The sequence below is a fragment of the Phaseolus vulgaris genome, chromosome 2 (genome assembly GCF_000499845.2).
Source record: "Phaseolus vulgaris cultivar G19833 chromosome 2, P. vulgaris v2.0, whole genome shotgun sequence".
NCBI lineage: Eukaryota > Viridiplantae > Streptophyta > Magnoliopsida > Fabales > Fabaceae > Phaseolus > Phaseolus vulgaris.
In genome coordinates, this window is record NC_023758.2 from 28,923,975 (window position 1) to 29,068,153 (window position 144,179).

Genomic DNA, 144,179 nt, shown 5'->3' on the forward strand with positions numbered 1-144,179 from the left:
CTCATGAGGAAGTGCAGCGTGATGCTAATGGGAGGGTCATCATTCGACTAATGGATAAAGGGTATGCAATTTTTTTTATTCATATTGTAATTTATGGTTAAAAATGAGATGCAATTGGACACCTAATCATTATAATATTGAGGCGATTGGACATGCAATTAGGTCACAATTTAGAGGGCCTTACCACCATTATGAAGCCATGGGTGAGAACATCCAACTTAGATTGTGGATTGAATTTAAGGTCAGCTTTATTATTAGTTACAACGAATAACAATTTATTTATGCTTAAATATTATGATATTAATATAATTGTTCTTCATTTTTTTATACTAGAGTGACTTGGGCCCCTCATGATGAGTGGCAAATTAGAAAGATTTACGAGTCAAAAGTCAGGAAACAACTATGTGACATGCTTAGTAAAGCTCGTGCAAAGGGTTCTAGACCTACTTGGATAAGAGAAGCATGGGGTGAACTTTTGAACTATTGGGATACCCAAAAATTCAAAGACAAATCATCCTAGAACAAAATCAATCGATCTTCGGTTAAAGGTGGAGCATTGCATTCAAGTGGCCGAAAAACACACTTGGATATTGCATTAGGCCTAATAAATATTACTCATTCCCTATGTGTAAGAAATTATATGTAATTCAGTTCAGATGTATAAGACATAAATTCTTCGTAACCATAATACCTTTCTCAGGAACGTAAATATGGACAACCTGTTGAACCAAATGAATTATCCCTCGTCACTCACACAAACAAGAAGGGTGATTAGGTAGATGGTCGTTCCCAAGAGACTTATGTAAGTAATTATTTTGTTTTAAATTTAATACTTCATTAACTTTTTAAATTTAAATGACTAACATTTACTATTTCCTTTACTCTTAGGAAACCTATCATGAGCGGTTGAGGATGATGTGATCAGGGAGTTTAGAAAGATCAACTCCTGGTATCTCTCCTATTTATGCAAAAATAAAGCTTCAGTGTTGGAAAGATGTTGTTGGAGGGAAGAGTAGAGGTAGAGTTTATGGCACTGGGGATTTGGCTGCTAACTTTTGCCATGGTGCCTCATCCCTCACTCAACCCTCTATATTAGCTTCTAGTGTTGATCATGATGATCAACTAGCTGAGAATGCACAACTTAAACAACAAATCTTAGAAGCAAATGCAAAAGCAGACAAGGTTGATAAGAGGAGTGCACAGTTAGAGGACACAGTGAGGTTGATGCAACAACAATTAGCTATGATGATGGAAAAACATGTTGCAGACACTTCTACAAGTACTAGTCAGGTTCACCCCCACTATGTCGAAAACTTTGATGATCACCATGTTCTTTGATTACCACTTCTATTGTAAGTTAAATTACTTGTTTATTTTGTTCTACATTTTATTTTAGTAAATATATTTTTATTTCATTTTAATTATTGTTATTTTTTTTCAGGTACTTTCCATTGTTTTCATTGCTCACTTAGTCTTATGCTTTGGGAAACATTATATGTATTAAATTGAAGACTTTTTTTAACTATGTAATATTGACAAAATATTCGTACTTCTTTCAGTTAGTACATTCACTTGACAAAAGTACTTTTTACATTCAGAGTGATTGGATGATTAAAAATGCACAATGTTTTATATTTGTAAATTTGTAAATGGTGGATGGTAAATTTGTAAATGGTTGGATAGGTGATGTTTAAATGTGGATGAAATTTGGATAGCTTATAGTGGATGTGATAATAGAATTTTGCAGGTTAGTATGAATGTGAGAATGAGATTCTAAATAGGACCATCAACTCTTTTTTTATGCTATGCATGGAAGCAAGGACTAATCCCTAACCAAGTCCACTTTTACCATAGCTAGGGTTTAACCATCTCTAAGTCATAATGAGCTAGCTAGGACTTAGCCCATGCATGTTCATAATGGGGTTAAGATTTAAGAAGGGTCTAACCCTCTCTAGGCTAGACTAAGTGATGAATAACGATGCTTATCTGCTTGAGTCACTATGCAAACGCCTTCTGCTCCATAAATGTCTGGAATCTAGAACTACGCTTGCTGGGAAGCGGAATGTAAGTGTTTTTGTTCATTATATAGATGTATCATTTTTTGCCAACTTTCTTCGTTATTACATGTCTAGAATATCTGAAGCTACCAATTTGTTAATAGGTATAATCTCTACCATAATTAGTTATTTTTTTAAACGATTTATTATTGTCTTAAAATCAAGACTACAAGGATATTGATTCCTTCGAAAATTTTGTCAATACAACGCTGCGACTGTTTTTCTTGGTTTTTAGACTATTGAATTATGTTTGATCTATCTATTTTGACGTGCCGAAATTTAGTGTCCCTAAAAGATTAAAACAGTTATCATTTTTCAATGTAATAAATACTTTATTTAAAATAATTGGATAAATGAAAACCAATAAAAATGTATAATATTAAATCACATACTTCATTGATGATATTGTAGTCCAACTAGATTGATGAAAATGACAAGTTTACATACTCTTCATGATACCTACAAATTCTTCAATGTCGTCTAACTTCTCATTTGAGAGGCCTGCAAAACAGGGATCGTCAATTAAGAATCAGAATTAATGAGTTTAACTAGCAAAAGTTGATGTAAGTTGCCTTTAGCAGAATGTACAGCAGACAGATCCATTTCTGTGCTATAGATCCTTTTTGTTTTCATTTGGTCAGTCTCTTCAATCATGCTGGAGTTTAACTTTCCCATCTTCATTTCAAGTTCTGAGGCGGTGGCCACAATCTCTATATCAATCAATGGTTTATATAAAGATCTGTCAACTCATACACTTAATATGATATCAACATATTTGACAATAATTCAACCAGAAAATACAATCCCCCCACCACCATCATATTGTTTACAGAAAACAATATAGGACACCCAGAAAATGTTGTTAGCATTATTTGGCAGGAGCTTAACATCCCAATCCACAGGCACCAATTGTGGTGCCCCCTAAATACTTGGTGCGGTTTTTAAGAAGCTGTATGTTTTCTCAATTCCATCGGATAAGAAATGATGTATAAAAAAACTCAATAAAATGACCAATGCGATCATGAATGTACATCATTTGACAAAATGACAAGGTATGAAACTGAAAAAGAAAAAAAGAACAAAGAATAGGAAATGCCCTTAATGAAGATTCCTCAAAAGCATTTTCTTAATAATCAAATCACGTTCTATCTAAATTGTACATATCCTATGAATTCAATGTTATTTTGCTTCACTAAACTGCACATCAAAAGCAATATGCATATGTTGAAACACATATACCGTTCAAAAATGGAGTGTCCCCTGCTTTATTAAAATGGAAAGCATAAGTTTGCTATAGAAAATAGTTCAGTGGGAGAAAATTGTAAGTGCTGATGGTCAAGATATGAACAAAAAGAAGAGGAGCTCTTTAATTACCCTGAAACAACTCATGCATAGAGTTTTGCTCGTATAAGTGTACTGCTTCATTGATATATCCAGCATTGATACTAGACTTTCTTTCTAATAGTTGAGTTTCTTGATTAAGCATTTCAGAATCCTGTGCCACCTGACATCATAATCATTACCAAGATAAATCAGACAAGAATCAATTCTGAAAAAGAAAGAATTTAGCAATCAGCATTCGTATTACCTCAGTTAGTTTTTCTCTCAATGAATCTAACTGAGCATCTATATCTGGATCAAAAGGAGCACCTGGATCAAGGCCACTCTCAGTTGACTCATCCTGGAAGTACACATTCATCCATGGTCAGACAATCAACCAAGAATGAAAATCTATACTAAGGAAGCTTAGTATAGATTACAACTGAAGTTTAGTTAATAAATAATGCTTAAAAACAGTAACAGATAAGGGAAAAGGAACATTTAAGAAGCAACTGCAGCAGAACAAGAACATACAGTGTTTGGCAAACGAAACCCTCGGGGAAGAGAAAAACAGTGACGGAGGATGTAATTCTCCCAAGCACCAAGCTGTTTGTCCAAAACAGATTGAACCCTCTGACGAATGCAATCAACACCCTTTCACAACACACCAGTAACATCAAACTGTTATAGTTCATTCATAATTAAGATCAATTGCCCTAATTGTTGTATCGAACGCAATAAGAGAGACATAGAGAGACCTTTTTCAGATCTTGGGACCTCTGGGTGCCTTCGATGTTCAACTTTGTGGATGCGTCCCTGCAATTGAAGTTCATATGCTCGTAATTTCCAGAATCAAGTTTGAAAAAAAGTAATAGAAGAAAGGGAAGGGAGTGTTACTGGTAGAAGAAACGGAAAGCTTCATCGAGCACATCGTCGACGTTGTTGAGAACTTCGTTACAGAAGAGTTGTGGGTTCAGATGAAGAGCATCGAACACCGCCTCACTCTCACTCTCTTCCATTCCCGCCAAATTCCCGATTTGCCTTTCAAAACTCTCAATTCTTGCCACATATGATGTTTATAAATCCAGTTTTATTCCAAAATTCATTTTCTCATAAATAATCCTCATTTTTACACAATCCCAAACACAGTCTATGCTTCATTTTGAAACATGATGGGTATGCTAATTTGATCAAGTATTTTTCAAGACAATTTTTTTAATATTTCATTTAGATGTAATAAATACTCCTGATATAGTTTCGTTGATTAATATTATGATGGCTGAAATAATAGATTTTCTATTTTTTAAAAATATAATTAGTTTATTTTTTTAATAATAATAAATTGCAAATCTTGAATCTTGTTAGTAATGATTCTTATTGAGAATATTTACATATGTAAATTGGAAATCTAAAGATAGTTTGTTACTTTTTTATCAAAATCTTTAAGTCATTACCACACAATGTAATATACGTATGAAAGAGAAGAAGCAAGAGATAGATAGATAGATACATGTCACAGAAACAAAGAGATTTTGAGTAGATGTGATTTTAACTAACGTTGTATCTCGGAGAGAAACATTTAAAGTAACAGCAGCCACTACCGGAAAACAAGTATGAACCAAGGAGGAACATCTTTCTTCTTCTCAAACTTTCCCTTCGATCTTAAAGAATCGGATTTGTGGAAAATTTTTAGAAGATGGGGAAGGGTGAGCGATGTCTTTATATCTCATAGATTAAACATCAAGAAGCAAAGATTTGGTTTTGTTAGATTTCAGGGAGTACAGAACATCAGGGAGTTGGAATATCATCTAAACACAATATGGATTGGGAGCTGGAAGTTGTGATGGATATCCACTAGGAGAGGATTTTATTAATGAAGGAAGAGGATTTTCACCTACACATTTGAAGTTTTTCCTTCTAGTCTTCTCACAAATTAAAAGAAGTCAAAGAGAAGATCAAGCCTAAAGATAAAGAAGTCTACAAACTCTCAAATAATAGGCTTCATATTAAATATCTCTCTTTATAGTTTCTTTTAAATTGTAAATAATATAGAATAATGTTTAGAAAGGTGCTTAGAGGGAAACATGAGACACCTCTTTTGTAAAAGCATCTTTAGGCTTTAGTTTAGCAAATTCTAGAAGCTTGGGGAGTGAGCTTAGTAAAGGGGTGTGATCTTAGGAGCTTTTTGGGTAGCTTAGGGAATAAGCTATGTAAATGACCAGCCCTTACTCCTATAAAAGGAGGGCTTAGGTCCTTCACAATTCAGATTGGAATTTTATAGTAGAGAGACTATACTCAAATTTGGAGAGAAATTGTGAGTCTTAGGTCTTCTTCTTCCTTTGCCTTATTTTGTGAGCAATGGTGAGCTTCAAGTGGCGGCACTCCATCACTTATCTTGGAACAAGGAACCAAGTGGCGTGAATGGCTTCTCCAATTCTCAAAATCCAGCAAGCTTCTTCTATAAGTGTTCTTCTTCCTTTTCTTCAATTTTCATTCGGTAGTTTTTAATTTCCTAGTCTTTCCTTTCATTTGCACCGTTTAAATTTGTGTTTCCAGCTTTGTTTCTTTGATGTTGTTCGGTTCAGTAGCTTAGCATTTCAATTCTGTCCAGCTTTTCAATTCTTGTTCTTCATTCCCTGTGTTTGATTCCATTTGACAATATATGGACTTCCATATGAGCTTTGGTTTGGTGCAAAGTCTTGGTGAGTTCTTGAATTAGAACATTGATCCAATTCTAAGTAAAGTGCCATTTCATGACCAACTCAAGTTGCTCCTAAGAATGTCAAAGAATCATGTGTTCTCTTGTAGTTACATTCACATCATGTGGTATCTAGAGTCTAGGCTTGTTTCTTGCTTAAATTTTGAGTTGTATTGCACTTTACATTTCAAGAGCTTTTAAATTCAAGTTGTTTACCATTCTGTTTTAGGATTTATTTTGAGTTTTTCTTGCTGTTTTCTTTTGTAACACCATGTGTTTGTGAAAAGGATTCTATCACTCATTGTTCATATGAGTATGGCTGCTCTTGTGGAATGACATTCTCCTTCCTAGAGCTGACCTTAAGCTTCCTTTCACTTGTTGTTACATCTTGTAATATGTCTTTTAATTTTGTAATCTTGTCAAGTTTTGTCATGTTAATCCATAATTGTCATTACTTCTAGTAGTACTTTTATTGCTTTGATTGTTTCTTGCTTTGGTTTACTTTCTGTTTTTGAGTTTATTTGCTTGATCCTTTGTGCATTTTCATTTTTAGATTTGAGTTCATGCTTGTATCTTCATTCTATACAAGTTCCTTTACACAAATTCCATTATGTCTTTGCTAGTTCATCTTACTGTTTTTCTTTCCTGAATAGGATACTCTGTTTTCTTACAAACGTGCTACTGTTTTCAATTTACTGCAATTAATTGGCTCACTGGAAATTTGTGAAAATTTGGATTTACATACTTCAAAGTGTTACAAAAGCATAGAAAAAAGAATCACTCAAAAATTCCAAGTACACAAAAAATGATAAATAAAATACGAAAAGTGTACAATACTGCCGAAAAGAATACGGTAATCTGGCAGCGATTTTGAAAAATTTATTTCTCTCAATTGGCTTACTGTTTTTACCTCATTCCAGTGCCATTATTGAGTTAAGACATTGAAGTTTCTGTGGTTAATTTTTCACATTCCAGTTCGCTTTCAATCAGTACAGTTAAATCTGTAAACATAGCACAGTTTGCATTAAATTTTTTTTTTCCAGTAGCTGTTTTCTGTTTTCTTCAATCTACTCTAGCACTTTTCCTTAGGACTCTTTTTGTGTGCCTTCTTTATTCATTGAGTTCCTTATTTTCTTGTTTGTCTTTCATTCATATTCTTTCTAGTTTGTCATACATTGCTCTCTGTTTTTGGTTTAGCTTTTATTGTTTACACCTTTTCTTGCTTGTCTTTTTGTTCTTCTTAAAGTTGTGTGGAGACTTGTTCTTAAGTAAGTTGGTTTGCTGTGACATATTTCACTTGAAGCTACTCCATTCCACAAGAAAGGCTTGGTTGAGGACAGAATATTTTCTTGGAGTGGTTTGAGTGCTTCCTTGGGCATTTTCCAGCAACCTATATTTCACTTTTAATTGTCTAACAAGTTTCTTTCACTGTTTTGTTTTCTGTTTTTTTTGTGTATTTTCTGCTTATGGCTCATTTTTCTAGTGGAGAGTCCTCCAAACCGTGTTCACCACAAAAGGCAGCCCTTTATGAAGACTTAAAGAATGCCAAGCAATCCAATGCTCACTATCTTGAGGTGATAAGGAAGATGGAAGCACGACTCCAAAGTTTGGAGTTAAACCGAGAAGAAATGCATCAAAACCGTGAGAGAAGAACTCCTCCTCCTAGTCGGCATTCTTCAAGGCACTCCCATGGTTATGATGAAGATAATCCAAGGCCAAGACATCATCACCATGAAGAGAGGCGCCAACATGTGGCTGGCCCTTGTTCTCCTAATGTAAAACTTCCTAGTTTTAGTGGTGAAAGTGATCCCAATGTATACTTAGGATGGGAGGCTAAGGTGGACCAAATTTTTTATGTAAATGGGGTTAGGGATGAGCATAGGGTTAAGTTAGCTTCTTTAGAATTTTTGGACTATGCCATGCAATGGTGGCATCAATACCTCATGGACATTGACCTACACAAGAGGTCGCCCGTGGTCTCTTGGAACGATTTGAAAGCATGTTTACGCGCTAGATTCGTACCCCCACACTTTAGGAAAGACCTTATGTTGAAACTCCAACGGTTTCATCAAGGCGCGCTAAGTGTGGATGATTACTTTAAACAACTAGACACGCTTTTAATTCGAGTTAATATGGATGAGAGTGAGGAAGCTAAGATAGCTAGGTTTGTGAGTGGCCTTCGAAGGGACATTCAAGACGTGGTAGAGTTACAAGAATATTCTTCTTTGGAAAATGTGGTGCACCTTGCTAGCAAAATTGAAAATCAACTTGCAAGGAAAAATGCTTTCAAAAATTCTTCTAAGGATAACTACTACCACTCTTCTTGGAAAAATAAAAATAACTCTTTTTCAAATATCCCTTCAAAGGACTCTACTTTCAAACCTAGAGAGTCTAAGCCTTCCACTTCCAATTCTCGGCCTAAATCACCACATAATTCGTCTAGTAAGAAGTGTTTTAAATGCTTAAGCTATGGACATATTGCTTCTAATTGCCCTTCTAAACGAGCTATGTATATGCATGATGGGGTAGATAGTAGTGAGCATGGGTCCGAATCTTCTAGACATTCCTCACCTTCTAGATCCCCAAGTGAGAGTGAAAGTGAAAGCCCACATGACGGTGACCTATTAGTAATAAGACGCATGCTTGGACAAGTGTTAAAACCTTTTGATGAAACTCAAAGAGAAAATATTTTTCATTCAAGGTGTCTTATTCATGATAGAGTATGCTCTTTGATTGTGGATGGGGGGAGTTGTGCAAATGTGGCAAGCACAAGAGTGGTAGACAAACTTGGATTACCTACCATCTCTCATGCCAAGCCCTACAAATTACAATGGTTAAGTGAGGTAGGTGAGATTGTTGTTAACAAGCAAGTCCTCATTACATTTTCTATTGGTAAATATAAAGATGAGGTCTTGTGTGATGTTGTCCCAATGGAAGCCACACATATTCTTTTAGGTAGGCCATGGCAATTTGATAGAAAAGTTTTTCATGATGGCTTTACCAACAAAATTTCTTTTCACTTCCATGGGCACAAAGTCACTCTTAAATCTCTCTCTCCAAAGGAAGTACATGAGGACCAAGTTAAAATGAGAGAAAAAAGAGAGAAAGAAAATGATATAAAAAGTTCCAAGAGAAGCCTTCTCATGTCCACACAACAAGTTAAAAGGGTAATAGTTACTCAAAAGCCTATTTTTTTAGCTATTCCTAGGACTATTGACAGTGAGTCGGCTAAGGATAGTCCCACATGTTTGGACAATTTGGTAAAGGACTATGAAGATGCGATTCAAGATCCTCTTAAAGGATTACCACCTCTAAAAGGGATTGAACACCAAATAGACTTAATGCCCAGGGTTTCTTTACCACATCGTCTAGCATATAGGACCAATCCCAAAAAACTCAAAAAGAAAATGAAAAGGAAATTGAAGTACATGATAACCCGAGTCTTAATACCTTCTCAACTAAATCACTTTTGTTGGCTCGTGCTACGCCTACAAGGTCTTCTTCTTCTTTGTCATTTTCATTACCTAAGGTTCCTACTTCCACACCATATTGGATAAAGAATGTTAAGGATGATTTTTTCATATCTCCTATTTTACCAAATAATATCATTCCTAAACAATCTTTTCCAACATGGTTTGTGTATAGACCATCTTTTTCTGAACTCCCAACATTTCAAAGTGATAAGTCATGTTTGCCCATTTCTTCTTGTCTTCTCTTATATAATAGCAAACTGACTTTGTTTTATGCAGGAGTACTGAATTCGTGGACGAATTCTCTCCAACTCGGGGAGTATGATGGATATCCACTAGGAGAGGATTTTATTAATGAAGGAAGAAGATTTTCACCTACACATTTGAAGTTCTTCCTTCTAGTCTTCTCACAAATTAAAAGAAGTCAAAGAGAAGATCAAGCCTAAAGATAAAGAAGTCTACAAACTCTCAAATAATAGGCTTCATATTAAATATCTCTCTTTATAGTTTCTTTTAAATTGTAAATAATATAGAATAATGTTTAGAAAGGTGCTTAGAGAAAAACATGAGACACCTCTTTTGTAAAAGCATCTTTAGGCTTTAGTTTAGCAAATTCTAGAAGCTTGGGGAGTGAGCTTAGTAAGGGGGGTGTGATCTTAGGAGCTTTTTGGGTAGCTTAGGGAATAAGCTATGTAAATGACCAGCCCTTACTCCTATAAAAGGAGGGCTTAGGTCCTTCACAATTCAGATTGGAATTTTATAGTAGAGAGACTATACTCAAATTTGGAGAGAAATTGTGAGTCTTAGGTCTTCTTCTTCCTTTGCCTTATTTTGTGAGCAATGGTGAGCTTCAAGTGGCGGCACTCCATCACTTATCTTGGAACAAGGAACCAAGTGGCGTGAATGGCTTCTCCAATTCTCAAAATCCAGCAAGCTTCTTCTATAAGTGTTCTTCTTCCTTTTCTTCAATTTTCATTCGGTAGTTTTTAATTTCCTAGTCTTTCCTTTCATTTGCACCGTTTAAATTTGTGTTTCCAGCTTTGTTTCTTTGATGTTGTTCGGTTCAGTAGCTTAGCATTTCAATTTTGTCCAGCTTTTCAATTCTTGTTCTTCATTCCTTGTGTTTGATTCCATTTGACAATATATGGACTTCCATATGAGCTTTGGTTTGGTGCAAAGTCTTGGTGAGTTCTTGAATTAGAACATTGATCCAATTCTAAGTAAAGTGCCATTTCATGACCAACTCAAGTTGCTCCTAAGAATGTCAAAGAATCATGTATTCTTGCTATTGCATTCACATCAAGTTGTCTGTTAATAGACCAAAATACAGTAGGGCGGCAGATACAAGAAAGGAGTGGAATGTTAAGTTGAAGGAGAAGGCAATAGAGTCTGAGAAAAATGTTAAAAAAGAATGGAGGGCAAAAGGGTTAAGCACGTACGCAAACACTGTAAGGTATGGTCATAGAGATAGAGCACAAACGCAGAACAGAGATAACCTGCATGCAATTCATTTTAGAGCAGAGGAGACTCCCAGTGATTGGCTAAATAAGTGTTATATTGGGAGAGTCTCGGATTTAAGTAAGGTATCTAGCCTAAATGAAAGCTTCATTTTGGGAGGCCTAGGTTACATTAAGGTCAAATTTCTGGGGGGTTTCCACGTGCTACTGAAGGGGGAAAATGAGTTGAAGATCAAAGAAGGCATAGAGGAGAATAAAGCTTGGTTTGAAGAAATGTTTGACACAATTATCCCTTGGGAAGAACAATTCGTAGCGGTAGATAAGTTGGTTTGGGTGAGATGTAGAGGACTTCCTTTGAAGTTATGGAATACTGATTGTTTCAAGCACATCGCAGCGCTACTGGGAACACTTATTGAGGTTGACGAGGCGACTATGGCTCTGGAAGAGCTCGAGTATGCAAGGTTCAAAATCAGAGTTTCGGTGGGTTGCGAGGCGAAGATCACTAGTTATATGAAAATTAACGAGGTGCTGTACCAGGTTTCGGTGGAAGAAGAATGCACGGTCCCAGACTATAAACTGTGTCAATGCCATTGGAGTGAAGAATCTGAAAGCATGGAAACAGAGGTGGACTCAATCGCGTCAAATGCATGCATCAGTGCGTTCGGGGAGTAGGGAATTTGAGCATGGTAGAAAGGTGGTAGAGGAGAATTTGTTGGCGGAAATATGTAAAGCCCAGCCACCGTCGACACAAGGTCACCGGAGATCGGAGCCTATCGTACCGACTGGTTGTGGCGACCCCCTTTTGGATAGACCCATAGGTCCTTCTTCTGCACCTATCTTTAGCACAATCATTGGAAAGGATGACCTAGAGTCTAGAACTCCAACGGCTCCAAGTAGGGCTGACGTGGACAAGCGGTTTGGGCCTCCAGAAATGGCCCAAGAAGGGGAGACCCATGCATCATATGTGGTGAAGGAAGGGGGGTGCATAGGTAAAAACCTTAACGAGGCTAAGCGGCTAAGTGACCCAGTTGTCCATGGAGAGGAGCAGCTCTGGATTGGGCCGCTTGGAAGCCTGACCATCTCCGAAAACTCCCAGGATCTCAACGAATCAGAACAGGGAGGCCAACTTGGGGAAGACAAAGCCTCACCACACCATGAGATATTTACAAATGAAGTAATCACAGCAATCCCCTCTAGGTCGTCGGGGGATACCGGGGAGAGTAGGAGAAATCCTCTTAGCACGAAAAGAGTGGAAATGAAAGGAGCAGAAGTTTCAACCGTTCAAGCATCGACGATGGCGGAAGAGAATAAAGGGGGGACTCTCGATTCATCTAAGTCAGTATCGAGGGTGGAGGATTCATTAGGAGAGTCACAAGAGGGGGAGGCTAACCAATTTTCTAAGCAACAGGCCTTTGTTGTCACGAAGAACAAACATAAACTTAGGCAAACCCAATTGGATTCAAAATCAAGCAGAATCAAAGACCCATACTTTCCTTTCGGCAAGCAAAGGAACAAGGGGACCCAACTGATCTTGGATGCAGGGGACAACCAAAGAAAGCAAGTCAATAATTCGATCACTACTAATTCTTCTGCAACAATGGAAAGGAGAGTGTTCTGGGTGGGCGAATCAAGCAAAAGTAGCAAGCGGGAAGAACGTAAGAACATAAGGTCAGTACTATCTCAAATTAGTAATTCTGCTTCTGATTCGGCCATTAATAATTGTAATCGTTTATTTTGGTTGAAACATGGGAGTCTTGAAACAATTAGAGTTTGGGAATTGGGTAAACAACTAGGGGCTACATGTGGGGAAGAAGGAAAAGTTATGGTAAGCCTAGAAGAACTAGAAAAAAGAGACAGGTTTATGAAACTCAAAAGGGAAGCGGGGGAGGCTATAGGTTGTTAATGAGAATTCTTTCTTTAAACGTGAGAAGGTTTGGGAGCGCTGTAAAGTGGAGGTATGTTAAGGAAACGATTAGAAAGGAAGGGATTAAAATGTTGTGTTTGCAAGAAGTAAGAATGAATAATTTCAACTTAAATTTATGTTGTAAGTTATGGGGTGACAATGACATTGATTTCTTATATAGCGAACCATCTAATGGGTCAGGGGGTATTCTTATGATTTGACACAAAATGTTCTTCCAGTGTAACAGTAACATAATCAATAGACGGTTCATAGTGTTTTCTGGATGGTTTAAGGAGAAAAATATCTTTGTTGTTATTGCAAATGTGGAAAGAGTTATTGGAAATTAGACAAAGGGACCTGTGTAATTCTTGGTGTATATTGGGGGACTTCAACTCCATAAGAAATGTAAGGGAACGAAAGGGGGTTAATAATGTAAGAGGCAATAAGAGAGAAATGGAAGGTTTTAATAACTTTATTGATAATATGGAGCTAGTTGATATACCCTATATTGGAAGAAAATACACTTGGTATAGACCTAATGGTAAAGCAAAGAGTAGGCTTGACAGGTATCTGGTGTCTTTTGAATGGCTACAACATTGGTCAGGGAGTAAGCAATACATTACAGAGAGACAAATATCTGATCATTGCGCGCTAGTGCTAAAATCAAACGTGGCAGATTGGGGTCCAAAACCTTTTAGGTTTCTTGACATTTGGCAGGAAAATAAAGAGTTTGAAGATTTTGTTAGAAGTAAGTGGGACAGTTACTTAGTTCAAGGTAACGAAATCTTGGTGCTAAAAGAGAAACTGAAAATGTTGAAGAGCGACCTCAAAGGTTGGAATAAAGATGTTTTTGGGTATACTGATAAGATAAAATATGAGATTTTGAGGAAAATACAAGAGCTGGATTCGAGAGACGATGAAGACGGTTTGGATGAAAACAGGATCATAGAAAGAAGAGAGCTTCTGAGCCAATTACAAGTCATAAATGAGAGAAACGAATCCCTTCTACATCAAAAATCAAGAGCATTATGGATTAAGCAGGGGGATTCAAACTCCAAATTCTTTCATGCCTCGATAAAATGGAGGAGAATGAGGAATGAGATAAAAGGAGTTAATTGTAAACTATCTGGGAACTGGGTGGAAGAACCAAACAAGGTAAAAGAGATGGTGTTGGATTTCTACAAAACGAAGATGTCGGCTACCGAAGATATTGGAGTTAGGTTGGATAATGTGGTTTTCAAGGAGATATCTGAATCTGAAAATAGGTTCTTGACAGATCCGTTTGATGATAAAGAAATAAAGGAAGCCATCTGGAATTGTGATAGTCAAAAAAGTCCTGGCCCAGATGGTGTAACTTTCAGCTTCATTAAAAATAATTGGAGTTTATTAGAAAAAGACATGTTGGGGGCCGTAAAATTCTTTCATAAAGAAGGGACGATCCCAAAGGGTTGTAATGCATCTTTCATAACGTTGATCCCAAAGTCAGAGAATCTTCAATCCCTTGAAGAGTACAGACCTATATCTCTTGTTGGTTGTTTGTACAAAATTCTGACAAAAGTGCTAGCAAATAGGATTAAAAAGGTCATTGGGAATGTGATAGATGGTTCGCAATCAGCTTTTCTGTCTAATAGAGGCTTGTTAGACAGTGTCCTCGTAATGAATGAGGTTGTGGACGAATTGAAAAAAAGGAGGAAAAGCGGGGTGATTGTGAAACTTGACTTTGAGAAGGCGTATGATTCGGTAAGTTGGGAGTTCTTATTTTATATGATGGGAAGACTAGGGTTTTGTGGGAAATGGGTCCAGTGGATCAGAGCCTGTCTTGAATCAGCTACAGTTTCGGTCTTGGTAAATGGTAGTCCGACAAAGGAATTCAAACCAACTAGAGATCTTAGACAAGGTGATCCGTTGGCACCGTTCTTGTTTCTGATTGTCGCTCAAGGCTTAGCTGGGTTAGTAAAACAAGCGACAAGAAAAAACTTGCTCTCAGGTGTTAAAATAGGGGATAAAAAGGTGGAGGTGAATTTACTACAATTTGCGGATGATACCCTTTTCGTATGTGAATCAAATGTGCAGAATATTATGTGCATCAAGGCTATTTTAAGATGTTTTGAATTAAGCTCGGGTCTTAAAGTAAACTTTCATAAGAGCAAGATTGGGGCAATCGGAGTAGATAGGTACGAGGTGAAAATGTATTCAGAAATACTCCATTGCAGTCTAATGGATATACCGTTCACATACTTAGGCCTACCTATTGGCGGCAACCCAGCTAGGTGTGCCTTTTGGGAACCAGTGTTATCCAAGATAAGAAAGAAATTGTTCGTATGGAAGGGTAGGAATCTGTCGTTTGCGGGAAGAGTCTGTCTTATAAAATCTGTTATCAATGTCGTACCACTCTTTTTTTTATCCTTCTTTAAAGCCCCAACTGGAGTGTGTAAGGAAATTATTAAATTACAGAGGAAGTTTTTATGGGGGTGGGGATCGGAAGAGAGGAAAATCGCTTGGACGAGCTGGGAAAATATTTGTAAAGCGAAAGAGGAGGGAGGCCTAGGAATTAGACGTATCGACTTGTTTAATAAGGCTCTCTTGGCAAAGTGGTTATGGAGATTACATTCCACAGAGTGCGGACTCTGGAAGGAGGTGTTGGAATCTAAATACGATTTGAGGGGGTTGTCGAACTTACATGCACTGAAACGAAGTAGGCTTACATCAAGATGGTGGATTGACTTATGCAAAGTAGGTCTCTCATACCAAGACGACAACTGGTTTAATCAGAATACAACTTGGAAAATAGGATCAGGAGAAAAGATCAAATTTTGGGAAGACAAATGGTTAGCAATTGGTCAACTCAAAGCAAGGTACGAAAGAATATACAACAATTCTGAGCTTAAAGATAAGAGTATTGAAAGTTTTGGCAGTTGGAACACAGACAGATGGGAGTGGAAGTTCAGTTGGAGAAGGGAATGGTTTGAGTGGGAGAAGACTATGGTGGAGGATTTTATGTCTTTAATATCATTGGTGATAATTCAACCTGAAAAGGAGGATGTAAGGATATGGAACGACCCTCCATCATACACTTTCTCGGTTAAATCTGCTTATAATAAGTTAGTTAATTACAGGCCTGGGGGGAATCAGTGTTCGGTTCTCTTTGGAGTCTGAAGGTTTTGCCCTCAGCTATGTTTTATGTTTGGAGAGCACTCTTGAATAGGATCGCGACAAAACATAATCTGAGTAAAAGGGGTGTGTCTCTAAGTGACACTTTATGTGCTTTATGCGAAAAGGAAGAGGAGACAACCACACACATTCTCCTTTCATGTAGGGAATCAAGTAAAGTATGGAATATGTGCTTTAGCTGGATGGGAATTAGTTCGGTGAACCACAATGAGTTGTATCATCATTTTGAACAATTTTCTAGTATTTGTTTTAACAAGGAAGGCAATAGATTATGGAAGAGCCTTTGGGTTTCAATTGTATGGAGTATATGGAAGCATAGAAATAGGGTCACTTTTAACCAAGCAAAGGTAGATGCAGAGGAAATCTTTACTATGGCACAAGTACAATCATGGGTTTGGATGAAACATAAAGATAAGAAAGTCACATTCTCATTTTCAGACTGGATTTTATCACCATTAACCTGTGTCAATATGGTAACAAGGTAAGTGCAGCTTTTTACTTGTTTATTGGTGTGTTCAATTCATACATATTTTGTTGTTCTGGTTTATGTGTTTTGGCTTTGTGTGGAGGGGAAGGTTGTTTCTTTTTTATGCAGGTTAAGCCGTGGGGAGCAGGGATATATTTCGGTTAAGGAGCAGGATGAGAGTAAAGCACTTTGAAGGTATGCGGAGTTCCCATGTATATAACGTCATATTAGGTTTGGAAGAAAGAGTTTTCTCTGGGAGATATTGGAATGATGCCGAAGAAAAGTTGGAAGTAGAATTAAGCAGAGGTTTTAAAGAAGAATTTTTGGAAAGTGGAGTGTTCATGAAAGATCATTGCAAAAGCATGTTGTGATGCTACTGTGGTACATCAGAATTTTCTCTAAGTAGTTGGATGGCTCTGCAGGGTGTTATGGTCAACCAACTGTGTTAGTCTAGTGTTAGGCATTGCAGCATTTTTTTCATCTGACCGAAACAGGATGTTGGACTTTCCGCTTAGGAAGTCTCGAGCCCGATATTGCAGCCAAGTAGCAGGCTTTTTCTGAATCTGGAAATGTGAAGGTGCCTTGTAATATATAGTTAAATCTTGAGTTGGGGTGAGTATATGCTTTTTAGGATCAGTTAAAAGAGGGTGGTATAGGTGTACGAGCGATTTTTTGAAGGTAATGCGGGGCAACTTTCATACCTTTAGGAGGAGTGGTTTGAGATTTTTTTGAGAGGAGTTAGTCTTGTATGTTGCTGGGTCTGTTTATTCTGGATGCCTAGGCATGTTTGTTTGTCTAGGTTAGTTTAATCTATATGTTAGATTTGATTTTTGGCTTTTAGTTTTTTTTTAAAAGAGTTGGGACACCCCTAAAGTGTCCCTCAATTTAATTTTATTAATTCTTTGCTGAAAAAAAAAATTACCACACAATGTAATAAATACAATATAATTTTCTTTTTCAGAAAAAAAAGTTACTTTCACTAAAAAGAATCAGTTTTTCACCGCATTAATGAAATTGTTTTTCAGAAATTTGAATAAAAATCATTCCTTAAAAATCTTGCTTCATTTCCCGATTTCAGATTTCCACCAAGAAACTAAAAATTCAAAATTCAATCAAGTACCCTTAAATATTACTCTTTTAAAAGGTTATTCAACCTCAAATTATCATGAAATCAAATGATTTTTTTTATAATAATGGTACATAATTAGGTAGATAATATTTTGAAAAGAAGTGTTGTGGAAAGACAAAAATTACTGTAAAGTTATTATTTCAAATTTATTTACAAAATTTGGTGAATAACATTTTTTTTTTCTAAAGAGTCTGCTCTATAATTATTATAAATAAATATGAAATGTGATTCACAAGAAAATCAAGATTCACCATTTAGTCAATTTTGATATTAACAGTAAATATTACAATATACAATTTTATACTTTTCTACTAGTCATTAATTAGTAACTAACGAATAAAAATTGCAAGTTTTAGTTGGTAAAAATTAATAGTCTTCGCACAAAAAATAATTAAAATTATATATTGATTAGTTAATTCAAGAAAAATCATAAATTTAATTAGATGAATATTTTCTCCCTTTCATATTTTAAGTAATGTATCACTAATTATCTTTTGCTTGTACATTATTTTTTTAAATGAAAAAAATTATAGGAGACTAATCATGTTTAGAAGTAAAAGATTTCAACCATCAAAACAAAACATTACAGAATGTATCTTCACTAGTATTAACGTGAAAAATCTTATCATTTGAAGATTGGTAAAACTAAAAAGGATAAAATAAAACATCATAAAAAAAATCTAACTCAACATCCCACCTACAATTCTCACATGAATTTTGAATACTATCATCATCATCCTCATTATCTACCAATTGCCAAGTCCCTTTCTTTAGATTCCAACATTTGCATGGCTTCTCGTAACATAAAGGAGTTGGATTGCGCATTATTGTTCCATAAGGTCTTTTCCATAGTCCTTCCAATAATGTTCTTACCTTATTTCTGCAATTTACAACACACTTCGCATTTCTCAAAAATTGCATATACTCAACTCCTTCTTTTCTCAAATTACCGTCGTAAGAGCATAATAAAATCAAAGCATATGTATATTTTGCTTCCAAGTGACCCTTTTCTTCAGCCATCTTCAAGTCTTTCATGCCTTTCTCTATATTTCCAACGAAACTCTTCAATTCTTGCAATCCCACTCTATACAAAGCTTCTATATTTCCACCTTCTTTACAATTTTGCATAAAAGAATCAAAAGCTTCTTTATGTGACCATGGAATTAAGGGGAACTTTTCCAAAGAAACTTGTTGCCACATGTAGTTGTCTTTTGAAGCATGAAAAAAATCTCTGCAGCATACTTTCATGTTGTAATGATCAATGTAAGATTCAGAGCTTATCCTTGCAACCACATTGATCAACAAGTCTTGTGGAATTGATTTTATTGGAATCAAAGAAGACTGATTAGTGTCGGTGAGTTGCCTCTTGTTGTCTCTTGGAAGTGGTTCCATTGGAATCAAAGGAGCAGACTCGCTAGTGTCATCATATTGCCTCTTGTTACATTGTGTCTTCTTCACCAATTTTGAAGTAATCATATCTGTGTTGTATTGCGATTCAAATTTGAACTCTCAAAATAAAAATTTGTATGTTATAAAATGATGGAATGATTTAGTGTGTGTATTATATAGAAGAGACAATCTCATAGTTTAAAATATTTATATGAGATCTTTTGTATATCAATAAAATCTTTTTATCAATTTAACTTTTTGACTTTCAACAAGATTATAAGATTATGATTTAGGGTTTATCTTATTTATTTATCTTATGCACTAATCTCATCAATATATAGGATATACTAATTAAATATTTCTATATATTTAATTTTATTTACCAGATTACTTTTTTTAGTAATTTAATATTTTATAAATATTATTTTTTCAGACTTCGAATTCGATAGATAAATATTTTATTATATTTACAGGTATAATTATTTTCACCTATCATATTTTATTATATTCGAATATATATCTCACTAACTATTTTATCTTTTACTGGTACACATAAAAATATGTTTTATCACCATTTTTCAATTTTAATTTTATAATTATTTTAAGTATATATATATATATAAATTTTATTATATAAAAATAAAATTATTAAATACTTATTCATTATACGTGTTAATCAACTTGTGTTGTAACAAAAAAGTTTGAATTATATAAAATCAATCACCCTAAACATTAGCCTAATTACTATCGGGATGGTTACTTGTTTTTTCCATCTCCCCAGTGAAAGATTTTATTGCCACTTTTAATTATTTTTCTTTTTCTTCTTTTATTCCACTATATTATAGTTCCTTTTTAAATGTGTATCTTCATTTTAAAAAAATTTATTGTGCCTTTAAAGTATTATCCTGTACAAAATAAAATAAAAAATGACTAGATCAATGAGATAATTCTCATTATATATTCTTATAAATACTAATTTAATTATATTAATATTGTCCTATTGACTCTAAAACTATAACAAAAAAATATTTCTACGTATTTTTATATTATTTACTAATCTAATCTTTTAGTAATACTATCTTTTAGTAATACAGTTTATCTGAACATGATTCATTGTACTTGCTATCTATTTAATCTTATTTATCAAAATAATTTTTAAAGATATTATCTTATTACTTGTGGAAATAATAAATAGATCGCATTATTTATTTTAACTTATTTATTAATTTTATCTTTACCGGTATTATCTTATTAATTGTGAGTATGATAAATTTGTTTCCATGAATATTTTATTGATTCTAAATATGATAAATACATATTTTGTTTTGTTTTATTGTATATGAATGTAATTAATATATCTCGCTATCTATAGTATCTTATTTATGAATATAATTAATTTCATCAATAATATTGTCTCATTAACTCCGAAAAAATAAAAAAATTATTTTTAGCTATTTTATATTATTAATATTGTCTCATTAATTTTAATAATATTTTATTTATTCTGGGTATGATGAAAAGATACTTAATCTTATTGGCCACTTAAATATTTTTACCGATTTTATTTTATTGAATTTGAACATTGATAGATTTTGCCATCTTTTTTTAATCTTATTTTCCCATTTAATCTTTCGTCAGATAATAATTTTTTCGATATTTTTATTTTGTTTATATATTTGACTGAGTCTGATTATTATAACTGGATATTTATTACATTTAAACATTTAATTTTTAACCAATTTTATTTTATTGACCATGAACATGATTAATAGATCTTGGAATCTATTTTATATAAGTTACCAATTTAATATTTTATCAATATTATCTAATTTGTAATTTAATCTTTTATCAGTGATGATGATAATTTTATTATACTATTTGAGCGTGTATTTTTTGTTATACATCTTATTTTACTAGGTTAAATTTAATATTCATATTAATTTTAATTTTATGTATTTAAAATGTATATATACATATATTATTTTTTATATAGCTACAAGACAAATATTAAATAGAAACCAATTTTAGAGAAAAAAAAAGTTGTTATAGTAACTAAATTAGAGACCATTTTAGAAACTAAAAAAATTAGTTTTTAAATTAGTTTTTATTATTGTTAAATGATTTTTAAATTGGTATCTAATTAGCAAAAAGATTTTAACTACCAATTATTTAGTTTCTAAATTTGGTAGTAAAAAAACCTTTTGTTAATTAGATATCATCTAACAATAATATAAACTAATTTAAAAACAAAAAATTTTTTAGTCTTTAAAATAGTTTCTAATTTAGTCACTATAGCAACTAATTATTTTTTATCACTGAATGTTATGTATAATCTATAATTTGAATGAAAAATGTTACAGAAACAATATATAATGTAGATTTGTATGAAAAGGGAAAAAATGTACTTATACTTGATGTATATATTATTTTAAACAGAATAATAATTGAAGTCAAAATATTGAATTTGAAAATGTAGTTAATGGTATATATATATATTTATATATATATATATATATATGATAATAATAATATTATTTCTCTTATATATTGTAATAAATATATTTGATGTGTAATCTAAGATTTAAGTAAAAACAAAAAAAATTGTGCTTTTGTAAGAAACAAAAAAGAAAAAAATTACTGTTTCAAATTTATTTACATTTTTGGTGAACAACGTTTAAAAGGAGCCTGTACTATATGATACATTAATGATTTTATTTATTTTTATTTTTCATTCGTATTGCAAGGATAACTAATAGAATTACCCATTCACCACTTTTTTCCATCAAATAAGAAATGATGTATAAAAAACTCAATAAAATGACCAATGCGATCATGAATGTACATCATTTGACAAAATGACAAGGTATGAAACTGAAAAAGACAAAAAGAACAAGGAATAGGAAATGTCCTTTATGAAGATTCCTCAAAAGCATTTTCTTAATAATCAAATACGGGTTAGTAACTTGACAACTTCTGTATTTTCAATAAATAGTAAATACGGGTTATTATCAACTTGAGTTTTTCATAATATTTTATAATGGTAATTAAATACAGATTATTATTAACTTGAATATTTTTTATAATAATTTATAATGGTTATTTGAGAGAGGATATTGCATTTTATCATCCTTATGTTTTAAAACATTGGTATCTATGAGGGAAAATCATATACTTGTTCCCACATATATTCTAGATTACATATATTTCTTATCTATGGAATACCTTTTAAATAGTCTAATATGGTAATTCTTTTTAGAATGCACATCTTGAAATTGAAATGTATTTTCAGATTTTATAAATGTATTATGGAATGTATTAATACATTTAAAAATTTACATCTAGAATTTGTTTCTAAATTCAAAAAGGAATGTGCATTATTTCAAAAATATATTTTAAATTGCAGAACCATAATACATATTTCTGAAGGGTAAAATTGAAAATTCAATTTTTACAAGATTGCAACATCAATAGAGGGGATGCAGAATGTAATGTCCTATGATAAATGGTCATGACAAAAAAAAAGTATTGCACTATGCACCCACGAGATTTTAAATCTCCACAAGTTTTTAAATCTACACCCCCTTATGAGAGAATGAAATGATAATTGTGTTCTTGAAAAAATAAATTACGAATTGTTCATTTGGTATGTATTTCTAAATCCCGAAAATATCATATGAAATGTATAATTGAAATATATTAATATAATGAAGATTGCACAATCCAATAATACTTTATGAAATGTACAGACTAAATTTTTAGATCCACAAATACATTCTAAGACGTGTTACACTCCAAAATATATTTTTAAATTTATAAATATATTTCAGAATGTGTATTATAAAAGTACATCTCATAACACTCAATCTGGCATAGAAGCTAAAAAATATTGAAAAGGAACCTATCTTGATATTATTAAAATTGTTGATGGAACAATTATCATTTATCCAATATTCACATGTAGTTGCTCGTGATTTTTGAAAGATTTTAATTTATACCTCCATAATTTATAGGAACGAATAATTTTTTATTAAAAAGATAATCATCTTTATAGTCACATGAATCTTCTTGAGTATATGGAGAAGGGTCACATGAATCTTCTTGAGTATATGGAGAAGGGTTAATGATGAGTAAAGGATTCAATTCAAGTTTAAATGAATTTTTTTGTTAGTACTAAATTTCTTATATAAACTTTTTTGTAGTCTTATTTTCTATCAGGATTATGATTATATCTTATCACAGTTTGTATATAAATTATTGTTAAGTAAATATTATTTGTTGATATTGATAAATATATTAGAGATAATAGAAGAAGTTGTTAAATTTTATGTCCTAGCAAATTCATTAATTATTAAAATAAATAAATAATAACTAATTTATATAATTCTAACTAACTTATAAGATTCGAACTAAATATTTCACACATATATACAAATCTTTAAAATTTATAATGAAATAAGGAATTAGATAAATAGAAATTGAATAATTGTTAACTTTAATAATTTATTCCTAATAAACTAACCAATTACTCACCTGTTAATTTATATAAAATTAAAATATAAAAGATAAAGAAAAAATAAAAGATAAAGAAAAATAAAATTAAGAGATATTAATAACAAAGATAAGAGATAAAAATAAAATTAAAATAAATTATAAAACATAAAGATTAAAAAATAAAATAAGATATAAAAAAATAAAAATAAAGATAACAGTCAATTGGAGGACAAATTAAAAGGATATAATAAACTAAAATATGAAAATATTGGGATCGAGTTTTAGAAAGTTGTCTATCATATAACTTATTTAAAAACAAATTTAATTTCATAAATCCCAATCATATCAATTATCACCTCTTTAATCTATGGAAATCTTAATTTCTTAAATAAAAAGAATACACCAAATTAGTTAAAAAACATAACAATAAGATAAATTAGTCAAATCTTATTAATAAGATAAATTAGTCAATTCTTATTAGAGAATAACATCTATTTATTTATATTATAAGATGACTCCAGTTTTCAACAAACTATTAAAATTGCTTGGTCTATTTAATAAGAATGAAATAGAGAACCTTGCCACACACAGAACATTGGAGCGTTGTGACTTTGCAGTTGCTAAAGCTAACTTCACGCTCCACATCGTTTGCTGCCATTGTTAGGGCTAAGTTTGAAGTGGTGGTGAGTTGTTAGTAAAGATGAGACTGCTAACACATAACATGCTGTCATCGAACATAAAGGGTGTGGTGAATGGGTTCCCACTGCGCATTGAAGCAGAGAAAGTAGCAGAAAAGAGTGTGGAAATGAATAGGGAATTTCTGAAAAAGATGTTTCAGAAGGTTCATTGGAAGGCTTTCGTTGATGCATCACGAGCCATGGGATACACTGAACTACCTGAGAAGGCAGACTCTTCCATGCTGAACTCTGATGAATTTCTGAACAGGTTTCACCATGCTCTCTTGGAACTCCACCTTGAGGAAGGAGCTCTTGTTTGCCCTGAAACTGGGCGACGCTTTCCTGTCAACAAGGGTATTCCAAATATGCTTCTTCCCCAAGAAGAAGTTTTGTTATCAATAATCATATGTTGACACTGTGAACAGTTGAAACACATATCTTAATATTTTTTTTTTAATTTAAAGTATTATTATATTATTATAATTGTTTGTTAAATATATGTTTTTTTTATTAAAGAGGCTGTTGAAAGAAACTTTTCTCTTTTCGTATTATTCATCACCCTTATATGTTTAGTGTCACTAGTTGTTTGGAGGCTAGTTAAGAATGCGGGTAATGGAACTGCAGACTTTAAAAGTTGTGACTGTCAAGTTTACCTTTTTTTTGTTGACACATGATGAGTACTACAAAAACAAGAATGAAATAAACGATAAATACAAATTTAAATAATTTTTTAAAAATAATAAAAGTCTATAAGTTTAAAATAGTTATTTAATAATTAGTTCTAAAATACTATTATCAAAACACTATAAACTTAAAAAATCGATTGTTCTCCACCACAAAAAATTATGATACAAAAACATTATTATTTACATAAACTTGAATAGTAACATTATTATTTAAAATTTTATAAATATAATTATCATTGTCATCGTGTTTAAATAAATATTAAATTTCATAAGTCTATCATTGATGTTTTCTTACCTAACTTTTATTTATATATAAAAACTCGAAATAAATAAGTACAGAGAATTTTTATTAATGCAAGTTTTTTATTAAATTTTAAATTAACAGTGTAAATTAACTAATATTTGTATTATGTTTTTTGTTCAATAAATATGTACATATATATATATATATATATAATGTATGCTAGAAATAAAATTATTGTATTTTATAATAGGAATGAAGAAGGCAAATTTTTTTAAATTTATTTTTATTTATGAATAAAAAATACAGCAAGAGTACATATTTCCAACTTTATCAACACATAAAAGCAAATAAGAATAAGGTGGGAGCAAACTAGTAAAAGATGAGTTTAAAGATAATGATAATTAATATTTGGCAAGACTATCTCCTACTTAACTTGTATCTCTAAAAATATGATTTCAACAAATATAATCAATTAATAAGTTTGATAACTGTTTTATAATCAAACAATTAAATTATTATATTATGATTATTTCATTTCTAATTTTGATGAAAAATAATTCAGTCTATATAATTGATCAAGTCTTAAGGAACAAGAGAAGGGAAAAAGAATTTTCACCCTCACAATTTCTCTAAGAAAGTAGTTTTTCTTTTATTAAGAATTAAAACTCCACAGTTCATCACAAATAGGAATTGATATCCAACAAATTAATCTGACAGAATTTGGATTATCCTTTAAAAATAGTAAGTTTGTTTATGAGTTGATGAATAAATGATAAGATATAAACATAAAAAATTTGAACAATAAACTTTTAACATCTCATTAAAAATAAATAATAATAATAATAATAATATTATTATTATTATTATTATATGATGAAAATAATAAAAAAGAGTTTTTATATTGAATAGCAATTGCAAGAGAATTAAAAAAAAAACTCATGCATGATAGAATGGACAACGTAATCAAGAATAGTCAGAAGTATTAAAAACTTGTAAATAAAATCCCCAGCCAAGCACACAAAATAGTTTGCAAAAGAACCTAAAACCCATCTAAAAACTCGTTTATTAGTATAAGCTTTTTATCCAATGAAAAAATAAAAGGAATAAGACGTATGATTTTGTGATAATGTAATTATATAATCAAAACAAGTATTTTATTTTGATGTATTTGAGAACCTGCACCATATTACTACCTTTTACACCTCCAATTATCCCCTTATTTAGCGGTTTTCAATTTTGATGAATTACCTAGTTAAATCTCCATTTTTAACATCAACATCATGTGAATGAAACTGAAATTAACCAGCAATCTTGAACACTGGCCATGAATTAAAAAGTAATTAAAAAAGTATCAGCCGATCAGAAATATATAATTGAATTGAAAACTGCAAAACGAATCTTAAGTCTATTTCCATCAAATCAATTTGTTTTACATTATTCGATCATGCATCCTCTTTTGGTATATCTGTATAGCTAAATACTACATAAAGATTAAAATTACACAAAAGACGCAAAAAAATAAAAACAAAATTAAAGATCAATAAAGACTAATAAAGTGACAACAATGTTAACTATTACATTTACATTTGAGTCTTCGTGATTTTATGAATGAATTTCAAGTGGAGCGGGTTGGATATTTGTAGATTCTCTCTCAAACGTATTAAAATGATTTCTTTATCCTAAATCAATAAATACTTCAGAAGATAACATAAAATAAAATAAAAAATATCAAAACCTACCCAAAAAAGTTCTTCATAATATATGTTTGTGTATTATACTAATAAAAGTTATACAGTATAATATATATAAATAATTGAAAAATAACTCTAAAAATTGAAAAATAGTTGTTTTACAAGTAAAAAACACAAATCAATACTTTCTCAACATCATTCATTTTTATTATTGGTAAAAAATAATAATCTATTACTCTTTTTTTATTCAGTAAGGTGTTTACTTTATTAGAATTAAATAATAAAGTAATGTTTGAAATGATTTTTTAAGAAACTTTTATATAATTTTTTTTAAAAGAAACATATCTTGTCATTATTAGAGTTCTTGTTTGGGTCAACCCATTGTAAATTTTGACATTCCTCACCATTTGGATAACTATCATATATCAATACTCACATAATTATCATTGATCCAATACTTACCTAACTATCATTTATTCAATACTCACATAACTATCATTTATCCAATACTCAGCAGTGATTTTTTAAGATCTTAGTTTCTAACTATATAGTATATAGTTTATAAGAAGGAATAATGCTACTTTATCAAAAAATGGTTGTCTTTATAGTCAAATTATTGTAACCTTTAATCTTCTTGAATAATATAAAGAGAAAATGTTAGTAGTAAGTATTAGATTGAATTCAATTTTAGGTAAGTCTTACAAGTGTGTAACCTTATTATAATTATCTTTTATCATGACATACTAGGTTTATGATTATTTCTTATTATATCATGTACGTCAAATTGTTGATAATAGAAATTTTATGGCTTCTAACAATTTCATTAATTATTAAATGAACAAGGTAATAACTAACTTATAAGATAAATAAATGTTTCACATAGATATACAAATCTTTAAAATAAAATTGGGAATGAAATAAGGAAACAAATTATATACATAAATAGCAATAGAAGAATTGTTAATTTCAATAATTGAATCTTAATATACTAACACAATACTCTTCATATGTCCAAAAACAATTTTGAAACAAAAAAAATCAAAACAATTAAGTTTGATAACAGAATATATGAATCATGAATTCCTCAAATTTGATTCCTAAAATACTGCTGAGACTAATATAAGTAAACACTCCACTACAAAATGGAATCGAAAAAAAATAAATCAGTCATCTTCCACGGACAACTAGAAATCTGGCTAACATGTTAGGTAGTGGACATTTTCTGTAAGAAAAAATTTCCATTACAATTTCCATTCTCTGTCAAACTTTTCACCATCTTTCGCTATTGTATTCGTTATTAAATGTATCACATGATCTTTAAAAATGTCCCGCTCATGATTAAAGAAATAGAATATATATATATATATATTCATATTGATACCGATAACTCACCTTCCTAAAATCTGAGAGGAACAGATAAAAAAAAACATAAAAGCTATAACCTGCTTTAGTGAAGTACACACGCCCATAACAAAATATCCCTTGCTGGTTTATTTTTCATGGAAAGACTGGATAATTACAAATTTACATATAGCAACAAATTGACCCGTAAAATTTTTCCAAGAGTATTGCCATCTATCTCACTGATAACATGACATAGTATCAAACCATCATCCACCCTTTTCCACATGATTCGTGGTAGTAAAGAGGCTACCTATCGACTTTTAAGTTGTAGTTAATATACACTTGAAACATAGTATTAGCACTATTGAAAGAGAAACTAGATTTCACTGGATGTATCTCTGCTCCCTTCAAGCAACGGTGTCAGTTTCCCTCTTCTAGATGGGACAGATCGGTCCTCGTCTTCTTTGTCATATAAGTCAACATTTTTCATAAAGATTCCTGTAATATTTAATAGGATTTATTAATTAACTACAGTCCAACCATATGTCTACTTTCAACAGCATAACTTTCTTTTTCTTCAAGCGATTAGATGCTATTGTTAAATAATTGGTGCGTAGGTCCACTAACAATTCTTAGGCATCATCACTCAAACATAAATTTATATATAAGGAAGGGTATCGACCAGAATAATCACTCACTAAGGTAGTTTTCATCACCATGAATCTTTACTGCAACATGTTAATTACATTTAACACAAAGTTAACACTTAAAGGTTAATTACAGCGTAAAAAAATAGCTAAATTTGGCATTTATTTTCATTTATGATTTATAGTTCCCCAAATGTTGAAGAAAAGGAATGATTAATTCTACTGGTCCTTGAGAATGTAGAGGGACTAGAGGTTGTAGTTGAGAATTTTCAGCATCTTCCTACTGGATATTATCATTTTATTTTCAATTAGAAAGATAATACACATGCACAACATCTAAGTGTCCTTCATGTATTGTGAAGAAATTAATCCAAAACTATAATAAACTTAAATGGATACCAGAAAGTATTAAGAATAGCAAAGTGAAACCATATCAGCATGCCATTTACCTATGAACCATATAACAGCAGCAAGAAAGAAAATGGATGTTAAACAAAGTGATGTTTTCCTCCAGTCGTTAATATGATCCTGCCCAGGAAAACCAATTTGCTTAGAGTCAAAACAACGCTTTAAACTATATTATTTGCATGAAAAAGGATAAAAAATATGCCAAGAATATAAAGTCAGCAACTCTGGACAATGGAGACATCAAAATGTAAAACAGAAATGTGTTGTTCTCAGTACATTTTTGTAATAGACAATGAAGTGGCATACTAGTTATCTTCTAACAGATGAAAACTAGAAACTTCTTCACATCAACAAGGAGAGACAAGTTGAGAAAGAGGAAACTAGAAAGAACAAAGGGTAACCCAATGAAATTCTCATAATGTGAGGACTGGGGAGGGTGTACTCACCACTAAGACAGTTAAAAAAGAACAGTGCTATATAATAAATAAAATCAAGTGAACATGTACTTTTCTTGTGATTTGCTGAGAAATACATTAATTGAATGATTATCCCACTTACAAAGAAAGCTAGGCTAGGTGCATTGTAACATAGGAAGTAGGATTAAAAACGTTAGCTTAGCCCATTATTTTTATCTTGTAAATTCTCTTCATTAATTCATTATCTATATAATCAGCTTGTGTATAAGTATTATTCTGCAGAGTGCTCGTTTCGCAGGAGCCAGTCTAAAATATTTTCTCCCAGAATCTCAAGTTGATTGATGATGCAAACTTACTTTTTACAACAGATCATAGCCAGCTTTCTGAAAAAGAGCATAGTGGATAAGATGAACTTCACTAGCACACTACTTTCATGGAGCAAATAATCATCTAATAAAATTTATTACAATATCCAATTATAAGAGTAAAGCAAAACACAGCTATAACATCACGAAAATCTTGGGTGTTACCTGCAGGACTCCGACAAGTGGTGAGGAAGGCACATCCCCAAAGACATGGATTGAAACTGTAGATATAGCCATAGACAGTGGCCTCAAACTAGGTTTTACACATCGGAGAGAGACATAATTTACAGGAGCCTACAAATATAGTACCATAACCAACCAAATATCAAACCAATGACGCCAAAAAATTGAGACTATATTAATAAAATAAGAATATAATTAAAGAAAATAAATTGAGACAGTGGGAAGAAATAGATGAAATATATTTCTGAGATCTCTTACAAATGTGATTACAGTCTCTATTTATAGACTGTTTTACAACCTAATTAAAGAAAGAAATAATAGACAATGAAAGCCAGAAATAATGAGTGTTTAAAGCTGTACAAATCAAATAAAATCAAATCACTGCCAAATCTGTCCTAATAAATATAAAATGGAATCTGCACTTAATTATAACATAATTCTCCTGATTATGCAACACTCCCCCTCAAGTTGGTGAATGTATATCTATCATTCCCAACTTGCAAGTAAGATCTTCGAATTGTTTTGTGGAAAGTCCCTTAGTAAACATATCTGCCAATTGGAGTCTTGAAGGGATGTACTCAGTGGCTATAAGACCATCATCCAACTTCTCTTTAATAAAGTGTCGGTCTATCTCTACGTGCTTTGTTCGATCATGTTGAACCGGATTGTGTGCAATACTGATAGCGGACTTATTATCACATGCCAAACCCATAGGAGCTTCATATTTTATTTTTAGGTCATCAAGTATAATCTTCATCCATAAGAGTTCACACACCCCTTGAGCCATGGCTCTAAATTCTGCCTCTGCACTTGATCTTGCAACTACATTTTGCTTCTTGCTCCTCCATGTCACCAGATTTCCACCCAAGAACATGCAGTACCCTGTGGTGGATCTCCTATCAACAATCGATCCTGCATAGTCAGCATCAGTATATACTTTCATGGATAAGTTTTCCCCCTTTTTGAATAGCAATCCTTTTCCTGGAGAGGCTTTTAAGTACTGAATAATTTTATCTACTGCCTGCAAGTGTCTTTCTCTTGGATCATGCATAAATTGACTAACCACACTAACTGCATAGGCTATATCTGGCCTAGTGTGTGAAAGATAAATGAGTTTTCCCACAAGTCTTTGATATTGTGTCTTCTCCACTTTTGGGTTTTCCTCATCATTCCCAATCCTATGATTTTGCTCTATTGGCACTCCAGTGGGCTTACAACCCAACTTACCAATCTCTTTGAGAAGATCAAGGATGTATTTCCTTTGAGAAATAAAGATGCCCTGTCTCGAGTAAGCAACCTCTATCCCAAGGAAGTACTTCAGCTTCCCAAGATCCTTCATTTCAAATTGAGCAGCTAGTCTCTCCCTCAAATTTTGTTTTTCAATCTCATCATCACCTGTAATAATCATATCATCTACATAGACCAAAAGTAGAGTGAGTTTACCATTCTGAGAATGTTTTATAAACAGAGTATGGTCACCTTGGCTTTGTCGGTACCCCAAAGATACCATAGCTTGAGTAAACCTTCCAAACCAAGCACGAGGTGATTGTTTAAGACCATATAGGGCCTTCTTAAGTCTGCACGCCTTATTCCCTTCATTAACAATACCATAACCAGGTGGAATCTCCATGTATACTTCTTCCTCCAAGCTTCCATGCAAGAAGGCATTTTTAACATCAAATTGATGCATTGCCCAACCAAAGTGTGCTGCCAGGGAGAGAATAATCCTGACGGTATTCATTTTTGCCACTGGAGCAAAAGTCTCCTCATAATCGATCCCATAGGTTTGAGTGTACCCTTTTGCAACCAACCTTGCTTTATACCGATCGAGTGTGCCATCAGACTTATACTTAACTGTGTATATCCACCTACAACCCACTGCTTTCTTATCTTTTGGTCTCTCTACAATCTCCCAAGTCTCATTCCTTTCTAACGCGCTCATTTCTTCATTCATGGCTCGAATCCAGTTCTCATCTTTTAAGGCTTCTTGTACCGATGAAGGGATTTTGATAGAATCATTAGCTGAAAGAAAACTCTGGTGCTGCATAGAAAGTTTTTCTGTAGACACAAATTGGGATATAGGATATTTGGCACAAGATCTTTTTTCTTTTCTCAAGGCAATAGGTAAATCATTTAGGTTAGGTTCAAAAGCAGTATTTAAGGTGTCCTCAAGAGTCTCACTGGTATGAGTTCTTACCTCCGGTTCAGACAATTGAAGTTGCTGTTCGACCAGGACGGGTTCTTGTTGCCTTCGCTGATATTGTTTTCCAAAATATTTGTCTTCATTATTCTTCTCTGGTAATGATGTTGGTGCAGGGTCTTTGTCATCCTCCCTAAGAACGAAATCCTGCAACAAAGGAAAAGGTGGCAACTCAAGGTCCTCAGCTTCTTGAATACTCTCCCCCTGAAGCTGAGAACTAGGAAAGAAAGACTCTGTTTCATGGAAGGTGACATCTTTGGAAATATACACTTTACGACTTTGAGGATGATAACATTTGTACCCCTTTTTGTTGGGGGCATAACCGATGAAGACACATTTGATGGCACGAGGATCTAACTTACCCCGATAAGGACTATGAACATGGACAAAAGCAGGACAACCAAAGACACGATTCTGAAGACTATTCAACATGGGAATAGAAGGATAGAATGTGGTCATAACCTGAATAGGAGTAACACCCTCTAAAACCCGAGAGGGTAATCTATTAATCAAATAAGTGGCAGTCAGGACTGCTTCCCCCCAGTAAGATCTAGGAACAGATGTTTGGAAAAGTAAAGCTCGAGTAACCTCAAGGAGATGACGATTTTTCCTTTCAGCAACCCCATTTTGTTGAGGAGTGTCCACACAGGTTAATTCATGAACAACTCCATTTTCCTCAAGGAACTTGGAAAGGTTTTGGTTCACATATTCTCTTCCATTATCAGAAAGCAATCTCTTAATTGGACTTTCAAATTGTGTTTGAATCATTCTATAAAACTTTACAAACAAGTGAAAAACTTCAGACTTATCTTTCATGAGGAATATCCAAGTAACCCGAGTACAATCATCAATAAATGAAACAAACCATTTTGCACCCGAGATATTAGGAATAGGTGAAGGTCCCCATACATCTGAATGAATAAGATCAAAAGGTTTAGAACTTTTATTACCATTGGGAGGAAAAGTTGTCCGATGGTGTTTAGCAAACTGACAAACATCACAATGAAATGACTCAGCAGACACTTTTGTAAATAAAACAGGAAATAAGGACTTTAGGGTACTAAATGGAGGATGACCAAGACGTCTGTGTTGAAGCCATATTTGAGAGGATGACCAAGATTCACGACCTTGCTGAAAATTAGAAGTGTGTGCCTGTAGTCTAGCACCCTTTTTACTTTCTTCATGTTGTAAATAATATAACCCGCCCTGCTCTTTAGCAATTCCAATAGTCTTCCCCGTGGCAAGATCCTGAAAAACACAATGGGAAGGGAAAAATACCACTGCGCAATTTAAATCTTGGGTAATCTTTTGAATAGACAAGAGGTTATTGGATAGTTTGGGAACATGAAGCACATTTTTTAAAGGAAATGAAGGTTGAAGGTGAATGTTACCACAACCATTAATGGGGGTAGTGGAACCATTAGCAACAGTAATATATGGCTTACCGGATAAAGTAGTGTAGGATGAAAAAAAAGAGGAATGAAGTGTCATATGATCAGTAGCACCAGAGTCTATAATCCAGATATTTTCAGTACTAGAAGCATTAAAGGATAAAAAACTAGAACTCTTACCACTCATAGTAAAGGAACAATAGCTAGATGGCTTACTAAGGGAGTCCATGAGAGTTCAAAACCAACTTTTTTCAGATTGGCAAAATTTGATCCTGTTCACGCACAAAAAAAAAAATCCGCCGGAAAAATTTTCCGGTGGCGGTTTCCGGCGAGCAGTGGCAGTTCTGGCGAGCGACGGAAGTGGTGGTCGGTGGTGGTGGTCGGCGGTGGTCAATGGCGGTGGCAGTAACGGTCAATGGTGCAAGGTGGTGGTGGTGATCAATGGAGAAAGGATAAGGAAAATAAAAAGTTGCAGCAATGAAGGCTGTCCAACAAAAAAAAATAATTGCAGCAATGAAGGCTGTCAAGAAAAATGATTACAGCAATGAAGGCTGTCAAGGAAAATGATTACAGCAATGAAGGCTAAAAAAAAAAATTGCGGAAGCAGAGTCTCCTAGATCAGGAGCTCTGATACCAAGTGGGAAGAAATAGATGAAATATATTTCTGAGATCTCTTACAAATGTGATTACAGTCTCTATTTATAGACTGTTTTACAACCTAATTAAAGAAAGAAATAATAGACAATGAAAGCCAGAAATAATGAGTGTTTAAAGCTGTACAAATCAAATAAAATCAAATCACTACCAAATCTGTCCTAATAAATATAAAATGGAATCTGCACTTAATTATAACATAATTCTCCTGATTATGCAACAGAGACTATATTAAATGAGCAGATTTCTCTCAAAAAACATTTTACCAATAAAGGAAATCTGGAAATGTCATATTGAATCAATTAGAATGTTCGGTTTGAAAATGTTTAATTCCCATAATTTCAACAGAAAATGGAAACTAAACATTTACAAACCAAACACTATTAATCAGTCCATACATAACTTCTTTAATTAAAAACTACCATCAAACCAATCCCATTAACTACTTTTCATGAATAGATATCCAATCCATCCATTTAGAGTGTGTTATATTTTTTTTAAAGAAAGTCCTTTATTTATACATTCTTGCACCCAAACACTATTTAAGTCCAAAACTCGTCCCTTAAATACTTCCAACCACTGATTTTGGACTTACTTGATCCAATAGATTGCAAAAATATGTTGGATGGTTCAATATCTATCCATTAACAAACGGTGATCCAATCCATTAAATTTGGATGGTTAGTGGATAAATCAATCCATTTGCCATTCCTACTTTTAAGAGATGAAAATTTAATCTGACTGTTTCATAAAATTACCTGAGTGACAAAAATCAGTAGTTCACCAATAGAGAAGAAGACTATGAAACCAGGCAAGCTCTTGAAAAGGAAAGCAATGAAGCAGAAGATTGCACCTAGAAATGTTGCTCCAGAAAGAAGCTGCAATGGCAACCCAGGGAACCCAAAGAAGAAATGAAACAACATATCAAAAATATTTCATGAAGTGTAGATACACCCTTACAAAGACAGAACAGAGTCAAATTCAAGAAGAGGGAAAAGAAGACCGGGACATGCAACTGTAAAATTCTTAACCACTTCTATATAAAATAGAATTGAACCATTACAGATTTGAGAATAGATCAATAATATAAAATGTTGCATAATCAGGAGAATAATTCTGTAATTAAGTGCAGATTTCATTCTCTACTTATTAGGACAGATTTGTTAGTGATTTGATTTGTACAGCTTTAATCACCTATTATTTCTTGCTTTCATTACCTATTATTTCTTTCCTTACTTAGGTTGTAAACAGCGTATAAATTGAGACTGTAATCACATTTGTAAATCATCTCAGAAGTATATTTCATCTATTTCTTTCAACTTAAAATAAAATTTCTCATGAAAGATGAAGACCTTGAACTTGTCCATACAGAAAACAGGAATACAAACTTGTTATGATCTCTGCTCCAATTTTAATATTTATATCAGTACAAAATGGGTGCCAAAGACTCATGTCCATTGTAAAAGAAAATACAAAAACAGTTATATGAAATTCGAGCAATCATGTATTCTATTTTCTCTACATAGATTTAGTCAGCGGCTGTGGAACAAATAACCTTCAACTTCTAGACTATTTATACTATATCACTAATGAAATTGAATATCTTGCACCTAGGTCAAGCTTTCATCCAAATCCAAGAAATCCAACACCTTTAAATACGTAAAGATATGTTTTCCAGTCAAAAAGTGTACAACAAATGGAATTATGTCATTTGACTCATTCCACACTATAAGTAAATGTAAATAAACTGAGTTTACCTTGAAAGCATTAGAGATGGTTGAAGATATCTTGTCAAGAAACAAGCCTCCAGCTAATGTCCCCAAAATCCCACAAACAATTGTCACGCCTCCAAACAACAAGTCAGCATTACTCTGTCAAAAAAAAAAAGCACCATCAAAGAAGAACATTTCCACAAAGGACTAGGCCCAAGTGCAATACAAAACTTACTACAGTGAATGTAACAAAATAACGTTAATAAGTCTTAGAATTTGGATTTAGGACCTATCTCACGCAACCAATTTGTAAGGTGAGGATTGTCCAAACTTTATAAATTCTCTTTATCATATCTCTAGTCAAACCACAACCCTTGACAAATTGATTAACGCAATCCCCAGTGAGACAATAACTAAGGCAGGCCTTGGACGATCACAATTAAAGGAGTTTTCCAATACTCTCCCTCACACCAAGGCTTCTGGAATGGAACATGACAAATGCAAATGACACAACAATGCATGTAGGATTTGACTCTAGCAACATCTTAGAATTTGGGTTTAGGGTTCAATCCCACAGAATCAAATCGTAAGATTAGAATTAACCAAGCTCTATTATAAGCTCTCCTTGAGCCATATCTCTAGTCAACGTAGTAACCACCACCCTGGGGGTTGCAATTAAGGCAAATCCAAAAGAGGCTGCAATTAAGATGACCTAGAAGTGACCACAATTAAGTTGCTTTCCAACAATAAGTGTTGGATATTTTACATCAACTAATGGCTACTTGCTATCAAATCCTTATTGGACCACCTCTCAAATGTCCAATCATTAGCATGAAAGGGTTGGGGATCCGACATTGACTAGTGTAGTGATATAACCAAATTAAAAAGGTATCGAAGTGATTGTTGCCAAGTTTATTAGGTCACCCACTATCAAGTCAAACCACTCACAAATGTCCAATCTTGCAAACTTTACATTGTAGATGTTCAGTCCTCAACATATGGAATTGAAGATTCTACATTGACCAATGTTATGACTAAAATATTGTATATAAGTGAAATATAACAACCAAGTTTTGTCCCAATAGGTGAGGTTCATTAACCAAAAGGCTGTTTCAAAAACCAATTTTCAATAAAATATTCAAAATAACACCTTTGGTAATATTATTTTCTAACATTTAACGTGAAGAAGTCATAAATTTATTGGGTAATATATGAGAATACCATATGGTAAATGTTGTATCCTGCCTTTGGCCCCCAATATGAATAAGCTCCAATAACAAAGTTGTACGCTATGTACCCTGACAATATTTAAATTCTCATGTAAAAAAACAAAATACCATAGTTTGGAATTGAAAATACAAATTAAATTCTCAAAACTGAAATTCATTATATTTATTGTGCATTACATTCAACTATTATAACAATGTTCCAATTTTCTTAAACAACAACATATTCAGGAAACAAATGAAAGAAAAGTACTTATATGTAGGTAGGGAAAAGACGTACCTAGAACATTTACAACATACACTTGGTCATGCAAGAGCTCCTGCATATCTTTTGAAAAGTTGGTGAATTGATCCCACAATTTGGATGTTGACCTGACAATCATAAAGAGAAAAGTAATGTTTTACTCAAATATCAGATATTAGGTGAAGCAACAACTTTAGCAATCTACTCTGACGATAATCATAAGGAAATTTCAAGTGTACAAGAACTTTATGTGAGCTGCCTTTTCACCATAATATATATGTATAGGAGTGTAATAATATTTAATGGTCTTAGAGAAACTGAACTCAAGAATTAAATGATTTTATTAATTTCACAATACACCCAATAATAAGAGTACAGCAATGTATTTATTTATACGCACCGCACAACGCTTAACACCGTTTAACTATTATGTGCTGCCGCTTGGCCCTGTTTAACTAATATAAGCTACCGCTAGGCCCCATTTAGCTATTGTTAGCAATAGCTGAAAATCGTAAAAGACGATAGGTGTACAAACTGGACTAATTAACTTATTTTACTAACAAATGATGATTTTCTTCTCTCTTCTTTAGTTAAATTAAACAAAGCATTGTGATTTTAGAAAAAGGAAACAAGACGCCAAGTACAGGAATTGCCTTTCCTGTATTCCATTATGTATAAGAGTACAGCAATGTATTTATTTATACGCACCGCACAATGCTTAACACCGTTTAACTATTATGTGCTGCCGCTTGGCACTGTTTAACTAATATAAGCTACCGCTAGGCACCATTTAGCTATTGTTAGCAATAGCTGAAAATCGTAAAAGACGATAGGTGTACAAACTGGACTAATTAACTTATTTTACTAACAAATGATGATTTTCTTCTCTCTCTTTAGTTAAATTAAACAAAGCATTGTGATTTTAGAAAAAGGAAACAAGACGCCAAGTACAGGAATTGCCTTTCCTGTATTCCATTATGTATAGTCCATGGGTTAGTATGTTTTTGTCTCAGCTTTTTTGTCTGTTTGTGTTCTATCTTTGTCATCCTACCACCCTGGTTCTAGACAAGGCTGTCAATCTGTAATAGTACCAAAACTGCTCTGCATGAACTGAAAGCATTCCCATTAAGGATATTAAAAATTCCCAGCAGATTAAATAGACCAAGTAGTTTGATGATTGCTTCAAGTGACCTTGTCTACTCCTGCACATTCTCAGACAATCTATGGTAAATGGTAGTTGAATTTTTTCTACGACTTTATTTTTTCTTGCTCTCTTTAAGGCACTTAAGACAAATTTCATAGTTAGACTTTTGGATTTTTGTTGGAAAGATGCCTTAATTGGAGTCACCCCTAGTGCGCCTAAGTTGCAACATCTTTGAGGGTTGCCTTATGTGCAACCTCAAGGATGACGATTTAGTCTCATGGCAACTAAAGATATGTTTCAAATGGAGCTTATAAAGTTTAGAGACTCTTCACCTTAGAAACTGATTTTGTGGAGTTGAGTTGAGTCCCAAGACTAATTTCTAAATTTTCTTCAGATTGGCATTAGAAATAGGAAACAAAGACAAACTAAACAACAAATACCAAAGAGAAGGTCTTCAAAATTCAGAAAATCAAAAGCAAAAGTGCCACTTACTTGGATCCTCTTAGCAAGGCTTGATCTTCAGCAAGCATGCCATCATCTATGACAGAAATGCCTAACATTGAGCATACTCATAGAAACTATTTACTACATCAAAAATGCAAATATTCTATATAAATGGAAAGCAGTTATGAAGGGAAGTACAAAGTCAGAAAAAGTTATAAATACTAAAAATATGACTAACAATTATCCTAATATGAGTGACACACATGGCTTCTTCCTTGAAATGAAAAGTTGAAATAAAAGTGGATAATAAAGTTAAAAATTTCAAAAGATAATTTCTAATAAAGAATGAAGAACATAAGGTATATAAGCTCAGAAAAAATGGAGAGGAAAAGAATAGATTTGAATCATGTTTCAAGGTTCAAGAAGAAAAGGTTTAGATTACTGATCATGATATCAAAGTGATGGAAGAATTATTTTATTAAGTCTTTCAGTGATGGATAAGGATCAATGTGTAGCATGGAAGAACTAGAAATCCAAGAGGATGGAAAAAAATTGGCTTATTACAGTAGAACTCAGATTGGAGAGGTAGAAGAAAACCTTAAAAAGAATAGATAATGGTAAATTTGTTCCTATTGGTAATCCTGCTGAAGTTTGGAAGTGTGTAGGTAGGATATTGCTTGGCTCACTAAGCTATTTAACAGAATTTTGATATCTCACAAAATGTCAAATGAGTGGAGGAGCACTTTGGTCCCAATATTTAAGAACAAGGGTGCTATTCAGAATTTTGAAAACCACATAGGAAAAAACTAATATATCAGACTATGAAATTATAAGAAAAGGTAATTAAACATAGAATATCCAGGCTATACAATCCATGTACTCAACCTGCCTTGGTGGAATAAGGCTTTGTTGTTGCACTACTGCAATTCCCCCTTCTCTAAAATAAATAATTCATTACAGCACAGCTTTTAACTGAACTGGACATGCGGCAAAATAGTGACTTCAAGTGTGTTCAACTTTTTTACAACTTCTAGCGTATCTTAGAGACAAGAAAAAAATATAAGATTCTTATTTCCTTTTATACGAAGAAAACACATCATATTCTCTTATATTCATTGGCATTGCTGTTTTTTCAAACTTTTTTCTCTTTATGAAATTTGTCCAGTCTTCGAATTTTTCTCCATACCTGCTATTATGAAAATAATATTGGCAGATAATATTTTCCCAATAAATTTCAAAAGGATTATAATGAAATATACATAATAAATTACAAAGTAATAGATAAAAGAATCAGAATACCTCCAGTTTCTGAAACATTTGTTTCAATAGACGGTGTGTGTTTGGATTCCAAGGGTGCAAAACCTACATTAAAAGTCAAATAGTGCATTACAGTGACAAGGATTAAAAAAATTAAGGCTATTCTGAAACACATCAAAGAGAAGAAATCACCTTTCAACTGCAAAGGCTTTATTACAAAACCCAAAATGGGAAAAGGAAGCATCAAAATAGCCTCAACCCAGAATGCTACACGCCAGTTAAATTGGCTTCCAACCTACACGTTATTTGAAAACATGAAGCTGATTCATTTTAAAATTATCACTGAACAATGCTCAAGATATGATAACAGTGACCAAAAGCCAATTAATGTAATGAATATAAAAGCTGAGTACAAGTTTTAGCTTGCAAGTACCTTAGATAAGGGCAAAACAAGACAGAAATTTTTTCCAGAAAATATGGCTGTTTAATTTAAGAATATGGCTGATATACATTATTAGTTCCCCTGAAGAAGTCCATCAAATATACTCAATCCTTCATATTCAACTATTGTTTGCAGGGTTCCTGCTAACTTTCTTCCTTGTGTTGAAAAGAATGCAACTAATGGTACCATTTTGTTTTCAGAAAAGAATGAAAAAACTTTCTAAATCCTTCACTTTCAACCTTTTCTAAATTTCTTCTAGGTTGAAGATTGACGTGTATAAGCAGTTTGGCTGGTGTTAATGTAGACTATCAAAGTAATTCCACCTTAGGATCCCTAGCAGATTCCCATACCTTGAAGCAGCCTCTTAATATTTGGGTGTTTATTCAGCTGGTAATCCACCCAATATGAAGAAAATCTCTAAGCACCTCGAGATCTGAAAATGTGCTAATTTTTCTCTAGGCAATGGATTATTCCCATTCAATTTTTTCTCTCCAGCATTCCCCTGTACTACTTATCTTTGTTTTGCAGCCCAGGTCATAAGTTTTTTTCTGGGGGGAGGGGGGGGGGGGGGGGGGGGGGGGGGGGGGTGTTAGGTTCAGCCGATATGAAACATGACTACTTGGTGAACTTATGGATATGCATTCATCCCAAGAAAGAAGGTGGCTTGGGTCTTAGCAAGTTGATTTCAAAAAACGTTGCCTTGGAAAGCAAACAGACTGCAGTTTCCTTGAGAATCTTGTCCCCTTTCGCATTAATTTATCCATTGTTAAGTGTGACTAAAATTAAAATGTGTGGAATACTAACGTGGCAATGTGCTGTTTATGCCACTCTTTGGTACATGTGATTGGAACTCAATTCTTGTATCTTAAAGGAGAGTTCAATGAGTGAACAACTTCTTTGAGATAGAATTAGGTGTTTGGCTTCTACTTTGACATAAAGCTCATGGTCTTTTGGGAGGGGCTTCCTCAAGGATATGTTTAGTTAGAAGGCTGGATAACTTAGCTTCATTAATTCTTTTTATTTCTTTTATCACGAAAATCTCTTATCCCCTGATCTCACTGTAATCTTCTTATTTAATGTATTCCTCTTTTATACCTGAATACGTATATAAATAAATAAAAACCAAACTCAACCTAAACAGATAAAAATTCCAACAATTATTAGGACAATTGGCAGTCCAAGAAAATGACAACACAATTATCAGGTACAATCTAAAGCCACAAGTTGACACCATCAAACAAAGGAAACAAGTCATCTTAACACAGCTAGACTATGGAAGTATGTAGTCTTACAAATCCACCATAAACATAGCCCAGAGCAGTCCCAGCTGGTATACACATATAAAACGTAGCAAGCCATGCTGTTTTCTGTCATCAATAAAAACACTTAATCGGCAATACTGTATTCATGAAGGAAAAGTTTCACCTATTTATGAAGGAACTGAAAGGGGAATAAAGAAACAGGTCAAACCTGTGCAGTAGGGGCATGGTCATCTATGAATGGTGCTGCAAGACTTATGAAGGAAGCCTCACCTACCCCAACTAGCCTGCAAAAACACTGCTGTGAGTCTCCAATCAAAAATAGGACATGAGAAACGGGTGAATTATCAAGCGTTCAAGGCTTTATAATGTTGAAAGTACTGAAACATTCCCTTACATTCGACATATTGCAATAGACCAAAAATCAAACGAACTGCCACACCCAGCTATCGCAAATGTCCAAACAGACAATCCAACACCAATAAGCCGAAATGGATTATGACTGCAAACATGAAAATGCATTAGATCATTCAATGAAAGGGGAAACATGAAGGTTGCAAATATTTAATCCTACTTTGAGCTACCTTATCCTTTTTGAAGAACACGACTCAAATTATCAGTTTCCCATTGTTTATGCATTTCTTTAATATAACTTCTTAACAAATGTCATGCATTCAAGCACAGTTAACATGCTGAAAGCTGACACCATTTCATTGAGTGAGAAGAAAGTGCAATTTATATTGCACTGTACATATTCTAGGAGGATTTGAACCATCTAGTTGACAAGACAGGCTTGTGTTCAGTCAAATGAATTTCGAAAGAGGGAGAAATAAGAACACAAGCAACACAAGTGTAGATAAGCAGCATGAACTCAGGGATTTTTAATTTAGTATCATACTAAGAGTCACGGTTTTTCATTTCTTCTATCTTTCCCTTTTGACACAGATAAAATCTATTCCTGACCTATCCCTGACTCCTGAAGCTTTCATTTAGGAGGATTGGTTCCTCAACGTGATTTGGATCCCCGGGAGCCTATGATTGTTCTATGTATACTCATGATGTCTTAGGCTTTCACCTAACAGCTTAATTTTGGGATAATTAATTCCTCTCCTCCACAAATTGCTCCTATAAGAGAAAGTCTTACGATATTATCTGAAGTAGAATATTTAAATCGTGAACAATAAAAAACTTGTTTTACAAAACTAGAACAAGAAACTTAAAATTTCACCACATATTGAGTCACAAAAACAACACCAAGATGTGAAGGATTTTCTGATACTTTAATTTTGATGTTGAATTTATAAGCTAGCCCTCAGCTCATGCTAATACGAATGCAATACCTACAACTATTACTATCACATCGACACCATACATAGTAACAACAAATAATCATTGTGATGCGACGAGCTGGAGGTCATGGTTAATCCATAGGCATGGATAGCATGAGAAGCAGGCAAAAGCTCATACAACACGAAGCAATTTACCTTTTGGCCAGAGAAGCAAATATTGGAGAAGCAATTAGAAGTCCAACCATAAATGCAGATGACAGAATACCATCTTGAAAATTGTTCAAGTTAAAATCCCCCCTGAAATGTGGAAAATCGTGCTACAATAAGACGACAATGACAATCAGTAGCAAAATAGAGTTTAGCAGAAACAGAGCTTACTGAATTCCACTGCCACCTGTACAAATACCGGAGTCAGTACAAGTTGCAAGACTTCCATTTACACCGTTACTGGCAATAGCTCCTCGATCCACATAGTTTAGCAGGTTAATGATACAAAATATCATGAGAAGCCTGAAATCATCACATGCATTAATTAATTATTTAATTACCTAATTAATTAGCCTTGCGTAGTTCGATTAAACACCAAGCACAAAACACTACTGAATTTCGGCGGCATATGAATCGGTGAATCATGTATTGTTCTGAATTTTGAGTTGCAAAACAGAAGCAATGAAATGCAAAATAGGCTTGTGAGAAGAAGGACCTTTTAGGCGTAAACCAAGAAGGATTAGGACTTTGATCTGACTCCGATGCCATTCTCGCTTCGCTCTGCTCGCTTCTTCTCCTTTTCTCTGACTTTTGCAATTGAAAAAGTGAAACAAATAAATGTAGTTAGTTAGTCTATAATAATAGTTGAAGTATCTGTACTCCAGTTTCCTTTCATTTCATTTCATTTCATTTGCGTAATCGTTCTTCCAAACTCAACCGCCCCTATGATCCTTCCCTTCCCTAACGTTTCATCACGTTCTTATCAAAATAATAAAATATCGGAAATAATAATCTTTGTTTAACATTTGTTTATAACGATTTATTTATTTTATTATTTTTGCTTTAGTTTGACTCTTTTTTTAATCAAAAATACTCTCATCAATTTATTTATCATCTGATTAAGAGTAATCCACTATATATTTGTACAAATCTTCACTGTTTATTTAGTATCACTATGCTTAATTTAGGTGGCATAATATACTTGGATTTTGTTTTGCAGCAAAGTCCTCGTAATTTTCTTATATAACAAAATACTCGATAAAATATTATGGATATTTTAAATACAAACAAAATATGATAAAAATCTAAATTTCTTATTACAGGGTAACGGATAACCTTTTACTTCTCAATCTATCACATCTAAAATCTTTGCTTAGTCTAATTTACATAAACTATTACATTATTTAATAAATTTTAGTAGAAAACCTTATTTTTACGCATGTAGTTGTATTCAAAGTTTATTTTGCATAAACTATGTCTAACAAATAAATTAATTCAAAATCATGCGATATTTCCTTTACATAAATAAAAGTTCATTTTTTTAAAAATATATTAAAATATGAATCGTATTTTTTTTTTCAGATTTTGATATATAGCGTGCATTTTATAATTTAATGGTTAAGCTAATTAATAACTTTTTAGTCTTCGAAATGAAAATTATTTTAATCCATAACCTAGCGTAATCTTGTTGAACATTTTTTTTTTCGTGAACATATACTTAGCTTTTAGCAACTCGAATATTCGAAAAAATAAGTTTGAACTTTTAAATAATCTCTTTTATTAGAAAAACTCTTAAAATTCCAAAATAAATAATAAATAAAATGACATATATAGTTTGCTAGTTTATATTCAATGTTTTCACATAAGTTAATTTAAATACAATTATGGTAGCAATATTTTTATATTTTAATCCAATAGATAAGGTTGTTAATTTTATAAAAAAAATCATACTTTAAAAGGTCCCATTTAGTTTATGTTTAACCTAATATGTGTTTGTCCTAAAATATATTTTAAAGATAGACATCAAAATAAGTTATTTTAAAAAACTAAAAACAATTTGATAATTTTAATTTCAAAGTTATTTTTAAATTAAAAGTTGATTAATAAAATAATTTAAAATTGAAGTTATTTAAAAGTAATTGGCTCGGTTAATAGAGAAACGTATTTATATTAAAAATATTTTTTAATGATAACAAAAATACATAAAAAATCATAAAATATACTAACTTAAACATGCTAAAATTACATAATATTAATTACAGAATATCAAATATGTAAAACTTCTTATTATTTTAAACAATATGTTTGTAAGGTAAAATTTTTACTTAAATAGGATTTTATAATGTCATTATTTTAAAAAATATATAATACATCGTATAAAAATATCAGAAAATATATTGTCGTAATTAAAAGATTAAAAAATGAATTTTAAATAATAAAAAGCATTTATAATATTAAAATGTTTCCAAATTGCCTCTCAATTTATACGAAATAAAGATATATTTAACCCAGATTTTACTACTATGCCCCATGGGGGAATATTAATATTATGGTTCCATTCCAACCCTTTCATCATTCTCATTGTCAAATATTTTCTGTCTCTCCCTGTACCCTTATTCATTATTGACCTACAAAATATCCCAAAATACTAAACAAAAAATGTTACATGTACTTCACATATTCTTTATAGCGGAGTAAGCTGCAAAATGAAGATCGTAGCATTCACCATCCCATGATAAGTCATGTGCCATTGCTTGCATTATTTTTTGTTTCCATGTTGCAGTGCTAGTCCTCTACAGGCAAAGGAAAGCAATTTAATGGATCATAACTGCATCAATTGTTATTTTCTAGAAGTAATAAAACTTAATAAGGAGAAACCACTAAAACTTCATACAATTTCATCAACAGCAAGGCGGAGAGACATGTTTGAAAAGCTAGAGTTGATCAGTTTTGAGTACATAGTAGCCTCATGGTCTTGGTTTATGAAGTTCCTTTCAAAAGGTATCACCCTTGCACATAGATATAAATGAAATGAGTGTCAAACAAGAACAGAAAAAAAAAATTCATCTAGCACAAAATATGTTTATGGATTACCTGTTTGTGCTAGCATCAGAGGTAAGTGCTATTGGAGCTGCTCCATATCTTAATGCTATGAGCTACACATTCAGGTTACAAAAGATTGTACGATTCAGTTGATATATAACTGTCAAAACTGTTTAGGAAGTTTTATATTTTATCCTTATTATATTTTTATTTTGTATCACAGCTGTATCTTACTATTAATATTAGGATTATGTATTTAGAAACAATCCCACAATCATAGGGATTTGTTTCTCTAGAATTAGTTGTCCATATTTCCTAAAATAACTAGCAAGCTCTCATGTATATATAGGTCTAATGACCTCATAATTTAAATAGAAGAAAATATTATTCCTTCTAAACTTGATATGGTATCAGAGCCATTTTCGAGCCTATCCTAGCGAGTGTTTGTGTTGGGCCTATCGTGCCACCCGCTATCGGGCCGCTATCGGACCACCCATAATATATAGTCCCACGCACGAGTTGGTAGTCTCGGCGTGAGGGGGGTGTGTTGGAGATCCCACATCGACTAGAGATTAGAGCCTTTCATTGTATATAAGTGGGTGCAAACCTCAACCCTATGAGCCGGTTTTATGGGGTTGAGTTAGGCTTAAAGTCCACTTCTTAATAAGCCCTCAGGTATGTGCTCCTTAACATATTCTGGTAAGTTTCCATTTTCTTTTGGACTTACTGCTTCAGATACACCCTTTACTCATTTCTGGATACTAGATTCAGGTGCTACTGACCATATGACCCCTCTACCTAAATACTTCTCCACATATATCCCATGTCCTAGCAACAAGAAAATTTCCACAGCAGATGGAACATGTATAACTGCCGCAGGTGAAGGAGAAGTCCAAATAAGCCCATCTATAACATTAAAACATGTCCTTCATGTCCCTAAATTGTCCACCAATCTGATTTCTGTACAGAAACTCACAAAAGATCTCTCTTGTAACGTTGTTTTTCATAACAACTATTGTGTATTTCAGGACAAAAACTCAGGGAGGACGATTGGACATGCTAGAGAATGGAATGGCCTATACTACATGGAGGATCCTAATCTTGGTATCAATAGTCACTCTCTCATATCTGAATCCACCATGACCAATAAAGAGAAAGCTCAACTATATCATTGTCGGCTAGGACACCCTTCATTTCAAGTTGTAAAAGTGCTCTTCCCTTCCTTGTTTCAGAATTTAAATGTGGAGAGTCTCCATTGTGAGGTGTGTGAGCTTGCGAAACACAAGCGTGTACCTTTTCCCATTAGTAATAAAATGAGTCCTTTCCCTTTTTTTCTTATCCATACTGATGTCTGGGGTCCTGCTAATATTCCTAATATCTCAGGTGCTAAGTGGTTTTTAACCTTCATAGATGATTGTACACGGGTGACTTGGGTTTTCCTATTGAAACATAAATCTGAGGTTAGCTCCATTTTTGTTCAGTTTGTGTCTATGATTAAAAATCAATTTGGAGTTAATATCAAGAGAATTAGGTCTGATAATGCTAAGGACTACTTTAACCTGGTGCTAAACTCTTTTTGCCAAAAGGAAGGGATAATTCATGAGTCTTCATGTGTTAACACACCCCAACAGAATGGGATTGCAGAAAGAAAAAATGGGCACTTATTAGACCAAACTAGAGCTCTACTTTTTCAAAATCATGTCCCTAAGAAATTTTGGGGGGAAGCCCTTCTTACGGCCACCTACCTAATCAATAGGTTACCCTCTAAAATCTTAGCATCAAAAAGCCCCATGGAAGTCCTATCCTCCTTCTACCCACACCTAAACCCTACAAATAAACTCCAACCTAGAATATTTGGGTGTGTATCCTTTGTGCATGTTCATAGTAATGAAAGGGGAAAGTTGGACCCTAGGGCTGTCAAATGTGTATTCTTAGGGTACTCAACCACACAAAAAGGATACAAGTGTTTTCACCCCCCGTCAAAGAGATTCTTTGTGTCAAGGGATGTCACATTCAACGAACAAGAGAGCTACTTCCAGCCTCATCTTCAAGGGGAGAATGTAAGAGGGGAAGATGAGCCTCTCATGCTTCCAAATATGGCATTTGGACCTGAAATTGGGACAAATAGCATTGCTGTCCCTGAAACTGAGACAAGAACAAAACAAGCACCTGAACCAGCAGCAAGACCTGAATCAGCTCCTGAACAGGCACCTGAATCAGCAGCTGAATCTGCACCTAATGGTGGTGGGAAATTCGGAAAAAATCTGGTATATTCAAGAAGAGGAAAGGTCATTCCAGAATCTATCCATGTCCAAGAATCCAACCTACCATCTTTACATGAGGTAACAGTTTCTAATCCTAGAAATTCCAATAATTCTAATGAGTTTATTTTGGAAAATTCAGAAGCACAGGAGGATCAAAACCTGGATCTTCCTATTGCCCTTAGAAAGGGAACCAGAACCTGCACCCAACAGCCACTTTACCCTCTATCAAATTTCCTATCCTTTGAAAAATTCTCTCCTACCCATAAAACCTTTCTCACAAACTTAAACTCTACACCCACACCTTCCTCTGTATCTGAAGCATTATCTGACAGGAAATGGAAACAAGCCATGGATGTGGAAATGGAGGCACTAAACAAGAACAGGACCTGGGAGCTTGTCACCTTACCAACTGGAAAAAAACCAGTAGGGTGTAAGTGGGTATACGCTGTAAAGTATCGGGCTGATGGGACTATTGAGCGTTACAAGGCAAGGTTAGTAGCCAAAGGATTCACTCAAACCTATGGAGTGGATTACTTGGAGACATTTGCTCCGGTTGCTAAGATGAACACGGTCAGAGTAATATTGTCATTAGCAGCAAATCATGATTGGGATATGCAGCAGTTCGATGTGAAGAATGCATTCCTACATGGAGACCTTAAAGAAGAAATATACATGGAGTTGCCCCCTGGCTATGATGGACAGGTTGCTGCTGGAACCGTTTGTAAGCTAAAAAAGGCTCTATATGGGCTGAAACAATCCCCAAGAGCATGGTTTGGAAGATTCACCAAAGTTTTGACAAGTTTGGGCTACAAACAGAGCCAAGGAGATCACACTTTATTTATTAAACATTCAGTTTCAGGAGGAGTAACAATATTATTGGTGTATGTAGATGATATTATAATAACTGGAGATGACAAAGAGGAGCAGCAAACGTTAAGTCAATGTCTTGCCACGGAATTTGAAATTAAGACATTAGGGAGACTTAAATATTTTTTGGGAATTGAAGTGGCCCATTCCAAGAAAGGAATCTTCATATCTCAACAAAAATATATTACTGACTTGCTTAGAGAAACAGGAAAGACAGCCTGCAAACCAGCAAGTACTCCAGTTGATCCAAATATAAAGTTGGGAAGTGCGGAGGAGGATAATGCCGTGGACAAGGAAATGTACCAAAGACTCGTGGGCAGGCTTATTTACTTATCTCACACTAGGCCAGACATTGCTTTTGCTGTGAGTCTAGTCAGTCAATTTATGCACCAACCAAAGGAGGCACATTTGCAAGCTGCCCTTAGAATTGTGCAGTATTTAAAAGGGACTCTAGGAAGAGGGATTTTGTTCAAACGAAACAAAAGTGTTCGTCTTGAAGCATACACGGATGCAGATTATGCAGAGTCAGTTGTGGATAGGAGATCAACTACTGGATACTGCACCTTCCTTGGTGGAAATCTAGTGACTTGGAAGAGTAAAAAACAAAGTGTAGTAGCTAGATCAAGTGCTGAAGCAGAATTTCGAGCAATGGCCCAAGGAATATGTGAACTTCTATGGCTGAAGATTATATTGGAAGACTTGAAGATAAGATGGGATGAACCTATGAGGTTATATTGTGACAATAAATCTGCAATTAGCATAGCCCACAACCCAGTACAACATGATAGAACTAAACATATCGAGGTGGACAGACATTTTATCAAGGAAAAGTTAGACAGTGGCTTGATTTGCACCCCATATGTGTCCACTCAGAGTCAACTTGCAGACATACTCACCAAAGGACTGAACTACAGTAACTTTGAAAGAATTATATCCAAGCTGGGAATGGAGAACATCTATTCACCAGCTTGAGGGGGAGTGTCAAAACTGTTTAGGAAGTTTTATATTTTATCCTTATTATATTTTTATTTTGTATCACAGCTGTATCTTACTATTAATATTAGGATTATGTATTTAGAAACAATCCCACAATCATAGGGATTTGTTTCTCTAGAATTAGTTGTCCATATTTCCTAAAATAACTAGCAAGCTCTCATGTATATATAGGTCTAATGACCTCATAATTTAAATAGAAGAAAATATTATTCCTTCTAAACTTGATAATAACAATCTCCACCCTGAACCAATTTTGCTTAGATTGCATTATTTAATACCAGAATGCAAAATAACTTAACACAGTGAATGTTGATCGAATCAAAAGCCAACCATCAGAAAAGAAAGAAAACAAGACTTGCTTACTTTTTTTAGAAATGTTTTTTTTTTCACTTTTAATACAAATCTGTCACATGCTATTCAATTTATTTTCAATTGCAAAAGATTTGTACATGAAACAGAAGAAAAATTCTTTGAAATTTTAAAACTGTTTTCACTGTTTCTTGTACTATATTTAAAACCAAAAGGGTGATTTTTTGTAATTAAAAGTGAAACACAGGAAATAAAAACAAAAATAAACAAGTCCTTAGGTCTCACGGATTAAGCTTAGTTCTTGCCACTAAAGGAAAAGTCCATAAGATAATAGAAAAAACAGATTTTTCTCTGTAAAACAGTGATGTGTGTTACATTTCCCGCATAAAACAGCCAACAAAAGAGAGGGAGGAATGGATTTTCTGCATCTATACCAACCATCATGAATCTCCACAGTGGCTATATTTAGTTTTCAGGAAGACTACAAAACAAAGTCTTGTAGAAACTATAATTTATTTTAGAAACAAGCAACTTCCCAGTAGCTGGGCTAACAAATTTAACTCATACTGCTTGTTTTACTTGAGCTGCTACAGCAGTGGAGAAAAAATCACCACTAAAGAGGATGATGGTCTTACAGGGATTTCGTCAGTAGGATCAAGAAAAGATTGGCACAAGATGATGTCGGACCCAGCAAAGACTAAATGCAACAGAGCTTCATCATAAGTAGGCAAAAGTTTAAGATTATCATCCTGAAGATTTTGAAAGGAATAGCAAATCATTAGTAGCAGAAAAGGAAACAAATATTAGATGCCTAAGATGAAAGCTTTTATATATATAAAAAAAAAAAGGAAACAAATATCGCTAACTCCATCACATAGATTATGAACAACAATAAATATGTTACTGAAACAATTTTCCTAAAATAATATCATCGCTCAATAAATGTATTACTTTTTTATGTTACAAATACAAACATCGATTTAATTTATTTGGGGGCAGATTAGGAATAAAATAACTAATTTTTCATTGAAAACCAGGAAATCTATCAATTTGAATTTTTTTTAAAAGCCAAAACAACAGTCATGTTGGGCCAAAGAAAAACTAAGGTTTCTAGAACATGGAAGTGTATCAACTGAGGAGAGAGAAAAGCATTTGAACATATACTTAAAATGAACAATTAAGATAATAACTAGTTAAAAAATTATTGACCATCTCTATAAGATTGTATAGCCAATATTAACTCCTCTCACCTCTCATGCTCTCACTAGATACATCTCTTTTAGAACGTACTGTCAAATAATGCAGCTTTATGACTAGATAACTTATATTGAAATGTTCACTCTGCTGAACAATGAGAAGAACAAGATATGCCCAGGCAGTTTGGTAAAAATGGAGTCAAAACTGCTAATACTAAACTCTTTGTCACAATAGCACATATAAAAGTTTTGGATGATCTACAAATATGAACAAATTATAATATATAAATGGATACAAACATTGCCTTATAAGTCGATTTTGTAAGAATAAGTTACGTTCAAACCCACTTTTGCAATAAAAAGCAAAATTAGTTATAAGGAATTATAAAAAATAAAAACAAGACAGTGTGGTGTGGGAACTACCTTGAGTTCCTCCCGAAGTGATTCAAGTGTCTGATTCAAGACTGATCTTTCACTGGTCCCCAAAAATATGAACTGCGAAGAATAATTATTCCAAACTGATTTAAACAACAAATTCTAAAACAAGAATTTTCCATAGCAAGATTTGTTTTATACAAGGTTGATTTGCGTAAGGTTTTATTAGATTATCTTCAGTATGAAAGCACAAGGCACAACCGAGATTATGTTTCTCCTGTAAGAAACAGACAAAAATTCATATGCATACTGCTATATTTGGAGCTTCCTTTTCAATACCAGTTACTGAGAAAGTCTTGAAAGCAATGAGACTGTACTTTTTTGAAAAAAAAAAACAAAGAAAAGTATAAACTCCACAGAGATGGCAACCTGGACATCATGTTGGTTAGCATTCAAGATAACTTCCTTCACCCTTTTCTCATCCAGGTCACATCCTTCCGGAATAATGCATCCAACCTGTTCAAAATTTAAATTATGAGCAGAAAAGTCAAGTAAAAACCAGTGGCATTGTATACCAGTTATACAAGTTAAAATTTTCGTCATATTGCTTTGGAAAATAAAACAGCCTTAACCAATAATTTCATCAAATGAAAATATATAAAAGTAAATAAACGAATAATTTCAATAAGAATGATGAAGAAATTTCCAAGCACAAGCAAAGGAAGGGACACAGGCAAAAGCTGTTCACTTTTTCCTTGGAAGTTTTATTGTTTTGGCTTTCTGATTTCATTCTCTTCATCTTGATGAAGTACTTCTTTTTAACAAAATAAGATATTTGCAGTTCACTTAACCCCAGTAGTATTTTAAATTTGTTAGTCATTAAGATTGCCTTGGAAATCTTTTAATCTTTATTACAGAGTTATCACATTCACATTGTTTGTACTATGTTACACTTTTTTCTCTTTGTATATATTTACAATGGCACACAAATAAATAAGAAGTAAGGGGTGACCCACTTACAAGAATACTAGAAGAATGTTCAGATAACCCCAGCTGCTGCAGCAATGAAACTTTGCAAACAGCTTTTCCATTTATATTTTCAGCATTGAAATTTTCTGGAAGAAAATAGTCTGTTGAAGGATCCCAAGTTGATTTGTTTAATCCATAAGGAGCAATGACCAACTTGTCCCTGCAACCAAATGTAATTTTCCTTGTTGAATACAAAGGGAAAGACAGAGGGCGGAAGCTTTAGAGTGGAAACACATTATCAAGCTAAACAAGGGGCACTACTTTTAAAAAACTAACTAATATATTTATCAGCCAGCCCATTTACTATGTTAACTATTTCAGGTTAATATTGATTTGCAAGGAAAGACAAAATAACACCTCATCAAACACAAAACAAGATTGAAAGTACGTTATGATAGCATACTTACCTATGATCATTTAAAGTAGGTTCCAGTTCATGACTCAGATTATGAACAATTATGTGCTTTGGATAGATAGACGACATTATTACAACTCTATTTGAATAGATAATTCCACCCTGCAAATTTGATAGAAGACTCAATGTTGTACACTCATGAGACAATACACAGTCTCGAAAAAGAAAAGAGAGACTGTGGCACAGCATATGTTATTCAATGAATAAATATTACAGTTTGAGGGATATAACACAAAAAATAAGTCAAGTGTTTACATGACTAACCTCCAAGAACAAACATTTATTCTATTCCATAAGATGGTCAGACAATAACTACTTGAAACTTTCACATTAAATGCTCAAATGACTAAGCAGCAGAGTTCATAAGCATCACAAGACATGCATGCACATTTTTCAATAGTATGAAAATGCAAGGCTCTCATTCTTCCAGCAGTGACCTAGGGGAAAATTTTCCTCTTGTTTTCCTTCTTCAATGCAAGGTAAATATTTGCTACCTAATTAAGAGTCTCAAATGGTAAATGTATAGCCTGATAAGGAGTTTCACAACAATTTTCAACAAGTAAATATAAATATAAATGTAAACTCGTGATTACAACCCCCTTCCCCAACTCCCAAAATTAGGAAGAATCGAATCCATGACTGCATATGTTGCTGAGATTTCATAAAAGCATTAGGTCACTGCTCACTATATACATATAAATAAATAAGGTTTCCTCTGAGACACATACTGAATGGTTATCTAAAATAACCAGTCTGGTCCAAGGGCTTCCTGAACACGTCTTCAAGAATAAGGGGAAAAATAAAATTAAAAAAGAAAGCTGCAATGGTTTTTCAATAAGTACGAGAAAAATAAAGAATACAAAAGTAAATAGCACACCTTTAAAATATTGACAAGTTGTGTGTTAGTGTTGTCTTGTAAACGATCAGGGCGATGAAGTTTTAAAGGATCAAGCCCGCATAAGGCCAATTTATCTGGTTGCTCAATACCCTACATAGACCGTACATTCAATCATTACAAGACTGACAAGACCAAATATAAACTCCATAACAAACGATATGTAATTTTTCATGAAAAATTCAGCTGGAAGAAATGTCAAGCTCAGAACTTCAACACAAAGTGCATATCTAAGAGGACAAGATCTGTGACTAGCCTGTGAATTGAAGCCATGGCATGTAAATAATATCTTGGTTCCTCCAAGTCCCTAAACAAAACAAATCATCAAGAATATTACAGAAGATCTTTTTTCTATGTAAAGAACCAGAAACAAAAGAATAAGTCTCAATGAAAAGATTATGCAACAAAGCAATATATTCTTCCGTAATTAAATCACTCTCATACATATCAACAAAATCTATGCAAAAACAAATTAAAAAGAGAACAATTTAAGTGCCATAAAGAGTAAAGACGGTTATAACACAAGACACTAAGTGCAGTTTCCAATCAGCCACAGGATAGAGAAAGTAGAGAGATGCTCTCCACTCCTCAATGGATGAAGAAAGGGATCACTGGAAACAAAACTAGAAAAATTTCCTCAGTGTTGAATTTTAAAAGGATCTACTACATTAATTATTTTCCTAAAACTCTGTCCTAATTTACAATAAATCACACAAATACTGTAGTTCAAAAAGAGAAAAACTATCTTATTCATTGGTCGAGTAATACAATGATGGTATAAATAGACAGAAGTGGTTAGAATCTGTCTAGCGAATTTGATTACAAAATAATTTAACTTGAAGCTAGGAGAAAATCAAGGATCAAAACAGATCAGAATCAGGGTACGAAAAGTGGTAGGCATGAGGTGAAAGGCTACCAGAAGCTGTTCATAGCACAATGAAGGTGTTCAAAGTTACAACGAAGGTGGTTGTAATAAATGCGTACAAAGCACAATTTTGAGATGGAAACAGCAGCTAACATTTTTAACACAGCAGCAATTTCCCAGTAATAGCAAGTTCAATCAGACAAGACTAGACAATTTCTGAATATTATTTACACTACAAAACTGTACAAGGCTCTTGATTTATAAAAATGTCCTAATAATACAGTAGCTAAAATTTGTCCTAATTTACAATAAATTATAACTAAAAATAATGTGGGACTATTACAATAAGATCTCCAAGGTAATGCCAAAAAAAGGTGAGGTGGAGACATTTGGGAAACCAAATAACAAGACCTTAAACTATCAATTGTCAAAATGAGGAGTTATTTGAAGCCATTAGAATCCATTTTCCCTTTCCTTGTTTATTCTCCACAAATCAAATGGTATAATCAATGTTTAAAGTTCGTGTTCCATTATTAGCTTGAGCAAAATAGCTTTCAGATGAATTTTTTTTCCCTCTTCTCTAGTGTGAATTATTGTTTCACCTTCTATCATTGTCAGTACTCTTGGCATCTTTTTTCTCATTAGTAGAGACTTTCAAATAAATAGAAAAGATTTGACAATCAAACTAACTAAAATTTGAAATTAAGAACAGACACCTGATTAACAAATATATCCCAGAAAAGGGGCCCAACTATGGCAGTCTCCCAATTATGAAGATGCAATACATCAGGCTGCTTCCCGCATTTTACCATATAATCCAATGATGCCCGACAAAAGTAGGAGAACCTGATGGCGAAGAAATCATATTAAGATTATTGACAATCAAGTACACCAGAGTAAAAAAAATGGTGTCACGTGCAATTATGTGTAGAATATAATATTCCCTAATTTTAATTGGGTGGGGTTATTTTTCTTAATTCCTCTCTTAGTATTGTGCACAAATTCATAGCTTAATATCTCCAGATTAGCATTTATTTAATCTGATTTTCATGGCTATACTTGTTATACCGACTGCTGTATATTTGCCATAAAAATAACATACAATTCAGTTCTCTTAGAAGTGAAAACTTAATTAGATCAGATTTTACTTTCCTGTCACCTATAACAGGAAACTAAGGTGCAGATGAGATAGTAACCACGAGAGTATCCTTCTTATTTATTTCTTTGAAGATAGTTTGAGTGCACAAAAAGTCAGTCATAATGGATTTCAAATTCTCCTTCTTTATCCTGGATAGGAAATTTTACAATTTGCAGGAAATTCAAAACATTGAATTTGAATTGCTTTTATTTCAAATTGTTTCATTTTTCAAATGTTTTTGTTTGCACATTCAAATTTATTAAATTTTATTTTTCTTGTTTGAATAGAGTATTTCAATTACTACCAAATACAAAAATTATCACCAAATAACACTGGTGACTTCAATCGAAAAACAATCCCTGCATCGACAGAAAATAATCACTATAAACTTCAATTGAAAAAAAAAATAGCTGAAATCCACTAAAAAATAGTCTTACCTACATTGATCTAGGAAACTCTAACAAACATCAACTGAGAAATAGCATTGACCTACATCAGTGGATAAATAATCTCAAGAATATCAACTGGAAAATAACCTCTACTAATGTCAACTAAAAAACCTTGACTTACATCGACCAAAAAATAGTTTGATTACATATATAAACCCTAGCTGACACTAGCCAAAAAATAAAATATCCTACTAGTGTTGATTGAGAAAATCCTAATTAACGTTGGTTGAAAAATATTTTTGACCTAGGTCTTAGTCGAAAAACATCTCTCACTCACATCAACATAAGAACACCATTGATTTGAACAAATAACACTTTTACTAACATCAATTGAGAAATCACACTGGTCTGTATGACAAAAAATAACCTTGAAAATAACTATAATCAACTTTAACCTAAAATAAACCTGTCAACGATGCGCCAACCTTGGTCGAGCCAAAGAAAGAATACGAAGAAAAGAGACATGATTTCAGAGAAGAAAGAGTATAAAGAATTTCAAATTCTTACTTTTTTTAGGTAGAATTTGAAATACTCTACTTTTAAGTAATCAAATTACTCATAAATTCCCAGAATTTCAATTTCTTTAAAAAATTCTTGTACAAACAATATATTTTGTCATAAAACTTTTTAAATTTTCTTTAAAAATGAATTACCCTCTAAAAATTATCCATCCAAACACTACTTAACTTCTATTCTTTTGAGCATTGCAATTTGTGACTTAATTCATATATGTTTTGTTGCAATTGTGAGCTTTCTAGTTTTGAATTTTGTCAAAACTGTTTAGGAAGTTTTATATTTTATCCTTATTATATTTTTATTTTGTATCACAGCTGTATCTTACTATTAATATTAGGATTATGTATTTAGAAACAATCCCACAATCATAGGGATTTGTTTCTCTAGAATTAGTTGTCCATATTTCCTAAAATAACTAGCAAGCTCTCATGTATATATAGGTCTAATGACCTCATAATTTAAATAGAAGAAAATATTATTCCTTCTAAACTTGATATGGTATCAGAGCTCCTGATCTTTAGGAGTCTCTGACCGTGCCTGAAAACCCTAAGTTGCAGTCGTCATTGCTGCACAACATTGAGCCTTGCTGCAGCCTTCATTGCTGCACAACCTTGGCCTAATCGCAACCTTCATTGCTGTGTAGCCTTCACCGCGGCTACTGTTCACCGCGGTTACTGTTCACCACGCACTGTTCATCACGGTTACTGTTCACCGCCGCTACTGTTCATCACTGTGATGGCTGAGATCACTGAGATCGTGAATCCTATTGGGGACAGATTCCAAACTGCTGGAGAATTGCAGAATGTTCATTCTGCTTATAGATTAAATGGAAAAAATTATCTCAAATGGTCTCAACTCATTAGAACCATCTTGAAAGGAAAAGGAAAGGTCAGTCACCTGACTGATATGGCCCCTGATGAACAGGATGCCAAGTTCAAATCATGGGATGAAGAAGACTCCATGATCATGGCATGGCTGTGGAATTCAATGGTCCCAGAAATCAGTGATACCTGCATGTTCCTTAAATCAGCAAAGGAAATTTGGGAGGCAGTAGAACAAACCTATTCTAAGGCCAAGGATGCTGCTCAAATATATGATGTAAAAGTGAAAACCGTGGCTGCCAAGCAGGGAAACAAATCTGTTACAGAATATGCCAATCAACTCAAGTCCCTATGGATGGAATTGGATCACTACCGAGTTATAAAAGCAAAATGTTCAGAAGACTCAGCAATCCTTAAGGAGTATATTGAACAAGATAGAGTCTATGATTTCTTGGTAGGCCTGAATCCTGAATATGATCAGGTTCGAATCCAAATCTTGGGAAAAGAGAAAGTCCCAGGGCTTAATGAAGTGGTAGCCATTATTCGAAGTGAAGAAAGCAGGAGAGGACTGATGTTGGAGACCCCAACTACTGAAAGCTCAGCAATGAAAGCTGAAGGAGGAACAGCCATGCTAACTAACCAGAAGAAAAGCAGGTTTTCCAATATAGAGAAAAAACAGGAGGAAGTCTGGTGTACCTACTGCAACAAGCCGCGCCACACAAGGGAAAAGTGCTGGAAATTACATGGAAAACCCCCAAGCAGAGAATGGGGCCAGAAAGGAGGCCCTCCAAAAAGGGAAGGACAAAGACAAGCACACATTGTTAATGGACAAGGAGAAGAATCTGTCCAGCTGAATCATGAAGAGATAGAAAGGGTAAGGTCCTTCCTTAGTAAATTGGAGAAGCCCTCAGGTATGTGCTCCTTAACATATTCTGGTAAGTTTCCATTTTCTTTTGGACTTACTGCTTCAGATACACCCTTTACTCATTTCTGGATACTAGATTCAGGTGCTACTGACCATATGACCCCTCTACCTAAATACTTCTCCACATATATCCCATGTCCTAGCAACAAGAAAATTTCCACAGCAGATGGAACATGTATAACTGCCGCAGGTGAAGGAGAAGTCCAAATAAGCCCATCTATAACATTAAAACATGTCCTTCATGTCCCTAAATTGTCCACCAATCTGATTTCTGTACAGAAACTCACAAAAGATCTCTCTTGTAACGTTGTTTTTCATAACAACTATTGTGTATTTCAGGACAAAAACTCAGGGAGGACGATTGGACATGCTAGAGAATGGAATGGCCTATACTACATGGAGGATCCTAATCTTGGTATCAATAGTCACTCTCTCATATCTGAATCCACCATGACCAATAAAGAGAAAGCTCAACTATATCATTGTCGGCTAGGACACCCTTCATTTCAAGTTGTAAAAGTGCTCTTCCCTTCCTTGTTTCAGAATTTAAATGTGGAGAGTCTCCATTGTGAGGTGTGTGAGCTTGCGAAACACAAGCGTGTACCTTTTCCCATTAGTAATAAAATGAGTCCTTTCCCTTTTTTTCTTATCCATACTGATGTCTGGGGTCCTGCTAATATTCCTAATATCTCAGGTGCTAAGTGGTTTTTAACCTTCATAGATGATTGTACACGGGTGACTTGGGTTTTCCTATTGAAACATAAATCTGAGGTTAGCTCCATTTTTGTTCAGTTTGTGTCTATGATTAAAAATCAATTTGGAGTTAATATCAAGAGAATTAGGTCTGATAATGCTAAGGACTACTTTAACCTGGTGCTAAACTCTTTTTGCCAAAAGGAAGGGATAATTCATGAGTCTTCATGTGTTAACACACCCCAACAGAATGGGATTGCAGAAAGAAAAAATGGGCACTTATTAGACCAAACTAGAGCTCTACTTTTTCAAAATCATGTCCCTAAGAAATTTTGGGGGGAAGCCCTTCTTACGGCCACCTACCTAATCAATAGGTTACCCTCTAAAATCTTAGCATCAAAAAGCCCCATGGAAGTCCTATCCTCCTTCTACCCACACCTAAACCCTACAAATAAACTCCAACCTAGAATATTTGGGTGTGTATCCTTTGTGCATGTTCATAGTAATGAAAGGGGAAAGTTGGACCCTAGGGCTGTCAAATGTGTATTCTTAGGGTACTCAACCACACAAAAAGGATACAAGTGTTTTCACCCCCCGTCAAAGAGATTCTTTGTGTCAAGGGATGTCACATTCAACGAACAAGAGAGCTACTTCCAGCCTCATCTTCAAGGGGAGAATGTAAGAGAGGAAGATGAGCCTCTCATGCTTCCAAATATGGCATTTGGACCTGAAATTGGGACAAATAGCATTGCTGTCCCTGAAACTGAGACAAGAACAAAACAAGCACCTGAACCAGCAGCAAGACCTGAATCAGCTCCTGAACAGGCACCTGAATCAGCAGCTGAATCTGCACCTAATGGTGGTGGGAAATTCGGAAAAAATCTGGTATATTCAAGAAGAGGAAAGGTCATTCCAGAATCTATCCATGTCCAAGAATCCAACCTACCATCTTTACATGAGGTAACAGTTTCTAATCCTAGAAATTCCAATAATTCTAATGAGTTTATTTTGGAAAATTCAGAAGCACAGGAGGATCAAAACCTGGATCTTCCTATTGCCCTTAGAAAGGGAACCAGAACCTGCACCCAACAGCCACTTTACCCTCTATCAAATTTCCTATCCTTTGAAAAATTCTCTCCTACCCATAAAACCTTTCTCACAAACTTAAACTCTACACCCACACCTTCCTCTGTATCTGAAGCATTATCTGACAGGAAATGGAAACAAGCCATGGATGTGGAAATGGAGGCACTAAACAAGAACAGGACCTGGGAGCTTGTCACCTTACCAACTGGAAAAAAACCAGTAGGGTGTAAGTGGGTATACGCTGTAAAGTATCGGGCTGATGGGACTATTGAGCGTTACAAGGCAAGGTTAGTAGCCAAAGGATTCACTCAAACCTATGGAGTGGATTACTTGGAGACATTTGCTCCGGTTGCTAAGATGAACACGGTCAGAGTAATATTGTCATTAGCAGCAAATCATGATTGGGATATGCAGCAGTTCGATGTGAAGAATGCATTCCTACATGGAGACCTTAAAGAAGAAATATACATGGAGTTGCCCCCTGGCTATGATGGACAGGTTGCTGCTGGAACCGTTTGTAAGCTAAAAAAGGCTCTATATGGGCTGAAACAATCCCCAAGAGCATGGTTTGGAAGATTCACCAAAGTTTTGACAAGTTTGGGCTACAAACAGAGCCAAGGAGATCACACTTTATTTATTAAACATTCAGTTTCAGGAGGAGTAACAATATTATTGGTGTATGTAGATGATATTATAATAACTGGAGATGACAAAGAGGAGCAGCAAACGTTAAGTCAATGTCTTGCCACGGAATTTGAAATTAAGACATTAGGGAGACTTAAATATTTTTTGGGAATTGAAGTGGCCCATTCCAAGAAAGGAATCTTCATATCTCAACAAAAATATATTACTGACTTGCTTAGAGAAACAGGAAAGACAGCCTGCAAACCAGCAAGTACTCCAGTTGATCCAAATATAAAGTTGGGAAGTGCGGAGGAGGATAATGCCGTGGACAAGGAAATGTACCAAAGACTCGTGGGCAGGCTTATTTACTTATCTCACACTAGGCCAGACATTGCTTTTGCTGTGAGTCTAGTCAGTCAATTTATGCACCAACCAAAGGAGGCACATTTGCAAGCTGCCCTTAGAATTGTGCAGTATTTAAAAGGGACTCTAGGAAGAGGGATTTTGTTCAAACGAAACAAAAGTGTTCGTCTTGAAGCATACACGGATGCAGATTATGCAGAGTCAGTTGTGGATAGGAGATCAACTACTGGATACTGCACCTTCCTTGGTGGAAATCTAGTGACTTGGAAGAGTAAAAAACAAAGTGTAGTAGCTAGATCAAGTGCTGAAGCAGAATTTCGAGCAATGGCCCAAGGAATATGTGAACTTCTATGGCTGAAGATTATATTGGAAGACTTGAAGATAAGATGGGATGAACCTATGAGGTTATATTGTGACAATAAATCTGCAATTAGCATAGCCCACAACCCAGTACAACATGATAGAACTAAACATATCGAGGTGGACAGACATTTTATCAAGGAAAAGTTAGACAGTGGCTTGATTTGCACCCCATATGTGTCCACTCAGAGTCAACTTGCAGACATACTCACCAAAGGACTGAACTACAGTAACTTTGAAAGAATTATATCCAAGCTGGGAATGGAGAACATCTATTCACCAGCTTGAGGGGGAGTGTCAAAACTGTTTAGGAAGTTTTATATTTTATCCTTATTATATTTTTATTTTGTATCACAGCTGTATCTTACTATTAATATTAGGATTATGTATTTAGAAACAATCCCACAATCATAGGGATTTGTTTCTCTAGAATTAGTTGTCCATATTTCCTAAAATAACTAGCAAGCTCTCATGTATATATAGGTCTAATGACCTCATAATTTAAATAGAAGAAAATATTATTCCTTCTAAACTTGATAAATTTTCATTCTCAATTTATCAATTTCCCCATTAAACAAAAGCATTTCAAAATTATATGATTAGCTTCTTATATGAACTTCGAAGTGCAAGTTTTTTTATAGCTTTTAAACAATAACAAATGAAAACTAGATAAATCAATCATAACAAATATCATTTCACTCACCTTTCAAAATCATCTGGATAGCCATATATCATCTCACGGTTAAAAAATGATGAGAAGTACTTTGGCTCAATCAAAGTGACTCCAATGCCATAAACAACACTGTCACACACTAAGAGTAAGTATAGAATACATGAAAATCAGTAGCTTTTAAACAAGGAAAAAGATGTGAAATAGTATTTCGAATATACTTCATTAGAACCAGTAAAATTACTTGACATTCATTTTATATGGAGACTTGCAGTAAATAAATAGACAAAGAAGCCAAACTAACCCAGTCCAAATTCTATTTCCATGCAACTGACCATTAAAATATGAGTAAGCCTCTATATTAACTTCACGCAACCCTTGCACTTCATCTAGGTTTAAACTTGCATACCTACATGAAATTAGATACATCCAAATTAAGGAATTATAAACATCTAATTAGACTAATTTACCCATATAAAATAGACACCAAATGCTTACAGAGCACAAAATAGACTAAGAAGTTTCATGCTCATATTGATTGACAATTAATTGAAAGAATGACACAAATGACAAACAAATAAAGGAACATAAATATCTTACTTTGGCAATATAACCTCTACCAAATGACCCTTTCTTTGAAGTGCACGAGATATGCCGGTCACATATGAAGCTACCGATCCTCTAGGGACCATTGGTGTCATTTCTGTGCAAATGTGAACAATATGAAAACCACTCCTGAATGAAGTTGGTAGAATAAAAGACAATCAGATTTCAAAAAACTACATCTGAGACAGGAAAAGTGAAAAAAGAAAATAGTAACTAATTCTACTAGTCATTAGCCAAAAAAATAACTAACATGATAAAGATCCAGAACTATAGCATATAATTTCAGCAAAAACCTAGGCTGACTCGGTATCGTATTAATCATTACATGTTTTAGTGCTTATGCATTTACTAATTTTAAACACTCAGATATTTATGTCTCTCTACATGGTTAGTTACTTCTTTCAGTAAATTGAGTATGCTACAAGCTGTTTGCCACTACCACAGTAAAATAAAATTGCTGAGAATTTGAAATGTTTCCAGAAGTTTCGGTTGACACATAACGCAACAAAAATAGGATTACCCATTGACTGCTGTAAGTATGAAGGAGGAAATAATCAAAGGCAGGCAGGATTTACTTTTTGTGTCCATGCGAAAAGTGACGAAGTTCTCCTAGAAGTTCAGGATCTTTTTTGCGTGAGATGATATTAAAAACATCCGCCAGACTCACTTTGTGGTTAATCACCGAACTTCTTAATTCAGATGCTTCTCCAGGGCTAATCATGCTGCTAAGGACCATGGCATCTATCCGAAGCAGCAACTCTGAACAAGTTGATAGATTATCTGGGTTACAAAAATACAAACAGAAACATACAGTTCAATGAATTGTCGATAAATTGTATAAATAATAGATTTTTTATCATAGATTTGAAAAACAGTACTCAATTCAACAATGTTAACACAAATATCTGCAAGCCATTATGTTTAGTATTCAACTCCAAGCTGAGGACTTGAGTCTTATAATTAAGGGATTCTAGTGTGGGTTTACAAGGCCTTGGGCTCTCCAACTATGATGACTAGATTTTGGGGTGTGGTTCTCAAAAGGCTCTTACCATTTGGTATCATAGCCTCCCATTGCATCCCTTAGCTGCAAAGGAGCGGCACAGGTGGTCATTGGCATTGCACTAGAACTAATCAAAGGGAACTGGAATTTTGCCTGGACACCAGGACTGCAGAGCATGGTACGATGTAAGGAATCAATTGCTAGGTATGGGACTAGAGTCACACACTGAAAAAAATGGGAATTTCGAATGGGTTTATAAGATCTTGATTTTCCAACTACATTTAACTAAATTAGCCTACAGGATAGGAGGCAAAAACTAGTCCTTTAAGCAAAGGGAAGAAACCAAATGCAATCGAACATGTGTGTATGTGGAATCATGTTTCAGTAGTACGACAGAAGATAACCTAGAGGCTGCTAACAACAAATGACATTGCATTTATTTGACCAAAAATATGAATTATGAGGTATAAAAGCACGTGCTATATTTAAACCATCACCTTTTACCTTTACCAGCACCAGCCTGCTTTTCTGCTTCCAGTTTCTTAATCTTTTGTAGTAGCGAGTGCTTTTCTCTGCTTGTTTTCTCAAGTTCCTCAATGGCCCCAAGGCGTTGTTTATTCAAGAACAGTATGTCTACATAACGAAAAAATAAACCAGAAGTTATTTAACTCTCTTGTACAAAGCACAAGTATGAATAAGGTGAAAGAACTAACTCTGTTGAGCTTCTTTGAACGATTGCCAAATATTATCTTGTTTCACATTCTGGCCATCATTGGATATTGTCTAACATACAAAGGGGGGGAAAACATTAAGAACTAAGAAGGCAGTGAAACCCATGCGAAAAACAGAGAACGAAGAGTAAAAGGACATGTGAAAAACTCAACAATTTTGAAACAAAAGCAACATACCTGGGATATGTCCACATTTTTATTACCCTCTGACCTAAGATACAAATTCCTAAGTTAGTTTCCGACTAAACTCGTATATGAATCGGCTAACTCACAGGGGAAATATTTAAATTTAAATAAAAAAGAACTTTAAAGAATAAAAAATGTTACTTATATTCATGTAAGCCACTGACATATAAGTCATGCAAAGAGGTTAAGCAAGAATAATCCCTGAGATTAATTATATAAAATCATGAACTATCAGAGCAAAAGGGACAACTTTTTGGTCTCTGAGGCATCAAAGTTGGATTTTGAGGACACCCCACTAAGAATATAAATAGTAAAACATAAAAAATTGTGAAGACAGAGAGAGTGGAGTAAAAGTCTGACCTCAGACAAGAAGGAGGAGGAAATGCAATGGGTTTTGGCACGGAGGAGAGTGGAAGACGAGGAATCGCTGGATGGAAGAAAAACAATGTCCCCATATTCTGATGCGAGTTTGAGGATCAGAGATGGAGGCAATGAGTGATATTGCGAACCCACCCGTGTCCATGATGATGTAACTGTGTCTCATCCAAATCATTGTTGCATTTTGAAACTACAACCATAAACACTAGACAATTTGCCAACTAGGAAACACGTGTCCACTCATGTGCTGCCTGTGAATTTGATCACCCCTTAACATGTTGCTTAACGAAGTTAAAAAAAAAAATACTTAAATATACACCTCTGATCAATCAATTCATCAAGTCTGAACTAAACAGTAAAAGGGTACAGCATCACTTACCCTTTTTTCAATTTGCTATCATTAAGGTGGTGGTTTTAGATTAAAATAAAATAAAAAGTTTTTTTGTCAATTTTTTGGACAAGTTATTTATTACTGTATTAGTATTAATTATTTGTTTGGAATTAGGAAGTTGATTTGAGAGAATAAATTTGAAAAAAAAGTGTCAAAAATTAAGGTTGTTTGGATAAAGATAAATGATAAAAAAAGTTTATAAATATTTGTGAATGATTTAATAAATATAATAATTTTTAAAAAATTTAAAATAATATATATAATAATTAATTAATTTACATTATTATAAATTAATTTTTTACTAAATAAAATTTTATAATTAATTAATAATTTCAATTTTATTATTATTATTATTTATTTTTATTTACAATTTTTTAATTATTTATTATAGTTGTTATTTCATAAATTTATTATTTATTATTTATATTAATTATTATTTTTTATGTTTATTAATATTTTTTATTGTTTTAATAATTAATATTATTTTTTACATTATATTATATAATTAATTATATTTATTTTATTATAATATAAATATAAGTATTAATAAATTAATAATATACAAATATTAGCGTATTTAAATAAAGTATATATTCATAATTGATTATGAATATATATTTTATTATATCTAATTTTATTTTCTTTGCAAATCTTCGCATTTATTCAAAGAAAAAATACTGAAAATATTTTGCTTCGTTTTCTAATTTTAATTAATTTTTTATTTATTGAATTTCGTGCTTTCTTCAACATTCTTCTTTTGTTTAAAACAGAGCACTAAAGTATGATGATATTGTAACTAGACTTTTGTTTCGCTGACACATAAGAGATTTAGTCACTCGTGTTATGCTATTAAAAAAAATTCTATTTTAATATAATTAAATGGCTATAAGAATGATTTCCTACTGTATTATTTCAAAGAAGTTTTGCTATTCTATTTTTTAATGGGGATTAAACAAATTGGAATCATCCTTTCCTTTCTTATTTTTTTCTTTAATTCACGATAGACAGATAGAGCATATTATATAACATATTGTGTATGTATGTACTGACAAAAACAATATGTATGTATATAATTATTATTTAAATTTGAATACGCTTAATTTAAATTTAGTGTTACAATTAAATTTGAATTCCATACTCTCTGTTTGAACATTAATTTAATTGTTTTCAAATTCAACTAATCTGCGTAAAAACAGTTTAGGGCTTTCTCTGTTGTGGAATACTTGCATTGTGGCACGAATTAAATTAGGAAAATTGTGAAATTTTAAATCAAGAACAAATTAAATACGTGCTACTCTCATTTTAGAATATTTCTTTATGGTTTTTAATCCCCTTTGTTGTCTCTACAACATACTAAAATTTCGAATAATATAACCATTTGATTGTTGCTATTGATCAAGAGTGGTGTTTCACGAGTCAAAAACAAATTTAATTTCCCCATAAAGTTTTCGAACAAATTTCTTCATGCTTAATGTGATTCATTCTTTGACTTGGAGCTTTCCTTTCTAATTATGTTGCATCCGACATGCTAGGTTGATATCAAGACAAGTTGCCCTTTGTAATATAGTTTTAGCATATTCCCGAAATTGAACTCAAAACTCCTCTTTTTTTCTTGTCAACAATTGAATGGATTGACTACGGGATTTCTTTAGAAATGACTAACTGTAATTTGTATGATTAATATTATTAAAAAAAGAAATATACAGTTAGCATAATCCTTTGACAACATCACCTCCACATTTTTTTTTATTTAATGAACATGGATGCATTGGCTAAATGCAAATATAATGATAGAACAACAGCTTGGACGAAGGGAACCAAAATAAGGACATGGAATGGAATTTGATTTGATTGTAGAACGCTAGTGGCCAACCTTACGCCTCTTGGCCAATAGTCGTCTCCGCTCTCTTTCCTCTTCCTCTTCTATCAACCTAAGTTGCTCCTCATCCTCCTCTCTGGCGATTCTAGCACTGCGACACCATATTACACAAACTCAATAACCAGGAAAAAAAAAAACCTTTTTAAACCACAAATTTAACAAAATTCAAATAATTACATCACGGGCATCTATAAGGCAACAAAATAAAACTAAGAAAAGACGATTCTACGCAGCAGCAGATTATAAGAATCCTAACAAGTGGCTTCACAACATTGGTTATGAAACAAAAGTAAAAAGTATTCAATTAAAATATTTTATTAACCTGAAAACACAAAAACCATTCAATGTTTGTGCAAGGGAAATATTTGATAGAATGAAGTATTCCTTAATATTTAAGGCGGTATTCGTTGACAAATCCTAATTAATAATCATATAATTGACCCAATTTCTACTACTAACGAATGTATTGAATATTTTTGCATTCCCATTATTCTAACTACACTTTTTTCATTCCAGAATTTTTATTAGGTATACAAGGATTAAAGATACTTATAATTAGCATACACTTTACTGGGAAAAAAAAAAGCAACGACCAACAGAGAAAAAGTAAATGTGCATTCACCGATAAATAAATATATACGTGTTACACAATTATAGGCATAAATTAGTTTGAGAGAAGATTCATTTTTAGAAATAAATTGAAGATTGACTTTAATTCACGTTGAAATACAGTAAAATCAGAGTCATGCAGTACAAGTATGCATGCATGCAGGCAGGCAGGCAGGCAGGCAGCTAATTCAGCACAACATTTTATGTGGTTTGACGTTCATTGCCTAACACGACAGTTTTGGGAGAGAAGGAAAAGAGAGGATAAAAGATGCGGTTAGAGGTAATGAAATGAGCTGCGAATAAGAAGCTATCAAGAATAAAAAGAAAGGAATGGATTTTTCTGCTTTTGGATGGTGTTTGACATTGAAAATAAAGTTGCCTAGCTTATTGAGTAGAAAATTTAAATTCTTATGTTTGTGCTTCAGTTTTGACAACTCAAACACACCCCATACGTTTTTTATCATAAGGTTAGGTTGTTTAACTAAATAATCAAGTGAAAGTATGATTTGAATATGATAGCAAATATCCTACTTCAAATTTAAGCTTAGAGAAACCAACCTTCTCTTTTCCTCCTTCATGATTTCATCAAAGCCAACCTCCATACCATCATCGTCTTCATCATCGACAAATTTGTTGGGATTGTAACTGCAAAAAATGCAACAAAATGATTATCGACTATTCTACATCAACTGCCAACAACCAACTAAATCACCAATTCGCATTAGAGACATTGCACGATCATTCCCAAACAAGGTTTTTATTTAGTCAAACAGTATTCGGTATTAGCATTTAAACATTCCCAAGGATGAGTCAATAACAAGTCAAGATGAGGTGAATCTAAAAAAAATAAGACAAACTTGACTCTGCAACTTCCAACAATAACATTTTATAGCTATAGATCAGCGCCACATTTCCAATCTGGGTAAGTCCCCTCAGACAAACAATGGAAACATACATATTATGTAGCCTATAGAAATGATGACACAAGGTTACTAACATAGTAATATCTACATATAAATAGAAAGCTTACTTGAACATCGATCTGATCATTCTACTAACATCCATTTCATCCTCAATCTCGTCATCACATCGTTTCCTCACCTTATTCTTAGGATGGTGATCTTGCAAATTAGATCGCTTTGGAACTACGTTAAGTGGCTTATTTATCTGTCAAGCAAGTGAACATAAATATGTTGATAAGGAAAACTATGGAACAAATTCAAAGAAACAAAAATCCTTAACAGGATGAGTGTGAATATTTATATAACATTATACCTGAGCTTTGGTTGATGTCACTGGTTGTTTTGATATCATTTTAGGTTTATTTTGTTCTCTTAGGATGTTTCTTTGTTCCACACTCTGCTTTGGCAAAGACAAATGCAACTTTGAAGATAGTGGTTTCTGCACACCATTTACAGAGTGCAACTTTGAAGATAGTGGTTTCTGCACACCATTTACAGAGTGAAACTTTGAAGAAAGTGGCTTCTGTGCACCACTTACAGAATGCATCTTTGAGGAGAGTGGTTTATGCACACCATTTACAGGATTTTTTGCATCGGATAATGACTTATTCCCAGAGGTACTAATAGGCATTTTTAAAGGCCGGCCTGGTCCATTCCCACTGTTGTTACTAAGTTGTTTTCTAGAATCCACAGATGCCTTACTGTACTTATTGATAGAACTAATCTTATAATTGGACCCTGATTTAGGAGCCAAATGGCCAGGCCCAGTAACATGTTTTCGATTCTCATCACTGCCACGGACAATCTTGCCACCATTGACAGTCTTCCCAGCAACTTCACCTGACCGTTTCTCTTCAACAACAGAACAAACACTGTAAGTTTCCCCAATAACAGTATAACATGTTCTAGTCCCCCTAACACCACATAAAAACATAACCAAGCAATAAATTACCAGAATTATGTACAAGTGTTCTATGAGATGGGGGTTCTTTCTTAGGAGCAGGAAGCTCTACATCATCAGACAAAAGAAAAGAGTAATCTCTAGTAACCTTGAGTTTCTGGGCTTTAACCTGCTTCTGCTAAAGCACAACAATTCATCACTATCATTTCAGAAGATTGTAGCTTAAAAGCTACGAGAGAAGCTTTATACAATAGCCACAATACCTCACTGACTTTGGGTGGAATATTACGATGAACTGAAGAGTTCAATACACCATTAGATACTTTATTTGCGCTTTTGTTCTGCAGACAGAATTAATATCAGAAAGCTACAAAAAAGACATCAAAGAACACCTAGCTGCTACTTATTCCCAGTAATGAGAAAAACATGGAGCTAAAGGCATTAAGCAAACAAACATATATCACTACTACAATTTGAAGAATGCTAAAAAAATATACAGGACAAATTAGCAAAAAAAAAAGCTGAGTTTTGCATACACAGAAAGAAGCAGAGTATGCCAATTCTCAGACCATTTTCACACTTCACTGGTAACTTTTAAGGGAGTTCCACAATTGGATGTCAATCTCAAAAAACTTATCAACAGAGTTATAAATTTATACATCAAATTAAATAATACAAATTAAAATATGTATATATATATATATATGTGTATATATATATATAAACCATCAAAGCTGTTAGGAACTAAGAGGCTCATATATTAGACGTATACTGGAGAAGACATGTATTAGTCGTCGGTTAAGAGGGCAAGTGACAATCACAATTGTTACAGCGGTGATGAGTAGGGGCCTTTAAATAGAATTACATAGGAGAGTTAGGGGAATTAGGGAAATGTTCTATGAGAACTGTGTTTCAGTTGTTTGAAAGAACCTCTTTCCTTGGCAGAGCAATAAACTCTGTTTTTTTCCTTTTCATTCCCTCTCTTACTGTTTTCTTAGGACCCATCAAGAACTCATTTAGGCTTTCCTCTAATCATGTGATGGCAGGAAAGAGCAGGTAAGGAATCAAATGCTATATTTCAACGAAGCATTTTTTAGTGTTACTGTTTGTTTCCTTTTCTTTATTGGTTTAATTTTTTGTTACATTACTGAATGGGAAACAAGTGCAGTTGACATATGACCCCAAATAATCAATAGGCCAACGAATGAAATCACATTAAAAATACTTGACAATACAATAATCATAACAACTCAAAATGAAGATTGCTTGGGTAAATACAGAACTTCATAAAAAAATATTTAAAAAGGAATACAAAAATCAAAGGCACTGAATACATACAATGTTGGACGAGTTAGAAAGCCTAGATGATAAATGCTGGTTTTCTAGCAATGACTTGCTCTCTTGGATTACTCTCTGAGCAATAACTGGTTGAGAAGGGCCAAAGAAGGACCCATAACTGCAGCAACAAGAAGAAGATTGAAGACAATATTTTAAAAGTGCTCCTGTTTTTACAATGTTATCAATGTTCATCAAACTTAGTAAAATCACCAAGAAAAAAGCAAATTCATCAACTAAATGTCAGCATGCCCCAATGGAATTGCACACTATGGTAAGTGAAGGTTGCAAATGAATTTGGTAACACAAAAAATCGCACTATTTCAAAGCCTTCACATTTAAAGTGGTTTATGCAGCTTTAATCAGTATTAATATAGGATAATTTATTAGAATTGCAACTCATCAAAGCCTTTACATTTATGGTGGTTTATGCATTCATGACTATGTATATGCCAGAGATGATAGCAGTACTCACTTATCATTAGGAAGTTTATTCTTTCTGGTAGAATCTGAAAGGAAACTACTATTCTCCTTTTTCATCTGCTTTCTAATCGATTCTTTCAACTTCTGCCTTAGTTTGAGGTAATGTAGTTCTTCCTCTGTCGGCTTAGGAGGTTCTTCCTTATATTCGTACCCTCCCTCCAGTCCATCGTCCTCATAATCATCGTAATCCTGTGGTTCTTGAAGATTATTAGGAGGCAAAAAAGCTGCATAAAACAGTATGCACGCTGATTCAATAAATAGTGGGAATCTCAAACCTGAAAGTCACTTACATCTCTATCGTAGCCCCGCATTGCGGTTTCATGAAGAAGGTGAGATCCAACTGCAACAAAACAATTGGACATTAAATCATAGATTGAATGATTGAAGGAATTATCTCTCGGTACCAATGCAAATTGAGGTTAGGTTCGAAGCAGAAATGCTCAGCCACTGCAAGTGACAGTGTTAAAATTGGGATATAAAAACCAAAATGACCGACGCAGTACTCCAGCATCAAAATTTAGAGAAATTAGGGTTCCGGAAAAAAACAATTTGTCAGGACCTTAAAAACAAACAAAAAAAAATACTGGGTTGATTGTTCCCCCAAATTGGCACACACGAGGAGGATCAGCCGAAGGATATGAAAACTGACACAGTCAGAAAGACATGAACGAAAACAATTCTTTAAGTTGAAAAGAATTTGGGTGGGAGAGGGTAAGCAAAATAAGCATAAATTGAATTAGTGGAATAAAGAACAGAGGTTACGTATGTCAGAGAGGGGATTGAATGGTGAAAAGTTGAGAAAGAGAAAACAGAGAGAGCATACCTTGTTGTTGTGTGCAGTGTTGTGATAACTGTGAATTGGCGCAATATGCAGATGAAGATTTTGGAAGGGAGGGAAAGCAAGGGGAAGGTATTTTTCTTGGTCGTTCCAGAAATTTCTATTTCCCTCCACGCCCCCCTCAATCAAACCCAACCCAACCCACATCCAAGTATAAAAAGGCTACAGGTGTATTTGGGCCCATTCACGAAACGAAGGCTTCTTTTTCCTGTTCCCCTACAGTTTTCTTCCTGCACCCCCAAAATTTTCTAAATCTCAAAATTTGCCTTGATCTTTTATTTGGAAAAGGGCACCGTGGTTACCGGAAATTAGGATCTGGGAGTGTGCTATGGATTCATCAATCCGAAATTGATTCATTTCTTTTTTTTGGATGAGGGATGTTTTAGAAGCAAATCTTGCATAAATTATTGATTTTCGGATTGCTGAATCCAGAAGCCTAATTTTGTTACGGATTGGTGGATCCAGAATGCTTTTTTTTTAATTATGGATTTCTGAATCCAAAATGCATTTTTTTGTTACGGATTGGTGGACCCGAAATTTTACTGGAAGTTTCAATCTGAAATTTTACCGAATTTCATAATCCAAAATGCAAAAAGGTAAATACAATTCAAGTACATTTTGGTCTTTGCAAAACATGTGGGGGTGCAGGAAGAAAAATGTAGGAGAGCAAGAAGAAACTGCCCGAAACGAATTAGATCAATTTTCAAAAACACTATTTTACCATTTTTTTAAGTAACTTCCAGATTTTTTCCAGGATTCATAACTGTTTTTTGAAAAACGTCTAAAATTTTAAGAAAACATTTTTCAAAAAATAATCTGGAATAATTTTTTGAAACATATATAATACGTTTTGAAATATATTTTTCAGAATAAACTTTTAAGAATATATTTTGAAAAAAAAAAACTAAAATTAGAATAAAATATTTGGTCATTTAACCTATTTGATTTGAACTTTGATGATGGATGCAGAAAGAAACGCGAGAAATCATTTATTTATTGTTCCTGTCGGTTGACTCAAGTGCCTTCGTACGTCTCACGACACTCTCATGTCCGATTCTTTGTGCCTTCGTTCGTGCCTTTCTTTCAATCAAACACCTGAAATCACAAAGACAATGGGTGCCCTAGAGGTCGTTTGCACTCTAACGTTCAAGTCAATCTTAGGGTTAGGAAACATCAAAATTGTTAAGCGTAAAAGCTCTGTGTAAATTGTGTGTGAAGCGACACAAAAAAATAGCGTACCTTACTAGGTTTGTTACTACCCTTTATATAGTCTAGGGTTTCCACTGTTTCCATTACCCAAAATAGGTTCCCTGAAGGGTGGGCCCTAGCGCCGCTATTACCCACTCTTAGGGCAATCTAGCGCGTGAGGCTTCCTTACTGGAGTGCAACCTCTAACGGGAGAACCACCTAGGTACCACCTCGTGCACCTAGTCTCTGGGGTTACCCGTCCTGGGAGCCCCCTGCTCACGTGCAGTTTCATCCCTGGAACGTGGTCCTTACAGGTCGTATCTTTTCTAGTGGCTCTTTATTTGTGTTACGCCTGAACGCGTCATCCACACCACACGCAGGGACTCTCGTGACCTAGGCTTCTCCCTAACTGATAAATGGTGTGGTCTGGGATCCACCTCTCGTGGCCCAGCTCTATTGTTCGAGTCACTGATGTCCGACCTCTCATCGACCTCATGATAATGCCGAGAACACATCAATACATCCTAGTGATCGGCGTCTGACACTCTTCGACACCTTGGCTCACGTGCCTCGCGAGACACTGGCCCACGCCACTCGTGGAACCCACTTTATGCGGGCCCACCATTACTACCGGTCAAACTACGCCCGAGGACTGGTCGTGCATCTACTTAACTTATTTTTGTTTTAAAAAGTAGTAGATGAAAAACACCTCTAGTATTATTTCACCAGATTTCAAATCAGTTCATTCAACTTGAAAACATAATTAATTATATTTTAATGGATAAATTATTTCTTTAAAATAATGTTCTTACATGGTTGAATAAGGTCGAATTTCATCATCTATCAAGATTTCAGTCTCTTCGATCTCGAGGACAAGCTGGCACTTGCAAAGATAATCTGATGCTTAAATCAAAAGTAAATATGTTTAGAGTATTATAATAAGAGAAACTTTTTTCTTTTGGGTACTAATCTATATATAATTTTCCAATGGACCTAAGGATTATGTTAAATCCGTGAAGGCCTATTACTCCCCTAAATTCATGTAGGAGTGATCAATTACCACAACTAAAATTAATAAAAAAAATCATTATATGTTCTTTTTTCAAACAATTAAATTTATAAAATGAATAACTTAACAAATATACATAATAATTTATTTATAATCTAAAAATATACATAAAAATATTATGATTTATTTTAAATTTAAACAGATATTTATAAAAATATTATTTTTAACTATTATTTTTGCTCAAATATATTTTGAATTAACTAGTTTTAAAATATAAAAAAAAATAGAATAACTATTAATACTAACGAAAAAGAGGGACTCCGTGTTTACACACAATATATATATAATAACAACTTTTAGTAGTTTATTTTTTATTTTCTTATTTTAAATATAATCAAGAATAAAATATTATTATTAAATTTGTATTCCTTCAATATATTTTTAATGAAAAAATACGTGTATGTGTTCATGTGTGTCCACATTATCATAGATAGTTTTTTTTATTATATTTACTTAATTGAATTTATAAAAAACATTTATTAAACTTAAACGGCAAATTAATACAATGTGTTCTATTAATAAGAGGAAAATTTTATACATCGTGTTTTTGTTCTCATACTTGTTTTCATTGAAATACTCATAGTTTGGTGTCCTTTTTTGCTCTTAGCTTGATTTCCCTTAGAAAATTCTTTTTTCCTTCTTTAATTTATTATCTCTCATAATTGTTTGAATTAGTTTAATATTAACAAAGTTCACCTAGATCCTCTGAAGTATTTTTCCTCTTATTACAAACTTAATTACATATTTGTTTTCCTTTATTTAACTTTGTCCAAATGGTGTATTTCATTTCATAAATAGTTTATAAGACACATATTTGGATGTGTTTTATTTTTCATAAAAATATTTAAATTAATATTTAGAACTCTCTTTACTTGATGATGATGGAGATGAGACTAAAGTTTCATACTCATTAGGTACGAGGATGAGAATAAAACCAATTTCACATAATTGGGTGTGTGGATCGGGATTAGAATACATATTTACTTCGAAAATGAAATAGTTAAACTCGTACTCGTATATATATTTATACCTTCTCTTTAGTAAAGGTTTGTGATGGAGTCCTCCTACATATGTAAACGGTCTATCAAACTTAAAGAAATATTTGAAGCAAAGAACTTTGTGTGTAGTGCTTTGACAGGTTCTACAAAGCACCAGAAAAAATATAAAATAAAAAAAAATTGAAAAACAAAATGAGAGAAAAAGGTGAGAACACATCACCTATTGTTTCTTAAGGATAGGTGCAAAAATGATTCAAAACTCTAAGAAACTCTTTTTTTTTCAATGCAAGAACCAAAGGAAATAGTATCATACTCACAAGACAATAAAAAATTTCACAAAAATTATTTCATTAATTTTTTTTATGAAACATACATGAGAGAACCTTTTTATTTAAATATGAATAGATGTTCAATAACCATCCAAATAAACGTGTAAAAAAAACAAAACAAAATCATTGCAAGTGCAATGCACTTTACATGACGTTATATTGTGACAATGTCATTTTAAAAAAGTTATAACTTCATTATGATGAGAAGATTAAGTGTATGACTTGCTTAACTTTCTTAATAATTAGTTAGTTAAATAAATTCATATATATTCTTACTTTTCCAACATCTTCAACCTCCTAAAAACTACTATAATATCTTAGAAACTTCCAAAAAGTTATAAAAGAGATTATATCTCTCAATTTCCTCAAAAAAACTCTTTTTAAGTCTTTCTTTTACAAATATTTCCTCACAATTTTTGTTTATTTTTTTTCATTCTTAATCTCCTACTAGTAACATATCTCTTGTTTTTCATTATTTTTCAAATATCTATTGTGTTTAATTTGTCACTTGGTTTATCATAATGCTTTAAACTTTTTTTAAAAGTATAAATAAAGATTTCCCCAACAATATTAACCCTCGTAGGATACATTGTGTAATAATACATCCTTAGTGGTGTGAGTTGATTTTTATATGTTTTCATTTATGGTAACACTTTTACTTAAGGTTGAGATTTTAGAAATTAGAGGTGAGGACCTAAGGAAGATTTCCACTGGACACGAACTTAACCAAGTGGTTAAGTAAGTGTGAAGATTCACTTCACAGAGAGAAAGATGAAAAAACAAGATATGGTGAAGATGAGATGCAATTTGCGAAATTGAAAATGGCACAAGGTTAACATCAATGGTGGTCAAAGCCTCCCAAATGATACACCATACTCATGATTATGAGTGAAACCCAAGAGCAACAAAGAAGAGAAACTAAGAAACAAACACATAAAATGGAATTGAGAAATAGAATGAGAAAACTTATGATGGTGGGTGAGAAATGTCACGCCACTTGGAGTGTGATGTGCTCCAAGATGAGTGTGTTTGCCACCACTTGAGAACTTCCCAAATCACTCAAGATGAGACCTCAAACCTAAGAGGACATAAGCCTCACTAAAAGCTCACACAATTTGTGCAAGGTTTCATTACTTCATTCAAATTCAACTTGTAAAATACAATCGGTAGACCTCCTATTTATAGGGGAAGGAGCCTTGGAAAATAAACAAGAGGGGTAGGATGGGAAAAGAGGAAAAAGGGGTTGCCTTAGGGTTTGAGTCAAACCTGCATGTTAGGTCTGCCCTTCTAGAAACTAGGTCAAATTGTCTTCCTAAAGGGCTATGAACAAGCTAAAATGATAACTACACCCCCTATTATGCTAAAGGCACCTTATTCTAGCCTATCTTTGCTATTTGAACCCCTAAAGTGAGCCCAAATTATTTACAAACATATTCTATTTTTTTAAGAAGACCTAAAGGAAGAACTTCTAGTATTCTGGTTTATAGCTTCTTCTTCTTTTGTTGATTCTTTCTTTAGGCTTGGTGGGACCTGGCTTTGTATCTTGAGATGACTGACCCTTTTGGGAAGTGCTTGTTGTGTCCTTAGTCATCTGTCGGTTTGTATCACTTAGGATGTATAAAAAGAAATAAGAAACATGAATGAATAAATGAGGGTTTTGAACATACCTAAATTGTTACAATGAAGAATAAAGACTTTGAGAATTACTATGAAAACATAAAACTTCATGTGTTTTATGAGTTTCTTTTGTATGACAAATAGAATGGTCGCTTATAGGAGAGAGAGGGATTTGCAATATGTTCCAAATGTAATGATTATATAACATTGTAATTCTTCACACACATAAATATGCTAATGGATTCCCATTACGCGGGGTTCACATCTGTGGACCTAACTTTTTAAGTATATCGATGTGATGCTTAGGTCGTCTTTGTTTTATTAATATTACAGTTGTGTCAATCACATTCCAAGGTTCTTAAACATTCTACTAGTATGAAAAGCAATGCCAAGTATTTTTAGGTGGTATAATTGTTGTTTATAATGGTTTAGTACATAATTGATTCATATGTTGCTTTGACATAGTGTTAGCTATGATATAAAGAGTTGCAACTTTAGTCGATTCATTATATTGTTTAAGAACTGGAACTTGTGTATTGTTTGATACTTGTGTATTGTTTGATATATACTTTTGACACCAATTGAACTATACTTATGCATTATATTACTTCAGGGTGGGGTTTGTGTGTTGTTCAATGTACTTCCAATTGATATCAACTTTAACTTCTTATATATACTGCTTGAAGCCATGTGTTATGTTTTGTTTGACGTGGTGTTGATTATACAAAGTTTGAATATCATAATGATTTGAGATAGTTAAAGGTATTTTGATGGTTTGGTACTATGTGATACCCTATTATATGTCGGTACCCATGACCATGCGTTAAGAAAAATTATAAGTGATTTCTTAAAAATAGAGGTTAGTTGAATTAGTTATCTTAAAAAAGTGTTTTGTGCTCAAAACATTGAGATAACAAAATAGAAAAATAAATAACTTAATTACCTAAATTCTCGTCCGAAAGATTTCAAATGGAATAATATCTTTCTTCGATGTGAATAATATTTCACTCATTTAAGTTGAAGATGGATGTTGCTCCTTCAAGTCAATGTATTTGATGAAGATTTGTGTGTGTTCTTCTTTGAAGATTGTATGTGTATTTAGTTAGTATTGTGTATAGGTTAGAGTATGTTTAATGTGAGCTTTTTGCCCTATGACCCAACTCTTAACCCTTATCAAGATGATAAGATCAAGCACAACGTTTTCTAAAATGTTTTTCACATGTTTTGCCAAAATATGCTTTAATGCACAAAAATGAATCTGTTCTTTCTTAAATGAATAAATTCTTTTTTTAAACTGATGCCTTGTTCTTTGGAAGTTTCTAATAACTTTATTTTGTGCATCAAGTTTTTTGAATCAGCCTTTGATGATATCAAAACGATTGGGTTTCATCTTTTCAAATACCTCTCTTTATCTTTTTGAAAATAAATCTATTCATTATAATTTCAATATGTTCTTTTTATAAATAAGGAAAATAAATTAATTTAATGTCAATTTAATTATTTATTTTGTGAAATTAATTTAAGGGTATCTTTGGGAAACTAATTATATTAGTTGGTGGTTAATAAGTCCGTTTTCTAGTTGATAATGAGAGATGATAAGTTCCTAACTCATAAGTTATAAGCTAAGAGAACTTATTGATTAGAAGCATTTGGTAAAACTAACTCATAAATTAGAATTTTGCACCAAAATGGCACAATTCATTTGGTTTATTAAGTAAATGGAAAAAAATAATAATTACGAGATATGGTAAGTCATGCTATGGTGACATGATATTTTTTATGAAGAAGTTGTGTCAAGGGCACACAACTTCAACAATGAAGTTGGTTCACACCAAAGTCGTCCCAATGTTCCACAACTTTGGTTAAAAAATAAATAAAAATAGTGAGGAGGTGAAACGACTTTGTTTAATTTATTTTAATTATATTTAACTGAATTTGTGTTACAATCACACAATTTTTACATTACTAAATCCATTTTAACTAAAGTTGGGTTATGTTTGCCTTTGTGACTTTCCTCCGCCTCCTAGTGCCATCCTTTTGATATATGCTTTGTCATAGATGAAAATGATATATTATTTGCCACTCCTAAGGAAAAAACAATTGCTATCAGGAATAACATTGGCATAACCAATGACATACAACAACTGTTAACGAAAGAAAGAAATCAATAGAATGATTTAAAAAACAGATGATTACCAAGTTCAAGATATAAATTCTTTAAGAAAGCCACTGCAATGAATAAAATTGATTACTATTCTAAAATGATAGAGAATGTTCTATAAGACAAAGAATGCTTTGAGAAATTAGAATTTCAGTTCAAAACTTTGCTCAAAAGACAAAAAAATATCAATTCTGCAATTAGAAAGGCCATATACTTGATGGTGATAAAAAAAAAAAAAAAGAGGAAGAGGAATTAGATATGTTTAAGAATAATCTGAAAGAGCTTACTAACCTTTTTGAACATGTTGTTGGTAAGTGAGATTCTATTAAAACCAAAAAAAATATTGTCTAAAGAACCATGGTGGTGTTATCTGTCCTATATTTATAGTCCTATTTATATGAAGATGATAAAAAATTATTGACTAATGTTATTTGGGAAAAGAAAAGTAAGATGGTTTATATTAATTAGAGGTGAAAGATTTTTTTTTACAAATTACCATATGTGTATGTATCTTAATTACTTTATTTTATTATTTTATTTATAGTAATTATTTTAAAGTTAATTTTAACATGATTTTCTAATTACTCGTTAAGTACATACTAAAATAATAAGTAAAAATTAGTTTATTTTTAATGTGTTTATTAAAAAAGCCTATAAAAATCAAACTATATTAACTTTAACTTACGGTAATATAATTTTACAAGTAAGAAGTTACACTATTAAAAGTTGTTATTAATAAATCTGATTTTTAAAGTAGATATTTTAAAGTTAAGAAACCTATTATCTATATAAAATTAATAAACAGTACCAAAATCTTGTTAAGAAACTTGTTATAATACATGTTTAAGAAGCTTGTTATAATACATGTTATTCTGTACTGAAAAATTATTTTTAATATTTTTTATATGAAATTTAAACGTGATATCTTCTTTAAAATTCCGAATATAATGAGTAACTGAAACCGACAATTAGTATACCATTTTCATTCATGACAAAGTATATATAAATTAACACTTTGTTTGGTTGGACCTATTTAGAGAAAATGTTACCACTATTATTGTATGGTTGACTTGATTTGCACTGATTTGGAAGAAAAGAAAAGAGAGGGGAGGGGAAAATACCCCATAAACCATAAAGAAATGTATGGAAAGTTTGGATTGAATAGGTAATTATAAATTTGACCCTGAAATTCTAGGTGCATGAGAATGGTTAGCAACTTGGCCACGGGTATCAATTTGTGTCATAACTGATTATGCACCCTTAATAATCTGGTTAGTTTATAATTGTATGAATTAATGGGAGGAAATAAGAGAACACAAAAGGTTGTAGAAACTAATTGAAGATAATTGCACGAATTCCATACATTTTGATTTACTTCAATAATATATATAATAAAATTACAATTATTATTGGAAGTTATAAAATAGGAATACTAACCGGCCTTGTAAACTGACCACCATGTAATAATAACGGTAAACTAGTTTAAGGGTAATAAAATCAGAATTAATAATAATAAAATCTGAATTAATAACCAACATTCTCCCTTAATTCTGATTTGGAACAACCTTCCTGCCCAACATATCTCTTAACTTGATGAAAGCATTGATCTTCAATGGCTTAGTGAAAATATTTACAATCTGATTTTCTGATCTGCAGTATTCCAATTTGATCATGTTCTTCTCAACTTGGTCTCGCAAGAAGTGATATGGAATATCAATGTGTTTACTTCTTTGATTAATTGCAAAGACATTGTCAACATAAATCTTAATTGGAATATCTATATTAAAACAAATTTGAGTCATGATATTGTTTTTCTCAATCGCCATCAATTCTTCATTCATAGCCTTTTGCCATTTGGGGTGTTGAATGGCACCTGCAAGTCTCACGGGTTATAAATCTGCAAGAAAAGCAAAGTGAACTAAATCTCCATTGTCATCAACTTTATCATCAAGATTTACTTTGCAATCTTGAAGGTGTACATGTTGTCACTACTGCCTTCTTGGTTGCTCCATCATAGTTGCAATTGGAGTTGCAACTTCAGGTTGAATTACAACTTCAGGTTGAATTACAACTTCAGGTTGAACTGCAGGTGCTTCAAGAGTGACTCTATCTTCCACATCATCGTTCAAAACGTAAATATATCATTTTTATGAATCCATTTCAGCTGCTGCATTCCATTGTTATTCTTCATCTTCAGCAAATGTAACATCACGACTGAAAATCACCTTCTTTGTCATTGGTTTGTACAGTTTGTATCCCCATGCTTATATCCAATAAAAATGGTATTCTCTGCCTTATCATCCAACTTCGATCTTGTTGCCTGGGGGACATGAGCATAAGTAATTGACCCAAATACCTTCAAGTGCTGCACATTGGGTTTGAATCTGCTACATGCCTCAATCGGAGTTGTGTTACGAACACTCCGAGTGGGTGATCTGTTTATCAAATATACCGCACATGTTATGGCCTCAGCCCAAAAATAATTTGGCATACCTTTCGCTTTAAGCATGCTCCTTGCCATGTTCATGATTGCTTTATTCTTTCTCTCGACAACTTCGTTGTGTTGAGGTGTGTAGGGACATGTTATGCTATGTTGCAACCCAAGTTCTTCACCGTGCCTCTTGAATTCATTAAACTTGTACTCACCTCCTCCATCACTACGCACCATCTTAATTTGTTTGCTTGAAAAATCATCAATAAAGGTTAAAAATATTTATTACCTCCAATTGATTATATGTTCATCGGGCCACAAACATTTGTATGAACAAGCTCCAAAGGAAATTTCGCACGCCAAGGCTCCTTAACAAATGGTATCTTGCGATTCTTTCAAAAAATGCAAGCCTCACACAATTGATCAAGGTGATGAATATGGGGTAAACCATTAATTAAATTTCGTTTGGAGAGATTTTTCAAACTATGAAAATTTAAGTGCCCAAAGCGTAAATGTCATAACCACGATTCATTATTCACTATTGCATTCAAATACTTGAAATCACCCATATGAATATATACTAAAAACATGCGGTTTTTTGATGAAAAAGTTTTAAGAATCAAATTACCTTTTTTTATCAAAAATTGAGAATTTATTTTCAACTATGTGCATCACATAACCTTTTTCGGCCAACTGTCACGTACTCAACATATTACTTTTCATATCAGGTACATAGAAAACATCATAAATGTACCTGTGATCACCATTCTTCAATGTGATAAGAATTTGCCCTTTTCCAGTCACCGGAATGAACGTGTCATCACCGAATTTCACTTTTGTGCGAAATGAGTCATCCAAATCTGCAAACAACTGTTTCTAACCACACATATGATTCGTGCAACCTGTATCCAAATACCAAGTCTGATTGTTTGGAGTTTCATTTGATGTGGCTGCCATTAGTACTGCATGATTCTCTTCATCTTGTACGTGATTACTGTCTTCTAGAGCACAATTGGCAGCATGATTATCACATTTTAATTTGCACTCATTTGCATAATGGTCGCGTTTATGGCAGTTATAATACTCCACATTTGATTTATTATACATGCCTCACCGTCCTCTGCGCCAAGAGTTATTTGAACTTGGATTGTGATTGAAACCAATGTTGTTTTGCTCAGCGCCTCCATGATTCGGGCCACCACGACTTTTACTCTAATAAGTACCATGTTTATGATAGGAGCTACCAATTGAGGCTTGTGCTTGTAAAGCCTGTTCAATTGGTTTTTCAATCTTATTGTCATTCATCCGCTGCTCATGCGCTCGTAGGGAACTAGACAATAACCTTACTGTCATTTTTGAAATGTCATTGGCCTCTTCAATTGCGGCAACAACATGTTCAAATCTGGGAGTTAAAGATCTCAAAATCTTCTCCACCTTTGCCTGCTCCGAATGTGTTTCACCTTTGGTCTTCATCTGATTTGTTAAGGCAAAAACTTTATTTGTATAGACATCAACAATCTCTGTGGTTTTCATCTGCAGCAGTTCATATTGGCGTCTTAGCCTTACTGTCATTTTTGAAATGTCATTGGCCTCTTCAATTGCGGCAACAACATGTTCAAATCTGGGAGTTAAAGATCTCAAAATCTTCTCCACCTTTGCCTGCTCCGAATGTGTTTCACCTTTGGTCTTCATCTGATTTGTTAAGGCAAAAACTTTATTTGTATAGACATCAACAATCTCTGTGGTTTTCATCTGCAGCAGTTCATATTGGCGTCTTAGGGTTTGAAGACGCACCATCTTGATCTTGTCATCACCTTTATAATTGGTTGACAAAATTGTCCAAGCCTCACTGACAATTGTTGCTCCTTCTATCTGCCCAAAAGTCTCGTCATTCATCCTTTGATGGATGAGATACAAAGCCTTATTGTCCTTCTTCTTCTGATCACGATGCGCTACTCGTTGCATTAACAGCTAATGCAGACACTCCACTTTCAACGACATCTCATAACTCATGATAATCAAACAAAACTCTCATCTGCACACATCACCAATTGTAATTTTTCCATCAAGGATAGGGACTGGTAATTGGGTAGAATTCATTATAACATATGGGCTCTGATACCAGTTGTAGGAACTAATTGAAGGAAATAAGAGAAGACAAAAGGTTGTAGAAACTGATTGAAGGTAATTGCACGAAATTGCAAAACTGCTGAACTGATTTCATACATTTTGATTTACTTCAATAATATATATAATAACGACCCTCTTGTAAACTGACCATTAATGCAATAATAACGGTAAAATAGTTTAAGATTAGGAAAATCAGAATTAATAATAATAAAATCAGAATTAATAACCAACAATAATTGATTATGATTGTCAAAAGTATTAAAAAAATTGAATGGTTGGACTAATTTTTTTCTTGGAAGTTTGTGAAAATGTTACTAATATTTTTAGATTTGAAAGGTGAAAAGTAATCAACTCTATATAATATAAGAAATATATATTATAAGTTAACAATTGAAAATTTATTTATCACATTGGAAAGAGCAAATTATGTGATAGGTCTAAGTAGGTGAAGCTTTTAACTTATAAGTAAAGTATTGAACCTTCTAAGTGTATTGCATGAATATGCAAAATAAATAGAAACATGACATGCAAGCTCAAGTTGTACGTATAGAGGTTGTGTAATAGGGGAGTGAGTGCCACAAAAGGTTAAAAAAAATAGGTCAATTTTGGGGAAAGACAATGTTTTTCGTTTGGAGTAGGAGGGAAGTTGTCTTTGCTCTTTTTGATTTATGTTCTATGGGTCGAGAATGAACATAATTTTCTTACAACTATACAAAATGACTTGAAATACAAGTGTACCAGAAAAACCAAGTTCAATAACGAAGAAACTTTATAGGTTAGTTAAGTTAGGATAACTTTTACATAATGTCATGTAATGAAATATTAGTCACTCCAATTTATAATGTTAAATTCTTTTCAAATTTAAATTATATAAAAAACCAATAAATACTAAACAAAGTATAATAATTAAATAAATATTCAATATCAATAATTAAAAATAAATAACAAAAAGTAAAAATAAATCAAGAATAATAAGAAAGTATATTGAAATAAAAAAAAATTAAATAAGTAAGAAACGCTTAAGTACAACTAGCTTTAAAAGTTCATAAAAAAAATAAACATTTTTTTGGATATTTTACTAAACACTTTTATAGAGTTTAAATTAACTTATAAACTAATTAAATATAGGCTAAATTTCTATTTCATAACTTTTTTTTTTTAAATGGAAAATTTAATTTCAAAATGAGAGAAAAAAAAAAAGAACTCATTCCAACTAAGATATCTCGCATAATCAATTCAACCGAGTGGTGTAAATAGAGCTCGGGCTGCGTCACTTAAATAAGGAAAAGATTATTTGATACCGAAAAATGTAAATCATATAAAACAAACCATATCTATTTGACCACTTATTATAATAATATAATAATATTTTAAATTAAAAAATATATTAAACTTAATTAAAATATTAATTTATTGGATTGTGTGTTTTTTTACCTGTGTCAACCTTATCGAACCCGTTAAATAATGATCTTGTATGCTACATCAAAGAAGACGCCATAGATTCTTTATGTTTGTTTATTGAGAAGGTGTAACAGAATAGAATAAACATTTTGTTTCTAAGATTCGGAAGTTGAGCCATAGATAACTGACATCAGAATCGATCGAAGTTGACGAGGCCCGGTAGGCATTATAATTCTAGTGGCGACGTATGGTGGTGTGATGCAGAAGCAAACACTTTGTGTAGTTTACAACACAAAATGTTAAAAGCTTAAGGAGGTGGCAAAATGAAGAAGATTGCAAACAAAGACTTGATGTAAACTGAATTCTTTATAAAAACTTGAAATGTTAATCTGAACCAACCAAAACTACAATATTATTCTAAGGGACATTTTTTTCTACCATCCTAACAATCCCATCCACACTACACGTTTTGCACAACATTGTCTCAAAAGTTTGGACCAGCTGCGAGAATCTCTTCTGTCAGGTTGTTGTTGCCCTTGCCAATCTTGTGGTTGGTGAAGGTTTCAAAATTTTTCTTGAACAATCCAGCCAACTTCAGTAGTGTCTCCTTGTAGGCCTTTTTGTTTGACCACTGCAATCGATAAAAAAAACTCCAATATTAGAAAAAACCATGTCAAAGGATAGAATAAAAAGGTAGATAGCTCTGGGATCACTAACTGTGTTCACTGGGTCCAGAATTTCTGAAGGGACACCGTCCACTTCGGTGGGGATCTCAAGCCCAAAAATTTCAGTCTTCTTGTACTCTGTATTCAGTAGACTTCCGGAGTGAATAGCATCAATGATTTTCCTTGTGTATTGTAGCTTTATACGACTCCCATGACCATAGCTGCAGTTTGACATATGCGAGAACTTGGTGAGTTCTAGATTTTGTACGATCAGATAGAAATTCAATTTCAATGACAAAATTACTCACCTGCCAGCAGACCAACCAGTGTTAACAAGCCACCCAGTAGCACCATGTTTCTGCATCTTTTCAGCAAGCATTGCTGCATACTTTGTAGGGTGTAACATAATAAATGCTGCACCAAAACAAGCCGAAAAAGTTGCCTGTGGCTCCCTTATACCGTCCTCTGTGCCAGCTACCTGCAGTTGTTACCAGTAAAAGATGGTTAGAATTACAGAAGAAACAAAATAACATAAATAAATAGTAAGGTAGGAATAGCTAGTTATTGAAACATTACCAAAGCAGTATATCCGCTGATGAAATGGTACATGGTCTGGGCCAGGTTTAACTTGCTCACAGGTGGTAGTACACCAAATGCATCACATGCCAAAAGTATGACATTCTTTGGGTGAGGACCAACACAAGGTAACTTTGCATTTGGAATGTATTCTATGGGATAAGCTGCACGAGTATTTTCTGCAATAAAATTGTAAAGTGATGATATTAATTATCATCAGGGATGTGTTGTAATGGATGATTATAAGATAAATCTACACGCGGCACACAAAAATCCCCATCCAAGTTTTGTCCTCTTGCTTGATTAAAGCCAATAACGTTCATGTTCAATTGTTTATCTGTCACATGCATGTCACTTCATTATTCAATTTCTCCCTAATCTCTTCCGTGTTTCAGGAGGTTAATTTGAAGAAGTGACCTGGTATTATATATAATAGGAATAGATGTTGCTTCTCAATTACATTTTGCAAGTATGAGGTCAGCTATTTCATTGGCAACACCAAGTCACAGCTATGTCCTATTGCTGTCGCTATCCAGCAAATAATTTAATTGAAACTGTCCATGTCCTTACACAATCAAAATTGGAGAGTCAACCTCCAAAAAAGAGAATATCTTACCTGTAACCGAATTATCAGAGTAATCAACTTCGCGTTCATGCTCATCAAACACCACGTTTTCCAACACTGCCAATCAATTGAAAGAAAAATAAAAGAAAGTCAATGCATTACTCATGTAGAAGTGATTAAACAAGTTAAAGTTAGTGCGAGATTCATACCTGTGCCAAACCTGATTGCATTCCAAATATCAGGTTCTTTCTCCCGGGAGAGATCAATGCATTTGGCATAGCAACCACCTTCAATGTTGGAGACACCTTTCTCACCCCAACAGTGCTCATCATCACCAATTAAATACCTATTATGGTCGGTAGAAAGAGTGGTCTTTCCGGTACCTAAACCAAACAATGATAAAAAAGAGAAGAAAGGGATCCATTAGGATTGTAGAAAAGGAAGAGACAGAAGAAGGTAAAACAAACAGAGATCCATGCATATATAGCTGACAACAGAAACAGAAGCAGTGGTGTATTATTGAGCAAGGCTGAGTAAGGGAAGGTAGGGTACGGTGTGTGGAGCCACATTATACCGATGCAACCTTTGATGGGGTGATACTATACCTGAGAGTCCAAAGAAGAGAGCAACATCCCCATCTTTGCCCATATTGCATCCAGAGTGAAGGGAGAGGATTTGACGCATAGGCATGAGATAATGCATGACACTGAAAAGACCCTTCTTCATTTCCCCGGCGTATTGTGTGCCGAGGATGACCATTTCCCTCCTAGAAAGATTTAGATCTATGCTAGTGGAGGATGTCATGTAGTGAGTATAACGGTTACACGGGAACTGTCCAGCATTGTAAATAGTGAAGTCCGGAGTACCAAAATTCTCCAGCTCTTCAGGAGTGGGACGGATACACCTGTCACCCACCCAGTTATCCAATTGTACACTATACTAAACTCACAAGCACTACTTGGGGGGAACCTCTTCCTCCATTCAGCAGGGATGTATATATATATTATGTACAGTATATATATTATGTATAAATTAAGGCTTTCAACGATAGGGCACTTATCTGGCGGGCTTATACCTTTTCTCTGGATGGATGGATGGGAGGAAGAAGAGAGAAACAATTGCTACAAGTACTGTTGGCAATGCTAAATTAATTTTCACTTACATGTTGTGCATGAACAACGAATGGTAAGCCCTGGCAGAGACAATCCGAACTTTGATTCTGTTCTCCGAGTCCCAATTCAAGAATTGGTCATTGACGAAGACCTGTACATCACCAATGTTAGTTGTTATTTAGAATACTGCCACTAGGAATTGCCATTCATCATAAGCTATATTTGTTCTTTAAGCAACAAATTGGTCATTGACTTAGACATGCAAATAATACATTCTTATTAATTAGAATCCCGTTAGTTGGAATCTCAATCCAGATAAGATCAGACGTGATATTTGTAAAAGTGTTTTTTTTGTTCAAGCAAAGAATTAACATAGCCCAGAAGGCTTATACTGGAGTGATTCACTGTGAAGAAATCTGCAATGATTTGTCGCTTTTTACCTTTGTCTATAGGGAATGGAGGAAGCATTAATCAAATGAATTCGGGGAACACAATTTTAAGACATAAGTCTAGAACAAAGAAAATTTCAAGGAATGCATAATTTCGTCAATAATCATAGGTGTAGTCATTGTTTATGACCCGAACTGATGTGTAAAACATGAATTGGATGACAATCAAGTTTTGTTTATTTCGAACAAACCCAACCTCAATTAGTAGCGTGTGGGATTCAATTTTTAAGTTGAGCTAAGTAAATCACAACAAATATTTAGTCTTCAAAAAAAATTTATCGTAAAAAATAAAGTGTTTTTGAAAGTTTAGATAATACCTGTACTGAAAAATTGGTAAAGCTTTTGAACACTGCTATCTAATCTATTTTCGTCCCAACCAAAACCACCCAACCCAACACCAGAATCAACCAAATTGTACAAATTCGTGGGGGAGATATATATGACAGGTATGAATGAATAGCTGGATGCTTTTCTAACGGAAGTAATCAATTCTTCATTGACATAAAGGGAAATGCCACTAACATCACAGGCTTCGGTGCTCTGTATTGTGAAAGACAAAGCATATATGCTTATTCGTTCATGAAGCCTGGGGCTGGTAATGATTTTCTGACTCCATAGAACAATTACGGATAAGAAATCACCACTAAATTAAGCAAGTAGGAAACACGATTCAATAATCCAACTTCAAGTAAATGACACAAACACATGACCACAGTGTCGTGTTACCTAAAGAGTCATGCAAACTTTTCGCCCACTTGGACAAAACGACAACCTAAGCACCATCCCCACGTCACCTTAAAAGCTAAGACGAGATACACCATCCTTTCTTTAATCGTCATGGACCGTTCTTTTAAAATATTAATTAAAAATCATCACCGAATTTTTCGAATAAAAAATTTAATCACTGAGTGTGTGTATATCATCCCATCACAATCTGCGATGTGTCTACAGTAATCAAAGAAAGGATCAAATTACCTTATCCAAGGAGTTCAAGTAATCAACGGCTCTCTCTCTGTTCACCATGAAAGTGTGCTCGTCCATCTCGATGTTAGGGGAACCACTGTGAAATACAAAATTTGGCAATACCGTGTCATAAAGACAAGGAAAACATAACAAAAATATAACGTGACAGAGATTTACAAGCCGCAAATAATATTCTGCATAATTGCTAGCTGTTTAAACTTAGCACTCACTTTCCCCACCAAAGCTCATTTTCGGTAAGATCGTCCTTGACGACGCGCTTGTCCCTAGGAGAGCGACCTGTTTTGGCCCCTGAAAGTGTTGCCAATGCCCCCGTGGCAGTGATGAATGATCCTTTCTCATACTTGATCGCTTGCTCGTAAAGTTCTGCACCAAATAACCAAACCGCGTTGAATAAACTAAATACTATATATAGCTTCCAAGAATTAATTATCATGGAAACTTTAGTCAGGTAAATTTCTATTAAACAAGATATTCATGGGATTTTGTCACGTCTATTACATGAAGAGTGGGCTCAACGTTCCTTTGATTAGGAAATTCTTCGATATTGTGTCGGCCACAAAAACATTGGACTTTTTAATTGATTAAATTAAATTAAATAAAAGTTGCCGGCAGTATTGGGAATAATTACTAATTGAATACAGATTAACCACAATTTTTTTATCTGGTACATATGACCTCACAATTTCACTAATCGACTTTGATATAATTTTATTAAAACTTAAATATCTAAATAACGAAAAAAAAATGAATATGCCATAAAACGCTACGCTTGACTAGTTCAAATACGTGATCAGAAGGTGTTGTTCTAATTTGAACTTATTTTTTCGTACACCGCAGGTACAAAATTGACGATAATGAATGATATTAATTAAACTTGACAATTGAAAAGAGGAGCACGACTAAGTTGGATGTAACTAACATATGGCCGTAATGATAATGTCAAAAGGAGAAAAATCACATAATCGTAGAAAGCATCATTATGAAGGTTCAGAACATGAAGTACCAGCAGGGGAGAGATTGTAGAGGACATGAGTAAATTTCAAAGCACTGTCGCTGACAGCAATGGTGGGAGCGACATGATGGTGCACGTGAGCAACCTGTGTCTCTGATTTCCTAGCTGGGTCTCCCTTCACCAGTTGCGGTCCTGTTTCTCTGGTCAGTGACGCCAGGGATGCACTGTTTCACCAAGAGATCCAAAACATCATTCACAATTTTCATTTTCATTTCCCAATATATTATTAATAATACTCATACAATAATAAAAATGAAGTTCTTGCATCAGCACTTAGATCGGGTCCCACTCCAACAAAGTCAACCAAATATATCATCAAACTCTTGCTCACCGTCTGATTCGCCTTACTTTCTTAGTCAAGGCGTTAATTTACACGTGGATCACCGGGTTCCACAATATTTTTTGAGTTTCACTTAAATAATTTATTAAAGTAATACTCTAATTTTTAATTTTTTAATTTAAAAATACTTAGTAGGAATTACACGTAACAATCGAGGTGTCAGATGGATATGAAAAATAGAAAAACAGGCACAATTTTATTAAGTGTCCTTTTTTTTTGTTTCGTCTTTCCGATTTTCCGAGACCATAAACGTTGTAAATGTGGAAAAGAAAAATATTATATATACCTGATGGACTGGAGTTGCTGCTTATGACGATCTTCCTCCGAAATGGTGGCGAACGGAGTCTGAAACCCCGTAACGGGTGTGGTGGGTGCAGACCTCTTCTTCTGCAGATAGTGAAGCTCGTGAATAGTCTGCGCCTTCACGGTGGGAACGCTGTCGTCGTGACAAATCCCATTATGCTTCTTGTGCGTCTGAATCTTGGCCAGTCCGTTGGTAGCGGTTCCGTTACCGTTGGTAACGATTCCGTTACCGTTGGCAACGCTGCCATTCCCGTTGGATGTCATCTCAGTCGTTTCTCTCTGACAAAATGAATGAAAATAAGGAATAAGATAAAAATAATGCACAGTAAAGTTTGAGACAGACATGCATGTAGATGAAAGATGAAAGATGATGAAAGTAAAGGAACATTGAATAATAAGGTGTGAAGGAGGGAAGAATTAGAGAAAGAAAATTGTACCAGAGATTTGGAGGTTGGTGGTGCGTAAACGAGGAAAGCTAGAACAGACAAAGGACAAGAAAAAAGGGAAAATGGTTGAAGAAAAAGAACATAGGAAATGCAACGTTATGTTGTGAGGGTTAAGGCAGAAGTACTTGATAATGGGATGGAAATTTACAAGGTTGAGTTGTGCGTTTTATAGGCTTCATTGCCACCCTATCTTGACTAGACTTGAGTAAGTAACCGTGGTTGAGGATAACCATGGTTAGATCCTATCCCAAGCCACGCCACGCCACGCCACACCGGTCAAGTGAGGAAAAGAGAAAATTTCTGAATCTAATTATGGGTTGGGAATAGGAGTGAGGTATTGGGTGATAGCTATCCTCTGCTCCTCTTATCCACGCTACCCAACACTCATCCTCTTCTCTCATTAAACACCTTTTTTTTTTAAATCATTTTTAATTTCCTTAAAAAAAAACTAATTAAGTGTGTCAGTCAATACAAATAATCAATTAGTTACTTAATGAATAATGTTTTTTATAATTTTTTATTATGTATAATATATTACATTTGTTCTGTATTAAGATGCGATTACCACAATAATTGTTGTATTGGAAAATGAAATAAAAAATGGACAGTTGCATGAGGTGTTTAAATATGGGATAGTTTGCGGACAACTTCATCTAAATCTGATGTGGCGCTACGTTTCCGCAATTGCTACCTACCATGACTAGGTTAACCAGGATGGGCATGCATGATTCCTATCGATCGTATGCGAAAATCATGTACGTCTTTTTAATACCTATTTACATATAGCTTAATTATTTATATTTATAATACCCAATTCTCAAAATATATGTAGTATTCACACATTCTTACAAAATATATATAAATAATTTTATAACTCCTAATCCTTACCATTAATTTATTTGTAATTTAATAGTTCTAAAAAATAACTTATCTTAACCATTAGAGTAAATGATGACATAACGAATTATTTTTCTTGAAATTACTCTTAGAGTCAATTTTTCTCTCATCTCTCTATATTTAATTAATGAAAGTTAATATAATAAATAATGAATGTGTAATATTATTATATAAATAATTTAAGAGAATTAATGTAAGGATAAAAAAATGAAAAATATGAAGAGGAATTTGATAAATGTCAAGAATGTAAATACAGTTTACTCTAATTTATTATTTTTTAACTCTCTAATAAACTTACTTGCCTCCAATTTCATGCAAATGTTTTTATTTGGTTTAAAGACTACTGTCAATATCAAAATTTGTGTGAAAACTTTTAAAGTAGACTAGTATGATCCAATATCATAAATGTGATAGTATATTAAAGAATTCGCCTTATGGTAAAAATAATATTTTTTTGCTATAAGAAGTAAAAGTGAAAAATAAGTCTAAAACTGGTCAATGTTTGTAACCTTGAAAACATAAAAAAATTTATGGCCATATAGCATTGATGCTATTTAATGTTTTTGTTTTGATAGAATATCAACGTGGGTCTGAAATTCTATATTGCAAGTAATTTTAAATAATTCTATACTGTATAATAACTTTCAAATAAAATAATATGTGTTTTAATTTTTTTGTGAACTTTTGAACTTCTATAAGGATTGTACTATATGACCATTAGTGTTGATCAGTGTTGTTCTTCTAAAGTACGAACACTAATGCCATTTATGTGATTATCTGAACTTATAAAATTCTTAATTAATTTAGTTTTGTTAATAAATATTTAAAGTCTTTCATTTGATTCAATAAATATTTATAAGTGTATGTGATACTTAATGTATGACAGAGAACTATTATAGTTAATTATTAAAAAATTTAAATAAATAGTTGGAACGTTATGTTATATATTGATTTCGTTTATGTATGACAGAGAACTATTATAGTTAATTATTAAAAAATTTAAATAAATAGTTGGAACGTTATATTATATATTGATTTCCTAAGGTTAAATTAAACTTAAAATTTAGTTATTAATATAATATTAGAATTATTTAAAATTTATATATTAAATATAAGAATTTTTCATAATATATAAATATATACCAATTTATTTCTTAATATTAATTATGGAATTAGTTATTAGTCATGGAATTAGTTATGGATCATTATTGCATGATTGAATTAGCCAAAGTCAAACTTTCAAGTTGTTTCTTCATTTCTCGTGTTTTTTTTATTCTAATATACGAAACTAAATCTTAATTTTTATACCAAGTTCATTACAGGGATTCGGTAAGTGTTTGTATTTTACAGGATTAAAAATGTCACAAAATTAAGAATATAATCTCCAAAAACAAGGAAATTTCAATGCCACTTATTATAAATCTAAAATCTAACATCCATATAAAGAGTGATAATTAACCCAAAGAAAAACATTAACTAACCAAAATTTGCTCGGGAATTGAAAATTGGCTATGGATAAAGAGGGAGTGTTTTGTCTTGTATCAAATTCTCCAGAATTATATTAAAATATCAATAAAGATGTTTTTAAATAATTGTTATATTTGGTTTTATACTAATGATCTGATTGTTCGTTTATAATTATTTTAAAATTAAATTTAGAAAAAAAGTAATTTTATTCCTGTTTTTCCGAAACGGTGACCTTCGCCCCTCGTCCTTTGTTCTACCAAAATGAGGTAACACAGCAAGCTGACAGAATCTACCTTTTCCAGAATTCAACCATCGTTTTTTGTCCATATATTCTGTCTTCGGCGTTTTGCTAAGATTCTCAATAGAGTTAAAGTAAAAATATATTTCAAGTTATTCCATGGAAGATGTTATTTTCAGTCATTTTTTAATCTTTTGTTTGGATAAGAGTGATGTCGAAAAAATAAAAGAGAAAGTGATTCAAAAGTAAAGTTGTTTAGGTCTATGGAAGAAAAGTTAACGGATTTAAGTCGAAGGTGGTATGAAAGATTTTAGCATATTAGATTGATGTTAAGAAAAAAATTGTATTGTAATATAATTAATAAAGATTAGTAATATGTTTTTTAATTATTTTTTTAATGATATATGTAAATTGTATTTAAATAATGATTCATTAATAAGAAATCGAGATTTTTGCTTCATTATTTATTTACTTTATTAAATTTGTTTTTTTCTTATTTAAAAGTTTAATGAAGTTTGGATGAAATATAGACATATCACATTTTTAAAAGTTGGAAACATAATTGAGTATTTATTAATAATACGATTAAATAAATAAATAATGACATTAAAAAGATGATGAAATATAAAAATATCAAATTTATCTTATTACTAATGAATATAAATACTAAAAGAAAAATTGTAAAATTATTCACATTAGTTAGATAGATTGGTAAACATTTGACTCTTGAGTATAAAGTGTAATCATATTAATTTTTGAAACTGATAAAACTAAAAAAATATTGCTATAATACAAACAAATCTCTAAACTTAATTACAGATTTTTAATCATATAAATATTATTATTATTAAGCCATCTAATTTTTTAAATTATAGAATAAAATAACTAAAATTTTAACTTTAAAAAAATAGTTTTTTTTTTTAAAGTTAATGTAATAAATGGCAAAACACGTGTGTTTATCAGTCTAGCAAAAAATCAAAGCAAAATGATAATCATATCTCTTTCTTAGAGTGAGGCATATAACTGATTATGGTTGAGTGCATAACAATAGAATCACACATCACAATATTGCCTAAATTAGGTGTATTATGCGGGCAAAGAGTAAATTGTCCAAATATATTTACATTATTAATTATTTTAAAATTTTATTTATGCTAAAAAAATTATCTCTTTCTTGTCTAGACTTTAATTTTTTTTAGTATTGAAAATTTTATATTTATCTTAAATCTCAATTATTTACACTCTTTGATTGACTTTTTTTTAAGTTTAGTCTTTATTTTATTTTCTTGTTTAGTTAAATGAATCCTACATACATTTTTGTATAACTTTAAATCTAAATAACTAAAATTAAAGATAAAATGTGCTCTAGATGAGTCTAGTCTCTAAATAAATAAAAAAACTTTATTAATATTTTTATTGTTATTATTTCAGAAAATATAATCCACAAATGGATCACAAGACCAAGTTTTTTTTACCACTCGAACTTACGTATGATTGAACTTAAATTTTGACAATAAATTAAATATACACCATTTTAACTTAGTCCAACCATGAATTAATATGAATCTAATTCACAACAAATCTTAAAATATGTTACAAATAATCGAACGTGTTAAGAAGAATACTAACACCGTGAAACGATTATTTAATATACTTGTTGGAACTAGTTCTAAAATTATACATAAAATTACAAACATACTATATATGTTGCACATTATAATTATCTGTTGAATCCTAAAGTTCTCAAAAACATGTTATATAAACAAAACTCATAATAGAATCTAAGTATCATATTAATAAGAATCATGTCTATCTATTCAGGTATTAAATACAATATTCGCAATATATATACATAAATACATAAAATTTAAATATAATATTATATCATCATTATGTTCATATTATTATGTGAAAAAATATAATGATTCACATCTAAACATACATTATATAATAATTAAAGTATCTATTCATGTAAGTTCTCATTAATTTTTTAACACTTATGTAAATTTGTGATTCCCACACAAGGGTTTATACCACCTTATGTATCTCTATACCACCTGTCAAGGGCCATGCAAATCATCCATCCTGGCTAAATCTTAAATACTAGGAATTAACGTCCACAAAATACTACTCGAAAATGACAAATGTCATATATCTCAACATTAATCATATATCTATTTAGAACATAGATAATCAATCTCACATTGTATGCATCATATCATTCGAAGGAAACATGCATAAAGGTATATAATATACACGACACAATTATCATTCCAACAAATTGTTACTTGATTGAGATCCTAATGCTTGGACAACTTCCTCAATATGAGAAGACATATTCCAGTTCTCTCGAGCTTCATTGTCTATTTGAGCAAAATACAATTTAAGAGCAACACCCTTTTAGGGTTCCTCCTCGCTTTAACGACCATCTTATTGTTTGAGTGTTCATCGATTGAGTGTTATGGTTAACGATTGAGAGATCACCACCCTGTAGGTGAAATTCAACAAGTTTCAAATAATTCCTCTACCACTTTAGGACACTCAAGCGTCCAACCAGAGCTTAAGCACCTAGACCACATGTCTCATGTTGTTCACTGAGGAATTTTATTACCCGTAACCTCATCTGCTCCTGTGTAAAACACGATCATCACAGATAAAGAAACAAACACAAACAAAGAACAGGGTAAGCTAGCTATGTAAATATTTCTATATAATTTAAATTTTAAATTAATAAATACAATTCATCAAGTCTCATACAATTTTTCAAACCAACAAGTGTCTATTAAAATTCACAATCCATCTTTTACATGTCAAGTTTCTATTAACTTAGAACACATAAATACTTATTTTACTTTTAAAAGACTCGTGTATTGAAATTAGCTTTCTAATACCTAGACTTACTGCACACGTTATAAAATTCACATATCTACTTTTAAAACTGTATTGATAATTTCTTCTGATTGAGATTTATTTTTTGTTCTGAGTCACTCATTTGATAATGTAAACATTGTTCTGAATGAATAATTTTAGTAATGAGTGTGTCAAATACACTAATAAAAGAAAATTAATTAATAATCTTTACTTAAAAATACCGTAAAGTTCATTAAAAATAGTTTTACAATTTTATTTAAATGTCAACGAAATTCTTTTTAATTTTGTAATCAAAATTGGGAAATCACGTGAAATGCATCACAAAAGTCTATTAGTAATCTTGTTGGTGATAAGAATAATATCACACTTTTAATATGAGAATACATGCAATGTTTAGTTATGATCTCAATGAGTGGTTAATATGATAATATTTAAATATTTTGATTGATTTAAAATGTTGAATTAATTAGTCCGTACACAAAATCATAGCTGGGAATGATAAAACTATTTATAATAATAGTTGATTAAATTAGGAAAAGTGAGTTATGAGTTATTATATAAGATGAAAAAGGGTAAAAGAGAGGGATAAGATAATAAAGTGTTAAGTGGAGATTCGGTAATTTGGGATGGCACTTTTAGGAGCAGCTTGAAACTGGGGGAGGGAATATGTGGTAGAGGTTGTCTTCTCAACTGCTCTGCTCTGCTCTGCACTTTCTTTCATTGGTTTTGCATTTCACCATTCCCATGACGACGTTGACCACTGACATCAACACCTTACATACACATCACAACAATTTGTTCCATTTAGGGTAGGTTATATTTATTCAAAACTTCAAAACTTTTTCATAATTTATTCATTATCAAAACTTGTTCAATAAGATAAGGTTAAAGTCTCTAACTTTTCCTTCACACTCTCTTTCAAAAGTTAGAATTACGTGAACTCTTATCTAAGTTAAAATTATGTGAAGTCTGTTTTTTTTTTTTATGAACAGAAATAATCAAATTATGTATTATAAAATAAATTAGAATAAAAGAGAAAAAAAAAGAAAGGTAGAGAATGTAAGAAGAATTTTTATTTACTTTTTTATTTTTATTGTGTGAATATATAAAAGTTGTACACTCTAATTAAAAAGACAAAAATATAAAATAAATTATATATATAAATAGAAACAACTAATAATTATAAAATAAAATTAATATGTAAATTCTTGATTTTTAGTCATGAACTAAGCAAAATTATGTCAAATCTATTTCTTTTTTAATGAAATAAGTATGATCAAAGTTTATTTTATCCCAAATAAGTCCTCTTTCTTTTCAAGTTTTTACTGTATAAAATGTTAATGTTAACATTTACCTAACTATTAATAGATAACTTATATTTTTTCTGGTGTTTGAATGGGTTTGACTATAAGTAAATTTGTTTTCATAATTTATATAGATTTAATTAAGTTTTTATTATATAGAATATTAAAATATTTTTTTTAATTAAAAATAATGTGAACAACATAGATTTAAGTTTTATATCAGGCTATTGATACTTTCTCTCAGCATTGAATATTTCTTTTCTTTGGTTTATTTTATCAATAATAAGAAGAAAAATAAAATAGATGAAAATATAAAGAAGTCAAATATATATATATATATATATATATATATATAATATGTGTACAAAATCACTATTTTATTATTTTTGTCTTTATCCTAATAAATATATCTATGTAATTTCAATTATCTTCATACCGGATATAACTTAGGGTTGAACTGTAATAAAAGTAAATAAATTGAATTTGTATGAAATACAAGACTGCCTTTTGCCAATTGCTATATTGTTTAATTATTATTGTTAGAAGTCACCTATCTGCAAGACATGTTTTTTATCATTACCCTTTTATCTTATATTTCAAAATTAATTATATGCTTTTTTTAATTTTATTTTTATATGCATTTTCATTTTTTATTTTATTTTTTTATTTCTTTAAAAAGAAGTAAAAAATTACTATTGTTTACTAGTAACTCACGTTGGTTATATTCTAGTCAAAATATTAATAATTTGATACAATAAAAAAAGAAAAACTAAAATAATAAAGATAAAATAGTAAAAAGTGTAAGGATTTAAAAAATAACCTTAGAGTAAAAGTAGTATATTTTAAATGACACCTAAATACTTTATTATTAAAATGAAAAAAAAGTATGTAAATAGAAAATTCAGTTATTTAAGTTTCATTTTAAAATAATCATCGTCTCTTTATACATTTTCTCTTTCCTTTCTCTACATTCTCTTTAAGATTCTGACTTCCTCGCTCATGATCATCATCAGATGAATGATCGGAGTCGGTCATTGGATTCTTGACAACAAACTCTACTATTAAAATCTCAGACAGAATAAGTTCCTTTTTTTCCCTTTTGTCTTTGAATTAGTTTTGAAACTATTAATCTTAGCTTCAATATAGACATTGCATGTGAGGTTTCTAACTTCAGTATTAGTCATTATTGGCTCAGAGTTTTGTGATTGAGAATTAAAAGTGTTTGTGATATAAATGAGTTGAATTGTATTTTATGATATAGTTAAAGTTAAGAAATTTTGAGTATTGTTTTTTGATTTTCAATGAATTTGATATAGAAATGTTTAATATATATATATATATATATATATATATATTATAGATTGATAGAGTAACTATCCAACTTTGACGGAATTGTCAATTTGGATTTTATATGTTTCATGGATTTGGGTTGAAAATATGAAATTTGGCAGATTTAAGCAGTCTTAATCTGCAAGTCTTGCTCAAGCGAGAAGATTCTCGCTCAAGCTAGTCTAAGACTATTGTGATCTGATATACATGATGATACTGAATGTTGGCAAAGATTATATCATCACAATTTTAAGTGGTGTGGTGCGGTGCTATACACTTTTCAGAAAAAAATGAGAAAGGGGAAACAAAGGATTACATCTGCCACTTGTTGATTACTAGAAATGGGAAGGACCAGCAAAAGTTTGGATATAAATTTTTCCCAAATAATGTGGCAGTCTATTTCTATGTATTTAGTTCTCTCATGAAAGTTTGTGTTGTAGGCAATGTACCTTGCAGACTGGTTGTCACAATAAATAACTACAGGTGTCTCAACTTTTATTCTGAACTTACTGATCAGATAAGTTAGCCACTGAATCTCACAAGTAAGAGTAGCAAGAGCGCGATATTTAGCCTCAGAAGATGATCGTGAAATAGTGAATTGTTTCTTAGATTTCCAACTGATTAAAGATGAATCAAGAAACACACAAAACCCAGTTGTAGATCTTCTAGTTTGAGGGCAGGTTACCCGATCCAAATCACAAAAGCCCTTCAGTTGTAAGTTGGAGTGGCTAGAAAAGAACAAACCTTGTCCAGGTGCCCCTTAATATATCTCAGTACACAGTGAGCAGCAGTGTGATGTTCCAATGTGGGTGCATGCCTGAACTGACTTACTGTACGACATAGCTAATGTCTGGTCTTGTATTGGTAAGGTATATTAGTCTTCCAAAAAGTCTTTGGTAGGAAGTGATATCTTCTAGAGGTCTACCTTCATTGAACACATTCTTCATATTTTTAACCATTGGTGTGGAACATGGTTTTCCTGCAAGAAGACCAACATCAAATATAATATCAAGATCATCTTTGCGTTGTGAAACATGTATACCGTCCTTGGTTCTAGCAACTTCCAAGTCGAGGAAAAATTTCAAATCCCCTATGTCTTTCACTTTGAAAGTTTTATCCAGCACCTGGGTTACTTTTGTTATTTCAGAGATGAAGTTGCTTGCAAGAATTATATCATCCATATATACTAATAATGCAGTAAATTATATTCAGTTCTCTTTATAAATAGTGAGTGATCAAAAACAGATTGTAAAAACCCAATGCTCTTAAGAAAGGAAGAAAGTTTGACAAACCATTGTCTACTTGCTTGCTTGAGACCGTATAAGGATTTTGTAAGTTTGCAAACCTGTCCAGCTTTAACTTTGATCCCTGGTGGTGGTAGCATAAACTTCCTCATTGAGTTCTCCATAAAGAAAAGTGATATTAAAATCCAATTGCTTTAAATGCCAGTTTTGTGTGGCTGCAATAGCTAAGAGCATTCTTACAGTGGTTAGTTTAGCAACAGGAGAAAAAGTATCTAAATAATTTACTCCCTCTAACTGAGTATAACTCTTGGCAACAAGTCTTTCCTTATAGCGTTCTATGTTTCCTTTGGCATTGTAGTTTATTTTATAAACCCACTTACATCCAATGGGTTTCTTTACATGGGGAATTTAAGTTATCTATGTGTTTTGTTATGTTCCAAAACTTCTATTTCTTTCCTCATGGCATCACACCATTATGGCTTTATGATGGCTTCATTGAAACTTTGAGGCTCTTGATTAGATGATATATTCATGGTATAATTATGCTGTTTAGAGGTTAGATTTTTGTAATCAAGATATTCAAATGTGGGATAAGCCTTTTTATTTGTGTCTTTAAGATTTTCAATATCAATATGGTTAGACAGTTGATAGTGATAATCCTGTAAGTAACTAGGAGCTTTCCTATGCCTAACCGATCGTCTAACATTTTCCAAGTTCTGTTATGCATTGATTATAAACTTCTCCAGTGTAAGAATTATCATTAACAGGTTCAAAGGAATAGTCAAAAACATCAAACTGCTGGTTGTTATCAGTATCAATAGTATGCTTGTAATTACTAAAATAAGGAAAAATATTCTCATAGAATTTCACATTTCTAGACACAAAAATTTCTCTGATATGTATGTTTAGCATCACAAAACCTTTAATTCCAGCCTTATAACCAAGAAACACACACTTCTTAGCTCTTGGATCAGGTTTAGACCTATCTCTTTATAAACTAGAAGCAAAGCATAAGAAACCAAAAACTCTTAAATTTTGTAAGTCAGGTTGTTGCCTGTAGATTAACTGATACAGGGTATTTCTATTTATAATTTCTGAAACGATCCTGTTTATCAAATATGTAGCATGAATCACATCATAAGACCAAGAAACAGTAGGAAGTTTAGACTGGAAAAGTAAGCTACATGTCACATTTAAAATATGTTGATGTTTCCTTTCAACAACTAAATTTTGTTGAGAAGTTTCAATGCAACTTGTTTGATCTATGATGCCTAGACTATTATAGAGATTAGTGCATAAGAATTCCCTTTCATTATCACTCGTATGGTTTTAATAATAACATTAAACTGATTAATAATCAAGGTAATGAATCTATATAGAGCTTCTCTTGTCTCAGATTTAGTTTTCATAAAAAGAATAGGTAAACTAATGAAATTATTTTTTGAAAAAGTTACATGATTTGTTGCTCCTATATCCAAAATCCAAGAATGTTCATTCTTTTTACCTTTTGTAGCATTATCATAAGAAGATTCACCAACAAAATTGTTCACCTTATGTTGTGCAAAATCACTTTTTACTTCTTGAATGATCTTCATAATCTGATGTACCTGTTCTTGAGTAAAATGGCTTCCTTCGTTGACAGGGATTGGTTGATCAACTTCTTCATTTTACCGGTCCGCTCCATGACCCTGATGTTGACAACCTTCTCTATTCTTTCATCTTTCCTTTTGTACCATGAAGGAAATCCTTGTTTGGAGTAACATTCATCAACTGTATGATACAATTTATGACAGAAAGTAGATTGCTTACAATTATTTTGGTATCAATTTCTTCCTCTACCTTGCGATTTCCATCCTCCATTATGATGTGTTTTCCAACTTCCTTCACTGCCTGAAGTATTTAATAAAATATTTTTCTATTTACCATTGCATTCCCAGTCAATTGACGTTCCTGTTGAATAATGAAGATGATTTTTTTTAATATTTTATTTTATTTTTATGTAAATATTTAAAATCCCTATTAAAAAATATATTTTGAAACATGACGGTAGAACAGAGTTGTATATGTTTATATATTTATTTTGATATTTCATGCCTATTATAGTGATTAGATGTGATAAAAGAGGAATGTCAAAAAAAATATTATGTAAAAAAAGTTACACAAATAAATTGTCTTTATTAACTATATATTGTAGTAAATAAATAAATAAATATTCCATGTATTAATTAAATTAGTAGTGGAAAAAATGAAGATTGAAAACAATGACTTTGAACTTACGTAATACTACAAGATGAAAATAAAGTATGTAGCCTATTGAATTACTTTTCTAACAATTCAAAAAAAGATCATTCATGAGTTTGTAGTCATGAAATTCTCTCAACATGATATCAGGAGCAATTCATGGAGATGGGGAAGGAAGGTTCCTCATTGGAGGACTTACTTCTTTTTCCTTTTGTCCTTTCACAACATTTACTTCCTTTATAAGTATAAAGTTAGTCATGTTTACTCAAACAAATAATTTCAAAATGTCTTATGAACATGATACATTATCATATCAGTTCTTAGACTAAGATTAATTCCATTTAAAAATTGTTTCCTTCTGTTTGTTTTTATAGAATATGAAATTATTTAATTCAAAAGTTGATTTTTAATATTAAGGGTTAATATTCAATTTTTTAATCTTTCATACATTCAATTAGATTTTGAAAAAATAGTTTTTTTCTTAATACGCATAAATGAGTTAAACTCTGAAAGAAGTTAGAAATAAATTCGAACATTGACTTGTAAAACATAACATTGGTACGTGTTTTAGGCTTCGTTTCGATTTTAGAAATGAATAAAAGTTAAGGTTGTTGTTTTAACTAAGGGAAGGTGGAAGAAAAGTGAGATTTTTTTTATAATTGATTGATGTGATAAAATAAATTTGGTTTTATATTAATATATTTAAAATTTTATTTATAAAATAATTTTTCACAATTATTTAATTTAAAATATATATTTTTGAAATTATTATAGAATTTGGATAAATAAAAAATTATATTTAAAATAAAATAAAATAATTATATTATATTTATTATTTTAATTATTAATTTATTTTAATATAAAACATATCTTAACAAAATATTAAATTTATATTATTTTAATTATTCAGTTTATTATAGTCATAAAATAGATTTATAAATATTTAATTATTACATATTAATATAATAAATTTAATTTTTTTCTTACAAGATTAATTATTCAATATTAAAAAAATTAATTTAAAATGATAAAATTTAAATTATTTTATTATATTATTATTTATTTTAATTATTTATTATATTATAATATAAAAACATAAATATTTTATTATCTGTTTAAACATTCAATTTTTTCAATTTTCTTCCTATATACAAATTTTTTTCTCGTTTTCTATGATTTAAAAAATGTTATTTGAACTTTCAGTTTAATTTCGGTTGAAAACAAATAGAAGCTTAAAAAAATAAATATTACATGGATCTTTTAAAAAATTTCTACCAAAATCTCAAAGAGACACGACCTTTTAACCATATCCAACAAGAGCAATTGAGTTTTTTAAAAATTTAATTAATATTCAATCCAATTTATCCATTTAATTTGGATTTTTAATGTAATTCAAATTAGATTAAATCTATATCCATTCAATCAATTTGAATAGGATAAATTTAACATTAAAATTAAACATACGGTATATTTTAATTGAATTTTTTTCATTTATGAAAAAAAAAATTAGTATCATCTATAGATTTTAACTCATGGATTTGAATATGTAGATAAATTCAATATTACCTATGGATATTATTTTCAAATCTAAATCCGTAGATGAATTTAGCATTAACTACCAATTATTACCAACGAACTTTTATTCACGGATCTCTATACACACCAACTATTACTTATGAATTTCCATTACCTACAAACTATTATCATAATAATTAAATACATATTATTAAAAATATTATTATAATATAAATATCTATAAAATCATAATTAATATTCATAAATAATAATAATATTAATAGTATTAATAATATTAATAATATGAATAAAATTAATAATAATAGCATTAATAATATAAATAATATTAATAAAAATGATAATTAAATTAATATTATTTATAATATTAATAATATTAACACTATTTATAATATTTGATAATATTCGATAATATTAATAATATTTGATAATATTAATAATATTTCATAATATTAATAATAATATTAATAATTAATAATAATAATAATCATTAATATTAATAATTAATAATAATATTAATAATTAATAATATTATTAATAATTAATAATAATAATTAATAATAATTAATAATGTAAGGATCTAGAAAATAACCTTAGAGTAGAAGGAATATATTTTAAATGATACCTGAATATTTTATTATTAAAATGAAAATGACATATAAATAGAAAATTCAGTTATTCAGGTTTCATTTTAAAATAACCACCATCTCTCTAAAAGTTTCCCTTTTCCTTTCTCTCCCTTCTCTCTAAGATTCTGTGTTCATCTGTTTGACGATCAGAGTACGCCATTAGACTCCTGGCAGCGAAGACTACAAGACTGCCCGATCAAAATCTCTGATAGAACTCCTGGCAGCGAGATCTACAAGACTGCCCGATCAAAATCTTTCATAGATTTGACGATCGGAGTCTGCCATTGGACTCCTGGCAGTGAACTCTACGAGATTGCCCGATCAGAATCTTAGATAGAGTAAGTTCATTTTTGGCTCATTTTTTGAGTTAGTTTTGATATGGTTAGGGTGCCTTTTAGTTTAAGTTTGCATGTGAGATTTTTATCTTCAGAATTAGTCTCGTCATAGTGATATAGTTAGATTTGTGATCAGAACTTTGTGGTGCAGGTTAGATTATCCTTAAGATTAAGATTTTGGTGGTTGGAGCTCTTAGTGAGCATCTGCTCAAGTCCAGGTAAGGGAAGCTAGTCTTATTCTTTTCATTAAAACCCTATGTTAGAAGATTCTGGATGTGGGGAATTCCAATTGTTTTTGCTTGCAGGATTGTCTCTTTTTGAATTATTAATATTGCAGGATTGATTTACAGAGCATATATTTGAAATTAATTACGTATATAAGTAAAGTTTGAGATATATTTGGATTGTTTTAAATATGATGTGATTGAGTGGTGCATTGATATGTTAAATAATGTATGTAATGAGGTTAAAGTGTGATCAAGACATATATTTTCAGGAAAGGAAATACCGTGTTGAGATTGTTATTAGGGTGTATTGATTTGTAAGTGTCCTGTGAATGAGACGATCCTGACTCTACTGATATAGTGGAATCAGATAGATGAAGTTATTCAGTTGGTGAGAGTCGAAGGAGGTTCATTTGGCTGAGTCTGAGGTTTGAAAGAACTGATCAGAGCAGATCAAATGGATTTATCCTGTCATATGAAGACGATGACATGAAGAGATATTGAGATAATTATGTGCATGACTGTGTGGGCTTCACAGCAGTAGTATGACAGGTAGTATGACAGGTGCAGGTCTCTGGATGCTAATTTCAATACACGAGTCTTCCGGAAATAGAGTCGAGTGTCTGAGTATGTGAGTCAGTAGAAATCTGATAGGAGTAATGTGGATGATGAACGTGATAGACACTTGATGGTTATGTGAAATGTTTGAGAAATTGTATGAGAATTTATGAATGTTGTGTATCAATTTGAAATTTAAATTATATAGAAAATTTTGTTATAGCTAGCTTACCTTGTTATTCGTTTTGTGTTTGTTTCTTTATCTGTGATGATCGTGTGGTACACGGGGGCAGACGAGATTGCAGGTAATAGAGCTCCTAAGTGAGCAACTGGAGGATGTGAAAATTTTAATTTGAATGCTCTGTTTGTTTTTAAAACTTTTGATGTATATATTAAAATCCCTATGAAGAGGGATATTTTTTTTAGATACAATTAAGAGATAGTTATATATATTCATATGTTAAGTAGATAGTTACTTTATTATATATGGATAAAAAATTAGGAATGTTACAAATAATAATAATAATAATTAATAAACTAATAATAACTAATAATACTAATAATATTACTAATATTAATAATAACTAATAATATTACTAATATAAATAATAACTAATAATATTACTAATATTAATAATAACTAATAATATTACTAATATTAATAATAACTAATAATATTACTAATATTAATAATAACTAATAATATTACTAATATTAATAATAACTAATAATATTACTAATATTAATAATAACTAATAATATTACTAATATTAATAATAACTAATAATATTACTAATATTAATAATAACTAATAATATTACTAATATTAATAATAACTAATAATATTAATAATAACTAATAATATTAATAATAATTAATAAACTAATAATAACTAATAATACTAATAATAATTAATAATACTAATAATAATTAATAATACTAATAATAATTAATAATACTAATAATAATTAATAATACTAATACTAATTAATAATACTAATAATATTAATAATAATTATTAATAATAAATAATAATAATAATTAATAATATTATAAATATTAATAATATTTAATAATATGAATAATATTTAATAATATAATAATATAATAATATTAATAATATTTAATAATATTAATAATATTTAATAATATTTAATAATATTAATAATATTTAATAATATTAATAATATTTAATAATATTAATAATATTTAATAATATTAATAATATTAATAATATTTAATAATATTAATAATATTTAATAATATTAATAATATTTAATAATATTAATAATATTAATAATATTTAATAATATTAATAATATTAATAATATTTAATAATATTAATAATATTTAATAATATTTAATAATATTAATAATATTTAATAATATTAATAATATTTAATAATATTAGTAATATTTAATAATATTAATAATATTAAAAAATTAAAAATTAATAATATTAATAATATTTAATAATTTTAGTAATATTTAATAATTTTAATAATATTAGTAATATTAAATAATTTAATAATACTAATAATATTAATAACATTATCATAATAATTAATAATGTTATTAATTTAAATTATAATATTATTAACAATATTAATAATATTAATGATATTAAATATATGAATAATATTAATAATTTTTATATTATTAATTATATTAATATAATCCTATAACAACAAAACTTTTTAGTATAATGGTTAAATCATTCTTTAAGAAATTTGGTTTCAAACACTTTGGATCTAACTTTATTTATAAATAATAATTAAAAATAAATAAATAAAAATTAAAAAAATAAGTATGTTGAAGTATCTATGAATTTATCCAAAGATATATTTTTCCATTGATAAATTGAGTTTTTATCTTGTAGTGGTATTACTTATTCTCGTTGAAATTTATATATTTTTTTAATTATTTTTTTAGTAATATGAACATTGATATGTTTTCTATGTACATGTACTTTTATATTATTGTGATTTATTTTGATTTTTATGTTATTTTCTTAAAAATGAAAATAGATGATAACTTTTCTAAAGTAAAAAGCAATCAAACGCCGGTCGGTGAATAGGCGATATCCGTGCGTGTGAAGTCAAATAGGGTTTGGATTTTGTAAAAGGGTTGGGATACCCCTCTTGTATCCCCTTAATTTAAATTAATTATTTGCTGATAAAAAAAGAAGAAGCAACCAAACGCATTATTTATTGAGATTTGCCGCAAATACCTAAAGCTTAGTAGCTCTAAAATCCAATCTAATAGTTTTTTAAAAAATAAATAATGATTTATGTGATGAACAACATTATTTTTTTAATTAAAAGATATACTATATTCCAATAAAAACAACTATACCTATCTCAACCAAAACCAAAAAAAATATATTATAAATATAAAGTCAATTATTTCAACCATTACAAGAAAAACATTAAATACAAACCAATTTTATAGACAAAAAATAACTAATTTGCTAAATTAGAGAGATTAATAAAATGATTAGTTTCTAAATTAATTTTTATTATTGATAAATAGTTTCTAAATTAATATTTAATTAGCTACCAAATTTAGAATCTAAATAATTAGTAGTTAAAACTTTGATAGCTAATTAGATATTAATTTAAAAACTATTTATCAATAATAAAAATTAATAATCTTTTTAGTCTTTAAAATAGTATTTAATTTAATTTATATATCAACTAATTATTTTGAAGATCTGAAATTGATTTATGTTTAATAATTTTCTAGCCGAGAATATAATTATATGGAAGATTATATTTAATGAATAAACTTGATTTAATTAATTTAGACTGGAATTTTTATGGAGTGTGTAAAAAGAAGTTAATTTTAATTTTAATAAATAGGACTTTGATCATTCAAAATTTGTAGTTTGGTCCCTCCATTTGGCTGAAGAAGACTGTAGCATTTTAACCATTCAAAATTCCACATAAGTGCACTTAAATGCGACTTAATCACAGAATGAGATATACCTTAGTCTTTTATAACATATGTCCACATTTTCACATACCCAACAATATAAGAACATCCCACAATTTCCCTTTACATTAAATTTTTCATGTTTACATTGGCGTGTCCAATTTGAAACCACCTTCGAAATTGTCAAACAAACATCATGGACTCTCCAAAAAAAAAAGTGAAGATTCTTATTTTGAATTTTGTTATTATTTATATTTTACTGGTTCAAACGTTTAGTACTTAATATTTATCATCAGTCTTTTTAATGTAATGTCAACGGTCAATTTTTTAACTTAGTAGCGACGGTGATTTTTTTAATTCGTACAAGTCAAGAAAATGCAAGTTAAACAAATGTTTAGCTTCAAATTTGACCCGTATTCAACTTGATATTTTAAGAAAATAATATTTTTTTATACATAACATTTAATAAATATATATTAATTTAATTCTCAGAGTATTTTTGTTATTTTTTAATCAATATTTTTTTATAGTATTATATGTTAACAACATTACATAAAAAAATGGAGAAGACTTAATAGTCGAGACTATTTATTAAATACTAAATATCACAAAATTAAATAATGTTGAACAGCTAGATCTTATTTTTGTTACAACATGCTATAACTATATGCCAAACACTATGTTTATTGCCAATTCAACAACTTAATCAATAAAGTATAATTTTTTCACGGAAAACATTTGATTGACTTAAAATAAGTAAAGACAATAAATAATTAATTTCATTTATTAATTGAAAAACTAATTATTATACTAATACATCTATAACTTATGATGCATATATACTCCTATTTTGATTTTCTATCTAACAATTACGATTATTGATTTTACTTTCCAAAGTAATATCTGCTCACTTTCACAAGTCAAATCCCTTTTCGCACATTTTTGTTTTATTTAGCTATGCATTAAAAATAATAAAAAATTATTTTAATTGAAAGAATTTACAACGCAATGAAACGAAACTTGTTATATGAAGGTATACTACATTTGTTATTTCTCAAGCTGTTTTTTCATTTTATTTTCTTTCTCACTACGTGTGAATGTTCATTAGCAAGTAGAAAAACATTATTTACTTTACTTAACATGTCTCAGCAAGTGTTTTGTGCCATTTGCATATGTAAAATATAAACTAACTATATTGTTATCAATTCTGTTAATCATTAAAAAGGAATATATTAACTATTTTGTGTTTATTGACAAATATTTAATATTTGAATTTATTAATTATAAAAATATTTAACATAACCATTATCAAGCTCATATATTTGGTAAATCTGGTTTGGTTTGTGTATGTGTTTTGACTGCTATCAATTACTTCGTCTAAAGATAATATAAAATATTTTATTTATTCATTTAATGTGGACCAAATTATTGATAAGTTAGGGCGTGAAGAAAGAAAAAGTAAACTCTCAACTTGGTTGTTAGATACCCGTGAAAATGCAATATGCTCATTCAAAGCGTAAGAATGGTCACCTTTTTCATTCAATGTAATCAACATGCATGGTAACATCACCAATTTGCAAATACAATTTTCTAATAAAAAACGATATTTTTCAAAACTATAATAATTTAAAAACCCATCTTTTATTAAGATAATATATAACAAGATAATTTTGCAATCATATTAGTTAGTGTTAATCAAATAATTTTTATTGGACTACGAAAGGACCCAAGTTGCACCCTAATGCGAGTTAAGATTAGTCCAAACAAATATCTAAAAAACTCAAGTTAGGATATTACATTTTTGCACCCGCATACACTTTCAAGCTGCAGCCCCACAAAATTAAAATTCTAAATCTGTTTGAAAACAAAATTCAGTGATATTTTTGCAGTTTCAGTTTTAGATTGTAGTGATTTTTTAGATGGTGTATTCCAAAATATTAAAAGTAATAATTTTGTATTTTGGATTGTGTATTTTGTAATACCAATCTTTTATTCTGAAACGTAAAATCCAAAATATAATTAATGTATGATATTAAATATATTTTTTATTCTGAAAAATACATTTTAAAATACAAAATTAATATTTTAAAATCTACATTTCAAAATATAAAATTTTTATTAGAGAATATATATTTTAGAATGTATTCTTTATTTTGTATTTTGAAATATAAAATCCGAAATACATAATTTTGTATATTGGAATGTAAATTCTAAAATTTTGCATTCTGAAATGTACGTTCAAACATATAAAATAGATTCTGAAAGATATTTTTAAATATAGAAAATACATTCCAATACAATATAAAATGCATTTTTTCAGGAACAGTTTTGTTATTTTACCACCATATAAGGGTGCACGATTGAAAACATGGGGTGCAGAATCCAACTCCCTAAATTAGCAACTGATTGTGTTTTAGGTCCAAAACGATTGAGCTTTGACCTGGGCCTGACAAACTGAACAAATAGCCCATTGGTCGAATTGTTCACGACTGTTTCTTCCTGCACCTCCATATCTTCTTTTGGCACCTCCATACACAATATGAAAATACATTTTTATTCTTCTTGTGTCACCCCATAGAATAACTTCCGGATTATGTAATCCAGAAACACATTTGAAAAAAGACTTTCGGATTACATAATTCGGAAGTTAAAAAAGACTTCCAGATTATGTAATCCGGAAAGTAATCATGCATCTGAAAAAAAGACTTCCGAATTATATAATCCAGAAGCTAATTACAAATTTGAAAAATGACTTCGGAATTATGTAATCATCCGGAATATTACATAGGGGCATTTTGGGAAATACGAAAAACTATGGAGGTGAGAGAAGAAGGTATGGAGGTACAGGAAGAAACAGCTGTTCACGGGGGTATGTGTGTGGTCTGGAGATTTTGGGTCAACCAAAAAGCATAACTATTTTTTTTGGGGGTATTTCTTCTTGCACCCGTACATTTTATGTAATACTAGAATTATCCTTGATAACTTTGAATGATTTCAAAATAACGGTTCCGTAAGCCAAAAGTATTTCCGAAATAGGAGTTCTGTAAGTAAAATATTTTTTCAGAATAGGAAATCTGGAAGGCGCAAAAAAATCATTATGGAATATTCTTTTTAGAATACATTTTTTTAATTTCTAGAATGGTAAATCTAGAATTCATAAAATGTGTTCTAGTATGTTCCAGAAATATTTCGAAAAAAGAAATCCGAAAGTCATTTTTAAAATGGGTAAAATGGTATTTTCTTAGAATGATGGGGTGTAGGAAGTCATTTATTGGAGTATAGGGAGAAACAACCTTTTTCTGGACTGGTAATTCATATCCAATTACCAAAGAAAGAGTTTCACTATAAATTTTAGCAAAAAGACCTTTTTCCTAACCATTGTAATTATGATCTTTGACTCTCAGTGAGGCCTTAAAGTATCTTTACAAACTCTAACCTTTTAGGTAAACTACGAGAGTAATTCTGATTTGAAGACTTAATCACACCAAAGATTTCTTGCCCCTTTTCAAAAGATGTGTTATGTGAAAATTGATCCAAATTCTTCCCTACAAACTCAGCTTTGTTGTTAGCAAAAGCAACATTTTAGCGAGAAAATAGTAAAATAAAAAAAGTTAAGAGAGAAAAGAAGCGTGACCAATCACGTTCGGCATTGCTATTAGTAGTGTGTTTGTCGGTTTTCCCCAATCCCTTTCATACTTTATAGCAAATTTGTCTTTTTTCATACACTATTTCCATATCCTTTATTTTATGTCAAAAGGAAAGTGCATATAAGAAACAATCATGACAAGGAATGTTAAAACATAGAAGAAATAAACTTAAAAAAAAGTAGCATATATTTGAAGACACCATCAAATAGCCCCTCATGCTGAACTACTTGCATGCAAAGTTTGGTCTTGAAAATTTGAGATGCATTTGGCAGAAGCAATTTTAGGGAAGCTTCTCCTTGTTTTGGATCTCACAGGCTGAACAGGATTTGGCCTCCAAAAGTAAACCCATGCAAATTCGATTATTGGTGAGCAAGAAAGAGCTTATCCCAACGTTACTTGTTCATTGTATGGTTAGATGTAGAAACTAAGAATGTGCCCTTTTTGGGATTTACATAATAGAAAATTAAGGAGCAGAGATTAAAGTAACAAATAACGGGAAGCACTCATGAGCACCACTTAAAAAGGGTTCTAAAAGTGTGCGCAAATTAAGGAATTCCTCAGTATCCTCCAAAAGTGAGAGGAACGACCACTGGTCCAACCAAAAGACTAGAATTATTAGCAAGTGCATTGAAGAGGACCTCTGTTCATGCTCTATTTCTTATTCTCTATTTTCTCTCTTTCACACAGATTTAGGCTTCATGTTTTGCCTAAAGGCCAAAACCTCTTTCTCCACATCTTTTACAACTTTGAGACAACTCGTACCCATCACCATCAACTAGAATTCAGTTATTATAGGATATGTTATAATAAAAACTATATAGGATAAATATATTCGTTTAAGATAAGGATCGAGATTGATGTCTTTAAATGCAAAGTTTTTACCTTCAAGTAAATGCTTAGGGTTAAGGAAAATGTTCGTTATCATATTAATTAATAATCCGTGGGTCCAATTATTGAATCCATGCAGCCACCTTATTCAAGTATAGTTAAGATGCAAACTTTTATTTCACAACCAAAAAGTATATATATGGAAAAGGAAGAGTTTGATTGGTTAAAATTTAATTATTGTCTCTCTCTGGTCAATTTATTTTCATTTTTTTTAATGAATTTTTCGTTACTTTTCACCTTTTTGAATTTTGGATTCAGATAAAACCTGCAAAATGCAATTCAACGCTTAAGTGCGATTTCGATATTCAACACTCGATGTATTTAGTACTGAATGATGACTTACATGATTATTGAAATCTGTACCTATTTATATGATTATTATGGGTCTATTGTTTTTTGACTGGATTAAAGATATGAATTGTAATTAAAAATGTATTATCTAGTGTTTGATCATTAATCTTATTAATCTTCTTTGAGTTTCATGGTGTCGGACTCGACCATAGAAGAGTTATGCATAAAATGTATTTTAATTTTTACTATCAACTTCAAACATCCCTTAGAAAAATGGTGATATGGAGATAGAAGAGCAAGAGAGGAAACATTTGGACTAGATGAGGAAGTTTGAAGGAAAAGATGGTGAAGAAATATTAATGAAATTAAGATGCATAGTTGTTTTTGTTTGGAAAAGATATAATAAGCTTACTTTTTTTGGCTGTGGCTAAGCTAGTTTGGGATGGGGTTGGCAAGCACACAGATCTAGGATCCCAAAAATCGCATATCAATTCACCAACATAAATTCGTTGCTGACAGAATAGCATTCATGATTTGACGCACCATCTTATGATTTGTCTGTTTCTATTCTTCCTTCCTTTTCTTCATAAAAAGATAAAGTTCTTACACGTGCCACTCCTCACAACAAGCCAAACTAGATAACCCACAATCCATTTTCATTCTAAAGTTATATGGTACATGCAAGCAAACTCAGAAATCCACACTTCCTATAAAATAAAAAGTTGAAAGAAAATATACAATACATACAAATTCTAACTTCAATAACTCCTTCCAAGGATTTGAAAGTACTCGAAGATGTGTAGTTTCTTTAACTATTTATTTTAGTACATATTACAAATAGGGTTCAAAGATTTGAGTTTATTATTCCTGAAACAAGGCCTTCATGTATTTCCTTTTCAAGGATTGGAAAAATATGCAATTACTCTCTCCCACACGTCGTGAGCATAGTCGTGCACCATAACTTTTGATCTTGGAAGTGCTTGTTTGGCATGGCAGCGTCATGATCCTACTTGCAAAACATAACTTTGCATATTGGAAGTACTTGTTTGGCACCATGGAAGCAAAACCCCACCAGCTAGTGCGCTGCATATGAGAGCACCACGGTAATTCCAGACAAGGTTTTCATTCATCCGCAATATGTTTCACAAATTATTTCAATTAGATCATTTGAGATCTTAGAATATTTGTTTCTTTTAATCCAAATTTTGATTTTTTTTTTCTAAAATGTCAAATTGAACGTGTTCTTAAGTTATAACATACATATAGTCATAGTTAGTGTAAAAGATTTTACATTATCAATAAAGTAAAACCTACTTTTAGTGTAATATTAAGATAGTTATTAAAAGATTAACAAACTCATCATGCAGAAAACTTGTAATCAGATAATTAGATGATAATGTAAACAAAAATTATCATTGAGTTAAACGATCTTTACCTATTCACGCATATGGGGTAAATGTATAAACGTGGAAAATGTATTGAAAATTATATATCAACTTTAGATAAGAATAGATGAGGATGATCTTTATCTTATAAATCGTTTTTTTTAAAATGAAATTAGACTTAAATCATCTTTTAAGAATTGTACAGATTTTATCAAATTTGAATTGTGTCTTTTATCAAACTTTTCTAACTTGATAAATTAGTTGAAGAAGTTTTGAGCAAGTTATATGAGATATTTTTTGGAGAAAGAATTTTGGGAAAAGTACTGGAGCAAGAGTAAAGATTCCATAGAGTGTGAGGTTAGCGAATAAGGTGGCACATGCATTGGGTTTGGATAGAATTTAGAAAGCAGACATACCCCAAATAATGGCAAGTTAAGTAATAGGGAAGCACTTGCATGGCATTATCCATTGTCTGGATATCTAACCAGTAACGAGTTCAGGGCCCCAAACTTGTGCTTCTATAGCCTTATTAATACACCTAACAGCTCATGCAACCAAACAAACTGTACTATTCATTTTAACGCATTCGGTTGATTAGACCCACCAACTGTGTATTATTAATTGGTGTTTTGAGAAGAAATAATTAAGGAAAATTATTAATGGGTGGATAGTGTTTGGAAGGACGTGATTATTTGCATAGATGAAAGTGAAAAGGGAAAGAAGAAGGACAGAAGAGAAGTGAAGTGGGTTCAGTTTGCCATCACCATCACCATCACCATCGCATCTATTCTTACCCAGAAAGCCTCTACCCGTCTGCTACCGCTTGTCCCTATTATCATTTCCATCTTTAACAAACAATTCTCTATTAATATTCTTTTTATCTATGCACAATATTATATTAAAAAATTCAAATCAAAATTACAACTAAAATCTCGCATTCTCAAATCCATGCAAGTCGCTAACTCTGTTCATAGACTTCCTCATAATAGCAACTTTAGCCAGTCTCTCAGCGGCTCGCCAAGCCGAAGTCGGCGTCAGCGGCTCCACCTTTTCTTCGGCGCGACTGTTCCCACGCGTTGGCCTCTGTCTGCGCCGCTGAAGCTCCGCTTGCTCGGCTTCGAGCCAGCGCAGTAACTCCTCATCCGGCTTATTGCATTGAATTAGAAGGGCTCGAGCCGAGGAGAGCAGGTGATAAGCCCCAGAGAGATCGTTGTGTTCAGCGAGCCGGGTCGACTCGGCTACGGCTCTCGCGGTGACGTGGAGGTTTCGTAAGCGTTCGATCTTGGGGCAGGAGGATCGTACGGTGTGGGGACGAGGAACGAGCATTGCCTGCTCAACGGGATTTAAAGACTCTCCAGTGAGGGGGTCCCGATAGGAGGATCGTACGGTAAGAACGTGGTGGGACCCAGCGGAGGCTGCAGGCACTTTCAGTTCCACTAACAATTCCCTCTCCTCCTCCGCGTAGAGATCCCCAATTCGGATCCAACCCGAACCGAGCGAAACGGGTCGACCCGCTAATGAGTACACGCCAGCGATCTCCACGGCGCGCGATCGCGATACCACCTCTAACTGAATCCTAACGTCCTGAGCAACCACGCTCAACAAACCACACAAGAATTTCGCGAACGCGTCGTCGGAGAGCGCGTGGTGAGACTCCCCCAAGCGCACCGCGTGGACAGGTACTTCGAGGTGCGAGAGGCGCGTGGTGGACACCAGCGAGGGTCTGTGAATACTGTTTCCGGCACGTGATTCGGGGATATCGGATAGGACGATGATGCTCGCGACGCCGTTCTTCTCGCGGCGGTCCTCTAGCACCTTTGCTGCCTTCTTGACGGCGTCGATCTTCACCGGAGTTCCTTCTCGGGACTGGTCGATTGCGGCGAGCGCGTCGACAATCCGACGCGCTGATCTCTGGCCACCGCCGGTCATTCGCCGCAGCGGAAGCAACCGCTTGGATCCGGCGGAGAATGCGACGATTGAGAGACGATCGGTTGGGCGGAGCGATGAGATCATTTGTCGCATGGAGTTTTTCATTAGGCGGAGTTTGTTGCCGGACATGGCACCGCCTACGTCGAGCACGGCGACGAGATCAATTGGAGCGCGATGAGGCGGTTTCGGAGCGTGATGCGGCTTCAGCTTCAAAACGACGACGTAGGTCTCGTAGTTTCGGTTGGCAGCGACAATGGCTGCCTCCGGAAGCAATGATAGCTCGAGGTTCCTCCTTATTACCGGCGAGGAAGGTAAATTGGGAAGCGGCGTAACGCTGAAGCCTTGAAATTCGGTTTTGTTGTCTTCTTCCTCCTCGTTATCGGACTCGGGAATGGGGTTGAAGCGAGAGAGTGAAGTAGGAGACATGAGAGGTTCGTCATCGTTGTAAACTTTGAAGGTTTTCTTGTTGTTATCGTCGTTGTGGTGGATGGAGAGCACCGGAAGTTCCTTCCAGCTAGTGCTGCAAACGGGGCACGTTAGGATCGGGTGCTTCTTCACTATGCAAGGGAAGTGGAACGTGTGAGAGCATTCCGCTGTGAAAATTGCAGTTCCCTGCCCACTCCTCACACTCTGCATACAGATTCCACATCGACTCTGCAAAAGAGAAAGCATTGAAATTCAACCGTTAGCGGTGATTAACAAGGATAACATGATTCGTTGGGTTTATGAAACTAGATAAGAATAAAGGAATCGCGTTTGAGACGATAAAGCTAAAAAGAAGAAACCAAAGTCGGTATATGTATTTTGTTGCTTACTTTGGATAGGCGTAGAGTGGCTTTGAAAAGTGAGAAGCTGGATGGTGACTTGGGGGATGAGGGATTTGAGTTATGGAACAACCTAGGGGTTTTGCATTGAAGTTTTGGGCTGTTAGGGACTGAACACGTGGTTCGACACCGGAGGGTAGGGGTGGGTGGTGGCTGAGATTCGCAGCGGGGAGTTGATGGGTTTGAGAAAAATCCGAACTTGGAAGAGCTTTTGGGAGTGTGATTGGTGTCGTTATTATTGTTCTGGTAATGTTGTTTGGTCTCAGTTAAGACTTTGGGTTCTCTATCTTTGGGGATGGATGTGCAGAAAGCTCTTCTCCACCCAGTAACCATCCTCACACTCCTCTCAAAGTGACTTTAGGAATTTGGGTGATGATGAATTGGATTGTAGTTTTAGAGGACAGACGCTTTTGCGCATGAAAGATGATTAGAAAGGGAAAAGGAGGATAAGAAAAGAAGAAAGAGGAAGAAGAAATGGATGAGACTGAGAGAGCCTTTTCATGTTCCTCTTTTCCTTCTTTCTATTTCCATTCACCACCATGTATTTATCTATGTCTTGACCTAGGTGAATTTTCTATTTTTCTGTTTGGAGAGCCTAAAACAGACCCCCTCAATAGAAAAAGCCTTGTGTGTTGCTTCTAAATTCAACTCTCTCTCACTTTCTCTCTCTGGTGTGAAAAGCACGTAAAATGGTAGAAACTGAGAAGGGTTTGGGCATAGTTGGGAATATTATTATCCGGGTAAAGTGAAAGTGGGAGAGTCTTGGGATTAACAAGTGTAACTGGCAAGTGGAGGTTGCTAACTACAGTAACAAGTCAACGGCTTCCCTCCTTGGAATTGTGTATCACTGTCTCATTCCCACGTTATGGTGACCGACCCATGCAACAGTGAGGTCCAGAACCGTCTCTATCTCTCTCTCTCTCTCGACCTTCATTCATGGTTACTCTCATTCATCCCTTTCGCCTTAATCTTCGTCACTTTTTCTTTTTCCCACGAACCAAACCCCCCAATTATTTATTTTTTTAACTTTTTTATAGTAGTAACAGAAATTTATTGGTTGGTTGAAATGTGCACGAAGCAGTGAGAGAGAGAGAGAGAGGTTTGATTGGGCATTAAGTAGCTGAGCCAAGTTTGATACCTATCATCTGGTTCGTCCTGAGTGGGCTCCATTTCGTTGGCGATTCATATTAATGGTGTGGGAAATTGTGATGTTCAGGACATAGACCACTCCTCCTCCGCAGAAGGGTTAATTCGTCATTCCCTCTCTGCAATTCATTAATTACCATAACAATGCATTATTTGGGCTCTACTCATTCAATTCAATACAATACAATAACGCACATTCATTGGTTCGGTTTTTCTCTTTCTTTTTTATTTCTTCATCGATCCCAAGAAAATCCTCAACCTAAACACTCTCCACTCATTCACCCACCACCAACGTTATTAACACTTCTTTATTTTCCTATTAAACATTTTCTTTTCTTTTCCTCCATCTATTTTATACTTCAGAGTATAAATGAGATTAACAGAATAAATTTTGTATTTGTAGCAGTGTGTGTTGAGTTTTGAAAAGTAATGAATGAATAATCATTATTCATTATAAATTGTGATAATTTGTTGAGTTTTATTATAGTTGTTTAAAATTTATATCCACACTGTGTTGTTTTTTACACCAAGGTTTAATGAGTTATTGATGAGGATAATGGTGGAGTAGTCTGATTCCAACCACTTATGGCAGAAAGTTATTTTAGAGAAGTTATTGTTGAGATTTGCAAATTGGGCATGTCTTAATGACGCATAACTACTTTCACACTTGGTTTATCACTCATTTCATAGATAAGATCAAACCTTTCCAAGGAAGTACTGTGGATAGAATTAGGTGCCAAAACAGACCATAGTTCACTCTCACTCACCTCAAGGTCCTACGCATTTATTTAAACACCCTTCATCAACATCTAATTCCATCTATAGTTCAAAAATTAAAAGTGAAAAAATTTACTAAAAAGTGTCATTCAATATAATTTCTATAATTTAATTGCAATTTATAATAATTAAATATTTAACAAATTCTAGATCATTATTCTTATAATACTGATAAATAACAAATCAAAATTATTTTTAAAAAATTACTACTAAAAAAGAGTATTTGTTGAAGATTATGTGTGGTAAAAATAGTTTGGATAAAATTAAATAATAATAAGGCATCTCACGAATAAGAAAAATACATACTTGTTTTGCTTATATGCATTAAAATTGTAAAGTTCTTACTCATATTTTCCTGTAAAATTGCGATCAACATTAACATTACTGATGATTATCATCATAAAGTTTATTTAGAATTTATTATAATTTAAATTCTTTCTCCTTCCCCTCGTCATCACTCGTATTTACCTTTTACAGTTCTGCAACATGATGTCTAATCTAAAGGGTGTAGGTGTAGGCAAATTAATTATAGATGAATGAGTTGGGTATTATATTGTTATTTGTATCATTCCAACAGTTAAAAGTGATTGGTAATTGATTTATGAATGTGCAGTGGCTATGGTGGAACTACTATTCATAACAATATTTGTTTCAGTATTATATGAAATAAAACGAAAGATTCCTGACAAATTGTTTGCTATCAGTCACATATCAAAACTCCCCACGGAGTTGGCTCCAGTAATCTGCATTACTATTCAACATAACATTTTAAAGTTATTTGAACTTTATTAATATATTTCATATTATAAAAATAATTAACTTAAATTTTGTTATATTTGAATTTTTAAATATATTTTATTAACGTTTCATTATAATTTTTATTTTAATTTAAAATTTATTTAATAAATTATGTGTAAAAATATTAATATATAATTAAATTTACTATATGACATCAATTAAATATGTTATAAACTCAATTTTCCTTTTCACTCATCTTTTATTAAACGAAACAACTTTTTTTTTTCTTTGCTCTTTCCTGAACTCTCAGTCATAGCTACAGTAACTTTCATAGTAATAAAAATCAAATCACATCAATCTTAAATTAGTAAGATGTAACTTTGAACAACTTTTAAGAGGTAAATTTAAGAGTTTAAAGTTTTTATAAAGTACATAATGTTCCAAAAATTAACACATAAAAAAGTTAGAATACACCATCTTTCATTTTATTTTAACATGTATACTATTTTTTTTATAGATATCACTATGAGATTGATATCTTAACTAGATTTTATATCTTTAACTAAACTGATAAAGTGACAACAATTATTTATGCATGCTATTTAAAATATAATAAACTTATTATATATTTATGAATGTTTAAATCATACACAATAATATATATTTATGTAAAAAATAACTACGATTAGTAATAAAATAATTCACACGTCATTTTTTAAAATGTCATCAAAAATTTGGTGGCCAAATATTAATTATCAAAACCATTTTTATCAATAAATTTAGTTGTTAATATATATATATATATATATATATATATATATATATATATAATCACAATAGTATTGCATTGTCTAATGGTTAATTGATATAAGTTGCATAAAAACAATACGTGAAAATAAATAAATAATAAATATATATAGTTGAAAAGATACTGAAACAACTGAGATTAATTTAACTGTGTCTTTGTTTTTTCTTAATAAGCATAGAAAGAAGTAAAATGGATGGCTTAGTCAGGTAACAAATACATTAAGGTGTAGAAACTGGTTCCTTTTTTCTGTGGCCTCAAATTATCCCTTCTTCATCGTAAAACTTTATTCTCTTTTTTTCGTTTTCTAAAATGGAGAAACAAATAGAATCATATGAAGTGGATTTTTCTTAGAATAGAAAACTCTCAAATCAGCACATCAATTATTTTGCTGAACCAAACCAAAATACTTGTAATATCATTGCACTGCATCAATCACCATAGCCTTTCAATCGGATTGCGAACTCTCCATTATTGCCAGAGAAGGATATTTTAAAGAAACTCGTTTGCCAAACTCCAAACAATATTTTACTCTTCAAAATTTCAAAATTTCCCTTCATTCTCTCAAATTTTAAAATACATAGTTTTATAAATAAACACATTATCTAAAATATTATCCACAAGCATCAACCTAGTATTAAGAGATTAAGGTAGTTTATGAATAATTTTATTAATTTATACGAGCTTGCTGATTGAAACACCAGTGTGTATAAAATATTGTCTGAAATAAATACACGCGTATCATCACTTGTTTGAAATAAACCATGTATAATAATTGTGATATAATATATATATATATATATATATATATATATATATATATAATTTTAAAAATTGTTTAAAAATTTATATTATGATATATTTTTATCTTTTAGTTGATGTATGATTTCTAAATTTTTTATTGTAAAATTTTCTAATTCATGTATGAAATTATATATTTATAAATGATTTATATTAATGACCTAATAAATCCAACTAACCTTATTGAAACTTATCTTTTATCATATTAAGAATATTATTATATTAATAAACTTTAAAATTAACGCAATTTTACAATACATAATATTTACTTATTTTAATCTTAACATCTGAGTTGTTCCTAAGCTAATTTGCTTATTAAAAATATTATTTTAGAATAATTTTTTCTTATTTTTTTATTTCATCTTCTATCTAATTAAAAAAAAACATCGTAATTTATGTTTAGCTTCTTTCCTTTAATTTATTTATCTACTTAACAGAGAATAAATAAAAATTTAGTATAAATAAACAGATATTTCTATAAATAGTATACATACGTTGTCTGAAATTAATATGTGTGTATATACATTAAATATAAATTGTTACATATGTTACAAGTTTAATAATATAATTTTCTTATAAATTTTAAATTTAATACTTTTGTGGAATATAAGTTTTTTCAGTAGTTGAAATTGAAGATATAAAGGACAAAAACATATTGTAGATTTTTTTGGATTTTCTTTTAATTCATTAAAAAAAGTGAAAGAATTAAATCTCTAAGAATGTGTTTTACTTTCACAAGTATCGAAGAAACTGAATAAAGTAGTGCAGTAGCAGGGATTTGACGCCGTTAGTGGAGGTCATTTACGTACCATTGAGAAATGCACACATAAAGGACGGTGTCAGTTAGTCAACTCTCGTTGTTTAGCGAACTCACTCACCTGTCAACATTATGTCGTACACCACTCACATCACCCTTTTCCTCACTTTTTTTCTCACTAATTCTTGAAAAATATAATATCACTTTTCCAGATTGTTTTATAAATATTTTATGAATATTGATAAAAAATTATATATAAATATTCTTTGCAATTCATAAGATAAATATGTTTTAATCCAAACTTATCACTTTTAATTAAATTTAACAGTCAACATGAATTAAAAACTGTTTTTAATATTAAAATAATACTTTATTTCCTATATTTTGTCTGGTTTGTATCTCAAGAGAGTGAGATAACATAAGAAAGAAAAATAAAAGGAAAATTGAGTTTAGATTCACAAAAAGAAAAGTTTAAAAATTGAAAAAAATTGTGGTGAAAACTTTTTATATAAATGAGAGCTAACATGCTTGAAAAATGGTAATATCACAAGTGACGTTAAAAAGAAAGAAAAACATAGAAGAAAAATTAAACATAATTATTATTTTTCAAGGTGTTTGATTAAGAATTTGTTTCCATAAATATTTTTAGGATAATTAGATTTACAAAATCATTGAAAACATAATTTCTAAATTAATATTTAAAATTAACTATAAAATTTTAATTATTAACTACTTTATATTATAAAAATTAAAATAATTAATAGCTATAATTTTAATAAATTTTGATGAAGTGACTTATTTTGGCCTTTTGTAAAATTAATTATTATTAAAATATGTTTTTTAAAATTAATGATAACCATGAGATTGCTTTGAAATGACAAGTCATACAAAGTCAACTATAAATAATTGTGACGTTTTTTTTATGATATTCATAAAATGAACTTTCAGACCAGTATGTTTGTTTTCTTTATCTTTAACATTTTCACACGTTCAATCTCATTTTTCATGAACATTTACTAGCTGTCCACGTTATTAATTGTTTCCTTTGTTCATGATAATTGGTTGAGATTAGGTGTTGTGTTATTCTGGATTAGGAAAATATATTTTCATGTATATTAATCTTTGCTAATGCCTATTAGTTAGGTTTTGGTAAAGTTAATATTTCCTATTTAAAACAGACTTTTATATATATATGCTTTGTATGATATATTAATAGTTTTTGGATTGTCTAAAATTCTACACTTGAGATTCTACATTCTCATATATTATATATGCTTCTCTTTTACCTTTTATCTAAGATTAAGTAGAACCGTATTCCGTGTGGATACATATTTAATTAGATGATAGTAAATTATTGGAAGGAAATATTGCGTCTTCAAAATTTCTGACAATATTAATCATTATATTTCACGATGAATAGGATGTGCTAATATTATAATTAAAAAAAAAATTGCACTTGGATTTTATAATTTCTGTTATGTTATTATGGACGAAGGGTTAAAAAGGCCAACAGTATTTTCAATGCTAACAAGCTTGTGTTAGTTAAATATATTTAAAAGTGACTAATCTACACAGATTCAAAGAATTTTTTACTCCTTTATTTTTACATTGTGGTATATTTAACAGTTCATCAGGTTTTTGTGATTTTTTTAAGGGAATAATTCAAACACATACACATCTTGAATGATGATGATTATAAAATTCAACCATGTTTATTTGTTCATAAATCACATGTTAATAGAAAAATACAGTATTAAAAGTTATTGAATGAAAATAATTAAAATCTCTTATTCTAGCTAGGAATAATAATCTTAGTTAATGTCTTAAGTTTTGAGAAGCATGAATATTAAAGTTTGAAGAATTAAAACAGGTGAATGAATTGAATGAATCATGTTTTAAAATATAGGTAGGTATATAGAAAGAATAAAAATGAACAAGTTGACATGTTATGTATGCGTTCCTTAAGCAAACTCTGATGATAATTTAGAGAAGAGAGGCCACTTTTTTAATGTAGTTAGTTGCACAGAGCTTTATCCCTCATCACAGATTCATTTCATAATTTTTTAAACGTTTTAGGTATTCAAACTTTTGTGACTCGCCATTAAATCCTATGGTTTCCAACGTCACCACCAAACCTACCTCCACCTATATTATTTATCTATTTCCGACACATAAATTTCAAACTTTATCCGAATAATGTACTTAATAAACATTTGCATTATGAAGTTGAGAAAACAATAGCTATTGAAACCTACTATGAATTTGAATAAGTTGGGGATCATAGGGATTTATAATTGATGGTTGTGGTCAGAATGGTATTTCATCTTTGATTTTCCTGTTTTCTTTATCACACAATAACATGATTTAAAATGTGAAGAGAATTAAAGAATCATCTTTCCCCGAGAAATTTGGACAGCCCCATAAGGATACGATTGACCCACCACAACAGAAGGGGGTTCATTATTTTTATTTACTTTGTGTTTTTGAAGACCAAGATTTTATTTAAAATTTGGAGTTAAACGGCATTGAAAGTTTGGAAGATTTGAATAAACTTCTCTGCCATCCCAGAAAGTAGCAGTGAGAGAGGATCAAGCATGTTGCCACCCCTTAAGGGCTTTTTATTGTTTATTCTTTAGAGACAATTGGGAACACCAAAATCTACTTCCTTTTATTTACTCCATCTGTGCTGTGTTATTAATTTACAGTGTGGTTTTGTTAGAACTTGTTTGAAACATTTTGGCAGCATTAGGAGTGAAAGTAAGAGAATTGATTGAATGAATATGAATAAGAATCCAATCATCCAAGACATGGTTGCCGTGTGAGATCCCTTCAGAAACGACAGAGTTGCCAATGATAGGACTCAACAAATTGCTTGACCTGACATGTCTATGCACCAAACACTCATAAACTAACATAAATATACAATCGTCTTCTTCCCTTCACCCTTTCTTTTGTTTCCATTAGAACGCACATGATTAGCAGCACAAACCACCATTTCATTATTACTATTTTATATTCTCATGCAGAAGAAGATGGATAAAATTAATTCCACAAATCTAATCAGGACCATTAATCATTTAATATTTTGTGCAGAATGAGAGGGTTCTCTTGAGGACGGCGAATGCTGTGATTGTGTGACCACCATAATTGGGGCACATGCCATGACCCATCACTGTTACCATCCCCCCACCAACCACTTTTAATTAATCTCACACTGCATACAATGTAACATTCTAACTAATAATATCATGAATTATATAAAAGTGTTTGTATTTCTATAGCTTATAAAGCAGAACAACAATTCTCAATAATGAAAAACTCATTATTCTGGTTCCTACTTTTTACCCTTTTCACCATTCACTATGTTATGGGATGTGCAATTATGAATTGAATCACTTGTGAATGAGAAAGTCCAGATATGGTGGTGTCAAGTTGCTCTCAAGCATTTATATGTGTGACAGTATTTCTGTGCCTATCCTTTTTAATGAATGTGTACAAGCCCTGTCCTATATACCATATTGATGTAAACAAGGAACTGTTTTCTCATCAAAGTTCAAACTACACCATGGTCGATTCAATCCCAACCAATTATGCCACATCAAAACGATGCATGTGTAGAATGTTTGTATGCCACTTTAATTTCTGATAGTGATCACAGTGTATCACAAGTGACACATGCCTTCTACAGTGGTGGCAGCTCAAGAAACACGTGGAGTCATTATTGAAGAGCTAAAGCTAGTACAGAAAGAGAGATTTCGAGCCTTAGCTTATTTTACGCTTGGTGTTATATGTACCAATGTGGCTGCATGAGGAACATACACCAATCAAATATCTTATATACGTTTTCATATATGTGTATATGTTTCTGGGTATGCCATTTTGATCCTAGAGAGAACCATACATGAAGGGTCCAATATTTATAATTATTATGATTTTTGTGTAACATTTTCTGAGGAGTGGGAATGGTAGATAAAGGAACATCACAAATTTTCAGCTCCTCTATTGATCAGGTTTGATTTTTCTCTTCTTCAATTGACATTGAAATGAGGCTAGGATTTCAGAACTTGGTTGAAAGAGATTGATGAAGCAACCTAACAAGTTTCCTTGTTGTCCTTTTGCACAACTGTTCTTGAGTTCAACAACATTATCGTGTTGTAATTTGAAACATGGACAAAAACATTGGCATGCTATTGCCTACTGGGGACTATAGATAAGATAACATATAAGAATTGTTATGCATAATTTGTCGCCAGTAGATAAATAATTAGCAGTGACTTGAAAGGAAGATACAACCATTTCAAACCTATGGGCCATTGTTCCTGAAAATGATCGAGAAGGTAAAAGCCAGGGTTATCAGATAAGCTGTTTCATCATCATTTCTCCTTCAGTGATTCTAATGTTATATAAAGGATATGCAGAACTTAAATAAATATCATTCCATCAACATATAAGTTTGTTTGACCAAAATACAGATATTTGGTGAATGATGCTATTTTATTTTCCTATTGGATAAAAAAAAAACAGTTTTCATTGTTACACTTAAAATCAAATTAAAAATTAGATTTTTGAATCATCATGGGACTTTTTTTTTTTTTACTAAAATGAAATCGTTGTCAAATAAATTATAAATTTAGAACAAATCGTACCAACTTGACACGACTTCATATGTAGAAATCGAGTCAAGTTGGCACGACTTTATCGAAATTATAAAAAAATCCAAAATTATATAAACTCTTTTCTTGAGATTTCGGTTTATAAGTCTACATAATATCTTGAATAGTGCCGCACTTGCCAATTTACACAACCCCAGTTTTTCTCCTTTTCTATTTTCATCCTTGATTATTACATTGTTTTTACTAAAATGTTTGATTTCTTAAAAAATATAAAAGAGTCAAAATTAACTAAAAAACCTAAAACTATATATATAACCATTTTGCATCTATAGACTAGTTCAAAATTTAATTTTGCTAAATCTTCTATTTTAGTTTAGTTAAGTTACAAATTTTGAACTAATAATTAATATTATTTTATTTTCCCACCAAGAAGATCACCGCAGTCGTTTTCCAAATGAACTTAGGATGGTGGGGGAGGTTATGAATTTGTATTCTATGATACTTGAAATTTAAGCTTTTATCAGTGTCAACTAGCATTATATTATTCCTTGCAATAATTTATATGAGGATCTTGTTGTTAAAATTACTTTTTTTTTTCTTCAAAAACCATAGTATCTATCTCTTTCCACACAGGCACTATAGTGCTGTTATTAAATCATGGTGCTTTTTGAATAAATGAAAGTAACTACTATCTTGTGTCATTAAGTCCACCCTATTAATCAAATCAAGATACGAATATGAACATTTATTACTACCACAGAATTACTCACTTTCTATGGCTCTCAACCATCTTCAAACTTCCTTTTCCTTTTTTCTTTCTTCACTCATAATATTCAAATAATCACTGCTACTGCAATGGGACTTCAATAGTTTTTTTTTGTCTACTTTTTTTCAGCTATGAAGTTGCAAACTTGATAACTATGGCACTATGAACCTTGGAGCATTTGTCACTATCCACAAACTAAAGTTTGGCTCTACAATTCTTGCTTATTTATCACAGCTAGGTTAATCAAACTGGTGGTTACTTGCCCTTGTCACCGGCAAGGAAGGAAATCTGAACTTACAATTAATCTTGAACACGATCATGTGCATTTGGGTGATTACTTTTTCTTTTAAGATTTTTTTTTCACCTAATGAACAAGTGTCTTGCTAGCTTTTTCTATATATATAGATATGTACAGTGAATACAATAAAATTTAAACCTAAAATCTGATATAAACTATCTAAACCGGGATTATAGTGCATTTAGATAACACACAAAAATGAATTCTACTCCAAAGAAGGTGATATCCTGAAACAAAAGAAGCAACTATGTATTGCTTTGTCTTCATCATAAAAAATAAATAATGCTATCTTATCTTGAAACTAATCCAAACACTGTGACAGATTTGAAGGGGTACCATGCTGGGACTATATTAAAACAAGGTTAAATAATGATATCAAGATACAAGTGTAACTTTATATCACATAAGGGTAAGAATATTCCAAATAAGTGACATCCAACTTAAATAAATCAATAAATATTCCAAACAACCTCGCCACTACAGCTTTTCTCCACTGGTTAGGTAATGATTACAATTAATCCTTCCAACACTACTAATTTCCTTTTGAGATTCTGGTCTTGGAGTATCATATCTCTCTCTTAGACGCTACTCCAAACTCTCCCTTCACCACTGTCCCAAAACAACAAAAATCAAGATGAGTGAAAAGGGGTATCTAGTTTTAACCAACACAGTGACAGCAACGTGACAGAAGTTTTAAAACTTCTTACATCTAGAAATCATCCATTAAAAGGAAAAAAAAAACTCAAACCAGAAAGTTAGACGGTTTGACATACAGTGAATATTTGGTTGAGGAAGACAAGTGTTCAACCTCTAAACTTTTATACCTGAATGGACTAAAATATATATGGATGTGATCAAAATACTGGGAAAATAGCCCCCAAAGAAACGTTTGGTAAAAATGATCCTTTTATGCATTAGCAGAAATATAAATTCCCTGCTTCCACAGTATATCTATCTACCATTTCCTTCACGATTCTAGCTACCTCTAACAGGCTATGCGCACTAAGATAAAAAGCTTTATCACACAAAATGTTGTGTTTCCTTCAGAGGAAACGCCATCATGTTAGCATATGCCATTTAACAGAGCATGATTAAATTCAAATGAACATTATAATCCATAGAATCTGGAAGAAATGACAAACTACCATAAGTGTACTTCTATTAATTATTTAATGCTTTTGGTCAATAATTGTTCATGCACTAACCCTGGGAATATTTCAAATCCATCACGCATTACTAACAATGCTTAAACTAATAAATCATAAAATCTGGTCAGTATTGACAACCATAAAGTTCAACACTACTAATCAGAAGTCAATAGAACCGACAAAACGAACTTCCATATGTATGTACGTATATCTTCCAATAAGATGCAAAAACCAGCCAAAAGGTGGGTAGTGCACACCATCTCTTAGACTCTTGCTTCTATTGCTATAATCATCTTTAAAACAAAACAATGAAAGATTTGTGGGTTAATAGCATTTGTTAGAATCATAACTTATAATAAAAAAAGAAGCACAATTATTACATGAACATGTTTGACCATATTTCTAAAAAATATCTCAGGTAAATACAGAATTTTGACCATAACATAGAAATTCATTTTATTGTATAAAAAATAATATTTCAGGATTATGTATACCGGACGGGCACCGGACGACCGAAGGTATTAATAGGTAATGAATAATATCAGATGATAAATACGTGGCAAAGGCAGTTACTACTTAGCATTGAACAAGTCAAAGACACGTTGAAACACGTCCATGTAATATCGGGAAACCACTATGCACGACTTGGAGACTACTAGTCACGACACATGTCTTGACAACCAACTATCCAGCCACGTAGGGGAAGGCCCAAGTCAACCTATATAAGGGACTTCTGAAATGGAGAAAATGTATGTTTTGGATATCCTAAGAGACTAAACTAATCACTAGCACTGACTTGAGTGTCGGAGTGCAATCGCAGGTACCCGCCGACCGAACGAGCTTACGCGCGAAGGAGACAAAAGTTTGAAGAATTAGGGAGTTACTAGCACGACAGCAAATTGTGTATCAACGTGGATCAACGTTACTCTGCCCTGACATCCACAAAAGAAAAGGGTAAAGAATGGAAATTATGCCACCTACTACCAATACCAAGTTCGGATTTTTCAATTCAACGAATTCGATTAAGCAATTGACCAAAGCATTGATGAGATTCTGGTTTCAAGATGAAAATGTGTAGTTGTTTCGCTCTCTTTGTCTTCGTTTACTGTTTTCACTTAAAACACTCAGTAGGATTATGGACCATCAAACTTCACTCCACAGCACAGCTCCTTAAGCAGAGTATCAATAGAAGCCCAGATCAGCTAAATTCTAGAGCAACAACTTTTAAGGTAACGTTAGATTGGAATTTAGACTGGAATACATTATGTTCATACAGGAACCTTGTTAACGCAGGCAAGAAAGATCACATAACTACGAGGAAGAATGAATAATACAAGAGAAGACAAATTAGAAGAAACTAGTAATTTGAATAAACTGAAAAGAAAATAATAGTTCGGCAAGAGGATAAAGTAAACAATTGAGAAGCATAATTATGTTCCTGGGGGCCATAGACAGAGATAAAGTAATTAAATGATCATGCTTCATGCAATTTTATCCCGGAGGTAAAACTCAAATTTGCGATCTTAAAATCTGTGGTCAACATGAATCTTAACATAACATCCGTTTTGCACGATAATCAACATTGTTAAAAATATACGCTTTTATTTATTTTTTCTCAATTTCGTAGATTTTATTTTCTGATTGGAGATTAAAATTCTGATTCGCCATTATTGAAAACATAATGGATTGCACTGACAATCAGAGTATTGAATTTTTTGGTCCGTGTGTAACATCATGAATAACAATAATATTACAAAAGCCAATAAGGTGTGTCACTGCTAACATCAGACCAGATTTTAATAGCTACCCATACCCATTTTCACATGGAAATAGTATACACGAATGAATGCTAGTGAAGAAAATGAAGGAAAAAAAATAGGCGAGTGAGACACAAATCACAAATATAGTGTTAGAACCGTATGATGGCTGTAACAGATATTCGATTCATCCAAACAAACAGATTCCTATATTGATTACAGACTCCACAAATACTAATCTTCGAAGTAGCTTCATATGATATTATAGTGGTAACAAATTAACACAAGACCAAGAAAAATTCTTACGGGACTCGAAAACATAAAAACAACAGCTGAAGGGCGTGAAAGGGCGTTAAACCACCAATCTCAGGGAATTTAGTCATCTTCCTTTTTTCCCCACTCCGGATCCAGCAATAAAGCTTTGATTAGACAAAAGGCAGTCCCAGATACCCTAAGTCCTGCTTTTGGACTTCTCCATGGCCCTGGGAGCTGAGGCAGAAAAACTCCACTTAAGCAAACCGAGGCATATTAATTTGGAGTTATAAGGTAAACAGTATTATTACTGTGATTAATATTTAAATTGACATTAGCTGACGAGATAGATCATGCTGTGGAACATCAAGGTTATGATAGTCTTAAACAAAAGGTTCTTTAAACAATCCCGTGACAACAGAAATGATCCAACTACTAAAATGTAATTGTTTTTGTAGTAAAGTTGCAGATAAAAATTCCTTTTAAAACTGCACCCAAATATCAAATATATATTGACTTGCAGCATTTACATTAACAGTTAATAGATCAAAGACCAAATTTTACAGTGACAACCACACGAAATTTTGGATATATAAATGATTCAAATATTCCAGGAAATAGCATATACTGAGGTTTGTCTAGATTCAAGTGACCTCATAAAGAACATATTAGGATCATAATCTGCAGCAGGTATAGTTCACAGGCATGATGTCTGTCTCAAATTAAGTAGGTCACAATTCCACACTGGGTATAGTGAGTGACGGTAAAATGAATCATTGATGAGAATACATACCTAAGCCAATGGCATCAGAACCCTTCATAATTTTCAGCCTTTTGCAAGTATCAATGAACATTCTGCAACAAATGTAGAAATGCAGTTGAGTGGAAAAGGGATGTAAACCAGTTGGGAAAAGCAAAAATCTTATTCCATTAGTCAGTTAATTTCTTGGTACAAACACTGACGAATTTGCACCAAGACCTGATGTCTACACAGACAAGAAAATTAACACACCAGCAGGTTATTTAGTGGAATTAACCGTAAAAATCATATTCAGCAGAAAAAACCCAAGCCATAATCAAATTCTTTAGATTGATACTATTGTACAAATCTATATCATACATGAAAAATGGGAAAATAATAGAAACGGTGCTAGAAAAGATAAAAATAAATCCCTGCAGACTAAACAAGAAGTATACATATGCTTCATCCCTTCCCAAAGGCCCCCGTACCCTGAATTAACCATTACAAACCCCTACTCTCCCGTCACACTCATTAGCCACTGCCACTTACGCATTCTGTTAAGAAGCAAGCAATCTCTTCATTATCCCCAATTCTATCCTTCCTTACCATGTGCTAAACTTCAGTTTCCAACCTCATATCATATCTATAGCAAACAACTCAGTAGCAGACTAGCAGTACGCTACATTCTATTAACTATATTTATATCTGTTAAACTAGCTGAAATTTGACTACAAATAGATAAATATGGTGCATGCTAAATGACTCACATCAGACTACACGTTCGTTTCTGCAAAGAAAAATGTTTCGAGAACATCCCAATGAGTCGATGCCCATGTACACGTAGAGAGAAGTAATAAGTTCAATCACACGACAAAAGCAAAATGGGGATGCCAATATAACTACATTCTTCTTCGGAAAAGGACTTTAGCCAGTTAAATGAGTGTTGCTGTATTCAAGCTATGCATCATTTTATATTTCAGCCCATATTTGTCAAAACAGCATATTTCGCATTTAAAATATGCTAATGCACAAACTAGTTGTTTACCATAAACTCTCAGTTGCCATGCCAATCAATTGCACATTAAAGGAATTTGGCTGTTATTTCATACAAATTACAACTATTTTGTATCCTTAATATTCTCTAATGGATACTCTGTCCTAAAATTAGAAGAATTCGTCTGAAGAAAAAATTTGGTAATTAATTCTTGCACCTAACCTTTTATTGTTGTGAATCAAATTAAGTTGGTTATCCTTCTAGATGATTGTAAAGTAAGCAAGATTCAGGAATTCCTAATAAAACGTGACTTCCGGTCTTTTCAAAATACTGGAAAAAATAATGTCAGCATAGATGTTGCATGATTTGAACAAGCATGCGATTGATCACTAGAGTCAGCGTTCAAGGCATAAACACAAGCAATTGATCATCTACACCAAAAATAGACCTGGATGTAGGACTCCTGATCTAATTTTTTTATCTCCTCAACCACTAGTAACCAAAATGATCTCCAATTAATTCGTTAATTTCCAAATTGTTTGACACTTGGCAATTGGCAAGAAATTACATATGTGCCAATTAATAACTCTTACCATTTACACCCTTTTTATGTTGTATAATTGCTAAATCACCTAACAATATAATCAAAGAAACAACTATAATTACTATAACTGGAAAATATATGAGAAAATAAAAATGACAAAGCTTGTGAAGCATTTAAATGTACTTACTCCCACGGTACATCCCCCACAAGCATCCAGTCTCCATCTTTATCTTCATAAGTGAGGACATACTCTGAACCGTGCAGAAGGTCCCTCAGCTTACTCTCACTCAACATTTCTCTTCCTGGAGCTCCATGGGAGCCACACTGACCTGATTGTAAACAAGTCCCAAAGACACATTCCAGAACAAAATTAAAATAACCATCAAATAATTTTTAAAACAAATCATCAGTTAAAACAATTTACCGCTATGTAAATAGACTGTAAAAGCTCACCTAAGGTAAAACAGCTGAACATCTTCTCAAGTGCAGAAGATAGCTCCTGATATGTTGTATAACTTCTTAGATCTACCTTCCTAAGATAGGGAGCACCATCCATGCTGACCTTCACAAAGAGTGCGCCAACACCTGGTTTTCCATCTACTTCATCATTGTTCTTGTTGGATGTGGTGGCCATGGAGTTTTTCCTAAATGATCTTATAGGAGGCCAACCGACAACCTGTGCCCTGTCACAACGGATTTTATGTAATTAGCATACCTAGAAACACAAGGAAAATCCCATTTAAGGAGTTCCTTTGTCCAACTTCAAAAATCTCGTGAAAATTGTGGTTCCTTGAGCTGATAGATTCCACTTACTTAGATGCCGGTGCACTGCCACTTATAGAAGCACCTGTATGGTTATGACCGGTTCCATTATTAGCTGAACAAGGCCGTTCTTGCAACTTGCTAGGCATTTCTTTCATTGCAGAAGGCTGAGCACCAGAAGGCCTAGGTGATAGCATTGCAGTCATTCCCTGCACGAAAGATAGTGACAGCTAATCTCAGACACAGCAAAAAATAAACATTTCTCACAATATTAAGAACGTCAAGCATCTCTTCTAACCTGAGAAAACGCATCCATGGTATCAGCAAAACCTCTCTTGTTGCCGGAAACAACAGTTTTCTGGGACGACAAGAAAATCCCGTCTTTGGTAGGACCCAAAGGGAACAGTGGCTTTTCGTCAATCTTTGCTGAGCTTAAAGAGAAAAGATCCGGATCCCTTTCAGGTGACTGTGATCCGGGAAGGCCCAGCCTCAACTCCGTAGCCTTCAAATTCATGTTCTCCTTTTTCTCATCACCCAAGCCTGGCACAGTAGAAGCACAGCTATCCACTGATGAGCAATCAGACAACCCTAAGTAATTCCTTTCTTTCAATCCAGCCCCATTCTGAGAGAAACAATCCAAGGACTGCGAAGAACCAGACGCTAAGGTAGACGACACCTTGCTCAGCCCGTCCTCCTCCGTTACCACCGCCGGCGGCGACATCACACTCCAAACACAATCAAAGCAAACTGCCACAAACAGAAACAGTAAAAGTCAAATCCATCGTTCACTTCAAATTACCAGCAGCACAAAAGGCCCCATGCTAATAACAAAACACCATTTAAAAGAAAAACACGCTTCAGCATGATGAAAAAGGGTTCAATCATAACGATCACGCCATTAACTAGCAACTCAAGCAACAACTAATCACAGTGAGAAATAACAAAAATAAAAATAAATAATTGGCATGCATGCGTTTTACTATTGCAGAGTTAAGCATAAAAAAAATAGTTAATCATAACAGAATCACAACATTAAGACACAAACAACCTTGGGAGTTAGTTATTGACTGAAGACTTATCAAAATAGCACACCCTACTCCTTTCCTATTTATTGTTCACACTTCTTCACAACCTCAACTTCTTAAGCAAATAAGTAAATATAAAGCTGCAGAAGCTAAATAGATCCGTGGTCGAGCAAATTCCTCTGCAGTTTTTTCCATAAAAATAAACGAAACAAAAAAAAAAAGGAGTACATTCTACCTGAAAGTGCTGATATAGAAAATCGTTGAAGAAATATTTGAAGAAAGAGGAACAGTTGGGAGTAGGAGGAGAGAATTTGAAGAAGTACGCACCTAAGGAAGCGAGTTTTGGTAGATCAGAGACAGAAGAAAAACCGATACTGATTTTGTGGAAATTTTTCGCAAGTAAATGCAAAAGCGAGAAAGTGAAGCAGAGAGAGAAAGTTTAAGGGCCTTCCATAAGCAGAAAGAAACAAAAGCTTTTGGGGAGATATGAGTGGAGAAGCACAATGAATGAAAGTCTTAAGACGGAAAAACCAAACAAAAGCGATTAAACGCAATTATAGTACTGAGGGGCAAAACGGAGAATAAATGGCGGAAGCTGTGTCGTTTTGTTAGTTGGATAACAATGATATGGAGTCCGGATTTTGCGTTGGACGGATGCGATGCATTCTGACGGAGAAATCAAAACCGTCCATTCCCTCACTATATGGAGACACGAAATTAAATATCTCGTCGCTGTTAACAGGTGCTACAACGTTCCGCTTCGGAATTCAGAAATGTCGCATTTACCCTTGTGTGCTTTCTGAACAAAAACGTATCAATAACTCGTTGACACATGGCACTACAGTTTTGTACTGTGATTAAACTGGGTGGAGATAAATAGTTATGAATGAACTTTTAATACCAAAGTCAACAAGGTTCTGATTGAACTCTCACAAATTTAAATTTAGCGTCAAAATGGATCTTTTTATTAAGTTTTTTATGCATTTTTTAACTTAAAACATTGTGTATTACAAATTGTTAAGAAATTACAGAAGAAGAGAAAAAATATAATTAACTCGTTTGATAACCATCAAATGATAGTGCTGTCTTTTTCGTTGAAAAAAACATGTGAGCGTGGAATGTTTAATTAGACGCAGTACACAAGATAAGAAGGGTGCGAAAAAATAAAACTATATATGAATGCAAGCATAAATTGTCAATAAAGTCGTATTAGTATTAATTGTCTCTAATAGATTTGGATAGGGTTGGCTTTTTAAAAAACATTTTATTGAAAAACACATTTATTTTTAATCGGAAATATAGTACTCAGTAGAAAAGTAAAAGAAGTACTAAATCAAATATGACATAAGTGGTGATGAATTATTTGCGCAAATAAGATTAGGTAGGGCAAAAGAAAAGAGAAAGAAGAATAACAAAGAAAGAGTTGAAATGCATGGTAAGTTTGCATGCGCAAATTCAAAAGTAAAGCTCATTTTTCACTATGACTGTATTTTTCTTTGACGTGCTTTATTTTGTTCTGCTGAAAATGTCAGGATCAAAGATACCATCTGAATGCGCTATGAAGGCTTTTTGTACACAATATTTTCCGAATGAATGCGGTGTTTAATTTTGAAGGTAAGGGTAGGGTGCATAAATACTCCCAGTTCATTTATAGAATATCACATTGTCTTGGATCTTAGTTTATGAAATTTAATAAACTAATTGTTATAGAAAGTTATGATTATTATTATTATATGGAGTACCATGGGAAAGGTATCCAAGGGCTATGGTGAAGGTTTTACAGACATAAATAATGACAAATAACTGCAGGAGAATCATAGCATAACCCTCTGATTCACACACAATTTCAGATCTCTGCTTATAGTACAAGTCAACTATTCCATAATCCTCTGTCTGGCATATTCAATTCAATGTCGGAGTTGCTTATTAGACCTAATAAATCATAATAACAGAGGGAAGTTTTTTATGAAAGTTTCGTTTGATCCAGACAGGACAAGGAAAAAAATGCAAAAGAGTATTTAAATAGGTATTTTGATTAGAATGGCGCACTTGATTGATTTTGGAGTGGTTTGGGACGTGGAAAAGCAGGGGGCGTGAATGGATTTGTGAAGTTAGGTAGTAGAGCATGGTTGAATATGGTGTTTTGATTTAACAATGGTGGTTTGTGGTGGGAGGAAAGAAGGAGTGAGAATGGGAAAAAGTTAAGGGGGAGACAGGAATGCGGCAATTGAAATGGTTTTGCCGGGTGTTGAGGAGGACAGATAACACCTTCCACTCTCATCACCCATCTTTTTTCATCATTACCAATTTCTCTTTCTCTCTTTCTCTCTCCCTATTCTCTACACTCTACCCATACCCACACTCCTTATTCCTAATGCTCATGTTTCTTTGTTCTTTTCTTTCATACCTCTCCTACCCTACCCTACCCCTGCCCTACCCTACTACCCTCCCTATCATCACCATACGTCACTCTACACTAATTTCAATTCCTAATTACCATCTCTCATCTCACCTTTTCCTTTTTTACTTCATCAAATTACTGCACTTTCTGTTTTCTTCCAAATTGGTTCCTATTTTCCAAATGAAGGTACATCGATTTAAAAGATTAAAAATAAGAAAGAGTTGAAATGAATTGGAGAAAGTTTGAATTGTGTAGATGTAAAAAAATGTCATTGAAATAAAGTGGAAAAACGTGAAGGTAAAGCAAATTGATTAGTGAGGGAGGAGAATGATTAGGCAGGGAAGAGGCAGGAGTTACTGTGATTGAATTAATGTGTTGGGTAGTGATTGATGAGAATGGGAAGGGAAGGGATAAGGATGTGGTGAGTGTGAGAATAGAACATTGATTTGTGGAATCTAAATAGAAATAATTGGATATGGTTAGACATAATGAGATTGGAAGGAAGGAAATAAAAAGGAAAAAAAGATTTGATTTGGTTAGGAGGCACAGGTTTTGCGGGGCTCTGCTACGACACAGGGACCCAATGCCGGAACCACTCCGCTTTTGCCGCTATCTCATCTCTTTTTTTTACTCACAATATTTAGTTCAGGGTGAGACGTTCGATGAAAGCTGAATAGTGGATTAATGGCGTTGGAGTTATAAACGGAGTTTGAGAGAGAGAGAGAGAGAGCGATTGAGTTGGCACGTGTGTGGCTCGTGACTGACAGAGAAAGCAACCACGCAGTAGGGTCAAACCACTTTTATATTTTGTGACCAATCAAACAGGTGGGGCCCATCCTAAATTCCTACTCTACACTCACGTGTGAACCCTTTAAACGGTGACCACGACTCTGCGTGCGTGCGTGCGTCCTGTGCTTGTGTTACTCTGCTTGAGAGACCACCCATGGTTTAGAGTTCATCACTCTCCACAAGATATAACCCACAGGAAACCATTAACCTTCTCATTTTCTCTCCCTCCAAATTACAAGTTAATTAGTCTTTACCTCTTATTAAGAACATAGAAATGGAATTTATTTTATTTTATATTTAAAACAATGTTGTAATGGGTAAAATAATATAATCAGTTTTCACTTAGATTCATCCCATAACTTTTGGAACAATGTGTGGGTTACAGGTTTCAAACTGTCTTTAAGCCCATACCCGTGGCCCAATATTGTTACTAGAAAAAGACCCAATTCCGTTACGTGATTCGGTCCGTTAGCGTCTAAGAAATAACTTGAGTTTCCAACAATATGTTTATTATGATTGATCATATTTTAACACCGTAGCCATTTTAGCATCCAAAACCAAGAAAAACACCACCGATGGATACATGCCTTTTAGCTGGATTAACAAATACACTGAATCAATTTTGATAACTAATTTAACTAATTAATTTTCATTTTATTTGTTTGAAGGTGAAGTGACTTTATGTCAGTGATTTCAAATGTCTCTCTCAAAATGTTGTATTTAGAGGACTTTTCTCCTTTTTAGTGTTTATTAGATAGCTTTAACTATTTGGAAACAGATTTCACAAGTAATAGGTGTAGCATACTAGGAAAATGAATTCTGGAATTTAAAGATTTAGTTATTTATTAATATCTTTGAAATTTCAGTAACTAAACATCATTTCCACTAATCTCACTAGACATTTCAAAGAGAGTCCACACATACTCTAAATGACGACTTATTACTAACACATTCATTACTCAATGGATGACTTGTTATTATTCGTCTTTTATACCTTAAACTTTTTTAACACTTAGCTTACTTTATAGAGGTGCCTCTTTCGTCATGTACTTGGTCAAAAAAGGACCAACGTTAAGTTCAAAATGATCAAGTTGAGGTTCATGATCTTCACCTACCAACTTGAAGAAAAGTATTAAGGAAATAATGATTATCAAATTATACGCAATTATTGTACGTAATTATAGAATCTCGTGATTAGTGAATCATTACATAATTAGTTTGAAAAAATAAAATTTTCATACATTATATATTTTTTATTCTATATATTGAATGATATAAATACACACAAAAAATATTTTTTTTTTATATATAATTGTTTTATATTACCCATTTTTCTTACTATCTTCTTATATACAATTTTCTTATACTTTTCTATTAATTGACTATTCTAGTTAACATGTTCATTTGTCTATCACTTCTCGTATTTTGTATTTTGTATCGTGCAACCCGTTTTTGCAAAAATTTATTCTCCATCTAGTCAATTTATACTCTTCGTAGTACGAGATCTAACACATTGAATTCTCTTAATACAACTTCACTTTTGTGTCTTATTGCATGTTGCTTTAAAACTTCTCTTTTTATTCTTACATGTTTTTTTTTACTTCATCAATCATATATATAATAGTGTAATTTATCTCAATCTTTATAAAATTTTAATATGAATTAAGTGAAAAAAATGTGACAGAAATGTCTATAACTATGTCTACAATTGTAAAAAAGAGGCGTGATTGATTCAAATACAATATGAAATTATAAATTTTAAAATATTTGTACAACAAATTTGAAAAATATAAAATTTTAAAAGGGGAAAATCAATAAAAAGTTGTATTTTTTTTAGAAAAGTTAGTAAATAATTAATTCGCTTTTAAAATTCTTAGTTATAACAAGGTTAATGTTTAACACATTTGAATCTTCAACATGATTATTTTCAGACTTATGAGAACGGAAGTTGCTTAGATTTGGACATGGCTAAGTTTTACGAATTAACAACTAACAAGTATTTGGGGTATTGCCAGAGTAGGTTAAAACAAAGAAAATAAAAACTTCAAAAAAAATTAGAGTAATGGATCAAAACTAGTTTACTTCTGATAAAGAATAATTTTGAACAACAAGAGGAGGAGCAAATAGTTTTAAAATATATATGATAAGTAGTTCAATCTATTAATATTGTTTTACTAGTAATTCGTAAATGCCACGTGTAATATTGATTACAAAAATAAGTATAGGGATATCGTGTGTGGAAGCGTGATAATTCCAACCAAAGATTTTATGAGAAATTAAAGTAACAAGTAAAGTGAGAATGATACCATAATTTTTAGGTGGAAAACCCCTTTAAATAGAGGTAAAAAGCCACCGGCGAGAGAGCCAAAACTTCCACTATAATGGTACTGGGAGTACAATGAATTCCTCTCAGGCTAATAGATAAATAGCCCAAAAACAAATTCTCTCTATATGGGTTAAACACTTACACCCAAGAGCAGAAATAGAGAATATATGAAAAGAGAGAGGAAGCAAGTGTATGTTGTTGTTTGTTGTGTGTTACATTGCTTGAAGGAAGTAACTATATACAGTGGTTCTAGGAGACAACAATAATAAATACAATTAATGGTAATTAACCTCCATTTGATTGCAATTGATTGTGACAATTAACCTCCCAATTATGACAAGAAAACGGTTAAAGGTGAGTCATAACCCACAAATCTCCACCTTGACTTGCCTTTGACTGGAACACTCTCTCGCCATGAAGCCTTGATTAAGTATGGATAATACCAGCTAAGTTCAGGCAATGATCGAAATTAGCCGATGGAAGTGGCTTGGTCAACATGTCTGCAGGATTTTCAGCCGTATGAATTTTTTCAACA

At 32.3% G+C, this 144,179-nt stretch overlaps 9 protein-coding genes across 21 annotated transcripts; 1 reads left to right on the forward strand and 8 right to left on the reverse strand.

Moving 5' to 3' along the window:
* Nucleotides 1-2,368: 2,368 nt before the first annotated feature.
* LOC137811271 (protein MIS12 homolog) lies at nucleotides 2,369-4,551 on the reverse strand. Of its 2 annotated transcripts, none has more exons than XM_068612943.1 (7): nucleotides 4,275-4,551; nucleotides 4,136-4,193; nucleotides 3,912-4,031; nucleotides 3,646-3,738; nucleotides 3,432-3,561; nucleotides 2,630-2,767; nucleotides 2,369-2,558 (listed from the first exon to the last, which is right to left on the reverse strand). In XM_068612943.1, the coding sequence occupies exons 1-7, from the start codon at nucleotides 4,394-4,396 to the stop codon at nucleotides 2,497-2,499; spliced, it is 723 nt and encodes a 240-aa protein (XP_068469044.1). In that variant the 5' UTR covers nucleotides 4,397-4,551; the 3' UTR covers nucleotides 2,369-2,496. The 2 variants fall into 2 exon arrangements, with proteins under 2 accessions (XP_068469044.1, XP_068469045.1); XM_068612944.1 differs by having other exon boundaries at nucleotides 2,630-2,746; nucleotides 4,275-4,490.
* A 13,765-nt stretch (nucleotides 4,552-18,316) lies between these two features.
* On the reverse strand, nucleotides 18,317-19,147 carry LOC137809322 (F-box protein At2g35280-like). The gene has a single exon (XM_068610451.1). It carries the CDS (start codon nucleotides 19,145-19,147, stop codon nucleotides 18,317-18,319), a length of 831 nt encoding a protein of 276 aa, XP_068466552.1.
* A 5,076-nt stretch (nucleotides 19,148-24,223) lies between these two features.
* Nucleotides 24,224-24,641, forward strand: LOC137809323 (multifunctional methyltransferase subunit TRM112 homolog A-like). The gene has a single exon (XM_068610452.1). It carries the CDS (start codon nucleotides 24,252-24,254, stop codon nucleotides 24,639-24,641), a length of 390 nt encoding a protein of 129 aa, XP_068466553.1. The 5' UTR covers nucleotides 24,224-24,251.
* A 3,676-nt stretch (nucleotides 24,642-28,317) lies between these two features.
* On the reverse strand, nucleotides 28,318-44,468 carry LOC137811272 (probable sphingolipid transporter spinster homolog 2). Of its 3 annotated transcripts, none has more exons than XM_068612947.1 (16): nucleotides 44,178-44,468; nucleotides 43,853-43,984; nucleotides 43,670-43,771; nucleotides 42,583-42,687; nucleotides 42,397-42,472; nucleotides 42,219-42,293; nucleotides 40,677-40,779; nucleotides 40,527-40,589; nucleotides 39,276-39,321; nucleotides 37,676-37,767; nucleotides 37,391-37,467; nucleotides 36,215-36,328; nucleotides 35,216-35,335; nucleotides 30,195-30,323; nucleotides 29,290-29,368; nucleotides 28,318-28,691 (listed from the first exon to the last, which is right to left on the reverse strand). In XM_068612947.1, exons 1-16 carry the CDS (start codon nucleotides 44,228-44,230, stop codon nucleotides 28,570-28,572), a joined length of 1,488 nt encoding a protein of 495 aa, XP_068469048.1. In that variant the 5' UTR covers nucleotides 44,231-44,468; the 3' UTR covers nucleotides 28,318-28,569. The 3 variants fall into 3 exon arrangements, with proteins under 3 accessions (XP_068469048.1, XP_068469047.1, XP_068469049.1); XM_068612946.1 differs by having other exon boundaries at nucleotides 39,276-39,336; XM_068612948.1 differs by lacking the exon at nucleotides 35,216-35,335 and having other exon boundaries at nucleotides 39,276-39,336.
* Nucleotides 44,469-45,921: 1,453 nt separating this feature from the next.
* Nucleotides 45,922-66,507, reverse strand: LOC137811273 (probable starch synthase 4, chloroplastic/amyloplastic). 4 transcript variants are annotated; one of them, XM_068612949.1, is made up of 19 exons: nucleotides 66,244-66,507; nucleotides 65,875-65,908; nucleotides 65,680-65,749; nucleotides 65,471-65,599; nucleotides 64,542-64,746; nucleotides 63,961-64,095; nucleotides 63,665-63,769; nucleotides 63,394-63,492; nucleotides 56,432-56,561; nucleotides 55,107-55,157; nucleotides 54,833-54,943; nucleotides 53,948-54,057; nucleotides 53,532-53,700; nucleotides 52,941-53,027; nucleotides 52,560-52,631; nucleotides 51,576-51,689; nucleotides 46,556-46,617; nucleotides 46,356-46,470; nucleotides 45,922-46,254 (listed from the first exon to the last, which is right to left on the reverse strand). In XM_068612949.1, the coding sequence occupies exons 1-19, from the start codon at nucleotides 66,336-66,338 to the stop codon at nucleotides 46,135-46,137; spliced, it is 2,013 nt and encodes a 670-aa protein (XP_068469050.1). In that variant the 5' UTR covers nucleotides 66,339-66,507; the 3' UTR covers nucleotides 45,922-46,134. The 4 variants fall into 4 exon arrangements, with proteins under 4 accessions (XP_068469050.1, XP_068469051.1, XP_068469052.1 ...); XM_068612950.1 differs by having other exon boundaries at nucleotides 63,394-63,502; nucleotides 63,696-63,769; nucleotides 66,244-66,431; XM_068612951.1 differs by having other exon boundaries at nucleotides 65,875-65,903; nucleotides 66,244-66,375.
* A 1,804-nt stretch (nucleotides 66,508-68,311) lies between these two features.
* LOC137811275 (uncharacterized) lies at nucleotides 68,312-73,797 on the reverse strand. Of its 4 annotated transcripts, none has more exons than XM_068612956.1 (10): nucleotides 73,645-73,797; nucleotides 73,112-73,161; nucleotides 72,814-73,010; nucleotides 72,342-72,459; nucleotides 71,267-71,344; nucleotides 71,055-71,178; nucleotides 70,416-70,954; nucleotides 70,171-70,307; nucleotides 69,699-69,785; nucleotides 68,312-68,622 (listed from the first exon to the last, which is right to left on the reverse strand). In XM_068612956.1, exons 2-10 carry the CDS (start codon nucleotides 73,130-73,132, stop codon nucleotides 68,514-68,516), a joined length of 1,410 nt encoding a protein of 469 aa, XP_068469057.1. In that variant the 5' UTR covers nucleotides 73,133-73,161; nucleotides 73,645-73,797; the 3' UTR covers nucleotides 68,312-68,513. The 4 variants fall into 4 exon arrangements, with proteins under 4 accessions (XP_068469057.1, XP_068469056.1, XP_068469055.1 ...); XM_068612955.1 differs by having other exon boundaries at nucleotides 71,055-71,181; XM_068612954.1 differs by having other exon boundaries at nucleotides 73,097-73,161.
* A 13,533-nt stretch (nucleotides 73,798-87,330) lies between these two features.
* On the reverse strand, nucleotides 87,331-93,621 carry LOC137811277 (phosphoenolpyruvate carboxykinase (ATP) 1-like). The gene is made up of 13 exons (XM_068612959.1): nucleotides 93,427-93,621; nucleotides 92,973-93,268; nucleotides 92,338-92,510; nucleotides 91,544-91,697; nucleotides 91,326-91,410; nucleotides 89,952-90,052; nucleotides 89,395-89,693; nucleotides 88,999-89,172; nucleotides 88,841-88,906; nucleotides 88,225-88,403; nucleotides 87,957-88,126; nucleotides 87,701-87,869; nucleotides 87,331-87,614 (listed from the first exon to the last, which is right to left on the reverse strand). The coding sequence occupies exons 2-13, from the start codon at nucleotides 93,251-93,253 to the stop codon at nucleotides 87,468-87,470; spliced, it is 1,998 nt and encodes a 665-aa protein (XP_068469060.1). The 5' UTR covers nucleotides 93,254-93,268; nucleotides 93,427-93,621; the 3' UTR covers nucleotides 87,331-87,467.
* A 24,675-nt stretch (nucleotides 93,622-118,296) lies between these two features.
* Nucleotides 118,297-121,286, reverse strand: LOC137811276 (probable E3 ubiquitin-protein ligase EDA40). Its single transcript, XM_068612958.1, has 2 exons — nucleotides 120,195-121,286; nucleotides 118,297-120,033 (listed from the first exon to the last, which is right to left on the reverse strand). The coding sequence occupies exons 1-2, from the start codon at nucleotides 120,534-120,536 to the stop codon at nucleotides 118,375-118,377; spliced, it is 2,001 nt and encodes a 666-aa protein (XP_068469059.1). The 5' UTR covers nucleotides 120,537-121,286; the 3' UTR covers nucleotides 118,297-118,374.
* Nucleotides 121,287-133,936: 12,650 nt separating this feature from the next.
* LOC137811278 (auxin-responsive protein IAA8) lies at nucleotides 133,937-138,839 on the reverse strand. Of its 4 annotated transcripts, none has more exons than XR_011081043.1 (8): nucleotides 138,456-138,680; nucleotides 137,402-137,850; nucleotides 137,155-137,312; nucleotides 136,795-137,024; nucleotides 136,529-136,670; nucleotides 136,391-136,429; nucleotides 134,855-134,916; nucleotides 133,937-134,298 (listed from the first exon to the last, which is right to left on the reverse strand). XR_011081043.1 is itself a non-coding variant. In XM_068612960.1 (7 exons), exons 2-7 carry the CDS (start codon nucleotides 137,822-137,824, stop codon nucleotides 134,261-134,263), a joined length of 1,053 nt encoding a protein of 350 aa, XP_068469061.1. In that variant the 5' UTR covers nucleotides 137,825-137,850; nucleotides 138,456-138,839; the 3' UTR covers nucleotides 133,937-134,260. The 4 variants fall into 4 exon arrangements, 2 of the variants coding, with proteins under 2 accessions (XP_068469061.1, XP_068469062.1); XR_011081044.1 differs by having other exon boundaries at nucleotides 138,364-138,620; XM_068612960.1 differs by lacking the exon at nucleotides 136,391-136,429 and having other exon boundaries at nucleotides 138,456-138,839.
* Between the last annotated feature and the right edge of the window lie 5,340 nt (nucleotides 138,840-144,179).

Bases quoted from the DNA above. Each gene is read 5' to 3' on its own strand.
- LOC137811271 (XM_068612943.1), bottom strand. From the start codon at position 4,396: ATGGAAGAGAGTGAGAGTGAGGCGGTGTTCGATGCTCTTCATCTGAAC. The intron at 2,768-3,431 runs GTAATTAAAGAG...TGATTGATATAG, and splicing joins TATGCATGAGTTGTTTCAGG to AGATTGTGGCCACCGCCTCA. The intron at 2,559-2,629 runs GCAACTTACATC...CCTGTTTTGCAG, and splicing joins TGCTGTACATTCTGCTAAAG to GCCTCTCAAATGAGAAGTTA.
- LOC137809322 (XM_068610451.1), bottom strand. From the start codon at position 19,147: ATGATTACTTCAAAATTGGTGAAGAAGACACAATGTAACAAGAGGCAA.
- LOC137809323 (XM_068610452.1), top strand. From the start codon at position 24,252: ATGAGACTGCTAACACATAACATGCTGTCATCGAACATAAAGGGTGTG.
- LOC137811272 (XM_068612946.1), bottom strand. From the start codon at position 44,230: ATGGCATCGGAGTCAGATCAAAGTCCTAATCCTTCTTGGTTTACGCCT. The intron at 42,294-42,396 runs GTTTGACCTGTT...TATTGATGACAG, and splicing joins ACCATGCCCCTACTGCACAG to AAAACAGCATGGCTTGCTAC. The intron at 40,780-42,218 runs GTAAGACTACAT...AATAACGTGTAG, and splicing joins GCTATGTTTATGGTGGATTT to GTTGGAAGCCAATTTAACTG.
- LOC137811273 (XM_068612949.1), bottom strand. From the start codon at position 66,338: ATGGGGACATTGTTTTTCTTCCATCCAGCGATTCCTCGTCTTCCACTC. The intron at 51,690-52,559 runs GTAGTTCCCACA...CAAAATCTTCAG, and splicing joins CACTTCGGGAGGAACTCAAG to GATGATAATCTTAAACTTTT. The intron at 46,255-46,355 runs GTATGAAGTTTT...CTTTGCCTGTAG, and splicing joins GCCTTGCTGTTGATGAAATT to AGGACTAGCACTGCAACATG.
- LOC137811275 (XM_068612953.1), bottom strand. From the start codon at position 73,132: ATGCGGGGCTACGATAGAGATGTAAGTGACTTTCAG. The intron at 71,182-71,266 runs GTATTGTGGCTA...GTTGTGCTTTAG, and splicing joins TTCCACCCAAAGTCAGTGAG to CAGAAGCAGGTTAAAGCCCA. The intron at 70,955-71,054 runs GTAATTTATTGC...CTGTTGTTGAAG, and splicing joins AACACTTGTACATAATTCTG to AGAAACGGTCAGGTGAAGTT.
- LOC137811277 (XM_068612959.1), bottom strand. From the start codon at position 93,253: ATGACATCCAACGGGAATGGCAGCGTTGCCAACGGTAACGGAATCGTT. The intron at 90,053-91,325 runs GTAATTTGATCC...GGTGATGTACAG, and splicing joins ACTTGAACTCCTTGGATAAG to GTCTTCGTCAATGACCAATT. The intron at 87,615-87,700 runs GTTAGTGATCCC...TATCGATTGCAG, and splicing joins TTCTGGACCCAGTGAACACA to TGGTCAAACAAAAAGGCCTA.
- LOC137811276 (XM_068612958.1), bottom strand. From the start codon at position 120,536: ATGGTTACTGGGTGGAGAAGAGCTTTCTGCACATCCATCCCCAAAGAT. The intron at 120,034-120,194 runs GTAAGCAACAAA...TCTCTTTTGCAG, and splicing joins CCACTCTACGCCTATCCAAA to AGTCGATGTGGAATCTGTAT.
- LOC137811278 (XM_068612960.1), bottom strand. From the start codon at position 137,824: ATGTCGCCGCCGGCGGTGGTAACGGAGGAGGACGGGCTGAGCAAGGTG. The intron at 137,025-137,154 runs GTAAGTGGAATC...CCGTTGTGACAG, and splicing joins GGCAGTGCACCGGCATCTAA to GGCACAGGTTGTCGGTTGGC. The intron at 134,299-134,854 runs GTATGTATTCTC...TTTCTGCCTCAG, and splicing joins TTCTGATGCCATTGGCTTAG to CTCCCAGGGCCATGGAGAAG.